The sequence below is a fragment of the Artemia sp. Qi Xiang Cuo genome, chromosome 8, assembly GCF_049724085.1.
Source record: "Artemia sp. Qi Xiang Cuo chromosome 8, ASM4972408v1, whole genome shotgun sequence".
In the NCBI taxonomy this organism is placed as follows: domain Eukaryota; kingdom Metazoa; phylum Arthropoda; class Branchiopoda; order Anostraca; family Artemiidae; genus Artemia; species Artemia sp. Qi Xiang Cuo.
This window is the reverse complement of record NC_142801.1, coordinates 365,038-493,572: the sequence shown is the minus strand read 5'-3', so window position 1 is coordinate 493,572 and position 128,535 is coordinate 365,038. Positions and strand designations below refer to the sequence as shown.

Below are 128,535 nucleotides of genomic sequence, written 5' to 3'. Positions count from 1 at the left end.
AAACCTTTACTAAAGCTATCAACAGAATCGAACGCTTGCTCATAATCTATAAAACTGAGGACCAAAGGTGTTTGAAAACTTAGGCACTTCTCAATTATTAACCTAAGAGTAAAAATTTGGTCAACACATCCTCTACCTTTTCTAAAACCGCACTGCTCTTTTCTTAAAACTTTGTCTACGGCATCTCTCAGTCTAAAAAGTATCATATTACTAAGCAATTTGCTACCTACAGAGACCAGACTAATGCCTCGATAATTACCACACTCACTTTTATCACCTTTCTTATAAAGTGGCTTAATTAAGGTTTTCCTAAAATCGTTAGGTACTTCCCCTTTTTCAAAAATCATGTTCATAATCTCCAATAACTTATTTCTAACCTCAGAGCCACCATATTTAAGAAACTCATCTACTACCCTATCAGCACCTGGAGGCTTATTATTCTTTAATCCTTTAAATACTGTTTCTAATTCCTCCTCACAAAACAAATCTTCCTTCACATCCAAGGTATCACAAACTTTTTCATTTTCCTCTATATTTTTTCCTGCAACTCTATCTCGGTTAAGCAAATTCTCAAAATGTTCGGCCCATCTTGCTTTAGCTTTTGTCTTATCGCTAATTGCCACCCCATTCCTATCTTTAACTGGGACAAGTCCGGATTGACTCCTCCCTCTCAATTTGTTAAAGTGCCAGTACAATATTTTACTATTATGCCGTCTAGCTGCATCCTCTAAATCCTCGGCAATTTTATCCATGGCCCCCCCTTCACACCTCCTTAGTTCATATTTCAATGCTTTCTCCACTTTCTTTACATTTCTTTTGTTTTCATGTGATCTATCACTCAGATAATTCTTGTACAAGTCCTTTCTCCTTTCTATTAAACTTAAAGCTTTTTCACTAATATTCTTAGCTGCAGTTCTCGCTTTCTTCCCTAATGCACCTTCAGCAACTTCACAAATTATTTTTCTAAAATTATTCCAACCATCTTCCACATTATCAAATTTTAAACTCTCAAGTTTAGTATTCAACTGTTCCTGGAAAGTTTCTCTCAAATTCTCATCCTGGAGTCTACTAACATCATAACTTCCCGGGAGGTAATTACCCTTCCGATATTTCAGCTTTAAATTAACCCTTGACACTACTAGATGGTGATCTTTACTTTTAACATCAATAACAGCACTCCTATATACCCTAGTATCTTGTATTGATCCTGCCAATCTTCGGTTTACTATAACATAATCAGTAAGGTTTGCTGTCTTACCATCACGTGAATACCATGTTAGCTTATGAGCCATTTTATGACCAAACACCGTATTGGTTATAACTAGATTGTTATACCTACAAAATTGCAAAAGTCTGTATCCATTACTGTTTTCTTTTCTTACACCAAATTTACCTAAGCTGGGATACCATCTATTCTTATTTCTACCATCCTGGGCGTTAAAATCTCCCAGTAATAACATCATATTTCTACCTGGGACCTTGTTTATTTGCTCCTGTAACTGTAAATAAGATTCATCGGAGTCAATAGTATCTCCATCAGTCGGTTCTACAGGGGCGTATACTACTATAACTGATACCCTGAACTTTCTAGTCATAAAATGAGCAATTAGTATTCTATTATTAATACCTTCCCAGCCTAAACAAGACTTAACAGCTTCCTTATTCATCATGAGCCCTACTCCCTGTCTATGTACCCCATCCTTCCTGCCTGAGTAAACAAATTCTATATCACCTAATTTCATGCTTCCTACTCCTGGGATATGAGTTTCTGAAACTCCTAATAGATCTAGTTCGAATCGTCTGAATTCGTCAGTCAAAATGTCGATACGATAGTCATTTTTTAATGTCGTAACATTCCAAGTTCCAATTTTCATGTTCTTTAAATCATTGAAATTATTTTCGCCTCAGGAAAAGCACTGATCCCGGATACCAGTGCAGGACGGGGATCACATATCTTCTCAAGTCTACACCGAAGTGCTTAAGCCGGCTTATAAGCAGACAGCAAGAAGTCCCTGGGGCCTCCGTGAATGGAGGCTTTGTTTAATCCTGGGCCCATCTTGGTCACAACATGGTTTTCAGCACTTGGCAATGCTCTTCTATCAACAAGAGTCGAAATCCTGCACAGACAATCTCAAGCCTATTACCTACGACTCATTATATATTCATGCCTACAAATATTATGCTACTACGGGGAGGCAACCCGTAATAGATAAATTATCTAGGAAGATATATATATATATATATATATATATATATATATATATATATATATATATATATATATATATATATATATATATATATATATATATATATATATATATATATATATATATATATATATTAAGCATGTGTTCAGCAAACCGTTTCTTTCTATCATGTATTTAGCAATAAATGTAAATGAATGAGATCCAAATTTAGAGTTTTTGTAGAAATATTTATAATTATTGTTATTTGAACTGAAAAAAAAACATGCAATTGTATTAGTGGTAAAAATTCGGAAATGGCTGTTTTGTATATCATTGTAGATTTTAAGTTTGTTTCTGAGCGCTACTACTAATACTTCTATCACTGCTGCATTTACTTCTACTACTTCTGTTGCAACTATTGGTAAAGGCAATACGTGAATACTACTGCTGTTAGTAGTATTACCGCTGTTACTATTAATGCTATTGCTAGTAATACAAATACGACTTCTCTGACCACTATTCCAACTATGCCTAAGGGTATGAAGGCGAGATTTTTAAGGAATTTGGGAGGGGAAGGTGAAACTTAATGACAGCACAGCGTCTGTAAGCAGGTGGTCAAAGGGGTGTAACAACAATATTTTAGGAACAGTTTGATGTGTGACGTTGAAACTGACAGGGCTTGTTGTGGGAACCAACCAAAAGGAAATATTTGCATCCTAATGCTACTGCTTCTACTTATACTACACTTACTGCTGCTATTATTATTAGTATGTTTACTACTACTACTGCCACTAAAGCTAAAGCCACTTTTATTAATTCCACTGCTACTATTACTACTGCAGCTACTAAAACCAAAGGTATTAAGGTGAAAAATTTGGGATATTTTGAAACTGTATGGAACTAAATCGAAACACAGTATGCCCACACAGTTTGTCAAGAGGACATATCAGAAATGCTACAGGAACGGTTGATGGTATTAAGCTTAAACTTTCAGATTGTGTTGGAGGGGATGTTGAAAAAACCAAAGGTGCTATGCGCATACTGCTAATAATGCTACAACAACTTTTGCTACTATGTTAGCTAAGGGTATTGAGGTGAAGCTTTCAGGGTATATTTAGGCGGATGTTGAACTAAACTAAAAGTTCTAGCGCCATTTTTAAGAACCCAAAGATATTAAAGGGTAAGCTTCCCTTCTCCTGAGCCCATTCATTTTTCAATTGACATCCAGTAACTATGTCTCTAGGGATATTAGGTATGTCACCAACCCCCCCCCCCCTCCACCCCTGTAATTATGTAATTGTTCCATTATACTTTAAAACTTAATATTGTTTTAAAACCAAATCAAAAGGGCCGATGATTGCCAATAAGGCACCTCAGCAATATATCGAGAAGGACTGGGGGTATTAAGTTTAAACTTTCAGAGCTACTACCACTACTAGGCCTTTTTCTGTTCTTACAACTTAAATAAAGTAAACGAGTGTAAGTGTATTTAAGTTGTCAAAGAGTTGTCCGTCCTTCATCAGGCTCTTAGAGCCTTCCCCGGGCGGTTGCTTGTATATAGTTCATTTTGTAATTTGTAGTAAATAAAGCAAGTCAAGTCAAGCATAGAAAGATTTTTTTTTTTTAAAGGATTTTATGTGTTATTTTTCAGGTCAACTTGAGGAGGTAAAAAATTAAAGTAAACAATACTATTTTTGTCAGGATTTAACATTGGTGAAAAAGTTTCTCCAGCATATAGGTAGCAAGCCAAACATTGGTATTCTTATTAAAAAAATAAAAATAAAACAAGTTTTTTCAACTAAAATTAAGGAGCAACATCAAAACTTAAAACGAACAGAAACTAATACCTAGATGAGGGGGGTTACCCTCTCCTCAACACCTCGCTCTTTACACTAAAGTTTGATTTTTTGTTCCAGTTATTTAAGAATGAATCCTTAACCACAAAGGCCGTTTAATTTGAATTAATCAAAAAAACTTTTTGCACAAAATAAGTTTAAAAAAAATAATAAAGAACTCCATTAAACCAACAATGAACTAAAATAGAATCAAATATTCTACCAAGCATACAACTACCACAAATCAGTATCAATAGATAAATGAAACCCAAAACAAACAGAAATTAAAATAAGTCAAACTCAAAACGAGCAGAAATTAATCTGAGTAGGGATCTAAACCCTATGCTTTCTAAAACCAAGAATATAATTTGTACTTTACTGAAAAAAAAATCCAAATGGATTTACTGAAAAAATATGCATTCTCAGTTTAATATACATATGCTGATATTTATTGCTTAAAATCTTAATTAGTTTTTGATTTATTAAAGTTATAAAAGTGAAAACATTAAAAAAAAAAAAATATAACCTTTATAACTTATAACCCTTGCCCTGAGGACTGGGGGATTTGTTATCCTCAAAGACATAATTTCCAGACCTTTTTGATAGGCTTAACAAAGTGGCTATATCAAAATTTTGATTGGATTTGTTTGCGAAAATGATAGGCGTGGAGGGGAACATTTGCCGTCTGATAATTTTTGACAAATAAAAAAGGCACTAGTCCTCTCAATTTCCAATCGAATGAACCCTTTTTGAAGCTTTTACGACAAAACTTTCTATAAAATCGTTATATGCCCCATGGGCATAACTTACGACCCTTGTCCTCAGGGCTATGGGGGGAGGGTTAACATCCTCAAAGACATAATTTCCAGACCTTTCAACTACGTTGAACAAAATGGCTATATCAAAATGTTTGGGGAAATGATGGGGGTGGAAGAAGGGGGGGGGCGATTCTCCCTCCGATTACTTTTACTATTAAAAAGGGCAATAGCCCTTTCGATTTCCAATTGAATGAGCCTTTTTTGAAGTTTCTACAACAACATTTTCTATAAAAAAACCTCATATGCCCCAGGGCACAATTTACAACCATTGCCTTGAAGGATGTGGGGGGGGGGGGGGGGTTGTCATTCTCAAAGACCAAATTTACAGAACTTTCCTCTACGTTGAACAAAATGGGTATCTAAAATTTTGATTGGATTTGTTTGGGGAAATGGTGGGCGTGAGAGGGGGGTTAGTTGCCCTCCAATCACTTGACTATTAAAAAGGGCACTAGCCCTTTCAATTTCCAATCGAATGAGCCCTTTTTGAAGTCTCTACGAAAACGCTTTCTATAAGAACCTTATATGCACCCAGGGCATAATTTACAACCTGAGGGGTTGGGGGGTTTGTCCTGAGGGGTTTGGGGGGTTTGTCATCCTCAAAATCATAATTTACAGAACTTTCAACTACGTTGAAGAAAATCCCTATCTCAAATTTTAATTGGATGTGTTTGGGGAAATGGTGGGTGTGAGAGGGGGGGTTAGTTGCTCTCCAATCACTTTTAACTATTAAAAAGGGCAATGGCTCATACAATGTCAAATCAAATAACCTTTTTTAAAGTTTCTGCGACAATACTTTCTATTATAACCTTATATACCCCCAGGGCATAACTTACAACCCTTACCCTAAGGGCTCTCTGGGGGCTATCATCCTCAAAGACCTAATTTTCAGAAATTTTAACTAAGTTGAACGAAATGAATATGAAAAATTTTGATTGCATGTGTTTGGGGAAATGGTGGGTGTCAGAGGGGGTTATTTGCCCTCCAATTACTTTCAACTATTGAAAAGGGCACTAGCCCTTTCAATTTCCATTCGAGTGAGCCCCTATTTGAAGCTTTTACGACAACGCTGTCTATAGAAACCTTATATGCCCCCAGGGCATAACTTACAACCCTTGCCCAGAGGACTCTAGGGGGAGTTTCATCCTCAAAGACATCATTTCCGGACCTTTCAACTACGTTGAACAAAATATCTATCTCAAAATTTTGATTGGATGTGTTTGGGGGAAAATTGGGCGCGAGAAGGGGGCTAGTTTCCCTCCAATCAGTTTCGACTATTAAGAAGGCCCATAGTCCTTTGAAATTCCAATCGAATGAGCTCTTTTGAAGTTTTTACGACAACGCTTTCAATAAAAACCTTATATGCCCCCAGGGTATAACTTATAATCCATGTCCTGAAGACTGTGGGGGAAGTGTCCTGCTCAAAGATATAATTTCCAGAACTTTCAACTGTGTTGAACAAAATGGCTATCTCAAAATTTTGATTGGATGTGTTTGGGGAAATAGTGGGCGTGGAAGGGGTGTTAGTTGCCTTTCAATCACTTTCGACTATCAAAAAGGGCGCTAGCCATTTCAATTTCCAATCGAATGAGCCCTTTTTGAAGTTTCTACGACAACGCTTTCTATAAAAAGCATATACGCCCCCGGGGCATAACTTACATTCCTTGCTCTGGGGGTTTTGGGGTGGGAGTGTAATTCTCACATACTTAGTTCCCAGAACTTTCAACAACGATGAACAAAATGGCTATCGCCAAATTTTGATTGGATGTGTTTGGCGGAAAGGTGGGAGTGAGAGGGGGGCAAGTTGCCCTCCAATCACTTTCGACTATTAAAAAGGGCACTAGCCCTTTGAATTTCCAATCGAATGAACCCTTTTTGACGTTTCTACGACAAAACTTTCTATAAAGACCTTATATGCCCCGAGGGCATAACTTACAACCCTTGCTTTGAGGGCTGTAAGGGAGTGTCCTTCTCAAAAACATAATTTCCATCTGGAAATCAACTACGTTGAACAAAATGGCTATCTCAAAATTTTGAATGGATGTGTTTGGGGAAATGGTGGGCGTGGAATGGCCATTAGTTGCCTTCCAGACAATTTTGACTGTTAAAAGGGCACAAGCTATTCCAATTTCCAATCAAATGAGCCGTTTTGAAAGTTTCTACGTCAATTCCTTCGATACGAAATGCCCTGGTCTACAAAAAAAAATAAATAATAATACACTGTGCCAGCACCGTTCTTTACTTAGGCAGCGGTATTGCGCTGCTTATGGTAATAATTTCTTTTAAAATTTATATACAAAAAAAATAATTAGCATAAAGAGCGAGGTATTAAGGAGAGAGTGATCCCGCTCATATACATAATAATTTCTGTTCATTTCATGTTTTAATGCTGCTCCTTACTTTCATTGAACAAACTTAATTTTTTCTCATTTAATTTATGATTGTCTTTTAAATAATACTGGGAAATCCGTCCCCCTCCGTCGAAAACTCCCTTTTACCACTAAAATTTCCTCCATGTAACGATCCTCTCACGTACCTGCCCCCCCCCCGAAAAATCCCTCCTGAAAAACGACTGTATCCTTCCCTATAACCAATACTATATGTAAACAATGGGCAAAGTTCATAGCTGGTAGAACTTCCTCCGGGAGTTGAGGGGATTCAAGTTCTCCTCAGAGACATAGTTATTAGATGTTTTGACTAAGCCGAAAAAATGGTTATCGCAAAATTTTGATTGGGTGACTTTGGGGAAAATGAGCGTGGGAGGGGGGCTAGCTGCCCTCGAAAATTGTTGGTCACTTAAAAAGGGCACTAGAACTTTTGATTGCTGATCAAATGTGCCTTCTTTTGATGTTCAACGATCACTCGTTCAATACAACCACCCCTGGAAAAAAACACGCCTCAGTTATCTCTCTTTTAGCAAAAAATGCAAAATTCAAAATTTTTGTACATAGCAGCTTGAAACCTCTAAAGTAGGGTCCTTTGGCATGCTGAGTCTGTTGGATTCATTTTCATTAAGATCACTTGATGTTTTAGGGGTGTTCTCTTTTTTTTTCAAACATTGGGCAAATTTTTGCAGTCTCGTAACTTTTGATGGATAACATTAAATTTGATGAAGTTATCATATTTTGAATAAGCGTCGAAAATTCGAAAATTGATCCTTTTCATTTATTTTCTAGTTTCAAGACTGTTTCTTAGAGTTTCGGTTACTATTGAGCAGCACCACTCCTTATTTACAATCGTTACCACGAACTATTTGAAAACTGTTAAAAATATAAATTTTTTCCACGAAAAAGACTGTAAAAAAAAAAAAATTTAAAAAACTTTTTCCACAAAACACATTTTTCAAAGAAAAGTAAAGAGTTCAAATTAAACTAAAAATGAGCAAAATAAAGTCAACTAATCTTCTAAACACAAAACTAGCACAAATCACCATCAATAAATAAATGAAACCCAAAACGAACAGAGATTACAAGAAATAACCAAGTCAAACTTAAAGCGAGCAGAAATTAACATAAGTTGGGTGCAAAACCCCTATGCTTTCTCTAGGCCAGAACAAAATTTGCACTTTACTGAAAAAATATAAATGTTTTTAATTTTTTAAATTTAATAAATAAAATAATTTTAACTTTTTTATTACTAAATATCATTATATGTATATTAAACTTACAATTCATAGTAATTTTTTTTTTTTCATTATAGTAAAAATTTTGTTCTAGACTTGGGAAGGCAAAGGGCTTTTGCGCCAAACTTCTGTTCATTTCTGGTCGCTTTGAGTTTGACTCGGTTATTTATTGTAATTTCTGTTCGTTTTGGGTTTCATTTATTTATCGATGCTGATTTGTGGTAGTTTCGAGCTTAGTAGATTATTTGATTTTATTTTTGCTAATTTTTTGTTTAATGTAGTTCTTTACTTTTCTTTGAAAAACTTTTTTTCGGAAGATGTTTTTTTAATTAATTTCTGTTCGTTTTACATTGACATAGTCTTTTCGTTTTTTAAGACTTTATAGTTTTGCCCGCTATTCGTATGATGGAGAAAAAATTTAAGCCATTTTTAACGGCATACACCATTTTAAAAATCTGGACACAAATAGTAGGCCTACTGTTTAACTTAGTTTGATACCTCCTCTAGTTGACCTGAAATGGAAAACTTGTTAACATTCGCAAAAAAATCTGTTTACTTTCTTTGATAGCTTGGATACACTTACACTATTTTGATTTGGTTAAATTTTAAGAGCAAAAGTAGCCTCGAAAGTTTGAACATAATACCCTCAGTCGTTCTTGGGATACTGCTGAGATGCCTTACTGGGACTGAAAATTATGACAATGAATTTTGATTTAATCTTAAGGCAACATTTAGTTTTTAAACATAATGGGCAAATGGGAGGGTGGGAGTGGAAGGGGGATTAGATGCCCTTCAATCACTTTCGACTACTAAAAAGGGCATCTGCCCTTTCTATTTTAAATCGAATGAGCCCCTTTCGAACTTCCCACGACAGCTCCTTCGATACGAAGTTTCCTGGTCTAAACAACAGCAACAACAACAACAAATATTACTAATCGCTTTCGACTATTAAAAAGGGCACAAGCCCTTTGAATTTCAAATCGAATGAGCCCTTTTCTGAAGTTTCTACGACAAAGTCTTCTATAAAAACCTTATATGCCCCCAGGGCATAACTTAAAACCCTCCTAAAACTAGTAAACGAGTATCCTCCTAAAAAAATATTTTCTATCTGTAAATCAACTACGCTGAACAAAATGGCTATCTCAAAATTTTCATTCGATGTGTTTGGGTGAATGATGGGCGTTGGGGGGGCTTGTTGCCCTCCAATCACTTTCGACCATTAAAAAGGGCACTGGCCTTTTGAATTTACAATCGAATAAGCTTTCTTGAAGTTTCTACGACAACACCTTCTATAAAAACATTATATGCCCCCTGGGTATAACTTAAAACCCATGCCCTGAAGGTTGTGGGAGAGTGTTCTCCTCAAAAACATATTTTCTATCTGGAAATCATCTAAGCTGAAAAAAATGCCTATCTCACGATTTTGATTGGATGTATTTAGTGGGAATGATGGGTGTGGGGGGGGGGGCTAGTGGCCCTCCAATCACTTTTGACTTTTAAAAAGGGCACTATCCCTTTGAATTTCCAATCGAATTAGTCCTTTTTTAAGTTTCTACGACTAACACCTTCTCTAAAACCTTATATACGCGCAGGGCATAACTTAAAACCCTTGCCCTAAGAGTTTTGGGGGAGTCTTCTTCTCAAAAATTTATTTTATTTCTGGAAATCAATTAGCCTAAGCTAAACAAAATGGCTATTTCTAAATTCTGATTGGATGTGTTTGGATGAATGATGGACGTGGGGGGCTAGTTGCCCTCAAATCACTTTTGACTATTAAAAAGGGCACTAGCCCTTTGAATTTCCAATCAAATGAGCCCCTTTTGAAGTTTCTATGACAATGCCTTCTATAAAAACCTCATATTACCCAGGGCATAACTTAAAACCCTTGCCCTGAGGGTTTTTTAGGAGAGTCCTCCTCAAAAACATATTTTCTCTCTGGAAATCAACTACGCTTAACAAAATAGTTATCTAAAAATTTTGGTTGGATGTGTTTGGGGGAATGATGGCCATGGGGGAGGAACTAGTTCTCCTCCAGTCCGTTTTGACTCTTAAGAAGGGAACTAGCCCTTTGAATTTCCACTCATATGAGCATGTTTTGAAATTTCTATAACAACGTCTTCTTATAAAACCTTATGTACTCCCAGGTCATAACTTAAAACCCTTGTTTTGAGGATTGTGGGGGAGTATTCTCTGAGCGAGTGTTCTCCTAAAAAACACATTTTCTATCTGGGAATCAGCTAGCCTACGCTGAACTAAATGTCTATCTCAAAATTCCGATTGGATGGGTTGGGAGGAATGATGGGCGTGGGGGGCTAGTTGCCCTCCAATCACTTCCCACTATTAACAAGGGCACTAGCCCTTTGAAGTTCCAATCGAATGAGTCTGTTTTGAAGTTTCTACGACAACGTCTTTTATAAAAACCTTATACGCCCCTAGGGCATTACTTAAAACCTTTGCCCTGAGGGTCGTGGGGGAGTGTTCTCCTCAAAAACAAATTTTCTATCTGGAAATCAACTACAATGAACAAAATGGCTATCTAAAAATTTTGATTTGATGGGTTTGGGGGAATAATGGGCGTGGGGGGGGGGGGCTAGTGGCCCTCCATTCACTTTCAAGTTAAAACGGGCACTAGCCCTTTGAATTCCCAATCAAATGAGCCTGTTTTGAAGTTTCTACGACAACACCTTCTATGAAAACCTTATAAGCCCCCAGGGCATAACTTTAAACCTTTGCCCTGAGGGTTAGGGGGGAGTGTCCTCCTCAAAAACATATTTTCTATCTGGAAATCAACTACGCTGAACAAAATGGCTATCTCAAAAGTTTGATTGGATGTGTTTGGGGGAATGATGGGCGTGGGGGGCTAGTTGCCCTCCAATCACTTTCGACTTTTAAAAAAGGCACTATCCCTTTGAATTTCCAATCAAATGAGCCTGTTTTGAAGTTTCTACGACAACACCTTTTATAAAAACCTTATATGCCCCCAGGGTATAACTTAAAACCTTTGCCCTGAGGGTTGCTGGGGAGCGTCCTCCTCAAAAACATATTTTCTATCTGTAAATCAACTACGCTGAAAAAATGGCTATCTCAAAATTTCGATAGGATATGTTTGGCGGAAGAATTGGCGTGAGGGGGGGGGGGCTAGTTGCCCTCCAATGAATTTCGACTATTAAAAAGGGCATCAGCCCATTCTGTTTTCAATCGAATGAGGCCCTTTCGAAGTTCTCACGACAGCTCCTTCGATATGAAGTGCCCTGGTCTAAACAACAACAACAGCAAAAAATATTACTAATCACTTTCGACTATTAAAAAGGGCACTAGCCCTTTGAATTCAAATCGAATGAGCCCTTTTCTGAAGTTTCTACGACAACGTCTTCTATAAAAACTTTTTATGCCCCCAGGGCATAACTTAAAACCCTTGCCCTGAGGGTTGTGGTGGAGTATCCTCCTCAAAACCATATTTTCTATCTGTAAATCAACTACGCTGAACAAAATGGATATCTCCAAATTTTGATTGGATGTGTTTGGGTGAATGATGGACGTGGGGGGGGGCTAGTTGCCCTCTAATCACTTTTGACTATTAAAAAGGGCTTTAGCCCTTTGAATTTCCAATCAAATGAGCCCCTTTTGAAGTTTCTATGACAATGCCTTCTATAAAAACCTCATATACCCAGGGCATAACTTAAAACCCTTGCCCTGAGGGTTGTTTGGGAGAATCCTCCTCAAAAACATATTTTCTATCTGGAAATCAACTATGCTGAACAAAATGGCTATCTCAAAATTTTGATAGGATGTGTTTGGGGGAACGATAGGCGTGGGGGAGGAGCTAGTTCCCCTCCAATCACTTTCGACTATTGAGAAGAGAACTAGCCCTTTAAATTTCCAATCGAATGAGCCTGTTTTGAAGTTTATACGACAACGCCTTCTTATAAAAACCTTATATGCCCCCAGGGCATAACTTTAAACCCTTGCTCTGAGGGTTGTTGGGGAGTGTCCTCTGGGGGAGTGTCCTCCTAAAAAACATATTTTCTATCTGGAAATCAACTAGCCTACGCTGAACAAAATGGCTATCTAAAAGTTCTGATTGGATGTGTTTGGGGAATGATGGGCGTGGGGGGCTAGTTGCCCTCCAATCACTTCCAACTATTAGGTTGTTGGGGAGTGTCCTCTGGGGGAGCGTCCTCCTAAAAATTATATTTTCTATCTGGAAATCAATTAGCCTACGCTAAACAAAATGGCTATCTCAAAGTTCTGATTGGATGTGTGTGGGGAATGATGGGCGTGGGGGGCTAGTTGCCCTCCAATCACTTCCAACTATTAAACTGGGCACTAGCCCTTTGAATTCCCAATCGAATGAGTCTGTTTTGAAGTTTCTACGACAACATCTTCTATAAAAACCTTATATGCCCCTAGGGCATAACTTAAAACCTTTGCCCTGAGGGTTGTGGGGGAGTGTCCTCCTCAAAAATATATTTTCTATCTGGAAATCAACTACGCTGAACAAAATGGCTATCTCACAATTTTGATGGGATGTGTTTGGGGAATGATGGGCGTGGGGGGGGGGCTAGTTGCCCTCCAATTACTTTCAACTTAAAAAGGGTACTAGCCCTTTGAATTCCCAATCATTTGAGCCTTTTTTGAAGTTTCTACGACAACGACTTCTATGAAAACCTTATATGCCCCCAGGGCATAACTTAAAACCTTTGCCCTGAGGGTTGTGGGGGAGTATCCTCCTCAAAAACATATTTTCTATCTGGAAATCAACTACGCTGAACAAAATGGCTATCTCAAAATTTTGATTGGATATGTTAGGGGGAATGATGGGCGTGGGCGGGGGCTATTTGCCCTCCAATAACTTTCGACGTTTAAAAAGGGCACTAGCCCTTTGAATTTCCAATCGAATGAGCTTGTTTTGAAGTTTCTACGACAACGCCTTCTATAAAAACCTTATATTCCCCCAGGGCATAACTTAAAACCTTTGCCCTGAGGGTTGCGGGGGATCGTACTCCTTAAAAACATATTTTCTATTTCTAAATCAACTCCGCTGAACAAACTGGCTACCCCCAATCTTTTATTGGATGTGTTTGGGGGACTGATGTGCGGTGGGGGGAGGGGTTAGTTGCCCTCCAATCACATTCGACTATTAAAAAGGGCACGAGTCTTTTTAATTTCCAATCGAGTGAGCTTTTTTGAAGTTTTTACGACAACACCTTCTATAAAATCATTATATGCCCCCTGAGTATAACTTAAAACCCGCGTCCAGAAGATTTTGGTGGAGTTTCCTACTCAAAAATATATTTTATATCTGTAAACCAACTCAACTGAACAAAATGGCTATATCTACATATTTATGGTTGGTTTGTGGTAACTTAGGGGCGTGGGGGACGGGGGCTAGTTGCCCTCCCAACACTTTTAACTTTTAAAAAGGGCACTATCCCTTGATTTTCCATTCTAATTAGCCTCTTCTTAAGTTTTTAATAAATCGCCTTCTCTAAAACCTTATATACGCGCAGTGCATAACTTAAAACCCTTGCCCTAAGAGTTGTAGGGGAGTGTTCTTCTAAAAAACTTATTTTATCTCTGGAACTCAAATCGAGTACGCTAAAAAAATCAGCTTTCTATTAATTTTGATTGCAGGTGTGAGGAGGAATGAGGGGCGTGGGGGGGGGCTATTTGCCCTCCAATTACTTTTAAATTATTAAAAGGGCACTAGCCCTTCGAATTTCCAATCCAATGAGCCCCTTTTGAAGTTTCTATGACAACGCCTTCTATAAAAACCTTATATTCCCAAGGACATAACTTAAAACCCTTGCTCTGAGGGTTGTTGGGGAGTGTCCTCCTCAAAAACATATTTTCTATCAGGAAGTCAACTACTCTGAACAAAATGACTATCTCAAAATTCTTTTTGTATGTGTTTGGGGGATTGTTAGGTGTGAGGTAGGGGCTAGTTCCACTCCAGTCCATTTCGACTATTAAGAAGGGCACTAGCCCTTTGAATTTCCAATCTTTTGAGCATGTTTTGAAACTTCTACGACAACGCCTTCTTATAAAAACCATATATGCCCCCAGGGCATAACTTAAAACCCTTGCCCTGAGGATTGTTGGGGAGTGTTCTCTGGGGGAGTGTTCTCCTAAAAAACATATTTTCTATCTGGAAATCAACTAGCCTACGCTGAACAAAATGGCTATCTCAAAATTTTGATTGGATGTGTTTGGGGGAATGCTGGGTATGGGGGGGCTAGCTGCCCCAATCACTTTGGACTATTAAGATGACATCACCCCTTTGAGTTTCCAATCGAATGAGTCTTTTTTGAAGTTTCTACGACAACGCCTTCTATAAAAACATTATATGCCCCCTGGGTATAACTTAAAACCCTTGCCCTGAAGGTTGTGGAGGAGTGTCCTCCTCAAAAGCATATTTTCTATCAGGAAATTAACTAAGCTGAACAAAATGCCCATCTCACGTTTTTGATGAGTTGTGTTTGGGGGAAGGATAAGCATGGGGGAGGGGCTAGTTCCCCTCCAATCACTTTCGACTATTGAGAAGAGAACTGTCCCTTTGAATTTCCAATCGAATGAGCCTGTTTTGAAGCTTCGACGACAATACCTTCTTATAAAAACCTTATATGCTCCCAGGGCATAACTTAAAACCCTTGCCCTGAGGGTTGTTGGGGAGTGTCCTCTGAGGGAGTGTCCTCCTAAAAATTATATTTTCTATTTGGAAATCAATTAGCCTACGCTGAACAAAATGAATATCCCAAATTTTTAATTGGATATATGTGAGGTAAGGTGAGGCGTGAGGGAAGGGCTAGTTCCACACCAATCGATTTCGACTATTAAGAAGGGAACTAGCCCTTTGAATTTCCAATCGAATGAGCATGTTTTGAAACTTCCACGACAACGCCTTCTTATAAAAACCTTATATGCCCCCAGGGCATAACTTAAAAACCTTAAACCTTGGGGGCTAGTTGCCCTCCAATCACTTTCGACTATTAAAAAGGGTATTAGCCCTTTGAATTTTCAATTGAATGAGCCTGTTTTGAAGTTTCTACGACAACGCCTTCTATAAAAACCTTATATCCCCTCAGTGCATAACTTAAAACCTTTGCCCTGAGGGTTTTGGGGGAGTGTCCTCCTCAAAAATATATTTTCTATCTGGAAATCAACTATGCCGGAGAAAATGGCTATCTCATAATTTTGATTGGATGTGTTCGGGGGAATGATGGACGTGGGGGGGGGGGCTAGTGGCCCTCCAATCACTTTCGACTATTAAAAGGGCACTAGGCCTTTGTATTTTCAATCAAATGAGCCTGTTTTGAATTTTCTACGACAATGCCTTCTATAAAACCTTATATGCCCCCAGGGCATAACTTAAAACCCTTGCCCTGGGGGTTTTGGGGGATTGTCCTCCTCAAAAACACATTTTCTATCTGGAAATCAACAACGCTGAACAAAATGACTATCTAAAAATTTCGATTGGATGTGTTTGGCGGAATAATTGGCGTGAGGGGGGGGGGGGGGGCTACTTGCCCTCCAATCACTTTCGACTATTAAAAACGGCACTAGAACTCTCGATTTCCAATCGATTGAGCCCCTTTTGAAGTCTCTACGACGACCCCTTCTATATAAAGTTCACTGCTTTAAAGAAAAAAAATAATAAACTGTACACTGTGTCAACATTTATCTTATATGCCCCCAGGGCATAACTTAAAACCCTTGCCCTGGGGGTTTTGGGGGATTGTCCTCCTGAAAAACACATTTTCTCTCCGGAAATCAACTACGCTGAAGAAAATGGCTATCTTTAAATTTTGATTGGATTTGTGTGGGGGACTGACGGGCGTGGGGGGGGGGACTAGTTGCCCTCCAATCACTTTCAAAATTAAAAAGGGCACTAGCCACTCCAATTCCCAATCGAATGAATCCTTTTCGAAGTTTCTTCGACAACTCCTTCGATACGAAGTGCCCGGGTATGGAGAAAAAAACAACAAATCAACACATTGTGCCCACATCGTTTTTTACTTAGGCAGCGCTAGCGCGCTGCCTATGATAGGTGGTTTGCAGCTGCCAAAATCGGCGTCCGGGCACCAGGTGTTGAAAATGTGAAACATACTATGACGGAATGGGGCAGGTATGAAAATTAGCCTACCCCCTCCCTAAATCGACCATGCTGATTCGAAAAATACCAACGGCAAATACCACTTGCGAGGGGTGGAACACTCCGAAACTTGACATTTTAGTATATTTTGGTGTTTCATGTAAGAAAATACATCTTCCGCGAAGTTTGAGGTGCATTCTACACTCAAATACGAGATAGAAATGCCTAGAGACTGTATAATGTCTTCATAACAAACTAACACGATTAGTTAGAAAAAATGTCAGCAATGAAGCAGGTAAAGAAACTAAAAAAACAGAATTAACACTATTTATTTAATACTTGTCCAACCATCTGCTTTTTCAGCCGTATCTAATGTAAATTTGAAGGTCTAGGGGGGAGGCAGCAAATACATCACCAGAAAGGGGCTGTCCCCTCCTCAACGCCTCGCTCTTTACGCCGAAATTTGACTTTCTCACAACTCTATTTTTTTTAAACAATAAAAACTTTACCGTAAAGAGCGAGGCGTTGAGGAGGGGACAGCCCATTTCATATACGGAATAATTTCTGTTCGTTTTAAGTTTTAACGTCGTTCCTTACTTTCAGTTAAAAGAACTTGTTTTTTTTTATTTAATTTTTTAACGTTTTTGAATTAATGCAGGTTTTGATTTTGGCTCACCGTACATGAATAATTAAAACAAAATCTGCATATTAATTATTTTCCTTTTATTTGGTTAAATGGCTTTCTCAAAACTTGTTTAATTTTATTCACGAACGTTTTTATTAGTAATAAATATACGTAACTTACGAATTAACTTACGTAACGAACTTCTATGTTCATAGATTTTTAATACGTATATTAGTGGGTTCGCCCCCTAGTCAATACCTTGCTCTTTAAGCTAAAGTTCGAAATTTTTTCCAATTCTTTAAAAATGACCCCTTAATCACAATCAGTTGATCAGTTGAAAAACTTGTTGTTTTTTTTTGTTTAATTTCTGATCTTTTTCTTTAATAATGCTGGGAAATCCGGCGCCCCTTCATAGCAATGTCCCTTCCCCCATGAAAACTTCCTTCATGGAAAGATCCTCCCATCTTCCCCCCGACCCCCTCCCCCCACTTACCAGAAAAATTCCCCCTGAAAACGTCTGTGTACTTTCCAATAACCAATAATTTATGTTAACATCGGGTAAAGTTCATTACTTTCAGCCCTTCCCCCGGGGACTTCGGGGGATTAAGTCATCCTAAAAGACATTGTTATCATATTTTCGACCATGCTTAACAAAATGGCTATCTCAAAATTTTGATCAGATGACTTTGGGAAAAAAATGAGCGTGGGAGGGGGCCTAGTTGCCCTCCATTTTTTTTTCACTTAAAAAGGGCAGTAGAACTTTTAATTTCCGTTCCAATGAGCCCTCCCACGATATTCTAGGACCCCTGGGTCGATACGATCACCCCGGGAAAAAAACAACAAATAAACACGTATCCGTGATCTTTCTTCTGGCAAAAAATGCAAAATTCCACATTGTTTTAGATAGGTGCTTGAAACCCTTACAGTAGGGTTCTCTGATACGCTTGATATGATGGTGTGATTTTCATTAAGGTTCTATAGCTTTTAGGGGGTCTTTCTCCCTTTTTTCTAAAATCAGTCAAATTTTCTTAGGCGCGTAACTGTTGATGGGTAAGACTAAACTTGATGAAACTTATATATTTGAAATCAGCATTAAAATCTGATTCTTTTGATGAATCTATTGGTATCAAAATTCCGTTTTTTAGAGTTTCGGTTACCATTGAGCCGGGCCTAACAGTTCGTTACCACGAACTGTTTGAAGAGTCCAATTTATGTGACGCTGGTTATTCTCAATCTTGGTGTAAATTTTTCTCTGATAATATTCTGCGGAGATTATTAACAATATAAATGTTTATTAATTATACATCCTTTGAAGAATTTCGTTTCATGTAATGAAGTAAAAAAAAATAATCCGTGATTGAATAATTTCTTTGTTTCTTATATTTGTGCCTATCGGAATAAATGAACAATTTGTTGAGAGTGATCTGAATCCAACTCCAGCAGACGAAAGTGTCGTTTAATGGGTTTTACCGTCTCTTGTAATATTTAGACTAGTTGATATGATTATCTACTGTATATTTTTTAATTCACTGATGATTATTTGGTTTAATTTTTTAACAATTTCTGCTAAACGCAACGATACTCATATTGCTTATGTTTGTTCAGCATTCGAGAATTTAAAATTTAGAATTGGTTAGGTACCTGCAGTGCAGTGTATAATTGAGTATTTGTTTCTTGTCTTTGTAATTTGTTCGATGTTTTTTTTTTTTTTTTTTTTTTTTCGTGATACTCCGTCTTTTTTACCTTTTTTGACGGGTAATAAATAAATAATAATCTTAATAATAAAATAGACATATAAAAAAAAATTGGCTTATTATGCTAATTCTGAATATATAACATTCATTAAGATTAAGTGTTACCCATCAAAGGTTATGAGCCTGAGAAAATTTGCCTGATTTTTGGAAAGGGGAAAACACCCCCTAAAAGTCAAAGAATTTTAATGAAAATCACACCATCATATTCAGCGTATCAGAGAGCCCTACTGTAGAGGTTTCAAGCTCCTATCTACAAACATGTGGAATTTTGTTGTTGTTTTTTTGCCAGAAGAAAGACCATAGATGCGTTTTAATTTTTTTTTCTATGGGTGATCGTATATACACAATGGTACTAAAAAATCGAGAGAAGGCTCATTAGAAGGAAATTAATTGCTCTAGTTCCTTTTTTAAGTAATCAAAAAGATTGAAAGACAACTAACCCCCCTCCCACGCCTTCTGTATCGCTAAAGTCGCCTGAACAAAATTTTGATATAGCCTGTTTGTTCAGCATAGTCGAAAGGTCCAAAAACTATGACTTTGGAGATAACAAGACCCACATTTTTCACCGGGACTGAATTGTTATACTGACTGAAAATACACCGGGACTGAAAATAGCTATACTGATATTTATTCCTTAAAATAAAAAAGGGTAAACAAAAGTGAGTAAAAAAAAAGTTTTTTCTTATTTAAGTAAAAAGTGAAAACATTTAAACATATTTTGTTTTCAGTAAAGCGCAAATTATGGTCTGGTCTGGAGAAGGCATGGGGCTTATCAGCCCTAATAATGTAAATTTTTGCTCGTTGCGAGTCTGACTCGGCTATTTATTCTAATTTTTGTTCGTTTTGAGTTTCATGTATTTATTGATAGTGATTTGTAGTAGTTTTACGCTCGGATGATTACTTGACTTCATTTCTGCCCACTTTTGGCTTAATGGAGCTCTTTAGTTTTCTATGAAAAACTTGTTTTGTGGAAAGATTTTTCCATAGATGAATTTCTGTTCATGTTTTACTGACAAAGTCATTTTCATGAAAAAAAGTTAGATCATTTCGTTTTTTTTCTATAAGAATCTAAAGTCTGGCATAATTGTGGGGGTTTGACATGCCCAATATCCTTAAAGAAATAGTTGCTGGACCGTTCTACCATGCTGAACAAAATAGTTGTCTCAAAATTTTGACTAGATGTGTTTGGGAAATAAATCGGCTTGAGCGACAGGCAGATTGCCCTTCAATCTCTTTTAGTCTTAGAAATGACCCTAGAACTTTTAATTTTGAATCGAATTAGCTTCTTTAAATTTTCAATAATATTTCTAGCTATTATAGAGTGGTGATGCCTATGATACTGCTTGTATGCCTTTTTGAAAACCTGCATGTATATAGCTTTTCCGTTTAATTGGAACAGACCATTGCATTTTCCCGAGACGCATCTGATAGAAATTTTAAGATGGCCATTTGTTGTCGTAGAAACTTTGAAAAGGGCTCAATCTGTTGGTAATTGAGAGGGGTAGTGCCCTCTTTAATTGTCGAAAGTGATTGGAGGGCAACTATCCCCCCCCCCCTCCCACGCCCATCATTTCCCCAAACACTTCCAGTCAAAAAATCGAGACAGTTATTTTGTTTGAAGTAGTATAAAAGTCCAGAATTATGTCTCTCAGGATGAGAACTCCCTTAGGGGCCTCAGGGATAGAGTTATAAACTATACCTCGACAGCTTTCAAGATTCTTATGAAAATAAGGGGCACATAAGTCTCGTATGGGGCTTAATGGATTTGAACTCATAGGTTGATGTGCCAGTTTTAAGAGTCAAATTATCGTAGACGGCAGCTATGTCTCAACCCTTCGTCATATTTTCCACAAATCTATCTGATAGAAATTTTGAGATAGCCATTTATTGAAAAATAGTCCAAAGATCTCATAACATGGTCTTTGGGGTTGAAAAAACCCCCAGAGTATGGGGGAAGGGTTTTAAGTTATGCCCCGGGGGGATGTAAGGTTTTTAGGAAGAGGTGGTCTTGTGAACTTTAGAGGAGGCGTTGATTTGAAATGCATAGTTCTAGTTCCATTTAAAGAGTCAAGGTTGATGGAGAGAAAATAGCCCCCTCCTGATATACTATTTCCCCCAAACACATTTGATCGAAATTGTGAGATAGCCAATTGTAGCCAATAGTCCAAAGAGAATATAACAACGTCTCCAGTAAACAAATATAAGAAATATTTAGGCGGACGTTGAACTAAATCAAAACAAACTATGAGCATGTGGACTTTCAAAAAGGTGACAAAGCAATATCTCAAGAACAACTTATATTATTAAGTTATTTCTTCAAGAGTAAGTTGTGGGGGATTTTGAACTAGCCAGAAGGCACTATGTGTATACTTTTAGTACTACAACTAGAGTTACTGTAACTAATGACACCAAGAGTATTAAAGTGAAACTTCTAGGAAGTGTTTAGTACTAAAACTACTAAATCTCATAAAAAACAAAAAAATACTAAATATCATAAAAGTACTAAATATCATAAGCTAAAAGTACTAAATATCATAAGCAGTGCTATTGCGCTGCTTATGATATTTTGTCTTGAGATTTCGATTATACAGTACTGGATGTGCCGATTAGACCAGGTAAGCCCCCCCTCCTAAAATTCAGCCTATGGTTGTAAGATACCTATACAAGGCTATACAATAATATGATACGCTTCAGAAAAGCAGAGATAGTGTTCTCGAAAACCATGCGAATTTTGAAACCATGAAGTTGATTGCTCTTGTGAGGAAAGGGTTTCTGTTTTCAAAGCAATGAACAGGAATGTATTTACATATAGTATTAACAAGTGCTACTTTCTTAGCATTAAAGAAGAAATAGTTCAATACTTGTTCCAATTCGATCTCATCAAGAAAGATAAAAGTATTTTTGGAATTATTCCTTTCACTTGTCAGGGTGGTGAATGTGGTCCAAACGCCTCATTTACTTAACCTGTCTCTCTCATAATTTTTGATCCGTTCGCTTGCGCATTGTGAAGATTCAAAAAACTGTACCAAACGTCCTAAATTGGATTCTACGGGCCCATGAAATTCTGTTTTTTTTTTGGTGAATAAACATAATTTTTCTTAACTTTTTCCATCAAGACTTTAATAGTTTCCAATTGGGTGTCAGGTTTTAGACAGAATGAAAACTTTTGGTTAATATAATGAATATTTCTCCAGTTTTTTTTACATTTTTGGTTTAATAATTAAAATATCTGATTGTAGTCTATTAGTTCTATTAGTGTCTTTAACATTCCCCTCAGTATTCTCTGAAAGCCTTAACAAAATGCCATTGGCTGTTCATGAGATATTGCAGATACATTCTTTTTCACAAACAGGATGCACATAGTGTGATCGAGTTTAGCATCCCTCTGAACATGTTCTGAAAGTTTCAGCTTAATATTCTTAACTGTTCTTAATATACTACACACAATTTAAACGAGCTCGATGTACATAGTATCTTTTGATTAATTTAGACATCCCCTGAAAGTTCAAACTAAATACCACTACCCAATCCTAACATACTACAGGTATGCCCTTTTGACAACTGGGAAGCATATATTTGTAGTTTGATTAAGTTAACTCATCCCCCCCCCCAAAGAAAAACTTTCTCTGAAAGCTTCAACTTTATACCCTTAATTATTTCTGATACACTGCAGACATACAATTTTAACAATAATGATGCATATGGTGTCTTTTTATTTAGTTGAACATCCTAATCAATATTTTCTGAAAGGTTCAACTTAATAATCCTAGGTGTTATGTCGGTGATATAAGAGTGAAAAATACACGAGTCTTTAGTGCCGCAAGAAGGAAATTTGTAAGAGGTGCTATTCAGCATTGTTTAGGACTTTCTCAGACAAAACTGATGAAGTTGTTTTCAGTTGTATAGCAACTCTGGTACAAACCATCCCCTCAACAGTTGAAAACTGTGTTTTCAGCAGAATTTTCAAACCTTTGGAGCAGGATCGTTAGAATTTCTGAGTACCTCAAAGTAGTTGAAATCGTACCTCTAGAATCAACAAGGAGGCCGTAGATTGAACGAGCTTGCACATATCTCTACAATTCGCGGTGTTACGGTGGCGTTAACCCCTGGCTGCAACTGACAATCGACGTGCAACATTTGTGACAGCCTAGATCAGTCCCACATATTTTCCCAGGGAGCGCAGGTTTTAACAAACTTCGAAAAGAAATTGAGACATATCAGAATAAAAGAATCATTAAAAGTTTTTGTGGAATCTGTATCTGATGTAGAGTTTAGCAAGGATTGAATATTTGGACTCTTTTACAAAAAAAAAATTAAAAAAACAAATAAAATTCGTTTATATGCACTTTTGTTATTTTTCTATGAGTCAGATAAAAACTTCGAAGGGAGGGGGGATCTTATTCTAATGTTTTCCTTTTATCAGGGTAGAATTGAACCCATACAAATTTTGAATATTGCAGTAACAAAGGAGCGAGGAAGAGAGAGAGAAAAGAGCGAGAGAGAGATAGAGAAAGAAAGAGAAAGAGAGACACAATAAAGTAGAAAAACAGAAGAAAGAGAAAAATTTTTGAAAAACTTCAAAATAAATTCCGTTTCAAATCTTCCCTTGGATTATTTCTCCTATAACCGTTCTTTAATACAAAAAAAAAAAAAAAAAAAAACAAGTTTTTTTAACTTAAAGTAAGGAATGATGTTAAAACTTAAAACGAACAGAAATTATTCCGTATATGAAGGGGGCTGTCCCCTCCTCAACGCCTCGCTCTTTACGCTAAAGTTTTTTTATTGTTTAAAAAAATAGAGTTATGAGAAAGTCAAACTTTAGCGTAAAGAGCGAGGCGTTGAGGAGGGGACAGCCCCCTTCATATACGGAATAATTCCTGTTCGTTTTAAGTTTTAACGTCGTTCCTTACTTTCAGTAAAAAAAACTTGTTTTTTTATTTAATTTTTGAACGTTTTTGAATTAATACAGTTTTGATTTTGGCTCACCGTACATGAATAATTAAAACAAAATTTGCATATTAATTTTACTTTTATTTGGTTAAATGGCTCTCTCGAAACTTGTTTAAATTTATTTACGAACGTTTTTATTAGTAATAAATTTACGTAACTTACGAATTAACTTACGTAACGATCTTCTATATTCATAAATTTTTAACACGTATATTAGGGGGTTCGCCCCCTAGTCAATACCCTGCTCTTTAAGGTAAAGTTCGAGTTTTTTTTTCCAATTCTTTAAACATGACCTCTTAATCACAATCAGTTGATCAGTTGAAAAACTTGTTTTTTTTAATTTAATTTCTGATCTTTTTCTTTAATAATGCTGGAAATCCGCCGCCCACTTCATAGCAATGTCCCTTCCCCCATGAAAACTTCCTTCATGGAAAGATCCTCCCATATAGCCCCCGACCCATCCCTCCCCCCACCTACCAGAAAAAATCCCCCCTGAAAACGTCTGTATACTTCCCAAAAACCAATACTATATGTTAACATTGAGTAAAGTTCATTACTTTCAGCCCTTCCCCCGGGGACTTCGGGGGATTAAGTCATCCTAAAAGACATTTTTATCATATTTTCGACCATGCTGAACAAAATAGCTATCTCAAAATTATGATCGGGTAACTTTGGGAAAAAATTAGCATGGGAGGGGGCCTAGTTACCCTCAATTTTTTTGGTGACTTAAACAGGGCACTAGAACTTTTAATTTCAGTTCCAATGAGCCCTCCCACGATATTCTAGGACCACTGGGTCGATACGATCACCCCTTAAAAAAAAAAAAAAAAAAAAAAACATGCATCCGTGATCTTTCTTCTGGCAAAAAATGGAAAATTCCACATTTTTTAGATAGGAGCTTGAAACCTCTACAGTTGGGTTCTCTGATACGCTGAATATGATGGTGTCATTAAGGTTCTATAGCTTTAAGGGGGTCTTTCCCCTTTTTTCAAAAATTAGCCAAATTTTCTCAGGCACCTACCTTCTGATGGGTATGATCAAACTTGATGAAACTTACATATTTGAAATCACAATTAAAATTTGATTCTTTTGATGTATCTATTGGTATCAAAATTCCGTTTTTTAGAGTTTCGGTTACCATTGGTCCGGGTCGCTCCTTACTTACAGTTCGTTACCACGAACTGTTTGACCGCTGAAACCAATTTTATTAAAACTTAGTACTCTCAACAGAAAGAAACAAAACAGAGCATAAATAAATATAGTGGCAACAAAACAGTCAAATTCTGTTCCTGTGAGCTCGGTTTGGAATGGTGGATAATATGATGTTGAGCTGGTCAAAGGGCATAACATTGATAATCGTGATATCCTCTTCACTGAAACTGGTTCTGAGAATCTGTTCAAGGTGCAAATAACTTGCCATAATTTGATTCTGAAAATAGTCAGAAATATTCATGAATTACTGAACTAGAAAGGGAAAGAGAACCGTAAGAGTATTTTTTTTCTGCTTCTAATAATAATTAAACGTACTTTTTTCTTGCGACGTTTAACTGTCCTTCAGACAAGATTCAATTTCTCTTCTGGCCCATTTGGCTCTAGTTCGGTCAATTTGGCCGGGCCAAACATTGGCTTACTACTTTGGGTTTCTTGCATATTTTTCAGATTAATTTTCTCATGCGTTGAGCTTCCTCTGTTTTTTGTCTCTTCTTGCATTACACTATCATTTACATTTGGGAATTCTATACTGAATTCCTCATTTAACACGGCTCTGTAAAGCTAAGTTATTATTATTATTCAGAGCTTGCTCGTATTGCTTCTACTGACTTGCTCCTTAGCTGAGCCCCAATGAAGAGTGACAAATGTGAGGGGAGAGGTGAGCTTACAAAGTTTTTATAGGTTTCCTTGAGTCATTTACCATTGTACTTTTTTTTAGAAAATTTACGAGTGAAAGAAAAACGTCATCTATTTATCAAAATTTGGCTGACATAGCTGAAAATATGAAAAATTTGGGTGACAAATTTGTTTGAAACTTCTGAGCAACTTGCTCAGACATTTCGTCGAAACCTTACACAGAATGAAACCCCTGTGCTAATCCCAAAAGAAATAAAGCATCTCACATTTATTAAGTCTCAATGATTTTTGAACAATTAGTTGCGAATAACACATTTTTGCTAACAGTTTCACTTTTTAGGGTGTTTTTAATTTTTTTTTTCTACACTTCAAGTGTATTTCTCAGCAATTTTTGTTCCATTTTTACTTGACATTTCTCAGATCAATATTGCTGCAGACTTTGAATAATCTGTCTGATTAAAATTTTTTTATTAATTCATTTTTTAAAATTCATTTATTAAGTCTCAACGATTTTTGAACAATTAGTTGCGAATAACACATTTTTGCTAACAGTTTCACTTTTTAGGGTGTTTTTAAATTTTTTTTTCTACACTTCAAGTGTATTTCTCAGCAATTTTTGTTCCATTTTTACTTGACATTTCTCAGATCAATATTGCTGCAGACTTTGAATAATCTGTCTGATTAAAATTTTTTTAAGTAAAACAAACAAACAAACAAGAAACAGTTCGGTTTTATTTGATCTAGTTTACCTGAAATAGTAGTAAATTCCAATAGAGAGGCCTCCGCTTCCCCAAGTTAAAAAAACCCTAAAAACTATTTTGTTTTAAATTTATGTTCGTTTTTGATTACCAAAGTTTCAAGATTTTTTTCAAAATTCCCTATTTCAAAAAAAAAATTTTATTCCAAATATATCCCAAAATAAAACTATATATGTCTTGAAATAGTCCTGACAAGAACTAACAAAGTTAAAACTGAATCTTAAATATATAATGATATTAATTGCTAAAAGCTCATCAGCTCAAGAATTTATTACACTGCAATTTTCATTTTATTTTCAATTTTGTAACAAATACAAAACAAAATATTTGTAATATAATTTGTTTTAGTAAAGCGCAAAATACGCAGTAGCCAAATTCCTGTTTGTAGTCAAAACTATAGGTGTTTTGGACAATCTTGGAAAGAGTTAATAAAATTAAACTAAACTCCCATGATTTTTAGAATCAAATATCGGGAGAGGGGGCATGGAAGGAGGGCCTCACTTACCCCCAGGCTCTTGGGAGTTTGTCTACCCTGACGTTTTTGTTATCTGTTTTATAACTTATTTTAACAAAATTACTATCTAAAAAAATCGGCCGGATAGATTTGGGGAAAAGAGGGACGGAGGGGGGGGCTAGTTGCCATCCAGTCCCTTTTGAGGCTTAAAAAGGGAACTAGAACTTTCAACTTCCAATCGAATGAGCTCCCTCTGAAATCTATACGACCACCTCTTCCATATAAAACCTCCTATGACCCCATATCATAATTTAAAACACTTGCCCCCGGGTTCTGGGGGGTTGTGTAAGCCCAAGAGCTTTCGTTATATGATCTTTGGTCTGTTTTTAACAAAATTGACTATCTCAAAAATTCGATCGGACGCACTTGGGAAGCACAGGTTTGGTGGGGGGAGGAGCTAGTAGCCATCCAATTACTTTTGACTCTTAAAAAGACAACTAGAACTTTCAATTTGCAATCATTCGAGTCCTCTCCGAAGTTTCTACGACCACCTCTTCCGTAAAAAACGTAGATGCCCCCTGAGCATGTAACGATCCTTTCCCTGGGGTCTGGAGGGTTATGTTGACCACGAAAATTTTGTTATATGATCGTTGGACTATTTGGAACAGCATGGCTATCTCAAAATTTTCATCGGATGTACTTTGAGAAAAGAGTGTGTGGGGGGGGGGGGGAGGTGCCATCCGGTCCTTTTGAATCTTAAAAAAGGAACTAGAACTTTTAACTCCCAATCAAATGAGCCCCATTTGAAGTTTATACGACAACCCCTTACACAAAAACCTTATATGACCCCGGGGCATAACTTAAAACACTTGCCACCGGGCACTGGGGGTTGTGTCTACCCCAGAGTTTTTGTTATTTCCTCTTTGAGCTATTTTGAACACAATAGCTATCTCAAAATTTTTATCAGATGTATTTGGGAAAAAAGGGCCCTTGGGGGGGGGGGGTAGTAGTCGCCCTCCAATCACTTTCGACTCTTATAAAAAGCACTAGAAATTCCGATTTCCAATCGGATGAGTCCCCTCGGAAGTTGATACGATCATCCCTTCGATAAGAATCATATATGCCCCCGGGACATTACTTATAACCCTTGCCCCCGGGCCCTGGAGGGCTGTGTTGGCCCTATAGTTTTGTTATCTGATCTTTGAACTATTTTTAACAAAATTGTTATCTAAAAAATTTTATCTGATAAATTTGGGGAAAAAGGGCATGGGGGGATAGTTGCCCTTCAATCACTTTTAACTCTTACAAAGGGCACTAGAACTTGAATTTTCAATCGAATGAGCCCCCTCCGAAGTTTATAGGACCACCCCTTCCATATGGAGTGCCTATGGAAAAAACAAAAACATTGGAGCCTTATGGCTTTTACTATAGGCAGCGCTATAGCATAGCCTCTGATAAAATAAAAGTCTGAACCCTGTAACTGAGCACAGAAGAAGAAAAGGAAGCAGATCTACTGGATCTTATTACAAAAGTAATACTGAAGTATTATTTAAAAATAGACCAAAAATTAATTTTTCGAGGTTAAAAATTGATGCGGCAGGAAACTCGACCAACTAATAGGTTCCTCGCTTCCATCTTCCAACTGCTTGAGCACATTTGCCTCTAACCGGGCATAGAAGAAGCGGAAGAAAAACTTAGTCCGAACCCACCATGTTTTATTTTTGCATATTGACATGTTCGTATTAACTATGGATTACAAGCAAATAAACACATTTTGTTAGAAAATCACGGAAGCCAAAACACAAAAAATATCATTTGGCAACCAATTTTTTGTGAGGGGGAGGGGGCTTGAAAAAAAAACTAACAAACAAATGACCGTGGATTGTCAGTGCAATTGATATATATTCACATTTTTTCCTTAATACTGTTATAATTGTTTGTGTATGAACTTAAAAAAATTGAAAACATTTCATATATATTTGATTTTACTAGAGCATCAATTGTGCCATGGTCCTGAAAAGGGATGGGGGATATCAGCCCTACTCATGTTAATTTTTGCTCGTTTTTGAGTTTGACTCGGCTATTTATTTTAATTTCTGTTCGTTTTGAGTTTCATTTATTTATTGATCATGATGTGTGATAGTTTTACGTTTTGAAGATTATTTGACTTTATTTTTTGCTCATTCTTGACTTAATGGAGCTCTTTACTTTTCTTTGAAAAACTTGTCTTGCGGAAAAAGTTTTTTAAAGTAATTTCTGTTCGGTTTTTATTCACATAGTCTTTTTCATGGAAAAAATAATATTGTATTTCTATTCAGCTTTCTTGAATAATAATCTATAGTATGGGTTGGTATTTGTATGTTGGAGAAACTTTTCAACAATTCTTAATCCTGACACAAACAGTATTTTCAATTTAATTTTACAGCTTCTGAAAATGACCTAAAAACAAAACTTAATATCATTCCCAAAAGATTCTATCTATGCTCTTTGACAACCTGGATAACACGTACACTCCTTTTATTTGTTTAAATCGTACTAGCAGTAGTAGTAATTGTATTAGCACCTGAATCTTCAATTTAGCCCCTCGAGTTGTTTTTAGTGTACGGCTGAAGTGTTTTTAAGACAATCATATACGGAGTGCCTTTTTGATTATTTTAAAGCAATATTTTCTTTTAAAGCATAGTAGATCAACCGTATAATTACAGGGTGTTGACGTGCCTCATATCTCTAAGGGCATAGTTGTTGGACCGTTCTACTATGCTGAACAAAATGGCTGTTTAAAAATTTTGACTGGATATATCTGGGGAAATGGTCGGCGTGGCAGGGGGGTTAGTTGCCCTCCAATCACTTTTTACTATTAAAAAGGGCACTAGTCTTCTCAATTTTCAATCAACTGAGGTCTTTTTGAAGTTTTTACGACAAAAAATAGCCATCTCAAAATTTTTATCAGATATATTTCAGGAAAAATACGAGGTGTATGTGGGTGTATGTGTGTGTGTGGGGGGGGGGGATATCCACCCGACAATTACTCTGAATCTTAAAAAGGGCACTAGAACTTCTGATTACCAATCCAATGAGCCCCTTCCGAAGTTTATACGATCGCCCTTTCTATATGTACCATATATGCCCTCAGGGCATAACTTTCAACCCTTGCCCTGAGGGCTGCTGTCATCCTCAAAGACATAATTTCCGGGCCTTTCCAATACATTGAGCAAAATACTATCTCAAAATTTTGATTTGATGTGTTTGGGGAAATGGTGGGCGTGGGAGGGGGACTAGTTGCCCTAAAATCACTTTCGACTGTTAAAAAGAGCACTATCCCATTCAATTTCCAATCGAATAAGCTCTTTTTGAAGTTTCCCTGTCAACAAATGGCTATCTCAAAATTTCTATGAGATGCATTTTGGGAAAATACGAGGTGAGGGGTATCCACTCTCCGATCACTCTGAATCTTAATAAGGGCACTAGAACATCTGATTTCCAATCAAATGACCCCATTGTTCAGTTTTTACGATCACCTTTTCACCATATACCTTATATGCTCCCAGGGCACAGCCTATAACTCTTGCCCTGAGGGCTGTGGGGAGGTTGTCATTCTTAAAGGCATAATTTCCGGACCTTTCAAGTACGTTGAACAAAATGGCTATCTCAAAATTGTGATTGAATGTGTTTGAGGTAATGGTGGGCGTGGGAGGGGGTTAGTTGCCCTCCAAGCACTTTTGACTATTAAACAGGGCACTAGCCCTGTAAATTTTCAACCAATTGAGCTCTTTTTGAAGTTTTTACGACAACAAATGGCCATCATAAAATTTCCATCAGATGCATTTCGGGAAAATACGAGGTGTGTGTGGGGAGGGGGGGGGGGTATACATCCTCCGATCAGTATAAACCTCAAAAAGGGCACTTGAGACTTTTGGTTAGCAATCCAATGAGCCCCCTAAAAAGTTTATACGATCACATTTTCTATATAAACTTAAATGTGCCCAGGACTTAGCTCAGAACCCTTACCCTGAGGGCTGTGTGTGTGTGGAGGGGAGGTGGGTTGTCATCCTCAAAGAAATAATTTCCGAACCTTTCAACTACCTTGAAAAAAATGGCTATGTCAAGATTTTGATTGAATGTTTTTGGGGAAATGGTGGGCATGTGAGGGGGGTTAGTTGCCCTCCAATCACTTTCGACTATTGAAAAGGGCACCAGCCCTTGCAATTCCCAATCAAATGAGCCCTTTTAGAAGTTTCTACGACAACTCCTACGATCCAAAGTGCCCTGGTTATTGAGTATAGGTCAACGACAGTTAAATGACCTGCACCACCAGATGCACTTTGTTTTCAAATTGCTTCAATACCAAACTTTAAATGATGCTGGTTCGACATACCAATTAGAAAGTAAATTCAAAAGAACGAGGCTAAAGAAAGATTTCTACGATTGCCACTGAAGAGAAGTTCCCCACATTTCCCTGGTTTTCCATCTATAAATCATAGCACCGTCACTCGGTGCCGTACCACAAGGGCAAAATAGGTCATCTGGAAACGAATTCAATGTAGTGGCAACAGCTACAATATTTAAAATTCTTGAAAAAAGACAATCTGGTGCTACAAGAAGTGCACCGCCGGGTGGAAATTATTCCTAAATTGTTTGACTACTGCGTTCGTAAAGCGATCTTGGGTAGATACGTAAAATAGAAAGGTAATCAATGGTAATCAAAATTACCATTGGAGTGTTCAATTGTCTCTTAGCTCGTTTTAAATTATCAATAACTACTTTCCTTCAATTCACCAACGTGTTTGTCACATAAGTCTGTTAAATTTGTGAGCTAATTTTCAGTCTCAATTTTATTAGTATATGCGCTTCCGATGACAGTACAATATCACAACATTAAAATTCCCCCTCTTGTACACTTCCCCTTGCATAAATAGAACAACATAAACGGTTGATTGGGCTCAGCAAAAAGTACGAAACAAACACGACAAGATTTGAGAGCACAGTGGTGAGAAAACATGCCTCTGGACGTGGTATCTTAGGTTCGAACCTTAGATAAGGCAGATTTTTGTCATTTCTAAGAATATTGAATTTTTGATCCTAGAGAACCTCGATTTTACTTATATTGAATTAAAAAAAAACAAGTTTTTTCAACTGAAAGTAAGGAACAACATTAAAACTTAAAACTAACAGAAATTATTGCGTAAATGAGGGGGTTGCTCTTCCTCAACACCTCGCTCTTTACGGTAAATGTTTTAAGTACTTTAAAAAAAGCTTCTTATTGTTCTAGTTAAACGAACATAGTGTTTCAGGAGTCGTTCTTAAAAGATGGGGACATAATTTAAACCTTATCGTAAAAGAGCGAGGTGTTGTGGAGGAGTAGCCCTCTCATATACGCAATAATTTCTGTTCGTTTTAAGTTTTAATGTTGATCCTTACTTTCAGTTGAAAAAACTGTTTTTTCTTACTTAATTTCTGATCGTTTTTTAAATAATGCCAGGAAATCTGGCTACTCCTCCACGGAAAAATCCCTCATCCCGAAGGATTTATTCTCTAGAAAATTCAATCCTGGTGAAAATACACCCCGGACAATTACCCTTAATATCTCCACGCGTAAAATTGAGACGGAAAAGAGAAAGCAAGACATAAGAAGAATTTTTTACAATAATTCTGATAAATTCCCCCAGTGTAAAATTTTACATGAGAATTAACCCCCTGGAAACTTCCCTCCCAATGGAAAATTATCCCCGAGGAAAATCCCACCAGCAGAAAATCCCCCCCCCGAAAAATGTATGCATACTTCGGAATAACAAATACTATACGTAAACAATAGACAAATTTTGTAACTTAAAGACCTATCCCTAGGGACTGTGGGAGGGTCATGATACCCCCAAAGGTATTGTTACTCAGCCTTTTAACTATGCTGAAAAAAATGGCTATCTCAAACTTTCGATCGGACGACTTTGAGAAAAAAGGGGCGTGGGAGGGGGTCAAGTTGCCTTCCAATGTTTTTTATCACTATAAAAGGAAACTAGAACTTTTAATTTCCGTTTGAATGAACCCTCTCATGATATTCTAGGAGCATTGGGTCGATGCGATCACCCTTGGGAAAAACAGACAAATAAACACGCATCCGTGATCTTGCTTCTAGCAGAAAATTCAAAATTTCACATTTTTTTTAGATAGGTGCTTGAAACTTCTACAGTAGGCTAACCTAATACGCTGAATCTGATGGTATGATTTTCATTAAGCTTATATGACTTTTAGGGGGTTTTCTTCCCCCTTTTTCAAAAATCAGGCAAATTATATCAGACTTGTAACCTTTGATGGGTAAGATTAAACAAATTGAAACTTATATATTTGAAACCAGCATAAAACTCCGATTCTTTTGATATATCTATTGGTATCAAAATTCCGTTTTTTAGAGCTTCGGTTACTATTGAGCCGGGTCGATCCTTACTTACAGTTCGTTACCACGAACTGTTTGATTAACAGATTCTCTAGAAAAAAACAAAACAAACTAGTTTTTATTTTTTAAGTCCATTTTGAAAAGGATTTAAAAAAAAAAAAAAAAAAAAATTGGGGCCTAAGTGTTATTATCCAACTTGGCTGATTATGTGACCTATGGAATACTGTTTTATCATCTAGTTGGATTTCTATAGGATTTCAGGTTATTCTAACTTGTGAATATTGAATTACCTTAATTGGTTTATAAAGTATGAATTCGGTTTCTTTGTTAGAAATGTAAAGCTGCATGCTTCTCTGAATAGATGGCAGTTTCACACCAATATTTCTCTGACATTCTGCAACAATATCAGCCAATACTTCTGCTTTAGCCCAGTTCTGCGACGACAAATTCTTTTCCTTGTTCTCCTCCAAGTAGATGTCGGCCTAAAATGGAAAATTATAATCATATAATATTACAGCAAAGAGATTCAAAGTAATATTCGATTTTTAAATGTTAATTTGTTATCTTTATTTTAGTAATTAATACACACATGTTCAACAGGCTGAAGATTTATCCAAGAGGAAGGGTGGAGGGGGGGGGAGTTAAGATGGCCAAAATAAGAAATGAATACTATTGGACAATTAAGAAAGGGGGAAGGATAGAACACCGAATTTCGTTTAATTATTTAGTCACAGTAAGTAAAGAAATATACAAACGACGAGATTGGATCAAATAATGTTTGTCTTTTGGTAACTTCGATCAAATTACAGTGAAGACAGGGGTCTAACATATGAGCGGGGCGGGAGATTTGCCACGTATTGAACCAACAAGTTTTAATGTCAAATTCTCTTTGAATATGAAGAAATTCTGCACCATTTACTTTTGTCCTCCCCAGGGAGATGAGAGGGACAGCACTCATCAGAGTAATTAATTAACTTTTTTTAATTTTTCACCAATTACTTTGACGCGGAGTGTATTTCTGTAAAACAAAAAGTTCATACCGCAGGTAGTTCAACGGTAGACACAGGATTTTGATAGACCATGACCACTGGTGACCCCCACCTCCCCAAGGAATTTTCACAAACATATGCACGAAGTTGTGAAGTCCTAAAATTTTAGTTTTCTTTGGTATTTCAATAAGTTTTACGAACGTGATTGCACAAGGCTGTGAAGTTCTAAAACCGATCGAAGCCTTAAGACAGCTCTTAAGTTTCATAGAATTGATAGACAATAAATATCACAGACCCGTAAACACCATAAATACCGTACTACCGTAAATTGAACGTTAAATGAATGCTAAATGTTAATGCGAAACTCAAAATTTAAATTTCATAATGTATTTTTAAAACTGAATAGAATCAGATGCCAGATTTGATTGAATTATACAAGCTCAAACGACGGAAATCATTAGCCAAAAGTAGCCAAACTGGGGTAGTTTACCATTTTTCGATAATACTTTTTAGCAACATAAATACAGTTGTCAGTTCACAATTATAGTTGAGTGAGTTAATTGAAATTAAACGTGATTCTATCTGAATTCAAAACCTCCTCCTAGACCTGAATTCAGCCTTTATGTTTCATAACGTTAAATAATAACTGACGTTATATACTGATGTAATGACAAATATTAACTGACGTTATAATAAATAACGTAACAACTGAACGTTAAATACCTATTAAATGTTAATACAAATCTTAACTTTCATAATATATTTTTAAATACTGATTGACCTCAGATCCCAGATTTTATTGAATTATACTGGCTCAAATGATGGAAATCATTAGCCAAAAGTAGCCAAGTTGGGCTAGTTTACCTTTTTTTGTAATACTTTTTGGCAACAGAAATATAGTTGTATAGCCTAGTTCACAATTATAGTTGAATGTGTGAGAGTCAAATCAAACTTGATCCTACCTTTGACAAAAAATCTGAAAGAGGACCAACAATCTGGAAAGCTGAGTAGTTAATGAACAGCTCACAGTTGGCTTTCAATTGCCTCTCAACAAGTCTTCTCGAGTCTTTCAATTGCTCCCTCACGTGAGGGGCGCCATCAAGAAGAAATTCAAGCAGTACATTATTTGTAGAGAAGCTGAACATTCGACTTGGCTTTTGAAGAACATTCATGGCTAAAAAGAAATGAGCCTAGAGTAAATAAACGCTTTTTGGACAATAGTTTCCTTAATATCTGACTCAACCTGTATGGCAAGCCAAAAAATAGGAAGGGCAAAAAGATTTATTTATCCCTCAGTGCTATAGCTTTACCCCCTAAATAGCCCCCTAAGTATACCTATAAAATAGCGCAATCTTCACTACCAACACTTCAACTGATTAAACTATTTTAATGGTTGAATATGTTTAAGGGGGTGGTAATCCCACTATTATTTGTAATTATTTCTGTTTGTTTTAAGGTTAATGTTTAATTGATTTTAAGTTCTATTCGTTTTAGGTTTCACCCATTCATCCAAAGAAATAAAGGTTATTTCAAAGCCTAATTTATTTTAATTTTTGTTCCTTTTAGGTTTCATTTATTCAATGATAGTATTTTTTTTTCTTTAAGTTTGACTTATTGTATGACATTATTTTTGCTCTTTTTAGGTTTTAATATGGCTCTTTAGTTTCCTTGGAAGTATTTTTTCTATGTTTTTTTAAGTTCATTTAACAATAATTCACTAGAACTTTAGCATTCGCATCAGACTAAATGACCGCAAATCGTACCTTGGAAACAGTCCGGAAAGTGGCTTGTCATTTCACCCAAATTGGCCAAAATTAAACCAATTTTAGCCTTAGTTTCAAGTGGTTACACTTGCAACAGAATGCAGCCGAGTCCAAAAAGACAGGATGCACCCGTCGCAAGGTAATAATTATGACGGAAAATCTACCTGTTTCAATATAATAAAAAAATTAACTAAAACTACAAATTACCCAAAATTTAACTATTATAGGAAAAAATAACCATTTGGTGGTACCATACAGTTTTAGTACCATAAATTATAACATTTTATAATAATAATTTATTTTTACCATCTTTCGTTAAATTACAAAAATGCACAAGATGAGTATAAAAAGAGAGAGAGAGAGAAAAAACAAGAAAGAACAAACAAACAAGAAAAAAAACACGGATAATTAATACGATACAGTAAAGGGACCAACATATCTAACGAAGAAAGAAAACAACTGTAAACTTAAAACAATACTAAAACACAGGAACTATCAGTATACACAACCGTATATATAATAGATGGTTAAGCGGAAAGTCTGATATTTCCTTACACTGGCCTTCAAATCGAGCCGATAACTCCGTCATCTTCACACACATGTCAAAAACATGGAGTTCAGGAATTAAAGAGGGATACCAATATAATATTTAGTTTAATGGTAAAATTGGATTCTAATTTGTTTTTATCAATTATAGAGAAGAGATTCCACAATGGAATTATGAAAAACACATGCGGTGCAAAAATGGAGTGGTAAAGCTTTCCCAGAGTTCCATATTTTACAGAGTTCCTTTTTTAACTCATTAATAACAAGTATGCTTATCGATTAGCCAAAAGGAACACCCCTATTGTCTTCCAAAGGAACAGGGATGTTCCTAAAGGAACACCCCTAAACAATTCAAAGAGTCAGATCTAGGAACAGTGATCGAGGCTATTTTAAAAGACTCTGATTGTTCCTTTTCATTGTAGTTTAAAACCAGGAACTCAGTCTTCAACGGTTCAATAGCAAGGCTAATCTTAGGCCAACTAGCCTGAAGAGCATCAACATCTCTTTCCACTGAGGACAGGTTTTCAGCGAGAAAACACGTTGTTGTAAGCGCGTTATTGAAGATTAACGGACTTAAGACTAAGCCTTGCTTAACCCCACATTTCACAGGAATAGGACTTGTCAATCCATCACGAGAACGAATCCAGACTATTGAACTCTGGTACCAATTCCAAAGGCATGCGCACATAAAACCGTGAGTTCTAGTCCCACTACTTAATAAAGCAACAAAAGATTGTGAATGTAAAACTGAGTCTAAATTTTTAAATATGTCACCTGCGCATACGTACAGACTCATTTTCGTCCTCTTATGTAGTTTCATTAAAATTGTTGTTAAAGTTAAATGAATATATGAATATAGTCAAAACAGAGAATGCGTGTTTTGTACCCTTAATCCTTGTCTGAAACCTAATTGATGGTCCCCAAAATCACACTTATCGCGCAGAAACGGATACATTATTTTCCCAATAAACTTGCTAAGAATAAGGCCTATGCTTATAACTGTATATGAATATAGAGGGCATAGCGCTGGGTCCTTATTCTTTTCAGGCACAAATGTAACTAGTCCTTCACACAGTGACTTAAGGACATACTGCTGGGACAAAATTATCTGGAATAAAGAAGCCAAGTGTTCGAAAGGCACACGAGTACGTACTGTAAATGCTCTACTTGCATACCATCCCCCAGGGGCTTTCCCTATTTTCAGAAGACGAATGTGAGTAGATAACACAGAGGGTGAGATAGTGATGTAATTTTTGAGGGGAATCAGCTTCGACAATTGTTTCTGCACTATTGTATGATAAACTGTGTTAATTGGTGATGGATCACAAGCAAATATTGTTGAAAAGTGAGTATGCTATTCAGTGATGGTAATATTATTTGTCAGAGTTGAAGTGGAACGAGTAAGTTTATAAACCTCTTTCTTCAAACGCTGTGGATTTTTCTCTATTGACTGTGATAAATTTTCAAATCGGCATTTTTGTACAACTTTCTGAAGTTATGCTTTGTACATTTAACTAAATGAAAAACTATGATGTCAAAAGAATTGAAAGAGGCTCTAGTATATAGAGATCCCCTCTGGGACCCAAGTTTGTAACGCACCCATGGTTAAAGAGGGATACGCAATGCCCCTACCACATCAAAAAGGGACTTGATTATAAGGAAAATTAGTGGGCTTATGGTTGAGGAATTCTGAGCTAGTATAGTTTCAAGTAGCTAGAGACAATCTTTTGATCCTGAACAAATTCTGAAGACAATCTACAACTCACCTGTGTCTTTGATATGGCTGAAGTCCAAGTTAATTTCTTTTACAGTAAAATCAACCTGAAATGGAGCAATTTGCTCCCTAAGAATCAAAAGATGCTTAATTTGAAAGAGCATGCCATCTATTTGAGATTTTTCAGATTTAATCCTTGCAGCGGCGCTGCCAATGCTAGAGCACGCCGCCTGAAGAATTTCTTGCGAAAGTCCTTGAAACGCATTTCTATCAGCACAACGAGATAGCTTGGAAAGACACAGAAGGGCCCGACGTAATGGCGGGTACCTGCAACGGAATCAAATAATATAAGTCGTAAAATCACTTAACTTTCAACTTTTGGGGGGAGAGAACTTGAATTAAACATGTTAACTTCCAGATAAGATTTAAATACACATGGAGAGACGTCAACGCAATAACCATTTTCACTGGATGATTCTTAAGATATGATAGGTTAGCAAAAGTATGCGAACGCTACTAGCGTTAATTAAAAAAGAATAGAAATTAAAATATCATATTACACGAATTTTCAAGTTAGCAAAAACAATACAAAGTAGTTTATCATATTTATCCCCGTGGCAGGAACTAACTGATCTGTACCATACCATTGTGTCTGCGGTGTGGGAAACCGGCCACGTACCCCGTCAGTGGTGCAAGGCTGCCATTGTACCCATTCCCAAAACGGGGTCAAAGAAAGAGTGCGGAAACTACCGTCCGATCAGCCTCGCGAGCCATCAGTCACGTGTCCTGACAAAAGTCCTACTCCGACGCATACAAGCAACAACTGCCTTTGCCATTGGAGAATATCAGGCCGGCTTCCGCCCTGGAAGATCAACAATCGATCAGATATTTGTCGTTCGGCATCTCATGGAACGACACATCGAATTTAACCAAGAACTCTACCAACTATTCGTTGATTTCCGTCAGGCATTTGACCTGATATGGCGCGAAGGACTATGGCATATCCTCCTTCACTACGGTATCTCTTCTTAGATAGTCCAAATAATCAAGAGTCTGTACCACCAGTTCCGAGGCCAAGTAATAACCGTTGATGGGTTATCCGATGAGTTTACAACTTCATCAGGAGTACTTCAGGGTTGCATCTTATCACCCCATCTCTTCAACCTTTTTCTGAATGCCGTTCTGTTGATGATGCAGTCGGAAAATGGCGCAACAATAGGAGGGGTGCTAATAGAGAATCTTGCCTACGCTGATGATATTGATGAGCTAGCCAACTCTACACAAGAATTGCAGGCACAAGCTGATAAACTCTACGATACCACACAGCCGTTCGGGATGGAGATCAATGCCACAAGACCAAAGTCCTGGTAACTACGAGAAGTGAACTAGACAACCCACCCATTATCACCATAGGCGGGAGACAGGTTGAAACGGTTGATCACTTCCTGTACCTTGGTAGCCTACTCTCCTCAGATAATTGCCATAGCTCTGACGTGAAACGTCGACTTGCACTTGCTAGCTCTAGCTTCCGAAGACTAGCCAACCTTTGGAAAAGTAACCACCAATCCAACAGACTCAAAATGCGCCTATTCAACAGTTTAGTAATCCCCATAGTTATTTATGGATGTGAAACATGGACTCTGAAAACCGAAGACGAAATAAAACTTCTAGCTTTTGAGGTGAGATGCCTCCGTCGCATTTTTAGAATCAAATACACTGACCGAATCACAAATGTGGAAGTATGTCAAAGGCTCCAGTCCACTGAAACCATACTCAGTAAAATTAAGAAGCAACAACTGCGCTGGTTCGGCCACGCCAAGCGAATGGAGCCAAGCCGCCTTCCGAAAATTGGCCTTGAAGGATTCCTCCATGGCTTTCGCCCACGAGGCAGATCACGAAAACGATGGATGGAGAACTTCCACTTCGACAACGTCAAGATAGCCCAGTTATCACGTATCGCACCAGATAGAGCAATGTACCGAGCCCTTAAGTATGAGCTAGCAAGAGGAGTGGCCCCAAAACGTCCCACGAGGATGGCCGGGACCTAAGTAAGTAAGTAAGGAACTAACTAGTGTAGCAGTAAGACAAAGCAATGAGCTGTACTTGATTCGATTTTGTGGAAGTATGAAAAATAACTAAAACTCTAGCCATATATATATATATATATATATATATATATATATATATATATATATATATATATATATATAATGGTAAGTGCTCGTTTATTTCGATTGCTAAAGTAGGAAAACAGTTTTTTTTAACCAAATAAATTCCCTTTAATACATTATAATAAGTGGGGTAATACGGAATTCGGTTTTAGGATGAAGATATAGGATCAGAGGATGTATAATAAAATAAGGGTAGGCATTAGAGACAAAAGAATGGATAAACAGAACTTGCACCAATTTATGAAAATGAGGGGAGGGGGGGGGGGGGCAATTTATGTTTCTCAAAATCAAAAGGGAAGGCAATTTTGTCATTTATATTTTTTCAATAAAAATACCAGCACATAGATATTTTAAAAAATCTACGGGGGGGGGGGGGCAAGAATCTAGGGGAAAATTACCCCCCCCCCCACCCCGATTAGTGCCTCTCATAAAAAGGATAAAATCATTTGACGGTCCAGAATATCATTAACATGTTTACACTAGTTCTGAAAGAAAAAAAATACAAGTTCAATTTACCAAACTTATTTTTTGCCTAAATATCGAAGTGTTCAACGATTGGTCTACTCTTTAAAAACAAAAGCTTAGAATAAGAAAAATAAGGTGCTGTGTTTCCATCCATGCAATCTATATATGTATGGCGGGGGAAATCTTGCAGAATTCTTCAAGGTGACGAGAAGGTTGCGTGTAAGGTCTAAAGCAGCTTTCTAATGAAAATAAACTTATATTGAAAGAAACTAATGGGTACCTCTCCGGCTGCAGTAACTCAAAAGCTGTCATGTTACATAAGGTGTTATATTGACGACTAGTTATTTGTCGAACGACATTATTATGATCTCTAGGATATCCAAATTATTCGTGCATTTTATTATTGATTGTCCACTTTAAAAATTTTAAAACCAAAGATGTAATTGATGAAGAGGACGGGTCTATGGTCAGCAGGAGAAAAAAAAGATGAAGAATCCCAAGAGCATTTGGCCCGCATCACAATAAGGCGTCCTCAGCGTTGAAAAAGGGAAATAGATTAATCCATAACAAATTAAAAAGGGAAGAAATCTAAAATCAAAAGGGAATTAAAAGAAAATTCCCTCTCCTCTCTGACTACCGTAACTGAAAAGGTGTTATGTTACACAACGCAAAAAATGTTTTTCGGGGTTTTCCACTGTTATTGCCGACCCGTTGTTTGCACAAGGAATTTTTTTTCATCAGATCTCTAGATTATGTAAACACAATTTTGATACCTATAGCTTAAATTTAAATATTTTTCAATTATCTTTAAACTGATTTTTTTTTCTTTATATGAATTATTTTTCAAAATATGTACGGGGGTGGGGTTGAGAGATTTTTATCCTTATTATTATTTTTAAAGGAGATCCAAAGATAAAATTTCTCAGGACTCGGGGGGTGGGGGGAGCAGATTTTGGTTATTTTTCCATTGTTTTTCAAAAGAAAACCCAAACAAAAGTAATTTTCAAGATCTGCGGGGATAGGGGCAACTGTCTTCCCGGACTGGATTAGCGCCCTTGAGAGAAGAAGTTAATTGAAGTCAGTTTTCACTTATTCAAGACCAAATTTCACCGACAGATCACATTAAATTTCAAGAAAAGTAAGATTTGAGTCTTGAACACAAAAAAAGGTAGTGCGCCATACCACATTCCATGCAGATCAGCAGGCGACATACCGCTGCGCGATTTCGGGGCTCCATCATAAACACTTGATGTAACAGAAAGCATAGATAGCTGAGAATCACTTCTTCTCAGTCCACCGCTAGCAGGTACGCTCTGTAAGGACTCGGCAATTGATTCGATCATTACCAATTTGTCTGGATAAGCTAAATCTCCATGTGATGGCTTATATCCTAAAGAGATTATAGAGGATTAATTTTCAGAATGAGAATACTAAAAAAATATAATAAAAGTCAAAATAAAATGGTTGGTAAACATGTAATTTGGAAATAAAATAGAAAGCCAATGGGACAGAGTCTTATAAGACCTGATCTTGTATTTTGTGCACCTAAGAATTTTACCAATCTATATTTCAAATTTATTTTAGACACTCAGTGGCAACCCTGATCGCAGCATTTAAAGCTCCAACAGTGCGCAAATAAGCTAACGCGTTGGCGACTCTGCAGCTACAAGGATGAGAAAAAAACATGGGTCATTTCCTTTGTTTTCATAAACACAACAGAGGCCCTCCTTTCGAAGCTTAACTTTTGATTACTTATCACTTTTAGTTTGTATTGATCTAATTCTATTATCAACTTGATCTAATATTATTAATTTGATTATTCAGTTTAACATTACTGATCTGATTTAACTTGATGTAATATAGTTAATTTGATTACATTTTATTATTAATTTGATTGCTCACTAATTAAGCTAGAATTTTGAAAATCAGACAGCCACTTTCTTTCAAAACTAACCATTTGTTTACTCAAAAACTAAAACATAATTATTTTAAGCAATTTTCAAAACCAACGTTCAGAGATAGTAAAACACAAACCAGATTAAGTTTAATATTGTTTCCTTCAATTACTGAGTTTTCCCCATTCTAATGGTAAGTACTGAGATTTCTAAATTTTCTTAGTATTTATTTATTATTGTAAATTTATCATTATACGTATCTATCAGAGGCAACGCTATAGCGTTGCCTATAGTAAAGGCCATACGGCTCCAAAGTTTTATTATTATTATTATTTTTTCCCCAGAGGCGCTTCATATGGAAGGAATCGTCGTAGAAATAGCCATTTGAGATAGCCATTGAAATAGCCATTTTGTTCAGCGTAGTTGATTTCCACATAGAAAATATGTTTTTGAGGAGGACACTCCCCAACAACCCTCAAGGCAAGGGTTTTAAGTTATACCCTGGGGGCATATTAGGTTTTTATAGAAGGTGTTGTACTAGAAACTTCAAAAAAGACTCATTCAAATTGAAATTAAAAGGGCTAGTACCCATTTTAATAGTCAATAAAGTGATTGAAGGGCAACTAACCCCCCTCTCACGCCCACCTTTTCCCCAAATACATCCAATCAAAATTTTGAGACAGCATTTTTATTAAATGTAGTTTTAAGTTCTGGAAATTAGGTCTTTGAGGATGACAACTCCCCCACAACCCCCGGGGAAAGGGCTCTAAGATAACTCCTGAGTGCATATTAGGTTTTGTATAGACAGCCTTATCTTAGAAGCTTCGGAAAGGGGCCATTCAACTGGAAATTAAAATGGATAATTCGCTTTTTAACAGTTAAAAGTGTTTTTATGGCAAGCTACACACCTTCCACGCCCTGCGTTTCCGCAACACATCCAATCAAAATTTTGATATAGCCATTTTGTTCAGCGTAGTTGAAAATCCTGGAAATTGTATGTTTGAGCAGGACACTCCCCCCAGAGTCTTCAGAGCCAAGGGCTATAAGTTATGCCCTGGCGGTTTATATGGTTTTTATGGAAGGATTGCTCGTATAAACTTCAGAGAGGGCTCGTTAATTTGGAAATTGAAAGTTCTAGTTCACGTTTTAAGCGTAAAAAGATATTGGAGGGCAACCACCCCCCCCCCCCCCCAAACCTTTTTTTCCCAAATGCATTTAATAAAAAACTTAAGATAGCTATTTTATTAAAACAGTTCAAAGATCATATAAAAAAAATTCTGGGGTCGACACGACCCCCCAGGGCCCGGAGGCAGGCGTTGTAAGTCATTCTCTGGGGGCATATATGGATCTTATGGAAGGGATGCTTGGATTAGCTTCAAAGAGGGCTCATTTGATTGGAAACTGGGAGTTGTAGTTCACTTTTTAAGAGTCAAGAGATATTGTAGAGCGCCTAGCCCCCCCCCCTCCACACCCTTTTTCACTCAAACTAATCTGATAAGAACCTTTAGATTGCTTTTTTTAAATTTTTCAAAGACCATATAACGAAAGCTCATGGGTCTACACAGCTCCCCAGGGTCCGTGGGCAGGTGTTATAAGTTATTCCCTGGGGGAATATATGGTTCTTATCGAAGGGATGCTCGTAAAAAATTCAGAGATGGCTCATTTGATTGGACAGAAAGTTTTAGTTAAGTTTTTTAGAGTAAAAACAGATTGGAGGGCAACTAGCCCCCCCCCCCCACTCTCCTTTTTTCCCAAATGCATCCAATAAAAATTTTGAGATAACCATTAAGTTAAAAATTTCTCAAAAGTCAGATAACAAAAACTTCGGTGTCGACACAACCCCCCAGGGCCCTGGGGCATATATTGTTCGTATGAAAGGGATGCTCGTATAAACTTCAGAAAGGGCTCATTTGATTGGACATTGAAAGTTCTAGCTCACTTTTTAATGGTCAAAAGAGATCCGAGGGCAGCTAGCCCCCCTCCCCACGCCTTCTTTTTCAAAACCCATATGATGAAAATTTTGAGATAGACATCTTGTTAAAAAAAGTTCAAAGGGGGGATAAGAAAAAATCAGGTATCAATAGAACCCCCGAGGGCACAGGGGAGGGCGTTTTAAGTTATGCCCTAAGGGCATGTATGGTTCTTATGAAAGGGATGCTCGTATAAACTTAATAGAGGGCTCATTTTATTTTAAATTGAAAGTTCTATTTCAATTTTTAAGAGTCAACAGAGTTAAACTAGCCACCCACGCTCTTTTTTCCCCAAACCCGTCCGCTACAAATTTTGAGCAGCCAGTGTTTTGGAAATTGTTCATAAATTAGATAACAAAAACGCCCCCCAGAGCCCGGGGGTAGGCGATGCAAGTGTTGTCCTGGGGCACATATGGTTCGTATGAAAGGGATGCTCGTATAAACTTCAGAGGGGGCTAGTTTGATTGGAAATTGAAAGTTCTAGTTTAAATTTTAAGAGTCAAAAGATATGCGAGGGCAACTAGCCCCCCCCCCCACGCCCTTTTTTCCCCAAACCCGTCCGCTAAAAATTTTGAGATAGCCAGTGTTTTGACAAAAACATCTTGTTCAAAAATTAGATAACAAAAACATCCCCCAGAGCCCGGAGGATGGGCGTTGTAAGTGTTGTCCTGGGGGCGTATATGATTCTTACAAAAGGGATGCTCGTATAAATTTCAGAGGGGGATCATTTGATTGGAAATTGAAAATTCTAGTTCAATTTTTAAGAGTCAAAAGATATCCGAGGGCAACTAGCCCCCCCCCCCCCCCCACACATACCATTTTTTCCCCAAGCCCATCCAATAAAATTTTTATAACAGCCATTTCATTAAAAATAGTTCAAAGGTCAGATGAGAAAAATTCCTGTGTCGGTGGAACCCGCCAGGGCCCAGAGGCAGGCGTTATGAGTAATGCTCTAGGGGCAAATATAGTTCTTATGGAAGGGATGCTCGTATAAACTTCGGAGAGGGCTCACGCTCATTTGATTTGAGATTGAAAGTTCTTATGCACGAGACAATGGTTGTGAGATGGTTATTTGTTAAAAATATTTCGAAGGTCAGATAACAGAAATACAGTGTTGACACAGCACCCCGGGGCCCGGGGGTAGGCCTTGTAGGTTATGTCCTGGGGATATATGTGGTTCTTAGTGAAGGGATACTCTTATAAAATTCCTAGAGGGCTTATCTAATTGGAAATTGAAAGTTGTAATTCACTTTTTAAGAGTAAAAAATGATTGGAGGGCAGCTAGCCTCCCCCTACACTCCATTTATTTTTTTTCCCAGAGACACTTCATATAGAAGGGGTCGTCGTATAAACTTCAAGGGGTGCTCATTCTATTGGAAATCGAGAGTTCTAGTGCCCTTTTTAAGAGTCAGAAGTGATCAGAGAGCAACTGGCCCCCCAAGCCCTTTTTCTCCAAATACATCTGATAAAAAAATTTGAGGTAGCCATTTTGTTAAAAATAGTTCAAAGATCATATAACAAAAACTCCTGTACGTATGATCTTTTCGTTAAAAATTGTTCAAAGGTCATATAAGAAAAACTTTTGTGTTGACACCCCCCCCCCCAGGGCCGGGGAAGGTGGTGTAACTAGTAGGCATGTATCCCCTATGAGACTTACAGAAGACATGCTTGAATAAACTTCATAAAATTCAAAGAGGTTTCCGTTGACTGTGCATTAAACGTGATAGTTCATTTCTCCAGAGTAAAAAAAATCAGAGGGCAACTAGCCCCTCCCGCCCTCCACGCCTTTAGGTGTATCGGTTGGATGAACCCATCCAATAAAAATTTCAGGTAACCATTTTGTTAAAAATAGTTCAACCATCAGATATTAAAACTCCAGGGTCAACACAACCCCCCAGGGCCCAGGGATAGGCCTTGTAAGTTATACTCTGGAGATATATGGTTCTTATAGAAGGGATACTCGTATAAACTTCAGAGAGGGCTCATTTGATTGAAAATAGAAAGTTCTAGTTCACTTTTAAAGAGTCAAAAGAGACCGAAGTTTAATCTAGTCCCCCCACGTCCTTTTTCCCCAAACCAATCTGATAAAAATTTTGTTAAAAATAGTTCAAACATCAGATAATAAAAACTCCAAGGTTGACACAAACCCATTTTTTCACTTTGACATTGTTACTTTGATATTATTTTTGATACATTGATGAATATTTGATTTTTTTTTTAAGTTTGATTTTGAAATAAGGAATTTTTAAAAACTAGAAATTTTTTGCAATCAAAACGAACAAAAAATGATTAAAAAAACTTTTCTATAAATAATTTTTTTAATTAATATTAAAGCCAATTTTAGAATTCAGATCAGAATATACAAATACATTTTAAAATAAAAACTCAAAACGACCAGAAATTACTATTAAAGAAGAAATGAAACCCAAAACGAACAGAAATTACATAAAAAAATCATAGCAAAAACATACAACAAGCAATAATATAAACGAATAAATAGATCATAAAGCGAGTAATGCTTAGATTGAACATGAATATCAAGATTAAAACGAAAAAAAAAATTTTCCTATTGAAGTGTAAATGAAACTTAAAACGAACAAAATTAAATAAACAATCAATGCAAACAAACATACAATAGATATTAATGTAAATTAATAAATAAATCTTAAAACGAGTGAAACTTAAATTATATATGTAAATCAAGCTTGAAACGAACAAAAATCACCACAAACAAGAGTTTCGGTATGACCTCCTTCTCTCACTGTAAAAGTCTAGAACCAACTGTGTCATTGGCACTTTGCTGAAAAATATATGCGTCTTGAACAGCCTTTAAAAGTATAAACAACATCAAATTGAATATTTGGTGTATAATGATATTAATTGTTAAGAGATCCATCAGTTCAAGAATTTATTTCACAGTAATTGTATTTTTATTTTCAATGCTGTAAGAACCGGAAAAGGAAATATTTGTAATATAATTCGTTTTCAGTTAAGCGCCAATGACGCAGTAGGCTTTTGGCTTTTATTTACAGTTAGGAAAGGAGGCAGTATCCAAACACTTGGTTGTAGGGAAACTATATTCGTCTTTAACAACTTTAAAGAGCTAATAAATTAAACTGAATATTTGATGTATAATGATATCAATTGCTGAAAGCTCATCAGTTCAAAATATTACTATAATTTTAATGTTTATTTTCAATATTAAGTACAAATGAAAATATTTGTCATAAAATTGGTTTTCAGTAAAGCGCCAATGACGCAGTAGGTTTTAGACGTTTACAGTGAGAGAAGGAGGTCATACCCAAACTCTTGTTTGTGGTGATTTTTGTTCGTTTCAAGCTTGATTTGCATATTCAATTTAGGTTTCACTCGTTTTAAGATTTATTTATTAATTTACATTAATATCTATTGTATGTTTGTTTGCATTGATTGTTTATTTAATTTCTGTTCGTTTTAAGTTTCATTTATATTTTAATAGCAAAATATTTGTTTTCGTTTTAAGCTTGATTTTCATATACAATCTAAGCATTAGTCTACTTGCTTTAAGATATATTTATTCGTTTATATTATTACTTGTTGTATGTTTTTGCTGATTGTTTATTTAATTTCTGTTCGTTTTGGGTTTCATTTCTTCTTTAATAGTAATTTCTGGTCGTTTTTAGTTTGAATTTTAACAGGTATTTGCATCATCTGAGCTTAATTTTAAAAAGGCCATTATTTTTCTTTGAAAAACATATTTTTCGTAAAGTTTTTTTAAACTAATACTATTACAATAAGAGATTACATTATTGCGTTATTGTTTTATAAAACAAACTGTGTTAGCTTAGATAAAAAGTTTTGGTGATTCATTGTCAGTAAAAATGAATGGACAAAATATTTTGAGCGTTTTATAATAATGATTTAGTAAATAGTGAGAAAATTTATTAGGGAAGGAAAATCCCTAATAAATAGACGTAGTAATAAAGAAGCTACAGAAAAAAATATTAAGAATAAAGCTGTCGGTGCTTATCATGCATGGTAAGCATCGTAATTATGAACAAAATGGAAGTAAAGGAGATTTATTTTGCGACATGGATTTAGAGGCAGAAATAAAAGAATTGAAAAATAATAAGGCATCGGGTGCTGATAGTGTGGTAAGGTAAGGATCCAGGTTCTTATAGGTGATACATTTTTTTGAAATATGATAGTTACGGAGTTAAAATGAAATACAGAACATTTGGAACGTGGCAGTTGATAAGGAAGAAGTACCAAGCGGCTTTAGGAAAATCACAATTTGACCCCAAAATAGGGAAGGTGATGAGTGGGTGTAGTAACTGCAAAGGCATTAAGCTGGTTATGATAGGAAGCGAAGTAATTAAGATTGCGAAGCTAGAGACTGAGAGATACCCTAGAAATAAACAACGCTTTCCGTCCATAAAAATTCAAACTACTACCTGCTGATTAAACACCCGCTGATTACTAAAGACAACTAAACCTTTAAAGAAAAGCTATATCTCTTAAGCTGTTTGGTGCCGTATGTTTCCGCTCATTTTCTGCTGATTCTTTCCCATGTTTCTTTTTTTTAAATTTTTTACTCACTATCACCAAAAATTGGGTAACTCCATAAGGAGGTATTTTTCATTAAAAGTTTTTTTTCAGTTTTTTGAGTTTCAGTTTTCATTTTCAGTTTCAAAGATTGAGCTTCAGTTTTCATTCTAACATTTATATGGTTGTGCAAGTTTCTACTTAACATATTCGAAGGATCAAGTTTTCATTTTCACTATCCTAGGTACTTGGAGTTAGAAACTTTGTCAAAGAATACGTAGTCTGCGTGTGACTAAAACAAACAAATAACAGTAAATTAAATAAAAAGAGTAGTAGACTCGCAAAAGATAGAAATTTATATAAATAACAAATGTCTTCATAACAAGGAGTAAATTATTCATATTCTGTGACTACTTTTTAATATTTAGAATAATCGTTATACAATAATTATTAATATAAGCGAACCCTAAATGACCAAGAAATCCAAGAGAGGAAAGCTCATAAGGACCAATCTATGTCTTTGAGGTTTTACTCCCAAGCCTAAGACTGTTGGGGGGAGGAGGTTCATTTCAAATTTGGGTTGAATAAAGAGGATTTGAAGAATTTGTTGTTAGTAAGAGGGGATAGCTTAGATTTAGGTGAGAGAAGGAAATTTTTGGGAAAGTTTAGGCTGGCCCTTATTTTTGCCCAATGTGTGGATGTGTGAATGAAAACTTATTTCTCCGAGTGTGAAGAGCTGTCTGATTTGCGGAATGAATGTTGTGGACGAGTATTTGGGAGTGAATGCTGGTTAATTGAGCGGATGGCTGAGAGGAACGCATGTGCTATTAAACAGTTTCTTTGTTTAGGGATTAAACATAGGGAATCATGTTTGAGGGGATAGATTGTTACAATTTTTAGAGTTTGAATTTTAGCATGATTAGTGTTTGTGGATTAAAATGTTCAATCTTCATATGTTTCTTTTTTGTCGTTTAGTTGTTCTTTTTTGATTTTTATTATCTAAAGTTGTATTTTGTTCCTGAGCTTTGTTTGTAGACTGTATTATGTGTTGTTATGGCCCAAAGGCTTTTTGCAATAAATCTTATCTTATCTATCTATATTGTCACTGCTACTTAGAAATAAACCATTGCACCATCTAGTCACCTGAGGGCAACACTATCACACATACTCCGCCTTCGACCCACATTGCTCACAGCTTTACTGTTTAATCCCTCCCAGATAATTACTACTTTCCTTATATCTTTTCTTATGACGTCTTCCCCTTCCATTCGCGGACGTTCTGCTCTTTTTTTACCCTTTCTTTTCTATTTCTTCGTGTACTAAACTGTCAAAAATTGCAAGTTTTGGCAGCCTAATATCTTTTAACTGTAGAACGAAACCTAGCCATCACAACCTTTAGTAAATTAATTAACAAAAGCTTTTCCCCAAAAGAAGCTTTTCAAAGAAAAGTAAAAAGTTACATTAAACCAAAGATGAACAGCAATAAAGTAAAATAATTTTTTAAGCGTAAAACTACCGTAAACCACCATCAATAAATAGATGAAACCCTAAACGAACGGAAATTACATCAAATAACCAAGTCAAACTCAAATCGAGCAAAAACTACCATAAAGAGGAGTAGTGCTAACGCCCCACGAGCCTCCTAAGGACTAGGGCGTAATTTGCGCTTTAATGAAAACGATCTTTATTTCGAGCCAATTTTTTTATTTGTCGTAATATCAAAAAAAACAATGAATAAAAATCACCATCATAAACAAGATTACTGAAAAGAATAATTGAATGTGGATTGATACCGTGGAACGATGTAACTTTGAACTAAAAATCGTTGAAAATTGAGGCAATTTTCCTATATTTCTCTTTAAATTAGTATTTACTCAAAACTATTTTTTGCGTTTGCGGAATTCGTCACTCTGCACCGAAGGGCAATTGTCTCAAACTGCTAGTCCTTATGTTGTTAGAGCTACACCTATCTAAAAATAGTGTTCAAAGTTACCTCAAGGGGTGTTTAACTTTGAAAACTCAAACACTTCAACAGGTAACTTTGAACTGTCGATGAGTTCTTCTGGCATAAGACTTCCAGTTAAAAAAATAACTCGTTACTGGGAGAAAAGCATTACTTTTAAAATAAAAAGGCAAAGAGAGTCAAATTAGTGCAGTATCAGCTGACCAAAGTCATGATAAAATACAAATTTTGCGCCGTGAGTGAGTCGGGGGCTGGAAGATCTCCCTGTACTTGGTCAGGATGGATTGACGCTGAGTCTTTCACACTGGGAAAATAGAAGGATCAATTCTTGTTTTTTCACAGGTAGATCACGTTTAGCAATCCGTAATAGGAAGGAGCATCTACCTCCGAAACTGCAAAATACTTGTAAATACGGCCCATAAAGAACTTCGCAATGAACCAACGTCCATCCAAGGAAGTTGTGGGTAGTTTGAACCCGTTGTGGCTACTGCCCCGCTTGACAAAATAGAGAGCTCAGCGCTCGACGACTCATCAACTTCCATTTCAGACTCGCTCTCGCATCCTGTTGGGACGTCAGTCATGTCGGACTCGCAACTTGAATGACTTGAATCCTCTGCGTCTCCAATACTTTTCCCTGGTGCGACGCTAAGACGTTTGCGCGTGACGTTCCTCACAGATTTTTTAAATCTGCGGGCTTGCAGGACATCTAATAAAACTTTGCTGACGTTGTTCGCAACCTTGTGCGGAGTAGGCTGGGTCAAAAGTGGGTGGTCCTGGAGGACTCTGGAGCGTGAAAAGCACTTGGCAAAGCTATTTTTAAGATTTGCTTTTCCATTTGTGGCTAGAATTTCCAGGAGTAGCTTTAAAAGCTGGAGGAATTTATCTTTTCTTACCGCAGTTTCGTTTGGGTTGTCCATTTTGTAATCATCAAGCATTTTCCTCCATGCTCTTTTCATTGGAGCGAAAAAAGCAACGTCCATTGGTTGCAGTATATCTGTAGTGTTTGGGGGGAGGCATACAAATCAAATGTTGTTTTCCCTGCAGACTTTCAATACTTTGGCAGAAAAGTGGGAAGACAGGCTGTCACCCAACAAAACTTTCACTTCTGCTCTCTTCTTCAGGTGAGGGAGTACCAGCAACATAAACCACTCTTCAAAAAATTCCCTCTCAAACTATCCGGACTTAGATACAGCATACCGAGCTCTTTCAGGGTCTCCTGTACGCCATGAGCTAAACATGCCCTCACCTTTATAGGACATGAAGCATGGAAGCAATTTGACTTCTGCATTTCAACATATTATTAGGGATATTGCTCCCTTTATTTCATTCATAATTCTGGAGGGGTATTTGGCAACGATGAAACCAGAAGGAAATAAAACCAAAATTTTCAAAGGAATAATATGTACAACTCAAATAATTTTGCAATTCTAGGTTTTTCCAAAAGAGACGGGGAAAATCCCACCAATTGTTATCTACAATTATCAGCCGTCTTTGCACAGCAAGCTGTGAAAGACGACTGTTTCAAATTGTTCATGAAAGCTCTATTGGAGCAAGGTAATACAGAAACTTCAATTTTGGTAGATGAGATTTACCCCACCACTCCCATTGATTGCTAGTGGACTTCCATCAAAGAAGAAACAAAAGTAGGCCTGAAAGAATTAGGAAGTGGTCCAAAATGTAATGAGTAGTTAAAACCAAGTTTAACAGCTGAACTTGATTTGCGTTTTCCTGGGATCAACAGATTCATAATGGTTTCCTAAAGGTCTGAATAGCAGAGCAAACTCTTTTAGTGTAATCTTTTTAGTGTAATTTACTCCACTTGCTTTGCTTAAAAGTGAGTTAAAAATAAATTATTATAAAACCAATTCAACGCAAAGTTTAACAATTGGTCAGCACAGAACATTGAAATCCATATTGTAGAAAAACAAGGCTAACTTTGAACAAATGTTCAAAGTTACCCCGAAAAAACAAAATACTTGCGGGAAACATTGAACACTGCCGCCATATTGAACCTATGGAATTAGGAAGAGATTTTACCAGAAAACCTAACCATTCAACTCCTCAGCTATCGAAAAATGTCAAAATGAAAGTCCTAGTTTAGCTTATTTAAGTAAAAAAGGGTAACTTACTTTTAGCACTTTTTCACATTTTTCAACTGCTCAAATTCTCTTGCAATTACCAAGATAAGAGTTTGTCAGATGCTGATTTCAAGAACTACCAACTGATTCAGACGCCTTCTGGCAATAATCTAGTAATAAGTTCGAACGAGCAATTCCACCGTCATGCGATAGAGAGCGCTTAATGTTTGTTACTGATTTTGTTCAAAGTTACCCCTAACGTTCAAAGTTACCCCTTTCTAGTTGAATATATACTGATGATCATTCCTGAAAGTGTTAATATTTTCGGACTTATTAAAGTTATAAAAGAGAAAATGTTAATAACTGATTAAAATAAATAATCAAATTATATTAATTAAAATAAATAATAAAAAAGTCCTAATAATTTAGAATTTATGAAAGTTATAATAGAGAAATAAATCAGGTAAGTTAAATTGGCTCAGCTATTTATACTTATAGACTTGATTCAATATTAATCTAAGTAACAAACCTGATTTTTGACCAGCAAGGTGTTCTTTTAGTTAAAGTTTTAACAAAAATTAGGTTTTCATCATTGTTTAATACGTAATTCATTATTACCCAACGACAGAAAGCTTCGGTTTTCGGCAGGTCGTAATTCAGGAAAAAATGGCGCCAGAAATAAAACATACATATATATATAACTTGATAAATTAGGAAAGGAAAACAAAAGCATAAGTTACCAAGTATATCATCTTGTACATAGATATGAGCCCGATAGACTAATCTTTCCTGGATGTCAGCCAAAAGCTGAACAGTCATACGGACAAAAGCTCCTAAATTTTCAGAGCTGACAACGTAGTCTGTTAGCATTTCTGATCTGAGTACAGAGCACAGTTCAGCCAGTGTTTCCATATGCGCCACCTTAATTAGCCTTGATCGCAATCCATCATAAAAAGCGAGCAAAAGATCTTCAAGGAAGTTCTCAAATTCTGAACATTTAAGGGTAAAAAAGGCAAAATAAAGATCATATTCATCTTGAACGACACGCATCATTAGAGCACATCCTGCACGGAGCAGCGCGCAAGTGTCTTTCATGCTTAGTATGTCCTGAACACTTCCTGCAATACTTGGCTTGGTCAAAGCCTTCCTTTGGTTGATGTAAGATTCTTGACAGTCTGCAAGTGCCAGCTCATGTGCCACTACACTAGAGACACTAGGTTCAATATATCCTGTTGGAAAGGAAAAAAGTTAATCATACCAATAGTAAGGCAAATACGTAATTCTATCTTTTTATACCATAAAAAGATTAAAATACAACTTGTATTTTTGCAACCATGACAAGTTGTAGCCAAAAGTAGCGAATAGGATCATCCGCACTGTAGTAGGAAAAAAAAATAAAGGGAGAAATAGATCAGATTTTCGTATTTGTAAAAAATAACCAAAAATTAGAAACAAACAAATAAATTAGATTTTTAGATCAAATTAATGGACTTCATCCTAAAGTGCAGAGCCAAGGCTAGAAGAAAGCACAGTATTAAATGGGAAGCTAAAACACTCTTAGACTTAGAATAAGACTTATCAAAATAATTTGAGTGTACTGGATAAATTTTTTGGAAGTGAGTTAAGTTTTTGAGATTCTAGGATGTGCAAGGATAAGTTTGAAAGTTAATACAAAGCAGATTAAGCCACTTCAAGGTGAAATAATTGAAGATAAAGAGTTGATTCTTACCGAGCACGACTAGCTTACCTAGCAAACAAAAGCCAAGCTTACCAAGGTAAGTGTGGATACACTTACCTAACATGGATAAATTCACTTAGAATATCCTGGTATATGAAAATAAATAAATCAGATTTATCGGAAATAAAATAAAATTGAAAAAAAAGGACTTTGTTCCCGATTGGGGATATGATTCATACGCATATATTAAAGACGTATTTAAAGACGAAGAAAACAACGTTTATTTAGTTTCCCATAGCTTAAGCTACTTAAAAATTATGACAAATGAATGTGCATTGTAAGTTTAATATACATATACTGATATTTAGTAATCAAAATGTTAATATTATTTGATTTACTAAAGTTATAAAAGTAAAAACATTTTTTTTTTCAGTAAAGTACAAATTATGCTCTGGGTTTGGGAAGGCATAGGGGTTTTGAGCCCAACTTATGTTAATTTCTGCTCGTTTTGAGTTTGATTCGGTTATTTATTGTAATTCTGTTCGTTTTTGGTTTTATTTATTTATCGATGCTGATTTGAGGTAGTTTCACGCTTGGTAGATAATTTAATTTTATTTTTGCTCATTTTTGGTTTCATGGAGTTCTTTACTTTTCTTTGTAAAACTTATTTTTTGGAAAAAGTTTTTTTAAATTAATTTCTGTTCGTTTTATATTGACATAGTCTTTTCAAGGAAAAAGAACATAATACTTTAAATCTTTTCGTTTTTTGAAGACTTTATAGTTTGGCCTGCTATTTGTATGCCGGAGAAAAAATTTGAGTAATTTTTAACAACATACACCCTTTTAAGAATCTGGACACAAATAGTAGTGTTTAATTTAGTTTCATACCTCCTCTAACTGACCTGAAATGGAAAACTTGATACCATTCGCAAAAAAATCTGTTTACTTTCATTGATAGCTTGGATACGCTTATGCAATTTTGATTTGGTTTAATTTTAAAAGCAGAAGTAGCCCCGAAAGTTTGAACATAATACCCTCAGTCGTTCTTGGGATACTGCTTAGATGCCTTAATGGGAATTAGCATTAACACAGTGCATTTTTATTTAATATTATGGCAACATTTTGTTTTAAACATAATATACAAATGGGAGGGTGGGCGTGGGAGAGGGATTACTTGCCCTCCAATCAATTTCGACTATTAAAAAGGGCATCATATCTTTCTATTTTCAATCGAATGAGCCCTTTTCGAAGTTCCTATGACAACTCCTTCGATACGAAGTGTCATGGTCTAAACAACAACAAAAAAATAATAATAAGTTATACCCACATCGATCTTTACTCTAAAAAAACATCAAGCCTTCCAATCACTTTCGACTATTAAAAAGTGCACTAAGCCTTTTGATTTCCAATCGAATTTTTGAGTTTCTAGGACAACGCTTACTATAAACACCTTATATGCCCCAAGGGCGTAAATTACAACCCTTACCTTAAGGGCTGTGAGGGTGGTTGTCATCCTCAAAGACTTAATTTTCCAGAACTTTCAACTACGCTAAACAAAATGGCTATCTCAAAATTATGATTGGCTATGTTTGCGGAAACGGTGGGCGTGAGAGGGGCGTTAGTCGCTCTCCGATCACTTTCAACTATTAAAAAGGGCACAAGCCCTTTAAATTTCCAATCAAATGAGCCCTTTTGAAGTTTCTACGACAACACTTTCAATAAAAACCTTGTATGCCCCCGGGCAAAACTTACAGCCCTTGCCCTGAGGGACAACGGGGGGGGAGGGGGTTGTAATCCTCAAAGACCTAATTACCAGAACTTTCTACTACGTTGAACAAAATACCTATCTGAAAATTTCGATTGGATGTGTTTGGGCGAATGGTGGGCGTGGGAGGGGGGTTAGTTACCCTCCAATCACTTTCGACTATTGAAAAGGGCATTAGCCCTCTCAATTTCCAATTGAATGAGCCCCTTTTGATTACGACAACTCTATCAATAAAAACCTTATATGCCCCCAGGGCATAACTTACAACCCTAGCCCTGAGGGCTGTGGGGGGGGAGGGGTTGTCATCCTTAAAGACCTAATTTCTAAAACTTTCAACTACGTTGATTAAAATGGCCATCTAAAAATTTTGATTGGATGTTTCTGGGAAAATGGTGGGCGTGAGAGGGGGGTTAATTACCCTCAAATCACTTTCGAGACTATTAAAAAGGGCAGTAGCCCTTTGAATTTCCTCCTTTGAGGGGAGATTCCTCCTCAAAAACATAATTTCTATCTGGTAATCAACAACGCTGAACAAAATGGCTATCTAAAAATTGATTGGATGTGTTTGGGGAAAAGGTGGGCGTGAGAGGGAGGTTAGTTGCCCTCAAATCACTTTCGACTATTGAAAAGGGTACTAGACCTTTTAATTTACAATCAGATGAGCCCTTTTTCAAGTTTCTACAACAAAGAATTGAGTAGAAACTTATATGCTCCCAGGAAATAACTTATAACCCTTGCCCTGAAGACTGTGGGGGGAGTGTCCTGCTCAAAGCGATAATTTTCTGAACTTTAAACAGCGTGGAACAAAATGGACATCTCAAAATTTTGATTGGATGTATTTGGGGAAATTGTGGGCGTGGAAGGGGTGTTAGTAGCCTTCCAATCACTTTCGACTATTAAAAAGAGTACTACCCATTTCAATTTCCAATCGAATGAGCCCTTTTTGAAGTTTGTACGACAAAGCGTTCTATAAAAACCTTAAAAACCCCAGGGCATAACTTACAACCATTTCCCTGCGGCTTGGGGGGGGGGAGGGTTGTCATCCACAAAGACCTAATTATTACAAATTTCAGATATATTGAAACGAGCCCAAATATCACACTTTATTTTTGATAGGTTCGGGGGAATGGGGGGTATGGTAGGGTTGTTAGTTGCCCTTCAATCACTTTTAACTATTAAAACGGGCACTAGCCCTTCATAATTTCCAATCGAAAGAGCTTTTTTTGAAATTTCTAAGACAACGCTTTGTATAACAACCTTATATGCCCCCAGGGCATAACTTACAACCCTTGCCCTGAGGGCTGTAGAGGAGTGTCCTCCGCAAAAACATAATTTCTATATGGAAATCAACTAAGCTGAACAAAATGGCTATCTCAAAATTTTGATTGACTGTGTTTCGGGAAATGGTGGGCGTGGAAGGGGTGTTAGTTGCCGTCCATTCACTGTCGACTTTTAAAAAGGGCACAAGCCACTCCGATTTCCAATTGAATGAGTCCTTTTCAAAGTTTCTACGACAACTTCTTCGATACGATGTGCCTTGGTCTAAAGGAAAATAATAATAAATAATACATTGTGCCAACATCGTTCTTATATGCCACCAGGGCATAACTTAAAACCCTTGCCCTGAGGGTTGTTGGGAGGCGACTTCCTTAAAAACATATTTTCTATCTGGAAATCAAGTACGCTGAACAAAATGCCTATCTCAAAATTTTGATTGGATTCGTTTGGGGGAGTGATGGGCGTGAGGCGGGGGGGGGGGCTGGTTGCCCTTCAATCACTTTCGACTATTAAAAAGGGCACTAGCCACTCCAATTTCCAATCGATTGAGCCCTTTCCGAAGTTTCTACGACAACTCCTTCGATACGAAATGCCCTGGTACGGAAATAGAAAAAGAAAACAAAAACAAAAAAAAATAATAATACATTGTGCCAACATCGTTCTTTACTTAGGCAGCGCGATCGCGCTGCCTAAGATAGAAGTGTACAGTGTGACAGCAGTTTCTGAAACTGTTGACCGTGTTATCTTTAGCCTCTACATTTATTGACGAGACTGCAAAATCAGCCACTCAACTTTTCAGTAGTTGTTCTGAAATAAACCATTCATTAATTATAGGAAAATAGAATAAAATGTGAAGATGCATTTTGTGAAATACTATTCAAGCATCTTATAATTACTAATTTTACCTTTTTCTGGGCGTGCAAGCTTTGGCATTTTTTTAAATTTTTATTTTTATATACCAGAGCTGCTACGCAACATCATCTGTTTTACCTGAATTATTTAAGGGATCTGACAAGAATTTATGAGGCAGGGTGGATGATCACAGAAAGCAGTATTCCTCCCGTAACTGAATCATAATTTTGATAGTTCTCAAAGATATTCTCAAGAAAAAAAAAAAAAAAAAAAAAAAAAAAAAAAAAACTTAAATTGTAATGTAGATAGATTTGTTTCTTGTAAGCTGAGCAGAGAATGATTGCAAAACATAAGAGAATACACTTTATTTCAAAAACTTTCACTATTTTTGCTGGCTTTAAATTGCTGCAATCCTTTTACTGGCTCAAAATTCGACATGGCAACAACGGGTAAACCAAGCAGAATTTTAAATTGGTGCTGACGTGACGTCTGATCATGCGCTAATGATAGCGAGGATAACATTGATGATAAAGGCCACACAGAGGATCAGGCTGAAAGTAAACCTTCGACTCCTCGAAGCTTTCCACTGCGCCAGTACGAAATGAGTTCGTTGTTACACTCTCTAACAAATTTGAAGCCCTCCCCTTAGATGTCGACACTGATCTCAATCTAGAGTCAACCTCGAACACCTTCAAAGAGGTTTACAATCAGACCGCTGCCGCTACGCTTGGGTACGCAAAGAGACCCAAGGACCAATGGTTATCATAGAGAACCTGGAACCTGATTGGTGAGCGTCGTAACTTAAAGGAGCAGCTCGGAAAAGGTGGTGAAAACAGTGACACAGTTCTGAAGAGCCAAATGTAGAGAGACCTAGATAAACAAGTCAAAAGAAGAACAAAAGGGGATAGAGGCAAGCTGCCATGGCGGAGGAAGCGACGAAACGTGGTGACCCCAGAGCTTGTAAACAAGGTTACCAATGATATTGTGGGGAAATGCCCAAACGTAAACGGATCAGTTAAAGATGCGAACGGAAAAATTGTCTCAGACCCATCAGAAATACCCGTAGTATAAGCCTTGCATTTCGAGAAGATTCTGAACAGACCCCATCCATTGGATCCACCAGATATACCTGCAACCCCCTTTTTGAACCTCCAAATCCGCACCGAAGAACCTTATCATGTAGAAGTTCGACAGGGACCCCGGGAGCTGAAGAAATCACAGAATAACAGCCGAGATGACAAAAACATCACTTAATACCTGTATGGATGTGGGGCTTGAACTTTTTGCTGGTATCTGGAAGTCTGAAAAGGTTCCCGATGATTGGGCAAAAAGTACTCTCATCAAACTTTTCAAGAAAGGAGACGCGACAAATTGTGACAACTGTAGGGGCATCAGTCTCCGATCTATTCCAGGCAACCTCTTCTCACAGATTATTCTCTAGCGGATCCAAACAGTTCTCGATAAATACCTGCGGGACGAACAACACTGTTTCCAGCCGTCCCGTTCTTGCACGGATCTCACCTACATACTACAGGATCATATCTTCAGGGCTGTGTTTTTTCTTCGTTCCTCTTCGTCCTCGCCATTAACTATATTCTCCTTGATTGTGCAGGGTTCGGCATCCAAATCGGAAAAGGCAAACAGCTAGTCAATCTGGGTTTTTCTGACGATATTGTCTTGATGGAAAGTAACACGACCGAACTGAAGGATCTGTTCAATACAATCCGCGAAAATGCCAGCCGACTTGGCCTCAAGGTTAAGACAAAGAAGACAAAGAGCATGGCGACAACTGCCCCCCCCCCCTGGACATAAAGTGTGAAGATTCAACTGTCGAGCAAGTCTTAGAGTTCAGGTACTTCGGCGAAACGGTGGAAAATTCAGGGTCAAGCGAATGGGAAATACAGTTGAGGATAGGGCAAGCCAGTGGAGCTTTTAACCAACTAAAACCAGTACGGCGATCGAAAAAGTGTTCAACAAAATAAAAAATGAGGCTATTTGATAGCAATGTCTTTCCTGAACTTCTCTACAGGAGCTAGTGCTGAAACTTAAGTCAACAACAAGAGAGACGGATTCTTGCCTTCGAAAACAACTGTTTTTCCGAGGATTCCGAACATCGACTGAAGAGATTACGGCACAAACCAGATAGTTCGATTTATCTCAGGCTTATCCCGATTTATCTCATTTGTACCTTACGACACAAACATATATAAATATATTTTATATATTTAGTTCTTTTTTATGACAAGAACTGCCGCTGATAGGCATGACCATGTAAGGCATTTGAAAATAAAATCGTTTTATTATTATTAGTTACAGACGTCATTCGGCAACAAAGGTGGCGATACCTGGGGCACACGATCCATATGAAGGACGAGAGGATCCCAAGACAGATCTAAACCTAGAGTAAACCCTAAAGAGCTACAAGATGGGTTCCAAAACCGACTAAATTATATTTCTTTCTAATGTAGTAAAAAGGTTACAAAGGAAAGGGCCAGCTTCAGACAAAACGTAATTTGTGACCATTGGGAAAATGGGGTAGACGAGACAGCTGCGGAACATGACTTATTCGAGTCTCAGTGTCTTTATCCAGCAAAATAAAAAAAGTGGGGCAAACTTGATTTACACGAATTTTTAAATTGATGAATAAAGGCGTTATTGCCGATATTTTCAAGCTTATAAGTAGTCAGTGGCAACGTAAGCTTTGCATGTTTTGGAACAATTTGTCATTTTCTCTGAAAGAGGTGTTATAAAGATTACTTTCTTCCATTTTTTTTTACTTATCGCAATTAATTGCAATTTTTCAATTATTTTACGTTTATATTACTTGCACATTATCAACACTATATTGTTAAACCTTGTGGGAAATAAATACCTCTTACGTCTTATTTCACTTTTTCTAGTGCTCTTTTAGTTTCATTGGTATTCCTTTGTACGGCCTTTTTTCACTTATCAAATTATCTATTTATCAACACAAACACACACACAAAAAACTCTACAAAAACATTTAATATACCAAGAGATAATACACATTAAACACACAAAATAGAAACCCGAAATATATCCACAGATGGGTCTTTCCCACTACCCTATGAAAGCTTTAACGCCAGCCTAACTTAAGACTTTACATTGTGTAATTTTAAGATATTTTTGTTTGTTTGTACAATGGGAAGTCGCAAGTATATTCAAGCTATACTTAGAATTTTACGTCACGTAAGTTTGTTCTGAATCAAATAAGGTAAATGGAAAGACAGTATGGACTAATAAATAATTTACCAGAATTGAAAAATGCTAAAATTCTCACAAAAAATTGTCGATGTAGTTTACTAACTAAAATCTTACGTTCGGCAAAAATCAAAATTTAAGAGAATCACAAATTTTTACTAGCATTTTTTACTGGTTACTCGGGAAAGTCAGACGGACTGGTCAATGGGATTCGATCGGTATTCGTCCAAGCTCTAATTTGTGGCAAAAGACAGTAAAAGTTACGAAAAAGAAGCAGGGTTCAGACAATCAGTTACCTAGAAACACGAAAAAAAGAAGAGCAATGGTATTTCATCGGTATTCGTCAGAGCTCCAATTCGTGACAAAAGGCAGTAAAAGCTACGAAAAACAAACTGGATTCAGACAATCAGTTACTTAGAAACGCGAAAAGAAGAAGAGCAGTTATAAATCTAAGTTATACTTCAGAGTTCACAGTTGAATGATCAAAATCCAAAGAAAATGAAATCGCTTAAGAAAGGAAAAAACAAAAACCAAATAAATTCAATAAAACTATTCTAGGCCTAGGATGCAATTATTTTATTTTAATTTGGATATTCATCAACGCCTGCGTTTAGAATGATTAATCAGATTGAATTGTATTTGCATGTTATAAAATGTTATTTGAACTCACGTTTCGTGTCAAAATCTAAAAACAGAGAAAAAAAAACTGAGAGCTTAACGTGTTAGGCTAACTTCTAATTGTGCAAGGTTTTGCCTGAAAAACATGTTATCCGTTTTGTTTTTCTGGGAATTATTAGTAAAAGTTCATCCAAAACTTTTTTTTCTATAATTTTTCCGGGGAAACGATAGAAGATTATGGACCCATCTCAGGAAATTTCTCCTGTTTGCAGGTATTCTAACTTAAAATTTACTTAAATTTCTACATTTTTGATCGAAAATATCAGAACACGTGTAAAAATCTAACGTGGTAAGCCTCTTATAGAAAGAAACATACCCACAACTTTCTTAATCTTGGCTGCCGGTCCGCGTACTTTTCCATAGAGAGCTGCATAAGCGTTAGAGCTAGATGTAGCACGAGTCACTTCTTCTGCATCGAATCTTGAAAGGTAATTTAAAGCTTGGGCTGCTGATGATTCTAGTGACGTTCTGACGTATTTACGCACTTGGTTCAAAGCAATGGACTGACATTGATTGTAACGAGCCAAATAATTTGGGGCTTCCAGGTAATCATTCTGGAATAGAATCACGTTTATAATATAGAATACACTGAATCTATTTAATATAAGGACAAAAACCAGAATGTGCATACCATTTATTCAGCAGTGGGATTTTCAATTCATTTAGTAAGGATTACTTCTTTCCCCCTCATTTTCTTAAGAACTCGTTAACTTCATTTTAGGGTCTTTTCACAAATTACAAATAGAAAACAGAATGGGAATGTATGAGAGAGGGAGAGAAAGAGAGAGAGGGAGAAAGAGAGAGACAACTATCTGAAGAAAGAAGCATTTCTACGAGGAATTTCTGAAAAAAATTCAGTCGGCTTTCTGAGGCTTTCAAAAAAATGCAAGAGACCTTGGCATCCTCATCAAGTAGGTGCCAGGGCAGAGGCATCTTCAAATTTCAAATGGTAACCCTTACTAAAGGTAGCCTATTTGGGTTCTAGAAGAAAAAAAAGAAAATTATTTTGAAGCGTCTTTCCAACATACTTAAATTAGAAATTACACGCACTTGAGACTTTTAAATAAGATAAAAACGCCAAAACCACTAAAAGTTCACATACTAGCAAGTTTTGATCGTGATCTTCTCGAATATCCCCCCAGATCAACCCACAGTTCACGTGACTAAACTTGCCCTCTTGTCAATGAATTTGTACATACAAATAATCCGCTACTGAGTCTTAGCTTTTTGTTACATATGTAAGATTACGAAGGGACAGAATGTAAAAAGTAAACTAAATATTTGAGCATTGGCTTCCCCTTGGAATCATTAGATGGTGCAACAGTTACTAATGTAAATGGAAACCCGCTATTACAATAGTTAGAATGACGCACAATAAAAAAAGCTAAAGCCCCATCTCAAATTATCCTATTAGCAACAAGAAACGAGAATAGGGAAGACATAGGTAGCTCTGATAAGTTAATTCAATGAATTTTAAAACATAGCAATAAGGAGAAAAAGTTGCTTGGGACAATTCGTAAAAGCTTTGGAGGGCATTCATTTAATTGAAAGTTCTAGCCTGTTTAAGAATCAAAAGTAATTGGAAGGCAACCAGACCCCTCCGCAAACTTTTTAGCTCCCAAAGACACCCGATCAAAATTTTGAAATAACCGTTTTGTTCAAAATAATCTAAAGGTCAAATAACTATGCCTCCAAGCATGGCATAACCCCCCACAGCCCCTGGGATGATGGCTTTAAGTTATTTAAGTTGCCCATTTCTTACATATAAGATTTGTTATTATATTAGAAGAAAGGGGCATGTTTGATCCTGGGTTTCCAAAAAAAGGCTGAATACCCATTGAAAACTATGTATTTTGAACAGTGTGGCTTAATTTATCAAAAAATTGACGACAAATAAAAAAATAAATCAGTATAATAATCAAGATGACTGAAAAGAACTAATAAAAATAGACTAAATGCTTAATACACAATCATATTAATTCCTGGAATCTCAGCAATTCAAGATTTTATTTAATTGTATTTTTTTTTAATATTACAAATATACAGAAGGTTTGCATTAAATCTTCTTTCAATAGAGCGCAAGTCATGCAATAGGCTTAATAGCTTTTACGGTTGGAGGAGAGGGGGGGGGGGGGGAAGGCAGTCACCTAAATCCTGTTTGTTGTAAATTTTGTTCGTTTTAAGTTTAGCTTGAGTATTCGATTTAGTCTTTGCTCGTTTGATGATTTATTTATTTATATATCACTAACTGTTATCTTTTGTTTCTTATAATTATCTATGTTAATTTCTGTTCGCTTCGTGTTTCGATTATTCTTTGATAGTAATTAATTAAAAATAAATTTCCACAAATTAAGTTTTTCAAAAAAAAGTAAAGAACTCCATTAAACCAAAAATGAACAAAAATAGAAACAAATAATTCACCAAGCATACAACTACCACAAATCAGTATCAATAAATAAATGAAACCCAAAACGAACAGTAGTTAAAATTAATAACAGATTCAAACTCAACGAGAAGAAATCAATATGAATAGGGTTCAAAAAGGATATGGTTTCTAAAAGCCATAATTTAATTTGTACTTTACTGAAAAAAGATTCAAATGAATTTACTGAAAAAAAGTGCATTGTAAGTTTAATATATACATTCTGACATTTATTCCTTAAAATCTTAATTAATTTTTGATTTCTTAAAGTTATAAAAATGAAAACAATTAAAAGATTTTTTTTAATTAACAAATTAGGCAGCGCTATTGCGCTGCCTATGATTTCTGGAAGTTTTAATTTTATGTCACTATAGGACTTTATTTCTCTCATCTTAAGTTTAACTTGGCTCTTTACTGTTTTTTTTTTTTTAATTTACTGTTTTTACATTTTTACTGTTGTTTTTTTTTAATTTTTTAGTTTCTTTTTCGGAGTTGGTTTTTCTTTTTAAATTAATACAAGAAGATATTCAGAAAACACAACATCGCCTTGGCAAACAATACAAATCTTAATTTTTACAACAAGAATGCAAAATTTTTCATTCATAAAACTTTAAATAAATTTAAGCTATTAGAAGCTCTAAACTGTTCCAAAGACATACTCTTTTTTTTTAATTTGTATGAGAATATGGAAGAGAGATGGGTAATTCTAAGACGGATATTTCAAAAAATAATATTTTTTGCGTTCAAATATTTTAAGCGAATAATACTTAAAGTACTAAAGGAAATAGACGAACGAGTAACGAGAAACCTTTGAAAAAAAAAAAAGAAAAAAAAAAAAAAAAAGTTCACTATTTCACTTACGTAAAAAACCCGGAAAACGGGACCACAAGAGGGTAACTCTGGTACACATATTTCAACGAATGAAATAAAAATTTTCTCCTTCAAATTTAATAAATATATAATAAATCGATGGTTTATTTTTAATGGTTGAAATACAGGAAAGAGACGAACGAGTAACGAGAAGAACCTTAGCAAAAAAACAAGACTTTCACTATTTCACTTAGGTATAAGGCCCGGAAAACGAGACCCTAAGGGGGCCCACATTTTTTTCCACATTCGCTTGAAACTTATACCATATTCTTCAATCAAATTTATACGAGAATAGGGAAGAGATACAGGTAATTATGATACCCATATTTCAAATAATGAAATAAAAATTTCCACCTTCAAATTTAATAAATACATATTAATTCGATGCTTTTTATTCTCAATGCTTGAAATACAGGAAAGAGGCGAAGGAGAAGAATGGTCACACAAGGAGCAAATTTAGTACTAACTTACATGCTCTGTCATATATACTATGCAGTCCTGAATCCTTGACAGCATACCTGGGAAGGCGTCGTTCAAAACTGAAAATCCAACATTATTTAACTGGGTGAAAATTTTCTCAACATCAGTAAAATACTTCATATTCCGGTCAATCTCATCAACAATTGAGGTTATTTTCTCCTACAATAAATAAAGAAATAAATAATTATTCATAAACTTATATATGGTGTCCACATGTCTGGGTTTCTCCATTTCAAAATAGTTATAACGTTTTTAGTATAAGTCAATTTAAACTAGATTCTACTATGGATATTCCTTAAAGCCCCCCCCCCACCGTAGAACATACTATTTTTGATCAGTTAGAACCTTACAGCCAAAAGTCCTTTCGCCAAAAAACCTAAGGTACAAAACAATTTGTTTGGGGGCATAGGCCCTCCAAAAATTGGACCTAAAAAAGGGCTAAAACACTTTCTGTATCTGAACGGCTTGGAACTTAAAACCGTAAGTACTTAGGCTAAGGACACCCTTACGCATGAAATAATTTTATTTTAAGGATATGAAGCCCCAAATGGATCACTATTTGTCCTGGGTGACTTGAAACCCAAATCCTTAAGTCTATGGGCCATCGAGATCTCAATGCATAAGAAAAAAAAATGAAAAGAAAATTAGTTATCCCAAGCCTGGGCCTAAAAATTCTTTTGTTGGGGCATAAGCCCTCAGATAATGGCCCCCAAAAACTTTTTTTCAGACTGGCTTGAAACTTTCAAGAAGGGTTTCCTGTGTTAAAGGGAACCAAACATTTTGTTTTCAGGGGAAGTTTGCTAGGGCCCTGAAATGGACAAAAAAAAATTGACCTTGATCACTTTGAACCTTACATCCGAGGTCATTGGGCCAAGAGGAATCTAATTTAAAAAACTATTTTGAGGGCGCACCCCCAAATAAAGGCCAAAAAACGTATCTTTTCATGATCAGCTCAACATCAGCCCACTAAGTCCTTGCGTCAAGAGGATCCCAATGCATAGGAATAAGAAAAAAGAAAATCCCCCCCCCTTCCCAAAGGGCTAAAAACATTTCTTTTTTATTTGAACAAAGTGTTTTTTATTTGAATTGGTTCAAAAAATTCTATATGAAAATTCTTGGCTCATAAGGACTTCAGTTAGTAAAGAATAAAAACGGGTTTACCTGAAAATTGGGCCCACAAAAAGGCCAACGAAATTGCTGTCCCTGATTCAATAAGTTCCTCGGCCAAGGGTAAAATATTAGAAAAGATTAGTTTTGGGGCAATGTGCCCCCAAAACAGGGGCACATAAAGGGTTACAATTTTCTGTCTGATTGACTCAAAACTTACATCTCAAGTCCATAAGTCAAGAAAAAAGAAAAAAAACAAATAAAAGATCGGTTTGAACCGTGCCAGAAGGAACGTAATTTAAACAAAATTAAAGACAACTAAATAGGGCTAAAACATTTTTCTCATCAGCACGAAACTTACATTCTTACGTCCATGAACCAAGAGAACCCCAACGCACAAGAAAAAAATGTTGGCCCTGGAAAAAGGGTAAAAACCTCTTCTGAAGAGGTTGAAATTTACACCCGCTAGCTCCTGGGTCAAAAGCCTAATGCATTAAAAAAAAGCCTAAAGCCTGGTGACAAGCCTAAAAGCTTGCCACCAATCTCGCAAAAGCGAGATTGGTGGCAGGGACCCACAGGCTAACCAGGAAGGGCTCATGCTTGCACAGAGACATATTCAACTAGAATTCTCGGGTACTTCTTGCTGCCCAGTTTAAAGTTGGACTTGAAACTTCGGAATCGTCAACAAAAAGGCTTCGTGTTTATGGAAATTGAAAGTTCAGAGATAAGCTAAAATGCATTGAAAAAAAAGACAGAAGAAGATTACTGAGATGAGAGACAAGGCACTGAAAAATTTTAAGTAAAGGAAAAGGAAAAGAAACGACTTATGAATACCAGAACATATTGGGAGACGAAAAGGCTAGGACAGAGGAAAATGAGAAAAAAGGCTATGCATACTCAATAAGAAACTGCTTTCTTGTCTTCTTTTACATTAATGAAATATTTTACGGTTAATTGAATATTTGTTAGATTGAAAATACAACAAAACAAGAGAATTAGGAGACCCTTCTAAAGAAAATAAAATTGTCAACATTTATACTTTCCTTTTTTCACAGAAAATGTCAGTGGGAATTCTATTCTTCCAAGCGTAGAGTTCAAAATTACTGGTGGTTCTTCTTTAACGACAAAAGAGAAGCAATGCGATCTCTTCGGGCGTGACAGATAAAACGAAAATAAACATTCCTTACAGAATCGACCTCGTTTTGAAAAAATGTATTCGCTCCTTCTCTCAAAACAAAGAAAATTACTTAAAATATAAACCTTTTCGCCTACTTAACGGCAACAAAATACACTTTCCGTTGTTGACCCCCCCCCAAAAAAAACCTGGGTATGTGCCAGCAACTAACCTTTTTCTTAATCATTTCCATACAAGTAGATCGAAGTGTGTCCGTTTTCTCATTTATTGCATCATATTGTAATTCAAGGTTGTCTAGCTGAGACAGCACAGATGTCATCTACAAAGAAAACAAGAATTGTATATCGCATATGACACAATGTTTAAGTCTAAAGGAATAATAAACTTCAAAACACGGCGTTTCATAGATTGAACACCATTTTTGGGTAGGATAAATATGCCAGGGTATGGAACCATGTGTGATTTACAGGCATGATAAAACCATAGACATTACAATATATAAAGAAACGACAAAGAGGTATAAGTTACAGAGAAATAAACGTTTAGATAGCATGTTCATTTCCATCAAACCATATTTGTTAATATTCGTTTAGATTAAGTTCTTAATTCTTTCTGATTTGGAATTAAACATACAGAAAAAGTAAGTTTTTTTAGGCAGAGAGGGGAGGGGTGACATCAATATCAATGGAGGATTCTACTATTTTTATCCCCTTCCCATGTAAGTGTTCCTGATACCCATTTGGTAAACAGTTTTCTTCTTCTTCTTCAGAAAACAAGTCTTGGGAACTTGGATCAAACTCCTTCCAACTTCTAGGTATTTTTTGGCTGATATTCCATGATGTATCTTCTTTTTCTTTATGAGATTTTTTTTAGTATCAGATATTATTCTCTTTTGGCAAAATTTATTCCAATCTTAATACATTTTATTGCTATTAGGAGACGAACAAATTCATCTTCTATTTTTTTAGTGCATTAGAAGGGGATAAAATTGGAGTTTAAAAAACTTGGTTTGACTCATTATTTTAATCATGCAATCAATTTTCGCATTTCAGGCCTGTGATAACTTTTTTCCATGTATTATATAAGTATTTAAGTACCTTTCAGGGGCTTTAATATCTCAAAATTGAGGCAGTAAGTCAAATCGTGCTATCACAATTAAATTCTTTAATTAATAATTAAATACCCAAATTAGTAATTACCAAAAAAGCAACAGTAGATATTTCCTTTTCCCAGTGTTCAATTTCAGTTTCTGCCAACTGAAACTCGGATTCAGCTTCGTTTAAAATATCATCTTCTATCCCCTTCCAAAGTGAAGCAAGCTGAAATAAAAGAAAATAAAATACCACCAGCCAGCAAATAAATGTTTAAGGGGGAGATTCGGACAATACTATGAATAGGCAAAATACAAGAAAAAGAGGCAAAACTGTGAAAATATTGAAATTTTTGGGGCGACACGAGCAGAAATTCTCTCCCTATGTGTGCATGTTTCTTTCGCTCTCCACCATACCCACGGTGAAATACAGTAACAACAACAGCTGTTTTAGAATAAGAAAATTTAAAGGTAACGAACCCCTAGTAAACCATCCAACGTCCAAATAGCTTCTTAGACTAAATATTTTCCTGGATTTCAAATAGAATTTCCTAAGCTTAGACTCACAATAGAACAGGACTCCTCAACATTTGGCCGACGGACAACAGGATGTCCTCGGACAATTTTCTTAGCCCCGCCGCTGTCTAAACAATATTCAAAAAGTGTTAAGTTCCCTACTATTTCAAGCTCAGTCTTTCCAAAATCTTAATTTTCATACACAGAAGGCGTCCTTAATTTACTTTTAAAGATTGGTAGAACAATTCTTCTTTTTATTTTTCCTGTTTTTTCTTTCTATTTATGTCAGTAGATGTTTTTGAATTTTATATGCTTAATTGATTAATAATTCAATACGTTAATGATTTATTTCGTAATCTTCCTACTTCACGGGCCGTAAAACCTTTGTGGAACTCTGTTTGTGTTATTGAGTATTTTTTTTATTGAAAATAAAAACACCTATCTATATAAAAATGACAAACTAGCTTCCTATTATTCCTTGTGAAAAGATAGGGTGATAATTGTATTGCAGGTTGTCTTTTATAAACATCCCTTTCAACTTCATTGAGAAAAACATATAAAATAGAAATTCGATTTGATTTAATATCAAGAAAGAAAATAAAACATCAACTAGATTACAAATAACCCCTCAAAAAGGTAATACGGTTGGCCATTAAACAAATAAGTAACCACAATCCTAACAACATAAAAATATATTTCATGAGCCCATTCTGTAATAATAATAATAATAAAAAAAAAAAAATGAGCCCTTACCGAACAAATGCCTCTTTAAATTATTGTTAAACACCCCGAAGTGCCCTAAGTGAGTTCTACACAACACGCAAAATATTTGAAGTTTTTTTCAAATGCAAAAGAGTATCTTTAATTATCTAATCCACACATACATCCATACATCAAAGCTGTCCTCCTATTAAACGCTGGTATAAAGTAGTATTTTTCATCATTCTAGCCTTTGAACATTTTTTTTAGAACATTTTTTTTTTAACATTTTTTTTTTAACTCTGCTTCCCATGAAACAACAAATGGAGCTCCTAGTCCTATTGTTTTGTCTATGACTAAAGCAAATATATTAACCTTATAGAAAGGGAGGAGAGGATCAAGGAATTTTCAATGGAGGGGGGGGTACGTCTACTAAAACAATCTCTTTCATGCCCTTCATTGGAAGAAATTTCCCACTTTACGAACTTTTGAGTTCTAGGGGAGGGCTCTCTACTTTAGAAACATTTATAGCTAATATTGCACTTTCAAAAACGTGTCTATTAAGTTTTGATCAAAGAAGAATTGACATTAAAAAATTAGACATGTTTAACTTTTAATTTGTATTCCTGAATTCGTCTTAGACTACAGAATAGTTGAGCAGTTCTTATCTAAGATATTTAGGATTTGGAGATTTGGTTTGGGTTTGTGAACCCGGTTTTAGTGAATAGGCACAATTGTGCCCCTATAGTAAACTATTTTAGTTAACTCCAAAACGTCAGAGTTCATTTTCTTTTCTTAGCTTGGGGACAATTGAAATAACAATGTAAACTACTGTAAAGCATTGCAACGACCACAAAGACAAAATTTAAAAAGCTGAATATGGATCTTAAGACTATTTTCTGTAAACAAAGCACAAAAAAAGCCAAAAAGAGAAGAAGAATAAAAAATGTAATTAGGTTAATTAATTAAAAGTTTGTGCAGGCATAGTTTCTTTATGGTCAAAACTAACGTGCTTTAACCTGCTTCCGGCCTAGAGTTTTTGGTTAGATAAACACTAATTTTGATTTTTTTTTTTGTTTCAATTTATTTAACATTGAGGTTTTGACTCATCAAAACCAAACATCTATAAAACTGGAAATATTTTCCTTAAAAGTTTGAGCTCATCCAATTTAACTTGAACTTGCTTAGTCGAAACAATTTCCTTCTTTGAGCATCCTTGTTATACAGATTCAAAATATTTGTGAAGGACTACATCTTCCGTGAAAAGATCAGTTTATTGTTTGCACGCATACTGTCGTTAAACTCTGCATCCGCTAGTTCTTCAAGGAAAGCAAAAAATTTTGGACTTTAGTGACTCGCGTAGTCACTCAATACACCCCCCATTTTCCCGAAAAGACACTCCCACCTAGATTCCACCCTCTTCGGGCCTTTCCCCTCCAACATTGCCTCCCTTTCACTGTGAAAAAATCTTTGACGAAAAAAATAATCAAAACATCCAGCTACTTTCCCACTTTTTATTATTTGGTACAGGTGCTGCCCATGTTTTGTATGTGTTCGCTTGGTTCTTTCCCCTTTCTATTTTTTAGTGTTTCTTTTAAATCTTTGTATATTTTTGTTTTGTTCTATTGAGGTTCACCTGCTTTTAGTTATGACCAATCCCAGTTGAAATAATGACCAATGAATGGACTTTCATTAAGATAATTTCTCTTTTGGTATCCTTTTGCCTTTATACTTTTGTATCCTCTTTAATTCTCGTTGCTTTTTGTACTTTTTGGTTGGCCTATCTTTATCAATTGACACCGAAATAAGAATTCGACCCTTGAGGACTAGTGATCGCAGTTTAAAAAAAAATAGATATATTATCTTGGTAAGCCTTATATGCTGCCATTGTTTTAAGTTAGACTAAAATAAGAACCTAAATTCCCTCCCACGGCCATATTTGACATTGTGTGAACAAACATAAACAAGAAACTCCTTGGCGTGGCAGAATATTCAGGTTGCTTTTTCAGATCAGAGATTTGAAAACATGTAGCTCTGAGTGACAGAACCATACTTGAAATAAATAAAAGTATGATTATGCACTGGTAAACATTTACGATAAATAATATATTTTAGAAACGCATCAAATATTTTTTTTTTTGACCAATAAATTTCAATTTCAATCCTACATAACAGCTGGAATTCACAATGCAATGTTTTTAACTGTTTTCGTTTGACAAAATGATTTAATTTTGACAAAAATTCGTTTGACAAAGTGTTTTAGTTTTGACAAAAGATGCCGACAAAATGTTTTAATTTTGAAGTTTGAAAGCATTTTTAATTTTAACAAAAGTTCGTTTGACAAATTCTAATTTTGACAAAAATTCTTATTTTGACAAAAAAAAGTATGCTTTAAACAGCAAGTTTGCAATGAATTTCTTAGTACCGAAATCAAATAAATTTTATGCTTGGCCTATATTATAGGTATACATACCTGCCTCGCAGTTTGAAGGGAGTCTACACCAGCAGATCCATCCGATTCTTTAGACTGCAAATATAAGAAATACCATTAAAAAATTGAAAATTAAAGTGATAGCATTAAACTATTCAACAAATTAAGCTTTTGGTACATTAACGGTGTTAAATTTTCACTCCTTGCATTTGTGCAACTTTCACGTTCTATCACTGGGATCAAGGCCGTACCCAGGATTTTTGTTCGGAGGGAAGGGGAGTTAATTTTTTTTTAAACACATCGGAAATATACATTTTCGTTACGTTTTTACGAATTGGACAAAAATTTCAAGTGTGGTGGGGTAGGTTCAAGCCCCTTACCCCCCCCCCACCCTAGATACGGCCTTGATTTGGATTTCTTATTTATTTCTATTTAGCTGAAAACTTTAATCTGAAGGCAGAATAGAAAAATAAGACCCAATTATATTTGTATTTTATAAAATACTCGTACATCAATTATTTTTCAATTATGTAGGCAAACTAAAAAATAAAATAAAAATGACATTTGAGAAAACTACTTATATTCTAGGTACAATAAAGTGATACCTGTGATACAGTTTGATATAATTATAAGACATCTTATTGCCACCAAAAATAATACTGGCAGTATTAAATTTGCTAAAAAAAAAAAAAAAAAAAAAAAAAAAAAAAATTACACAAACAATCAATAGAATAGCAAATATTTTAAATTATTATAAATAATTAGTTACACTTTATAAATAGACAAAAATGAAGAATCATTCAACAAATTCTCACTTTATCTGGTATTTATCAGAGCTAGAAGAAAGTAAAGACAGTAAGAGAGTAAGTCCTTTTTGTCTTCTTCTTGCTTTTCTTTTTTACAAAACCATACTTTTGCTGTTTTCGTGAATAGTTCTCAAATGTAATCATCCATGATCATAGAACCAATGGTTCTATTCATTAATTTTGTGAACAACAGGTCACAAGAGGTTATCTACGTTTTTCAGAAAGCAATGGTTACAAGGTTTGTTTGTGACTGGAAAAGGTTTGCTGTGAAAATAGAAAAAGAATGTAGAATAAAATCTAAAAAGAAACAGACATTATAGTAATCATTACAGGTCACCTTATAAAATCATTTGTGATCATAAAGTCAATGGTGCTGTTTCTTAACTTTGCAAACAATGGCTCCAATGGTGTTTTATAAGGAATATTCTGCAAGGTCTGTAATCTTCAGCTTCCTGGCTTAAGTTTTTTTAAGCTTCTATTTGTCTTTCTTTTTTTTACAAGGCAATATTTTTTGTTATTTTGTGTATTTCTGAAATACAAATTTTCCATGATCATAAGAGCAGTAGCTCTATTTTTCAATTTTGTGAACAACAGCTCGCATGGGGTTATTTAAATTTTTCCTAAAACAATAGCTAACAGGTTTCTGACAGGTTATGACCTCTTGACAGAAATGTTTCAACCAATGTATATTTCATAATAATGTATATACAATAGCGTAAATGCAAAAATATAAACGTAGCCTATATGCTTGGTAACAGATAATAATTTTAAGGGATCGTATTGTAAGGTGTCCTGTACATAAGAAAGTATACAAAGCACATAAAAATGATGAGATGTTATTACTTAAGTTTCAGATAAAACATCTGCTTGTTTACATGGCAGAGTAACAAGTAAACATGGGCTTGTTTACTCAACTGTTACCAACAATATCTTCTCCCCATAGATTCCCTTGGCAACAGTTGTTTTGTAGTTTAAAGCGTCTGTTGCAAGGTTTGCGACCACCACCTTCTGTACTTAACTCATAGATTTATAGATACCAGATAACACAGAAAAAGGTATTGTAATATGTATATCAAGGAAAATAGCATCTAATAATCAATGGTGACGTTAGAGAGATCAACTAAACAAACAGTATTTCCTGAATCAAATATTTTAGGATACCTTTGATTGTAGCACAAAAGAAAAACCACATTCATTTCACTAAAATTCACTTTTGGCAGTATCCAAGGATAAATCCTCTGATCCTCCTATGTCCTCAAGCTTGTGTTTGTCTGTAGAGTCTCATATATGTATTTTGGTAGACATAACTCTAACTAAAGAAATAGGTAGTTGCTCATCATCAACATATTTCTGATTTGAATTTTGATCCTCAGATCTTTCCAAACATCACTGGTTCAAATTGTTTTTATATTTTTGTTCTATCTCCCTTTATATGGATTATTTTGATGGACTTTGTTTTAAGGAGCACAGGAAAGGCAATGGCAGGCCATGGAATCAAAGGAGGAAGTAAAAGTCTCCTGGATTTAGATTATACTGATAATTTAAGCATCCTAGATGAAAATGTGAGCACAATGACTGACCTTTTCAAGATTGTGCAAGTTCAGGGGTCTAGTCTAGGTTTGAAAATTAATGTTAGGAAGACTAAGTCACTAAGGCTAGGAATAAGTGAAGATGAAAAGGTTACGTTGGGTAATGAAAAGATTAATCAGGTGGGCAGCTTCACTTACCTTGGTAGTATTATTAGTAAAGATGGTGGGAGCAGTGAAGATGTTAAATATAGAATAGCCAAGGCTCAGGGTGTTTTTTCACAGTTAAAAAAAAGTTTGGAAGAATAGGAAGATAAGTCTGCAAACCAAGATTAGAATATTAGAAGCTACAGTGACGACAGTGGTCAAATATGGCTCTGAAGCATGGACGCTCCGAAAAGCGGATGAAGATTTGCTAGATGTTTCCCAGAGAAATTGCTTAAGGATTGTTCTGGGTAACCGGCTGACTGACCGTATTTCAAACAATAGGCTATACGAAAAATGTGGTTCAATACCGCTCTCTCGGGCTATAATGAAAGAAAGGTTGAGATGGCTAGGGCATGTTCTTCGGATGAAGGATGACAGATTGCCGAAGATTGTTCTTTTCGGCCAACCGCCTAGGGCAAAACGGAAAGCAGGTCGTCCCCGTCTGGGGAGGGAGGATGTCATAAAGAAAGATTTAAAGGAAATGGGAACTTCGTGGTCGGGTGTAAAAAAGGAGGCTTTGAATAGATTGGGGTGGAGGAGGAAAGTGCGTAGCTGTCTTGGCCTCGGGCGGCTTGGTGCTGCGGTGAGTTATTAGTAGTAGTAGTAGACATAACTCTAACTAAAGAAATAGGTAGTTGCTCATCATCAACATATTTCTGATTTGAATTTTGATCCTCAGATCTTTCCAAACATCACTGGTTCAAATTTTTTTTATATTTTTGACATATAAGTTATCATGTTTCTTTTAAGTTTGACTCTGAAATACAAATTTAGACCATCTGGGCTTGTGATAGTCAATTTCTTTTAATCAGTCTTGTGAATAGCCTAACATTTAAACAGTGTTTAAATGCAGAAAGGTTGAATTTTATGTGTTCCATGGGCACAACAAAGTAGCTAATGATATTTTACCAAAGAAAAACCTATAATAAACCCATGAAAACTTTATTCCATAGTATCAGCCCATATATATTATGAAAAGAGAGACCATATGAGGTTCTATTCTCTAAGATCTAAAAAAATATTGAAAAAATTCCTGCTTTCAGGATATAAAAAGCAACATGATACAGAAACAAAATGCAGAGCAAGGAAGCACGATAACTAGTTTAGATCATAAATAGCTTTAGAAAGTATGAAAAAAGATTGTAGAAAACCTGACATGACCCTTCCAGACTAAAACATACCCTATAGCATTTTTACTTAGCGAGCCGTCCTGGCTAAGTGGTTGGCGCAATGGTTTGAGAATTCTTTGTCCAAAGGGCACGGGTTCAATCCCTGTCGTAGCCAGTTATTTGATTTGGGACGAGGGTCAATAGCTTGACTCTGTACGCTCAGTCAGAGTTGACCTAGCTCTAAATGGGTACCTGGAGAAATCTTGGGAAGGGTTTGCGAAAGCACAGGACGGCTGACGCCCCCCCCCCGCCATTGCAATTCCAGGCTGAAGGGCCACGAAACGGAGATCAGCACCGCTGGTTTGGACCGGTGTTCCAACCACAGTCCCTTCATACTTACTTACTTTTTCTTACTTTTATAGTATTTTTACTTACTTTACTCTCCTTAGAGGGTTCTTCTAGATGTTCAGAAGCCAGCTCAGTAAGGTCACTAATAGCTTCAATTTGTAGAGTAGATAGTTGTGCTAGTCCTCCAGGTTTCTCCCACTCCATTAATTTTAGTAAAATTCTATCATCCTCATCTGACTCCATTTCCTGGGGTAAAAAAAAAAAAACAGTGATAATTTAGAAATATTATGAATGAGTACTAACCTTAAATATGTTTTGTATCCCTTTACTTCAGTGAACTCCAACAGTACTACAACTACTACTAACAACTCACTGCAGCACCAAGCCGCCTCAGGCCAACAAGCTACGAACGTTCCTTCTCTGTCAAAATATATTAAAAGATTCTCTCTTCACACCCTTCTAAGAAGTTCCAAATACCCTTAAATCTCTCCCTACGATGATTAACCTCCATTCGGAGACGACCTTGGGCCCTAAATGATTAGCCTACAAGGACAATATTTGGCAATCTATCTTTAACAGCAAAACTGCTTGATTTCAAAAGCGGCCCTTGGGTTAATTCTAGTACCCGCACTTCTCACGAACCACCAATAGAATTAAGAACTTTAATTGGGATGATTAGATTTTCACTGAAAAGAAGACTTGGTTACAGAGGAGGACGATTAGATGTATTTCTGAACATCCGATGATATTTTTTGGAGAGTCAAAGGGGTGAAAGGATTAATTGGTAGTTCATATACCCTATGTACAATTTTTTGGAACTAGAACTTAACTCTTGCAGCAGTACAAGAGCATCATATTGCAATAATAAAAGACCTTTGAGCCATTTAGAGAGTGCCAAAACAGAGAAATTTCTTAAACGCACTGCATCCCATAAGTTAACATATGTATACTTTCTGGCACCTAAATTAGAGGTCTGTTTGTATTACAAAATTTGCATATTCTTAGAATGATAATATTAATCCTTAAAGATACCCTTAGGATTACAATCAATTATGTTATTTATGAATCATGGCAGTGATAAATAAGAGAACATTTCCTTTCAACTTCTGTAAACAAGGGTAAGTACGGTAAGTATATTTTATTGTCTTGTTCTAGTCTGTGTCCAATAGCCCCTGTCAAAATGCTACATTCAATCACGTTAGGAAAGCAGAACAAGCAACTTAACTGGTTTGCACCTAACAGAGCAGCTAGTTTGAAAAATAGAAACTATTAGTAATTAAATAAAAAATCGAGTTTTTTAAACTGAAAGTAAGGAGCGACATTAAAGCTTAAAACGAACAGAAATTGTTCCGTATATGAAAGGGACTGTCCCCTCCTCAACGCCTCGCTCTTACCGCTAAAGTTTTTTATTCTTTTAAAAAATAGAGTTGTGAGAAAGAGTCTAACTTTAGTGTAAAGAGCGAGGCGTTGAGGAGGGGGCATCCCCTTTCATATACGGAATAACTTCTGTTCGTAAGCTTTAATGTTGCTCCTTACTTTCAGTTAAAAAAACTTAGTTTTTTTAATTTAATTTTTGAATGTTTTTGAATTAATGCAGGTTTTGATTTTGGCTCACCGTACATGAATAATTAAAACAAAATTTGCATATTAATTTTACTTTTATTTGGTTAAATGGCTCTCTCAGAAGTTGTTTAACTTTATTTACGAATGTTTTTATTAGTATTAAATATACGTAACTTACGAATTAACTTCCGTAACGAACTTCTATATTCATATATTTTTAATACGCATATTAGGGGGTTCGCCCCCTAGTCAATACCTTGCTCTTTGCACTAAAGTTCGAATTTTGTTCCAATCCTTTAAAACGACCCCTTAATCACAAAGGCCGTTAATTAGAATAAATAGCTCTTATGAAAGTACCGTACTAAAAAATCTTTGGTTTAAAGAGCGAGGTATTGATTAGGGGGCGAACCCAATCATATACGTAATAATTTTTGTTCGTTTTAAGTTTTGATGTTGCTCCTTACTTTCAGTTGAAAAACTTGTTTTTTTTTATTTAATTTCTGATCGTTTTATTAATTAATACTGGGAAATCCGGCGCCCCCTTCATAGCAATGTCCCTTCCCCATGAAAACTTCCTCCATGGAAAGATCCTCCCACAAAACCCCCGAGCCCCCCCCCTCACTACCAAAAAAATCCCCCCTGAAAACATATGTATACTTCCCAATCACCAATACTATATGTAAACATTGGGCAAAGTTCATAACTCTCAGCCCTCCCCCGTGGACTTTGGAGAATTAAGTCATCCTAAAAGAAATATTTATTATATTTTCGACCATGCTGAACAAAATGGCTATCTCAAAATTTTGATAGGGTGACTTTGGGAAAAAAATGAGTGTGGGATGGGGCCTAGTTGCCCTCCATTTTTTTGGTCACTTAAAAAGGGCACTAGAACTTTTAATATCGGTTCAAATGAGCCCTCTCATGATATTCTAGGACCGCTGGGTCGATACGATCACCCCTGGGGAAAAAAAACAACAAATAAACACGCATCTATGATCTTTCTTCTGGCAAAAATACAAAACTCCACATTTTTGCAGATAGGAGCTTGAAACCTCTACAGTATGGTTCTCTGATACGCTGAATCTGATAGTGTGATTTTCATTAAGGTTCTATAGCTTTCAGGGGATGTTTTCCCCTTTTTTCGAAAATCAGGCAAGTTTTCTCAGGCGCGTAGCTTTTGATGGGTAGGACTAAACTTGATGAAACTTAAACATTTGAAATCAGCATTAAAATCTGATTCTTTTGATATATCTATTGGTATCAAATTCCGTTTTTTAGAGTTTCGATTGCTATTGAGCCGGGTCGCTCCTTACTTACAGTTCGTTACCACGAACTGTTTGATTGGTCAAAATAAAAATAAGAAAGAAAATAATCTCTGCCAGTTTTTTAAATGCTAATAAAAAAACCTGGTATTTCACCTGTTACCATAAGTTAACTATTAACATTGATGCTTGAATGGATGAATTTAAAAACTTTTTCACAAAATAAGTTTTTCAAAGAAAAGTAAAAACTCTATTAAACAAAAAATGAGCAAAAATAAAATCAAATAATCTACCAAGCGTGAAACTACCACAAATCAGTATCGATAAATAAATGAAACCCAAAACGAACAGATATTACAATAATTAACCGAGTCAAACTCAAAACGAGCAGAAATTAACAGAAGTTGGGCGCAAAACCCCTATGCCTTCCCAAGGCCAGAACAAAATTTGCACTTTACTGAAAAAAATATAATTTTTTGTTCAATGGAGTTCTTTACTTTTCTTTGAAAAACTTATTTTGTGGAAAAAGTTTTTTAAATTAGTTTCTGTTCGTTTTATATTGACATAGTCTTTTCCGGGAAAAAGAAAATAATACTTTAAATCTTGTACTTTAAATCTTGAAAAATGCTGGAGAAAATTTTTCTGAAATTTTTAACAACATACACCCTTTTAAAAATCTGGACACAAATAGTACTGTTTAATTTAGTTTCATACCTCTTCTAGTTGATCTGAAATGGAAAACTTGATACCAATCGAAAAAAAAATCTGTTTACTTTCTTTGATAGTTTTGATACACTTACGCTATTTTGATTTGGTTAAATTTTAAGAGCAGAAATGGGAGGGTTGGCGTGGGAGGGTCGGCGTAGGAGGGTGGGAGTGGAAGGGGGATTAGTTGCCTTCAAATCACTTTCGACTATTAAAAAGGGCATCAGCCCTTTCTATTTTCAATCGAATGAGCCCTTTTCGAATTTCTACGACAACGCTATCAATAAACACTTTAGATGCCCCAGGGCATAAATTACAACCCTTGCCCTGAGGGCTGTGGGGGGAGAGGTTTTCATCCTTAAAGACCTAAATTATGGAACATTTCATTCTTTTAACCAAAACTGCTATCAAAAAGTTTTGACTGGATGTGTGTGGGGGAAAGGTGGGCGTGAGAGGGGGGTTAGTTGCCCTCAAATCACTTTTGAGTATTAAAAAGGGTACTATCTTATTGAATTTCAAATTGAATGAGCCCTTTTTCAAGTTTCTGCGACAAAGATTTCAATAAAACCCTTATACGTCCCCAGGGCATAAATTAAAACCCTTGTCCTGAGAGCTGTGGGGGAGTTTCCTCGTCAAAAATTTATTTTCTATTTGAAAATAAACTACGCTTAACAAATTGGCTATCTCAAATTTTTATTGGATGTGTTTGGGGGAATGTTGGGCGTGGGGAGGGGGGGGGCTAGTTTTCCTCCAATCACTTTTGACTATTAAAAAGGACACTAGCCCTTTGAATTTCCAATTGAATGAGCCTTTTTGAAGTTTCTACAACAACACTTTCTATAAAAACCTTATATGCCCCCAGGGCATAACTTAAAACCCTTGCCCTGAGAGCTGTGTCCTCCTCAAAAACATATTTTCTATCTGGAAATCAACTACGCTGAACAAAATGGCTATCTCAAAATTGTGATTGGATGTGTTTAGGGAAAAGATGGTTGTGGAGGGGGAGGGGGGTGGCTAGTTGCCCTCCAATCACTTTTGATTCTTAAAAAGGGCACTAGCCCTTTGAATTTCCAATCGAATGAGCCTTTTTTGAAGTTTCTACGACAACACGTTCTATAAAAACCTTATGTACCACCAGGGCATAACTTAAAACCCTTGCACTGAGGATTGTGGGGGAGTGTCCTCCTCAAAAACATATTTTCTATATGGAAATCAACTATGCTGAACAAAATGGCTATCTCAAAATTTTATTGGATGTGTTTGGGGGAATGATGGGCGTGGGGAGAGGGGGGGGGGGCTAGTTTCCCTCCAATCACTTTCGACTATTAAAAAGGCACTAGCCCTTTGAATTTCCAATCGAATGAGCCTTTTTTGAAGTTTCTACGACAACGCCTTCTACAAAAACCTTATATGCCCCCAGGGCATAACTTAAAACCCTTGCCCTGATGGCTGTTGGGGAGTGTCCTCCTCAAAAAAATATTTTCTATCTGGAAATCAACTACGCTGAACAAAATGGCTGTGTTCCAATCACAATCGACTATTAAAAAGGGCACTAACCCTTTGAATTTTCAATCGAATGAGCCTTTTTTGAAGTTTCTACGACAACACGTTCTATAAAAACCTTATGTACCCCCAGGGCATAACTTAAAACCCTTGCACTGAGGTTTGTGGGGGATTGTCCTCCTCAAAAACATATTTTCTATCTTGAAATCAACTAAGCTGAACAAAATGGCTATCTAAAAATTTTGATTGGATGTGTTTGTGGGAACAATGGGCGTGGGGGGGGGGGGGGCTAGTTGCCCTCCAATAACATTATACTATTAAAAAGGGTACTAGCCCTTCGAATTTTCAATCGAATGAGCACGTTTTGAAGTTTCTACGACAAAGCCTTCTATAAAAACCTTATATGCCCTCAGGGCATAATTTAAAACCCTTGCCCTGAGGGTTGTGGGGGAGTGTCCTCCTCAAAAACATATTTTCTATCTGGAAATCAACTATGCTGAACAAAATGGCTAATTCAAAATTTTGATTGGATGTGTTTTGGGGAATGTTGGGCATGGGGGGGGGGGGCTAGTTGCCCTCCAAACACTTTCGACTATGAAAAAGGGCACTTGAATTCTCAATTTCCAATCGAATGAGCCCCTTTTGAAGTTTTTTATGACGACCCCTTCCATATGAAGCGCCCAGCTCTAAAAGAAAAAAAAAATAATAAATAGTATATTGTGCAAACATTGTTATCATATGCCCTCAGAGCATAACTTAAAACCCTTACCCCGAGCGTTGTGGGAGAGTGTCCTCCTCAAAAACATATTTTCTATCTGGAAATCAACTAAGCTGAACAAATTGGCTATCTCAAAATTTTGATTGGATGTGTATGGTGAAATGATGGGCGCGGGGGGGGGGGGGCTAGTTGCCCTCCAAACACTTTCGACTATTTAAAAGGGCACAAGCCCATTGAATTTACAATCAAATGAGCTTTTTTTGAAGTTTCTACGAAAACTCCTTCTATAAAAAACCTTATGTACCCCCAGGCCATAAATTAAAACCTGTGCCCGGAGGGATTTGGTGGAGTTTTCTCCTCAAAACATATTTTCTAACACGATATCAGCCACTCCGAACATAATGGCTACCTCACAATGATCCTGTGTTATGTGGGGGGGATTCGACGTCGTGGGGGGGCTAGTTGCCCTCCATTCATCTTCTGCTATTAAAAAAGGTACTAGCCACTCTAATTTCCAATCGAATGAGCCCTTTTCGAAGTTTCTACGACAACTCCTTCGATACGAAGTGCCCGGCTGAAGAAAAAAAAACACATTGCGGCCACATCGTTCTTTACTTAGGCAGCGCTATCGCGCTGCCTATGATTATAGACAAGACATCATATTTAATCTAACAAAACTAGATTTCAGATAACGTAAGGAAAAACAAAATTTAGTTTTAAGGAGGAGCAGTCTACAATGCCCATAGACAAGTTTGAGTCATAGAAATGTTGCCTTTACCATAATTGCTTGTTTTGGACATATCAGATCTAGGTATGAATGCCCTTTCAACAGCAAAGTAAATTGTTGCAGAGTATCTGAACATTTTTGAGCAACAATTGATAGATAATCTCTCCTTATTTAGTCTCTGCTGTTTAAACTTGTTGTCAGCATATTGACAGATTAATGCCAAAAACTTACAGGAGATTATATAAAATATATATATTTTATTTTGCAAATGGTAAATACTGGCTCAATATAAGCGGTGAGAGGGGGAAAATTAGGTAGGTAAGAATGGACAGAAGTGAAACCTAGGAGAAGTACCAGATTTTGTTGATTTGTAGTCTTATTTTTGTGATTATTTCTCATTAATGATTGGTTCTTAACACTAGTTTGAACAACAAAAACCACAGTTAGTGAACTTAAAGAAGCATTGACATATAATTTTAATGACATAATTTTATCACGTTGCTTGAACAAATTTCCAGTGCTGCAGCAAATCTTACTTTATTAGAAAACTTGTCGAACCCCAAGAAGACTCTATAAGAGAAGAAATGAATAAGCAACTTGAGAGACATGTGAATGCAGATGACAGAGATAAACAAAGAAGCAAGCTAAATTGAAACAAAGATGCAAGCTGAATATCATAGTATCTGGAACATCTCCACAACCAAATGACCAGAGATTCATTTGTGATTTCTTGTCCAAGGAATTTAACTTACAACATGTAGGCTAACTGTAAAAAATGGTCCCCACCTTATCAGCACAAACAATTCTCATAATTTTTTTATTTATTTATTACCCGTCAAAAAAAGGCACAAAAGACGGAGTATCACTAAAAAAGCAAAAACACAAAAAAAAAAAAAAAAAAATTACAACACATTACACATAATCGAAAAAATTACAAAGACGAGAAACAAAAACTCAATTATAAAATGCACTGCAGGTAAGTAAGAAATTTTACTTTTTAAACTCCCAAGAACTGATGAAACATAAGCAGTATGATTGATAACTTCAATTCAACTAAGCTAACTTACAACAAATTGCGCGTCAACTACAACTCAAAATAAACGGACACAATCAACTAGTTTGAATATGACAAGAGACGGTAAAAAGACTAAATATGACAAGAGATGTGCAAATGAAATTAAATGGACAGCAATTTACTGCCTTAGCAAACGGTACCAATGGTGGGAAGAGATATATCAACTATTCCATATACATCATGCCAATGATGAGGCAGATGTACTTACTTCAGGTTAAAAAATTAATTAAAAACGCGTTCATCTTTGGATTCATTTGTGATTTCTTGTTGAAGGAATGACTTATAACAGGTAACTGTAAAAAATGGTCACCATGTTATCAGCAGAACCCATAATGAAAGTAATCTATGCATGATAAGCTCAATCGTTTTTTGTGGTTGATGAATTAAGAATGAATAAATTCATCCTGTTAAAATCATATAGGCAAAAAGGAACTGAAAAAATGCAGTTGAAATGATGTCTCAAAAGCTGAATATGTAAAGAAAGCTAAGTTATATGAACAATACCATGTACAGCATACCAATGGTGAGGAATATGTAGTTGCTTCAGGTAACGAAATTATTTTAAAAAACGCATTCACCTTTGCAGCACCAGCTGCAATTAATTTACCCTAGATGACTATCAGAGTGGTAAGCAGTGTAAATTACAATGTTTCTCCCAATGTTGAAATAAATGACACTGGTGAATAATTCAATCTTCTTACAATGCCTGATCAGAGAGCAGTATCCTTTGAAAACAGGATCCATCCTCGTTGGGCCTTGTAATTTTAAGTGATCCTGAACCCCATATTGAAAATGAGTTTTTCACTTATATTAGCAAAATTGACCATTTAGTTATCCTGCCTGTATTGTCTCTGAATTGTTGTCCTCGGCCTCTGCTCTGCACTCAAGCTTTTATTGACAATCAAGACATGGAACAGGAACTTGTATCAATTAACTGGCCAGAGCTTGTTACAAATGACATAAAAGAATCTTGGTTGAACTTGAAAGGAATTATCTTATCTGTAATCTTCCATCGCCTTTCGGAAGCAATTTAAAACACTTCCATTTCTCGCAAGAGAAGCCAAAAAACTGATCAACAGGAAATCCAAAGCCAGTAAAAAATACAGCAAGATAAAGTCCCACAACAGTTGGCTAAAATACTCAAAGGCTCAAAACCTTGTTTCTGGTGTCATTGGGAAACTGAAACCTGATTATGAAAAAAAGCTTGCCTCTGATATTAACGAAAATTCCAATTTTTTCTGGAAACATATTTCTGCTAGGAGTCCTAACCATCATACCATTCATGACCTTGTATATAATGGTGTGACCCATTCATCCCCAATCGACAAGGCTAATGCATTGAACTCTCAGTTGGCTCCATCTTTCACCAAACGATCTTATGCATCTGTCCCTGCAGTGCCATTATATCCTCTAACTAGGGTAAAGGCACCAATGATTTGACAGTGCAATTTTGGAACCACTGTCGAGATTTTCCTTTAAAACAGGATAACTCTGCTTAGTGGTGACTTGGAACACCATCTCTTGAAGCCGTTGTTATATTTTGACTATTTGAACTGCGATCACTATATCCAATAAAATCAGATAAGAAAAGAATATTCAACTCAATCAGTTTTCTGTTTTTGACACAAATTGAGCTCCCAATAATTTTTTAGCTATGTAATGTTCAAACTGTCTTTACTTGTTTTTTTTTTTTTTTTTTTTTTTTTTTTCAAAAAAGTTGGGATCAGCACCAATGCATCAAGATACATCTAATCTTCTCTAAAATGTAGCTGCATTAGCTTTTTCTTGATAAAATTGAAAAAAAAAACAAGTTTTTTCAACTGAAAGTAAGGAGCAACATCAAAACTTAAAACAAACAGAAATTATTACGTATATGAGGGGGGTTGCCTTCTCCTCAATACCTCGCTCTTTACGCTAAAGTTTTTCGGCACTTTAAAGCCGATTCCCCGGGAATCGGCTTCCCTCTCCATGAAAAATTTTCCCCATGCGAAATCCCCGCAGCAGAAAATTCGTCCTCCCTCTCCACCCGAAAAATGTATGAATACTTCCCAATAACAAATACTATGCACAAACAATTGGCAAATTTGATAACTTAAAGATCTTTCCCCAGATGCTATGGGGGGTCATGTTATCTCCAGAGACACAGTTACTGGACCTTTCAACTATGGTGAACAAAATTGTTATCTCAAAATTTTGATTGGACGATTTTGGAAAAAAGTGGCGTGGGATGGGGTTTACTCCTATTTTTTTGGTCACTTAGAAAAGGGCACTAGAACTTTTCATTTAAATTAGAATGAGCCCTCTCCCGACGTTCTAGGCCCACTGGTTTGATACAATCACCACTGGAAAAAAAAACAAAACAAAAAAAACATGCACCCCTGATCTTTCTTCTGGCAAAAATTACAAAACTCCACATTTTTGCAGACGGGAGCTTGGAACCTCTACAGTAGATTTCTTTGATACGCTGAATCTGATGGTGTGATTTTCATTAAAATTCCATGACTTCTAGGAGATTTTTTCCCTTTTTTCGAAAATTAGACATATTTTCTCAGACTTGTAGCTTTTGATGGGTAAGACTAATGAGACTTATATATTTGGAATCAGCATAGTACGCAAATTCTTTTGATATATCTATTGGTCTCAAAATCCTGTTTTTTAGAGTTTCAGTTACTATTGAGCTGGGTCGCTCCTTACTTACAGTTTGTTACTATGTACTGTTTGAAATTAAATTAAAATGGTAACTAATACTATACTGACGAAACTGTGTTCCAAGTGTCGAAAATTCTTATCTGATGTAGTAGAGTACAAGGCCGACTAAAAATCTTCCTTCAGCCAAATTCAAACGTAGACATTGGCTTCTATCATGAGATTCATTTCTTTTGAGAATATCTTGTAGTAACCTTGACGAAATTTTCGAGACAGAAACAGGCCCTGTTAAAATATAGGTGACTCTGTCAAAACTTCACTGAACATATAAAACAGATGAGAAACAATTGGTGTCATTTTTTTTCTTTTTTTTTGATATCCTGTATTTGTTATTTTGGAATTTTCTTATATTTGTTTATGGCCAACACATCAAGCCCTGCTCTCAGTCGACCCGTTTAGAAATTTATTTGTCATGTATTTTTATCAATTAAAGATCTTGTCTTGTCTGACAAAAACAAAGTTGTCAAATTTACGGGTACTTTCTCAGCAACAACAAATTTTGATGATTATTATTTCTAATAATATTTCAGATGAAATAAACATTAAAAAAAAGTTGTTTTTTTTCAAACCGTAGTTTGACTGATTTGATGCTAGATACAAGATTTTTCCATCATCTGAGGAACTGCAGCTTGGCCTTATACCATGTTCATATTTTTAAGCATTTAACTTGGTTGATGACAACATTCTAATTCATTTATCACTGAATAGCTTTGAAGTAGACCTTTTCTTAGTAAATTTTGTATATTTTTTCTTTCAAATAGATCCCATATTGTAAAATACAAAAATTTCTCTCTGAACCCCTCCCTACTTAGCATGGAATTCCTCAAGGAACCTTGCTAGGACCACTCATATATCTAGTATTGGTTAATGAAATTGGTAAGAGATTCCCTCAAAGGTGTTAATCTGTAGATGACCTGCTGATCCTTGAAGTAAATCATATAGATATCAAAAGTGACCCCATCAAAATCCTACTCATGTTTTGGACAAAGCTAAGAATTTACATATGAAAGGAACTCACTAAGTCAAATATAGTGAAAATTCTTGAAATCCACTCCTGTTTTCTTAGACCCTATCTCACCCAAAATGCTAGTGAACATGTTAAACTCCTCGATGTCACAAATTTATAATAGTTTTAAGTAGGAGATGCATATTTCAAGGACTCTAGACTTTCCAGACAATGGATATTCAAAACTAAAATTTTTAAAGTGGATTAAAATGGCAGACTAACTTTGAAATGGCCAAATGTCGACAACATTTTTACTGTGAATTAAATAAAAAAAACAAGTTTTTTTAACTGAAAGTAAGGAACGACTTTAAAAATTAAAACGAAAATAAATTAGTCCGTATTTGAAGGGGGCGGTCCCATCCTCAACGCCTCTATATTTACGATAAAGTTTTTTTATTGTTTAAATAAATAGTGCTGTGATAAAGTCAAACTTTAGCGTAAAGAGCGAGGCGTTGAGGAGGGGACAGCCCCTTCATATACGGAATAATTTCTGTTCGTTTTAAGTTTTAACGTCGTTCCTTACTTTCAGTTAAAAAAACTTGTTTTTTTTTATTTAATTTTTGAAAGTTTTTGAATTAATGCAGGTTTTGATTTTGGCTCACCGTACATGAATAATTAAAACAAAATTTGCATGTTATATTTGGTTAAATGGCTTTCTCGAAACTTGTTTAATTTTATTTACGAACGTTTTTATTAGTAATAAATATACGTAACTTAGAATTAACTTACGTAACGAACTTCTATATTCATAAATTTTTAACACGTATATTAGGGGGTTCGCCCCCTAGTCAATACCCTGCTCTTTAAACTATAGTTCGAATTTTTTTTTCCAGTTCTTTAAAAACGACCTCTTAATCACAATCAGTTGATCAGTTGAAAAACTTGTTTTTTTTATTTAATTCCTGATCTTTTTCTTTAATAATGCTGGGAAATCCGGCGCCCCCTTCATAGCAATGTCCCTTCCCCCATGAAAACTTCCTTCATGGAAAGATCCTTCCATATAGCCCCCGACCCTCTCCTTCCCCCACCTACCCGAAAAAAACACCACTGAAAAAGAATGTATAATTACCAATAAAAAAAAAAAAAATTTAAAATATAGTAAATTTAATAAAATTAATAACTCCCTCAGCGGACTTTGGGGAATCAAGTCATCCTAAAAGACATTTTTATCATATTTTCGACCATGCTGAACAAAAGGGCTATCTTAAAATTTTGATTGGGTGACTTTTGGAAAAAAATGAGCGTGGGAGGGGGCCTAGTTTCCCTCCAATTTTTTCGGTAATTTAAAAATGGCACTATAACTTTTAATTTCAGTTCGAATAAGCCCTCCCACGATATTCTAGGACCACTGGGTAGTTACGATGACCCCTGGGGAAAAAACAAAAAACAAAAACAAATAAACACGCATCCGTGATCTTTCTTCTGTCAAAAAATGCAAATTTCCACATTTTTTTAGATAGGTGCTTGAAACCTCTACAGTAGGGTTCAGTTATATGCGGAATATGATGGTGTGTATTTTATTAAGGTTATATAGTTTTTAGAGGATCTTTCCCCCTTTGTTTGAAAATCAGCCAAATTTTCTCAGGCACGTAACTTTTGATGTGTAAGATTAAACTTAATGAAACTTATATATTTGAAATCAGAATTAAAATCTGATTCTTTTCATGTATCTATTGGTATCAAAATCCAGTTTTTTAGAGTTTCGGTTACCATTGAGCAGGGTCGCTCCGTACTTACAGTTCGTTACCACGAACTGTTTCAAAACAAAAAAATCTTTGATGAACCATTAAAGCTGAGAGGAAATGGGCCCTTTCTGATAGCGTTTGGAGATGCTATTCTTGTGGCATATATGTAACACTGTAAAAAAAAGAGTCATATGACCTAGGTCACATGATTACACTCCATATGATTATCCAATTTTGTTTTTCTTCTTGAGGCATTTTTTTCAGTTTTTTGCTTTGACTATCTGAATAGTGTTTTATCCATTTACACATTAAAGAAAGTTGAAGAGAAACAAAGAAATAAAGTAAAAGAATAGGAATGCTGAATGCACCAGGATCTGCCCACAAGCATTCCCCAAGTATTTTGACATGCGTCAAAACTCAGAAAATCGGAGTTTTGTACCCTTTTCTGATAAAACTTCAAAATTCTAATCAAACGGTTAGATTCCTAGATGTTTTTCCTACATACTGAAAACTTTTTCAAACTAAAGGTCTTTAAATTAAGCCTTACGGAGTAGAAAGTTTTTTTTTTTTTTTTTTTTTTTTTGTTTACAAAAACTGCCAAATCATTGGTGCCTTTACCTTAGTCCAATGCCAGAACTGTCAATCAATGAACAAATGGTTCACGCTAGTTTTGATAAACTTGATGTCAATAAGTCTAAAGGACCAGACAGGATACATTCCAAGCTTTTCAGAAAATGTCAAAATGTCCTCACTTCTTCCCTATACAGCCTCGTTCAGCTATATCTCCAAAAGGGGAACTACCTTCTGATTGGAGAATGTCATAACATCACTCCAATCCAATCTACAAAAAAAGGACATAAAGACTGTATTGAAAATTACCATCCCATCAGCATAAATTCTGCTGTTGTAAAAGTTCTTGAAAGGTTCATAAATAAAGCTTTGATGCAGCATTTTGAGGTCAATAACATCCTCAGTCCTTCTCAATATTCAGATCTGGCAGATCCATCAACACTAACCTTCAACAAACATATGATTATGTCACTGCAATACTTGACAAAATTTTCCTGTCAGCATGATCCTCCTAGACCTAGCCAAAGCTTTTGATAAAATTTGCAATGAGTTCCTTATCACAAAGTTGGAAGGTGTAAATATAGAAATTTCTTTTAAATGATGGATACAGAACTTTCTATCAGATAGAACCCAAGTTGTCATAATTTTTGGTTTATCTGTTCCTCATTTTTCCTCTACAGCAGTTTTATGTAGCTTCCCTCAGGGTGCTATTCCTGGACAAAGCCTTTTTAACTTCTGTTTAAATGAAGCACCAAATCTTTTATTGAACCTCCTCACTCTTTATGCAGATGATTCTAAATAAGTGGGCAAAGCTGCAACAGCTTTTGACTTATGATCATTTCCAGATTGACCAGTAGTAAGCAAACATATTAGCCAAAGAGCCAAACATAAACATTACAACAGATTTTAGAGAATTTTGAGCCACATCTGCTTATTTAATAAACTTTTTTGCATTAAATTAGTAGTAGGCTACACTAAATAAAACTCATACTACTAAAACTCATACTCATATACTTAATTAATATTTATTAATTCAAACAATATGCTTGGATCTCCTTGTAAAGTTTGAGTCAGTGAGGTTTGTATGTTGTTGTGTTTAATTTTTTGCGTGAATCCAAGTTCTCATCAACAAGAATACTTCTCAGTTTACTCTTGATAATGTTCATGCTTGAAAAAGATTCTTTGCATATGTATATAGAACCAAAAAGGGAAAGAACAGCAAACACAAGCTATTTCAGCTGATTGTAAGAGTCAGGAATACTATTCCAAGCAATGAAGCTGCTCATGTCTTCCTTCTTTAGGTCATTCAAAGCAGACCACTTGTGTTGTGAACTGTGATCACATTTTTTTATTCTCCCCTATTTCCAATACAACACAAAGAAGTTTAAATTTGGAGTGCCATATCTTTTTGTTTTTTAAATCCAGCAACTGTATTTCAAAGCTACCATTGTCAATTTCAGAAGGACAAAATTTTAACTTGGATATTGTAGCATTAAGAGGATTTTATGACAAATGCTAAAGTTGTTCTGCTGTTTTTAAATTCCTGAAACCTGCTGACAAATGCTTCCCTCATTTGAAATTATTGTTTTAAAGGGTGTTTATCAATAGAGGAATTATTTTCATGGGAATGCTTTGGAAGGCTCAGAAAGCAAAACAATGTTTCCTTTTCAATATCCTGAGCAAAGTGGATATTTTTTTTTTAAAGTTATTGCTTCTTCTAACATTGAAAAAAAGTAAGATTCCTTTCCCTTGTAGCTTACAATTAGGCTAATTTAGATGAGACATAACTTCTACCATGACATAAAAGTTTTGGATCCACTAATTGTTGGTTAGTTCTGGATATTGAAGGACCCTCTCCAGCAGAATTTCATTAATTTCTAGGAAAAGGGATGCAAAACGTTTTGAAATGTCCCCTCTTGATAACCAACGAACCTTGTTATGGAGCAAAAGATCCATGTATTCACTCTCTGTTTCAAATAAAAAATCTTTGAATTGGCAATAGCTAAGAGCTTTAGCTAAAATGGATTTAATAATTGTAATCACTAATTCCATAAATTTACAAATTTCTTCCAGGAATGTTTGCACACAAAGTGTTTCTTGGTGAATAATACAATGGTAAACAAGTATATCATGATTAAATTTTTTCTTTCAAAATAGCAACAAACCCTTTTTCTTAGGTTAGTCAAACTTTTGACCCCATCTGTTGAAATCAACACAATTTTATCAAGGAGAACATGTTTGCATACATTCAATTACAGCAGTTATGATATCTTCTCACGTGTCTGACCTTTGAGTTGTAATAATCTTAAAAGTTCTTCTTTGGGGCCTGAATGAGACGTAAATCTTACATAAAGTGGAATTTGTGCTGTGTCATTTATATCACAAGACTTGTCAACTGCTATTGATAAAGTCAAAACCAAATTCAGATCTTCTGTATGCTGTATGTTTATATTTGAACAAATTTTAATTGTTGTATATTTAATGGTTTTCGAAGACAATGGTAACTCTTTAATTCTTTTCAAAATATCTGCTTTGTTTTTAAAACCTTTTAACTTAAAGAAAAAAATATACATGTTCTCAGCTTATAGAAGAATGATAATTTATCAAAATAAGATGCAATTGTTTTACCAAGTTTTTTTTTTTATACAAAATATTATTGTGCCTTCTGTTGATATTTGTGCCAGAGACACACTTAAGGGACAAAAGAGCAACTTGCAGCTCTGGAGCCACACTTTGATGACCACTGATCTAGACAGTCTTGGAAGTTGGGTTGAAAAATGACTCCTTGGCTTCATTATTTATTCATGGCATGTGCTCCATTTTGGCAAACATAATCAACACCAGAAGTGTTTCCTCCAACATAGTCTCCTTATAGAAGTTTCTGAAGAAGGAGATCCCAGAGATCACTGCATTACAATACCTTACCATTATCAAAAGGAAAATCTCAAGCAAGCATCCTAGAGTGTTCATGAAATGGTATAAGACATTGCTTCAACTGCAGCTAGATACTGGAATGTCTTTGACATCCCCTATTTTCAAAACAGACAAAGGAGTCCCAGAAAAATTGCAGAATAGAGTAAACTATGATGATCAGTGGATTGCAGAAAATGTCTTATGAAGACCATCTATGCTATCTTAAACTCCCCACACTTACATAAGAAGAAAATTACAAGATGTCATTCTTGCCCATAAAATTATACTAAAAACACCCTTCCTGATCGTATCTGCTGAATCAACTCACACATTTAAGTGCAAAATTGACAGAGTGGCCACATCAAAAGTTCCCATTTGACTGAGATCCTTAATTAAGGACTGAAATCCTTAACTTATTCCAAGCTGTGATTTAAGGTAATTTAAAGTAATAAGGAATCAGAACCAGGTGGGTTATTACATTCTGCCACCAACAAACAACATCCAAGCTGATCAGGATACATTTTCAATGTGGATGAAAATCTGGAGGCTACCAATTAATATCTAAAAATGCAGGATAATTCACTTTGGAGCAAATAACCCCCAAAACAATACTCCACAGAATTCAATGATTGGTCAAGACAGTTGTTCATAAGTAATTATAGTTAAGAAGATTTTGGAGTTTTGATTGATAATAAGCTCAAGTTTAATTTATAGCAGCCACATCCAAACAAACTCATGGTATTATTAAACAAAAAAGCAAGTTTTTTCACTGAAGTAAGCAGTAACATTAAAACTTAAAACAAACAGAAATTATTCTGTATATGAAAGGGTATACAATATATTTGCACATTCGGGGGGTGGGGGTAAATTTTATTTCTGATGTAAATGAGAGGTAAATCTAAACTTTCCAACCATGCCTCTAATGTACAAATATATATCCTGAACTGGTATATATAGGGGTGGGGGGTAGAATTCATTTCCAACAAAAATGATTATTATATTTGGAAAGAGTATAAAAAAAGGTATTGATTGATATGTTTACTTTATTTGTAAGTCAATAATATGAATAACAAAAATTTACCAAATGAAGCCTGAATCAAGTTGGCTGTGAGTGGAAATGCCCACTTTGCAAAAGTAACCCTCAAGTGGCGAGTGGGGCATCTTTGAACGATATTCAGAAGATTATGGATAAGAATCTCGAACCATTCCAGTCTGCTCTTAGTGCTGTAAAGGAACTGGACACTAAAGTTAAGGATGCAGTGAAAGAAGCGTTTGCCGAACTAAGGGACCAGCTAACCACTGATATCGATAACCACTTTAGTGGTGTTGAAAGTCGGTTGGCTACTATCAAACAGTGCACCTCATTCGACCAGGCAGCAGTTCAGAGATTGGTCGAGTCGGAGATTCGGACATTGAAAAATGATCTTGAGGTGCAGCTTGAAACTAAAGTTAGACACATGATTGCAGATGACAGGGACCGGCAGCGCCAAAAGCTTAATATTGTCGTCTTCTGTGTCCCCCCTCAGACAAGTGATGAACTGTATATCAAGAGATACCTTGCGAGTGATTATGGGCTGCCAAATGTGAGCATCTCAAATGTCCGTCGTCTGAGTAATCTGCAAACCCAAGGACAAGCTGCAACCACCAGCACCGGAAACAAGCCTGTTCCTATAATGTTCTCGGCCTCTGATTTTAAGACTAAGAAACAACTCCTTCAAAAGTCTTACGAACAAAAAGGGTCAGATATAATCTAGTTCCGTAATGACATCTCAAGGACTGAACGCGAGACAATAACAAAATTATACAAGGAGTTGCAGGCTAGGTGAGTACAAAGTGAAACCAATTTGGTTATCCGAGGAAACGCTATAGTTCCAAAAAACGTGCCGACTCGTGCAGTCCCGCCGGCTGCAATGGAACTCTTAGAAGATATACCAAGTGAAGTAACTTATGTAAATAGTCAGTTAGATGGTACTGATTTTCGAAGTACAGTGTATACAAGTGATAATTATAGTGATGCAAACCCAGAGACTTCTATGTCTTCTTACGGACTTAGTACAGATGCAGGCAACAGCCATTGCAAGAAAATTACTGGACTTAGTGTGGTGTTTAGCAATGTTGATTGCCTAACCTCAAAATTTCAGGAGGTCAGATGTGTCCTCTCCACAAATGAGGCTGATATTTATGCGTTCTGTGAGATTAAACCAAAGCGAACCTCCCTACCCCTGATAGAATCCCAGATACAGATTTCCGGATACAGACTGATGACAAACTTATTGACGGATGGTGGCAGAGGAATAGCCATATATGTACAAGAAACGATTCAGGTAGGCACTGTTGATATTAAGTCAGAATATGAGCCATTTGTAAAACAAATTTTTATATCTATTAACCTACCTGGGGGTCCCATTATACTAGGTTGTTTTTACAGAAGTCCCACCTTGACGAGTCTGGAGAACTCACTCTTGGCTATATGCCGGTCTATTGATGGTGCTGCTCGAAAGTGTAAGAATCTAGTCATAGTCGGCGACTTTAACTTACCTATGATTGAGTGGACTGAGGGGTACGGCAACGCGGTTACGCAGTCTTTTCTTGACTGCTTAGAAGCACACTCGCTGTTCCAGGCAGTGACATTCCCGACCAGATATCGAGAGGGACAGAATCCTTCACTCCTTGATCTCGTTTTGGTAAATGATCCTGAGTCACTCATTGATATAGAATCGCAACCCCCATTTGGAAATAGTGATCACATAGCTATAAAATGCCAATTTCGATTGTACCCACAGACATCGAATCTAACCAGACATGTGTATACAAACTACAATCAAATCAGGCGTGAACTCTGTCAGTGCAATTGGTCATTTGTCGAAACGATGGAGGTAGAGGACATGTGGGAGAAAATGAAAAATATGTTGTTAGACACCATCAGTAGAAATACAACTACCACATGGAGATAAAAACCGAAAACTCTTCCCTTTATGACCAGAGAAATGAAATCTGCAAGGAACAAGAAGAAGAAACTGTCGAAGCTCATAAATCAGGACCCCCACAGAATGGACTACCTGGTGAAGTTCAAAGCCGCAAGGAACAAAGTTTGAGCCCTGTCCAGAGAACTGATAGATAAATACGAGGAGGCCATCGCAGCAACCTCAAAAACCAATCCCAAGAAGTTCTGGAAATATGCCTCAGCACATAAGCCTGGTAGACACACGGTTTTGGAGCTGGTTTGTAATGGAGCCCAGTCAAACAACCCCCAAGAAATTGCTGATGCCTTGAACCTCCAATTTACATCAGTTTTCACACCCGCAGACAAAGCCCCCCTGCCAACCCCACCATGCTACAAAATCACCACTCAAATGTCACCAATAAGAGTGGATCAGGCTGAGCTCAAATCTTGGCTTAAAAAGCTTAATCCAAATAAGTCTGTTGGGCCAGATGGCATACATCCACAACTCTTAAAGGAAGCTCATTCCCAACTAGCAATGCCCCTCTCAAGACTCTTCCAGCAATCTATCGACACTAAACTCATACCAATGGACTGGAAAGTAGCCCATATCTTGCCAATACATAAAGGAGGAGAAAAGAGCAAAGCTTGCAGTTGTCGGCCAATCAGTATTGTGTCTGCTGTTGGGAAAATCCTAGAAGGTATTGTCAACACTGCCATTCTTAGACATTTGATCACAAATAACCTTCTATCGAAACAACAACATGGTATCCAACCAGGCAGATCAGTCAAAACCAATCTGATTGACTTGTATAATTACATAACTGAGCTCCTCGACCAAGGCCTCCCAGTGGATATGATCTTGCTAGACTTTACTAAAGCCTTCAATAAAGTCTGCCATCAAAGGCTTCATTTGAAACTGAAGACAATTGGAATTAAAGAGGGAGTGGTGGACTGGATCACGTCTTTCCTAAAGAGAAGAAAGCAGCAGGTCAGAGTTTTTGGTGAAGGTGGCAGAGCTTACTACTCTGAAATAGCTGAGGTCTTAAGCGGGGTTCCTCAAGGAACAGTTTTGGGACCTACACTCTTCAATGTATATATTAATGACGCTCCAAGAACCGTTACAAGCAAGCTTAGCCTGTACGCCGACAACTCGAAGCTCATCGGTCCTGTCAGAACACAGCAAGGTGTGACCTCAATACAGTCAGATCTTGACAGCTTTGGCGAATGGGCCAAGATATGGAGGCTCGAGTTTAATGTCGAAAAGTGTAAGGTTCTCCATTTTGGAAGAAATAACCCACAATGGCAATACTCGATGCCAGCAAATGCTGGTGTGAGACAGCCACTCTCTGAGAGCCCCTCTGAAAGAGATCTGGGGGTTGTTGTAGACGAAGACCTTAATTTCAACTGCCACACCCGAGCTGCAGTAGCAAAGGCGAACCAAACTCTCGGTCTCATCAAACGTACAATGACAAGTAGATCCCCTGCAATAATCACAAAACTTTACAAGAGCCTGGTGAGACCAAGATTAGAATTTGGAATGTGTGTCGCCACGCCAATTAATAAAACAGACCAGATGGCTCTCAAGTCTGTCCAAAGACGGGCGTCAAAATGCGTAAAGGGGCTGATAGACAAAGAGTATGAATGCCGACTGCAGAGCCTCAAGCTACCAACTCTGACATACCGTCAGCAAAGAGGTGATATGATAATGACCTACAAACTGCTCAAGTCTGACGACAAGGACCTCTTTCAGCCTGCCCAGTTGTCAAGAACCAGGGGTCATTCAGCGAAGCTTTTTCGGAAGCGTGCTAATACAAGGAAGAGGAACCATTTCTTCTCCAACCACATCATAAGCCTCTGGAACGATCTGAGCAAAACAACAGTGAGTCCACCATCCGTTGACAGTTTCAAAGCCAATCTCGATAAGGAATGGGAAACCAAACTATGGCTAATGCAATGGGATGAAGCTGATGTCCCGCGGCCCTATCATCATTAACTGGCATACACTGGACTCATCTATATCGCTAGCAAGTGCGATTTAAGGTAATTTAAGGTAATAAATGAAGTACAAAAAAAATTGTTTTCAGCTTCACAACTTTGCTCAATCCTCATTTATAAGGTTTTACAGATATGCAAACACATTTCCTAAATTTTGAAGAAAATAAAACATTGATTTGACTTAAAATTCTCCTCAAATAACAGGAATTGCATTTTCAGAACAAAAACCAGAGAAAACAAAAATGATAACTGAAAATTTAGGTAAAATACTGTTTTGTACTAACTTCAACAGCCTAGGTATAGACCTGTACCTGTCATGTAGGCAAATTTTAGGACCCTCTAGAGGGAGAAGGAGTGGATGTAGGTACTTCAAAATACCTTCCTGGGACATAGGCTACTTTAGCTTGTGGACCCATCCCTGAAGGTTTCTTTTCCCAAGCCTATCCCCTCTCCAAGATAGCCAAAAGTAGCTAAAGTAGAATTTTATCCTATCTTGGTTATTGAAAGGTCAGTCTGCAAAATGAAATGATGAATTGAGCATCCTACTGGAAAACACATTTTTGGGCTTTAGATCCATTCCTGAAATCTTTATACTGTGACTGTAGCCTATGGCTTAATAAGATACAATGAAGCCCTAAAGATGAGTTTTATCCAATTAGGCTAGGCTATTTAATATGGGATACCACTAGATGGCTAATTTGACAGTGTATATATATACAAATCTTTAAATTAGCCAACCAACCAACCAGTATTTTTAGCCTAAGAATCTAGCTGGACATAAGGAAACATATTAAGAAAATAATTTTTACTCCATAATATGGAGAATAATCCTAGTTAACACATTTTGCAGAGGGAAAGCCTTTATCTTCACTTCTTCCCTTTTATTTCCAGTTTTTCTAAGAAATTCATGAATTTCTTAGAACCTATATATTCACAGAATATATACCCTACCCCCTAATGTGCAAATATATAGGCCTACCTAGAATTACATCCTCAATCTAGGCTAAATACAATATCCATTTGCATCATAAATGAACTTTACTCCCATATTAGCCATGTGGTAGATATCCCCATCTATGACCCCTCTAAAGTCACAAAGACAGAAAATAAGCGATTTTTATACCTTCTTCATACACAATACTTGATATATATCTTTTTTATCAAGTGTTGACACTTCAAATTTTATACAATGATTATTTTCTATAGATAGCGCGAAATACATGTGAAACACCATCTTTACTTTTTATAGAACCAAAAGTTGGTTTGACTTAGTCAAATAGAAATTATTTTGTCGAATCTTGATTGAAAATAGCCTACTCCGAGTATATTTAGAAAAAAATTTTGCCCCTGGATACCTTCAGCAGTTCCACCAATATGACTGACGATGCCCCTGCTCAATCACTTATGCTACCGGTTCTTCTGCGTCCAGTGATTTCTGACGTAATTACACTCTTAAACTTGTTGTCTGTTAGCCTAGGTTAACAGAGTTTTGTATTATTTTTGCATGTAGTTGGGTAGTTAGAATCTGAGGACTGTTTGAAGTAAATATGGGCAACAATGGGTAAATATTTACCAAATCATTATTGAGTAGGCTAACAACTAAAGTGAATATACCATTTGATGTCTTTTTTTATGCTGATTACAAATATAATAATCATTTCTATCAGAAATGAGTTTTAGCCCTCCCCTAGGCTATATATGCCAATTCAGGTTATATATTTCTACACTAGGGGGGGGGGGGGTAAAGTTTAAACTTACTTATCATTTACATCAGAAATAAAATTTGCCCCCCCCCTAATGTATGTCCCTATGTTCTGGCCTTCCCAAGGCCAGAACATAATTTGTACTTTACTGAAAAAAATACAAATGAATGTGCATTGTCAGTTTAATATACATATACTGATATTTAGTAATCAAAATGTTCATATTATTTGATTTAGCGTATTAAAGTTGTAAAAGTAAAAACATTTATATTTTTTTTCAGTAAAGTACAAATTATGTTCTGGCCTTGGGAGGGCATAGGGGTTTTGAGCCCAACTTATGTTAAAATATGTCAAACAGAACTTGTGGTCATTCTCAAAAGCTTTTCCGAAAACGAGCCAACACCAGACTAAGGAACAAGTTCTTCTCAAATAGAGTTGTCAGCTTGTGGAACTCCCTTAGTGAAAAAACAGTAACCTCTGCCAGCGTGGATGTGTTCAAGTCATCAGTGGATCGGGAGTGGCTCAACAAACCATGGTGCACCATTTGGGACGCCACAGATGATGATTAACTATCATCACTGAAGCTGGCGGACACAATATTCGTCCTATTGCTAGCAAGTGCGATTTAAGGTAATTTCTGCTTGTTTTGAGTTTGACTCAGTTACTTATTGTAATTTCTGTTTGTTTTGGGTTTCATATATTTATCAATGCTGATTTGTGGTAGTTTCATGCTTGGTAGATTATTTGATTGTATTTTTGCTCATTTTTTGTTTAATGGAGTTCTTTACTTTTCTTTGAAAAGCTTATTTTATGGAAAAAGTTTTTTTTAATTAATTTAAACAAAGGCCAGATGCTGAGTGGTCCTCCAGAGAGTGTAAACTCTATTGGGATGCTACTGGACATATAACCTTTCACCAGTGAACCTTGCTTACAACTAGTCATCATTCTGGAGCTCTACAAGAGAAATCCTTAGATTGCTCTTAGCTGCAACTTAAGATAATCAAGTAATGCAATCAAGATTAGATGTTTGAAACAATGTATAAATACAAATGAAATCAGAATCCTTACAAACCACATTCTTAATAAGGATTGGTCATGGAGATGCCTGTGAACCAAATTCAGTTAAATTACTATTGGGATTGCCAGCTACCACAGATGACAACTCCAAGCAATTAACTTTATCTAGACACAAACCTAATTTCTCAGAGAACAGAGCCAAAAGTTTCCCAGATTCATTATTACATTATCAGGTACATCCACATTTATAAAAATACAGCCTTTATAAAGATCCTAAGCCTCCTGATGGGCTATGTTAATTTATTGCACTATTGAGCAGGTTTGTAATAGGAAGAAGACTTGGGCAATTTAAGTAAATTAACACTATACTTAGTAATAATTGAATAACAAATACACTGTACTTCTCACTAAGGTCATCAAACACTGAAAGTTTAATTTAGAAAAAAGTCATTGGTATTCCAAGATATAAGCCATACTACCATGCTTGTGGATTCACTTTATTGCCATTATATTTTATAATGGTGTTGTGGTACTCTTACTTTGTTGTTTGAATAGTAGCCTATTCCCTGTGGTAAATGTTTGTGTTTGCTGTTCATTATTGCAAAATTTAATGGGAATACCATCTTGTAACTCTATCCAAAGTTTCAAAGTTGTGTGGTGGTGTCAGCTTTAAACAACTGAAGAATGGTCATTAACAGTCACACCTATCTTGTGGTCACCATTATTAAGGGGGCTTAAACTGCATCTCTCCAGTAGACTTCTTACATTTTGTCACTGGTTCCTAACACAATGACAAAATTTCATCATCCTCAACATGGAGCACAATATATCCAGTTGGAACAAAATTAAAATAATAAGAAAGTGCCCAAGTATGCAGATAGTGCAGATGTTGGACAAATATTTTGGTTAAAAGGTATCTTTCATAATTTTTGACAGTATGGTCCTAACATTAGATATGATGTAGACAGCTTTATATAGTTGGAATTGGCCAATGGCTTATATAGGACTAGTTATGATTGGCTGACAACAGTCTGGGTGAACCTTGTTTAACATTAAACAAAATATACCCTTACATCATAGTCTATTTAAATACAATTATTTTGTTTCACAACACCTGCCTTAGATCAGACTGAATACATCCATGATAGAGTTTTCTATGATTTAGATACTTTGTTCAAACTTTCAGATTCCATGTCCAAGATTAGGTTGTATTTTCCAAATTTATGCTCAAGCTTAAAGTTTGTGTTCATGATTAGGTCCCACTGTTAACTATTAGTGCATTTAAATTGCTAGTATTGTAAAAAGTTAAAATATTCAAGCTAATCACATACTTATTAAAAAAAAAATTAAGACATATCTAATGGTGAGATAGTCTGCTTTCTAGGTGGTATAATGAAGATTCTACAGTGATTTTACTGTTGGAGTGGTAATTAGCTGTCCAAGTACTGGCTATATTATCCTGTATAAAGTGCGTTGTATAGCCAATTTATCCAGTAGGGGGGCAAATCTACCCAACTACTTTCCAAGATATTAACAAGTCCCTCATCTTGAATATTACCCAAGAACAGTGGGGTTTTAGGAAGGGTAGAAGATGCATTGATCAAATTTTCACTCTTAGATTAATAGTTGAGAAGTGCCTCAGTCATCAAACCTCTTTAGCCTTCAGTTTTTACAGATTATGAGCAAACTGCCATACAAAAAGTGGAAAAAGCTTTGAATAGATTGGGATGGAGGAGGAGCATGCATAGTTCTATTGGTCCCAGGTGGTTTGGTGCTGCAGTGAGTTGTTAGTAGTAGCAGTCTTCCCCTCCCCCCCCCCCTCTGCATTGTAGGTGCTGGCATATATATACATTAGCAAAATATGCTAATGAAGAAATATGATCTTCTCTTCTTGCTATACTACAATATTCAGGGATTGTGCCATATGTGCAAAATTGAACAAAATAGGACAATACTTTTCTCATCAAACCTAAGCAACCTGTTAATCACATAGACCTTTTTTTACCTCACTCATGCTATGTGACCATAGCTTGATGTAAATATGTCATATAAAGATTTGGTAATGGACACTTCTGTAGGTGTATTTTATTCTGTTCCCTGAGCGGGGAGGAGGGGGTGTCAGTGACACAAATAGCGACAAAGACCACAGTGCCTTTCCATCATAAACAAATAAGTAGAACAACAGGGAAATTTTTATACAAGACAGTGGAATGCAACTTTAAATGAATATTTTGACCCTATATCCAAGGGCTGTCCTCGGCAAAACAGACAAAGAGAATAAAAACACCATAAAAGAAACTTATATTAAAATTCAATCATTAAAACTGTTTAAAATTATAACCAAATTAAAGAATATAAAAAAAATGGCAAAATCACCCCACAATTGTATAATAAATTTCTCCCCCAAGGTAGCTTTTGCCCAAAGTTTTACGGTTTACAGAAATTACACAAGCAAGGTATTCCCTTAAGGCCAATTGCAGCATGTACAAAAGCCCCTGCTTCCAATATTGGAAAGTGGTTATGTACAGCCTTCAAACCATTACTTTATTCCCAAAAATTGTACATATAATTCGGTAGATTTAGTGGAAAAACTTAAAAGTGCAAGCATTTCTGAAAATACAATAGAAAGTAGTTATGACACAGTTTTTTTATATAAAAATGATGATTCAGAAATATCAGAGCAGTTACTAAAAAATAAAATAGAAGAAAACTATCATTTCATTAAAGAGTCAATAACTGAAATAGACTGCAAGGTTTTAATATTACTAGTCAGAATGTGTTATATGCATTCAATGTATATTCAGTTCCGTAATTCTTTTTATCAACAAAAAATGGGCTCCCTATGGGTGTGCTGCTATCCAGGTTATTAGCAAACATTTATGTAGAACACCTTGAAAATTGGGCCTTAAATTCATATTTTTTAAAACATGTATATTGTGGGCATTATATGGATTATGTAATATCGCTATGGAATTAGGGGGATAATGTACTTAGGGGTCTTCTAGATCACCTTAATACATGTGACCAAAATTTACAATTTGCCTCAGAAATTGAAAATGCAAACAAATTACCATTTCTGGATGTATTAATTATTCGTGTCATTGATAAACTGGATTTTACAATTTACAGAAAACCCACATAAAATAACAGATATCTACATTTTAAATCTAATCACCCCCCACAAGTTAAAAGAGCTGTTGTCACCTCTCTTGTTGATCATGCCCTAAACATTTGCTCGGAGTCTCACATCACAGATGAACTAAATTGTATTAGAGACATATTTTTTGGAAACGGTTATCCTATTGTCTTTATTAACAATACAATTAGCCAAAGATTGGCAAGACACTCCCATAAAATTAAGGGTCTTTTGCAATGTGAAGTTCCTGTCAAGCCCTCAAATATAATTTACCTTCCATATATTCCAAAAGTCACTACAAGTTTAAAAAAAGTTTGCACACAAAATAATTTTTATGTTGTATTTACAAGTAATTTTAAAATCATGAATTTCTTAAATTCTGGTAAAGATATAACCCCAGTTACTCGCTACAGAGGGGTTTATCAAATACCACGTGACTGTGGCCATTTTTATGTTGGTAGAACCCATAAAAATTTAGAAAAACACCTGCAACAACACAAAGATGACATAACTAAAGCTTTAAATTCTAATAGTACAAATATTTCCTTTGATTCTGCTTTAAGCAGTCACATATATGATAATCCTAGTGTACCGGGAGTAAAACACGATATATTTGAAATACCAAAATAAAGTTCCTTCTTTAATTCGGACTCCTATAATCAAGCTAAATCTAGTTTCAAAAATGAAAAAGTCCTTAATCAGCAAAGAAAAGAAACTGCAGTCCTTGGATTTTGCCAAGACAGTGAGCAATAAGAAAAGTGCTACGCACAATATTTTTAAGGACGTTTAAACGATAAGAGCCGTGTGAACGCCTAAATCATCAAAACTATTTAAGACGTATTATCGGACGAGGGTTTGCGTCCTTGGGCCACGTAAGCCAATGGCAGGCAGTCCCTAAAGCGCAGGACGAAAGAACTGCGTTTGGGAGTGGGGAAAATGTGTTTTTAATTGTAATGTTAAGTTGGATCTAAAAGAGCTCGTACCGCAAATAATCTCGGTCACCATTTATTGTCTTTGAAGTGACCCATTGCTGTACAACTGAGCATGTAAGTCGAATAAATCTAGTGTCCTTTTATCTGTGTTCATGTCTCTTGTATGTCTAAGTGTAGTCCGAGGACGGGTAACAAGTTCACCTGTCTCCAAGGTAACTGCTCACAAAGGACTCTGATCTCAAGATTGATCAATGAAAAAGGCGTCACAATCTTATGACTACATATTCAATTTTCTCTCATTGATTGAGGGCGGTGCTAGCCTAGCTGACACAATCTCCATCGCTATAAGTGGCGTTATAGGAGAAATCTCCATCGCCACAAACAAACCTTTTCTATTACCACAAACAATTCTTCAATGGTACAAATGGCGCGGTCGGAAATTGGAGGAAAACTGCGAACTAGTTAGGCCATTTAAACTTTGTAATTCAAATTTGATTTTCGGAGAGATACAGACATATAAGAAAATTGATTAGGCCTATAACCGCTAGGCTACGATAGGAAACCCTTTAGATATCTCATAAGAGATAATAGCCTCCCCAAAATAGGTTAAGTAAAATAATAAATTTGTTTTAAGTTGATATAAACGCAAAAAAAAAAATATTGAAATATTGTATATTGTAACAGAAATGGCTTTGTCAAAGGAGGAAGGTAAATGGACTTCGCTTTTAGCTGCTCTCGAATTAGCAAAACTTCGAGCAGCTTTGCTTGAACTTTGGCTATTAGAAATAAATTTGTATCCTCCTTGATAAATGCAGAGCCCCCAAAATTTGCTATAACCTCGAAAAAAATCCCCAATGTGTCAAGTATGAAGGCATACATCATCCTTTAGCGTAAATTAAATATTACAAAAAATTTTTATTTGAACCTGAATCTGAATAATAAAAAGCCCTCGTTATCAAATTATTTCTGAAACGTGTTAAAATTTGCCACATGACAAGAGACACACATAAAAAATAATAACAAGAAAGTAAATAAAAGATCCTAAACTCAAAACTACCCATCAGTAGATGACTCCTGAAGAAATTAACCTCCTATGCATAAGATATTTTGTAATAGTGCAGATTATAATTATTTTAGGCTTACGCACAAAATAGGATACCAGTTTAATTATGTACTGTACGCCTGCTTGCCTATATGTTACTTACTAAAGAAATATAATGCAAAAAAAAAAAGATTAATAGCTAAACTTTAAGGTTATATATAAACCAGTCTTAGAGACATATCACGGCCAGAATTAAGTTCTAAAATCCTAACCTTACTTTCCTAACCTATCTAATCTTTAAATAATCATTCTGTTTTACGCTCACAAGTCAGTTTTCCTTGGTCAATGCCTCAAAATGATTAAAAAAAAAAGGGAGTATAAAAAATAAGTTTACAAAAAAAAAGAGGTAAAATAAATTATAAATTAATTCTAGAAACAAACAAGAAGATGAGGCCTAAGAATATCATCCTTATTCTCGTTGTTCACGCAGTGGCCCAAGATATGGTAAAACACGGAGTAATATTCAAGCATGAAAATTCACTCCTAGTTAGCCATGACGCATGGAAAATCTTTATGAAATTGGATCCCAAACCTTTTGAAACCTTGTTCCAGCAAGTAACAAGGCTAGAAAAAAAACACGAATGAACTCAAGGAATCGATATTTCAATACCTTAGATCGAACAAAGGACTACAGGCCAGTAAAATAATACATAATAAAGATAATAAAGAAGTTCCGACTTCAGTTATACCCAACCCAAAATCAAACTTCGTAATAGATGAGCCAGATGAAAAAAGGACAGGACTCGACATGGCACTTGGAACGAGCACTGAGGACGACAGAGAGAAAAGACTGGTGGATAATATTGAAGACTCAGCAAAAGACGTTGCTAAAACAAAATTAATGCAAAACCCTAAACTACTGATTACAGAGAAAGGAAAACCTTACAAGGGAAATCACACAACGAACGACGAACAACCTTTACCAACCCCAACTGAGAAAAATTCACAACAAATTTCTACTCATCAAGCCTACTTCACCCTCTATGGACAAAGATTACAAGACCTGTTTGAATTATTCAACACGGAAATACAAAAACTAAAACAAAGTACCACGAAGATTTTCGAAGTATTCTTTCGAAGAAATAAATACCGTAGATCTACCGGTCTAATTCCCATCATTGGAGAACTCGCCTCCCAACTTTTCGGTTTAACGACAGAGGAAGACCTAAACAGCCTAAGTGAAAGTGTAAGAAAGTTGAACAATGCCATGAACGTAACATTACACGTTCAAGAAATACAAGCCAGTGTAGTAAATTACCAGAGATATAAAATCGATATGATATCTAAGAGAATCTCAAAAACCATAAACGTGATGAATTACTTAAGGACTGAAGCGGACCGCGTGGTAATAGACGCGAGCTTAACCATGATTTCACTCGACACAATTACCATGTCATTACTAAATTTGGCGACAGACGTCAGCAAGTTCGAGTTTGCACTATTTGCCCTCACGGGAGGAACTTTGTCCCACGACCTAGTAGGTCCTTCTAGCCTAAAATTTATGCTAGACAAAATAAAAACGCACCTAACGTTTGGCTTACATCTGCCCCTAGAACCAGAAGTATCAAATTTATACCATTACTATACTAAATTAAAAGTCCACGTCACGGAAATAAATGCACAGCTATTTATAGTAGTAAAAAGTCCATTGATAAATCAACACTCCGTTTACGACCGGTGCAAAATTTCGACCTTCCAGGCGCACATAAAGACAACGAATTAATATATGACTATCACACCTGAAGCAGAGTATTTGCTTATTGATCAAGATAGACGAAAATACGCCCTAGCCAATCCACAAGACTTAAAAGAGTGCGTACCATTCAAAAAATTAGTATGCCAACTCACGTTACCTATTTATAATGTCAAACCTGGATCCTGTATGTTAGACATATTTTTGAAAGACACACAACAGGAAGAAACACCAAATTCATGCGAAGCCGTGGAAGGAAGTACTAAGCGAGAAATATTCATTCACCTAAAAAATGACCTTTGGTTATTCTCAGTTCCAAGAGAAACCGTCGGAACTCTGTCTTGTTACAATAATACGGAAAGAATAGAACCAAGTTACAAGACAGAAGTACTGTTACAAAACGTGGGTACGATAACCATAAAACAAGGGTGTCGACTCGTAAATAAAGAGTCAACCGTCCGAACGCCGTTAATTACCACAAGCACAAAGGTAATAAGTCCAGAAATAACTAACTTCAAGGTGATCAACCTGTCGTACACTATTCACAAAATATAAAACTAGGACCTAAAAACCTTTGTATGGTCGAAAATAGAGAAAAACAAAGGAACGCTAAGGCTTACAAAAATAAGAGAAGCATTAGATTCACAGATTCCCCTATTTACAAACGAAGACCAAAGATTAGCGTATGTAGATAATAAATACGGATTGTTCTCGACCAATTTCTGGTGGAACATATTATCGGCCGTATGTTTCGTATTCGCAACCTCCCTGACCATAAAAACCCTATTGATTTGTAATTACGGAAAAGTACTAAGAATAAGAAGAAGAAAAAAAACAGAAGAACACGGGGAAACAGCTGAAATGCTGAGAATAAAACATGAGCCCCATGAAAACGTCTAAGCCAAGACATAGGGAAGACATCAGAAAACTAGTGGGTATAAAGGTCTCCACTAGTCATAGTTATGTCTTATCCCCCCATTGTAGTATCGTTTGCGTAAAACCGTGTGGTTATGACGCTGCAACATGCATTTCTTATATAGCACGGACTTGCGTGAACAATGCAGGCATGAAAAATATCGTAAAAGTAGACCTCAAACTTAATAATGTAGGGTAAATTATGTTTATTTAATATCAATATTTTCGTAATCAAAACAAATTTGAAGAAATTTCTGTTTTAGATTTTCATTGTGAGTACCAATATTAGTGTATTTATTTAATTCTGTCTCAAAGCTAAGAAATTATAACCCAATTAATGCGTGAATTATTGTATGTATATTTACTTCAAAGAACATGTGATTCTGCCGCGTTGTCTTTATTGCAGGAAAGTAAATGGACACATTGGTTATCGAGCATTACAATGAGCTACCCAGTACAGATCCGGCCCAGTAACATCTAGTTTATCATATCTAAACCAGCGAAGAGTACTCACCCTAACTCCAGGCAACTTCTTCCCAGCTTCGTCCGCGAAAACAACAGTTGCCTTCGATCATCATTTCATCGACTATGAACCACATTATGTATCAGGTAACACTATATTTGAACCTCAGTACCAAGTGCTTTAACGAACTATATAATCGCATAAACGCTGAGAAACCCAGCGGCCCGTACAAGATATAAATACGTAGATATCGTGTCGATACTCACTATGGACCCCATAATAATTTGACAGTATAGTGATGATATTTGAAGCTAAACGATATTAAACGATATTTAAAGTTAAATGACACTTAAAGACATTTGAAGATATTTGAAGACGAAATTAAAGACAATTTGAACTTTAACCCTGAGAACCCCATCGATCAGTACATGATAACAATATTCAACGATATTCAAAGTTAAAAGACACTTAAAGACATTTGAAGATATTTGAAGCAGAAATTAAAGACAATTTGAACTTTAACTCTGAGAACACCATCGAGCAGTACAAGATAAACAATATTTAACGATATTTGAAGTTAAATGATAGTTGAAGAGGTTCGAAGTTGAATTTAGAGACATTATATTAAAAGGAGTCACCATAATATGACGACAACCCGTTTCAAAAGGCACAAATGAACAATTTTACGCAAGAATACATTCTGTATGTGCCCCAAAAATCCTAAAAAAATGATATGCCGAGAAGAAAAACACCAACACTACCAGTGGGAAGAATCATTTCTCAGTTGACTATTAGAACGATATTTAACGGTCATTTCCCAGTTGACTATTAGGGGAAACATACCGTTTAAAGACAACTAGACTCGAACTGTTCCATGAAGAAACCATAACGTAAGTGCTTCGTAATTTTTGCCACGACAAAAGGAGTGAAGGACAGTAATTCACAACAGACGTGTGTAGTACACTAAGGACACGAAAGGTGATGAATAGATGTGAAGCTACATGTGTTACTTCCTAACAGCTTGGACACTGCAAAAATCTCAATAGTGAAAGTGTTTTAATGTCATCAGTAAATATGTTGAAACAAATATTGTATGTTATAAATAATTCATTTATGTACCACAAGTATAATTAGGTTTAATATTATTATGTTACTCATTTAACTTTGTGTATATATTATTTATTACTTAATATAGAAAGCAAAATCAAAAAAAAGAGAACTAACTTAAATGTAGAATAGTCCAAACATTATTGGAAAATTAAAATTAATAAGTTTTATACATGGAAAAAGAAAAAAAAAAAAATCTTCAGTATAGTAGCTAACCTATAACCAAAAACAAAATTATTCCGGTAGATGAATTTTAGATAGGGATGTAGAATAAAATAATAAAAATAATTGAAAAATTTTAAAACTCCTAATGGGCAGTAACTAATGACGGGGCGTCATTATTTCATGGGAAGGGTGATATGTACCGGGAGTAAGTCACGATGTATTTGAAATACCAAAATAAAGTTCCTTCTTTAATTCGGACTCCTATAATCAAGCTAAATCTAGTTTCAAAAATGAAAAAGTCCTTAATCAGCAAAGAAAAGAAACTGCAGTCTTTGGATTTCGCCAAGACAGTGAGCAATAAGAAAAGTGCTACGCACAATATTTTTAAGGAAGTTTAAACGATAAGAACCGTGTGAACGCCTAAATCATCAAAACTATTTAAGACGGATTATTGGACGAGGGTTCGCGTCCTTGGGCCACGTAAGCCAATGGCAGGCAGTCCCTATAGCGCAGGACGAAAGAACTGCGTTTGGGAGTGGGGAAAATGTGTTTTTAATTTGAATGTTAAGTTAGATCTAAAAGAGTTCGTACCGCAACCATTTATGGTCTTTGAAGTGACCCATTGCAGTACAACTAAGCATGTAAGTTCAATAAATCTATTATCTTTTTATATGTGTTTGTTTCTCTTATATGTCTGAGTCTAGTCCGTTAATAGGTAACTAGTTCGCCAGTCTCCATGGTAAATGCTCCCAAAGGAATCTGATCTCCAGATAGCTCAATAAAGAAGAAGACACATTTGTATGACTACATATTCAATTTTCTCTCATTAATTGAGAGCGGCGCTAGCCTAGTTGACACAATCTCCAGCGCTATAAGTGGCGCTATAGGAGAAATCTCTATCGCCACGAGCAAATCTTTTCTATTACTACAAGCAATCCTTCAATGGTACACTAGTCATAAAATGCTTTTTGAAGAAACTTGCCTTATTAACAATGATTTAGGCATAAAACAGGTTGTTTGAGAGGCAATTGAAATTAAAATCAAAATAAATAGTAATATTTCTTTAAATAGAGATTTGGGGGAATATTCGCTTAATGCCCTATATACAAATTTAATTAAAAATTATTTGACTAATTATTTTAAAAACCTGTAAATAACTCCACTCAACCTATTACAAATAGACCTTCTAGGCTGTCTGCCAAGAAGGCAAGATTAGCTTTAAAAGCTTGTCTTTAAGTATTTTAATTCCATCTGAATGAATTGTTTCTCTGTCCATTTCGTTTGGAGTACCAGTCCTGGTTGAACTTCCTTGAAGTAATGATATTAGGGCTGTTTTAAAACATTTTTTTAAAAAGTTTTAATGATTGAATTTTAATGTAAGTTTCTTTTATGGTGTTTTTATTCTCTTGGTCTGTTTTGCTGAGGACGGCCCTTGGATATAGGGTCGAAATATTCATTTAAAGTTGCATTCCACTGTCTTGTATAAAAAAAAAATTCCCTGTTGTTCTACTTATTTGTTTATGGGGTGTCAGTGGATCTTATCACATGTTTCTCAGTACTCAAGCCCACCCCTTTCCCCTTCTGGGCTAAAGAAAATTCATTCAAAACATGTTTGTTGGGTAGGAAAAGGGTTTCAGTTCCTGTTTTTTTAGTTTATTACAAAACAGAAGAAAAGTAGCAATGATTTGGAGGCTTAAATAGCCAATTTTATAATAAGCTCATGCCTTTATTCCTGTAATATTTCAAAGAAAAAATTCTCACAATATTTCAGTTGAGATTTGGTCTAAAATAAGGACTGTCTTTTTAATCCCAGTAAACTCATATGCATAAGTGTAAACAGGTCAGATCCTTACCAGGGATAGGGGTCAATAGTTTTGGAGACCGCACTGCCTTTCCATGACGATAAATAAAAGTTTCCATGACGATAAAACTTTAGTAAAACTAAAGTTTTACTACTGATGAAAGTCACTGTATATGTGACCAAAATATCTGGTATTTTTGTGAATTTCTATCACTGTTATCATTATCACTGTCTATTAAAAGGATTTTATCCCTATTTGAACTTTTATTTATCAGATAGGGGTCATGGGGCTCTCCTCTGATGGTGAGGGCATGGAAGTATGTAAATTATATGGACATTGTCTTAGTCTATTTTAAAATACAACTGTAGCATAAAAACATTTGTAAACTTCTTTGTGCTCTGTTTTGCTAGTGCATTTAAAAACCAGCCCTTTTTTGTGTTTTCTTCCTGGGTGCAAAAATAGCCTACTCTATCATTCATTTTGAGTGCCATGATAGCTACAGTATTTAAATAAACCTGGATCCTATTTTTCTTTCTTCTGGCCCTCAAATTATTTTTGAGTGGTAGTCAGAGATTGCAACCCCTTCTGAAATCAGGTATGTCATTCCTCTTCTGTCTTTTCTTAGTGCATGTTGTTAATTTTGAATACTAAATTCATGTTATTTGTTTTTGCCATAAATTGTTTTCAGCAAAATTGTGAGGCATTTCCAATATTTGATTATTATAAATTTTTCAATTGTTTCTTATATTAGGATCAATTTTTTTATTGCACAATATACCCCTATATCCATATCATTATGTCTTTTTTTAGCTTGAGAAAACAGATGTTGCTGCAGCTCAAACCCTCAGAGCAGCTCTTGTGAAAGTTGAAAATGTGCACCCAGGGTTTACTCATGACCTAGTTTTGGGACTTGTCAAGAAAGCTGACTTGAGTATCAACATGAATGAAGCATTGCTAAGACTACAAGGACAAGTTGCTGACACAGATTGTAAGTTTTATTTAAAAATTCCATGCTTGAAAGAAGAATGCTTTCTTATCTTAAAGCTGGATTCCCCTTGCAATCTAGCTGCTATAATAGTAAAATTCTTACCTTTTTACATTCATATTTAATAAGATTTATATTGGGACTGTCAGTTCAATCTAATTTTTACTGGCTTTTTACAAAGATAATTAAAGTAATCTTTTTAAACAATATAGGTGAAAATATTAATTAAAACACACGTATAAATACACACCCACTACTGTGCTAAAATTCTATTCAGTTTAATGTATTTTGTTTTCAAAACAAAGTCCTAGAAAAATAGACTCTAACAAATGAAGTGAATATTTTTTTTAGTGGACAAAACTTTGACCAAACTGAAAGCCCCTATAAAAATCCAAAATTTAATAGCCCTTCAGTGACAAAGAGAGTGAAGTCTGTCATTGACAGACTTTGATATAGCAACTTTGAGTAATGGCTTGGATTGTTCAGTGAATTAAGAATTTTGAGAAAGCTAAGTAGGTAAGGTAGTGTTGTAAAGGTTAAGAAAAATTGAATCAGCAAGGATAATAATTCAGGCTGCCTTGACAAAATGCAAGCAAGTGTTGTCTTATTGGCCTTTCATGGTGGTAAGGTAGATTGTTTTAAGGGTTAAGGAACGTTTTCCTCATTGTAATTATTTTGAATCTAGCACTTCCTAATAGATTCAATTTTTTCTCAAGCTATTTCGGAAGATGGGTTTTCTAGGCAAGGCATACATGACCAAATAAATGATTTATTTCAAAACGACAACTCACAAGCTCAAATGACCAAATTTGTGTTCCTCTTGAGTACATAAAAAGACTGAAATACAAACACAGCCAATAGCTAAAAAAAAAAAAAAAAATACTGCCATACAGTTTACTTGTCAGTATGATATTCAGGAAAAATAATTTACAATTAGCATTATTGGAATTAAGTAAAAAACCAATAATAAAAGAAAGAAGAGAGACAACAGACTATTTCCCACTACCTGCTTGTGTTGTACAACAAAGATATAAAAAAATTTCCTGAACCTGCCATGGGTAGTTACTAAAGGGTAAATAATGCCCTTTAGCATAAAAAAGGGTAATTTTTCTTAATGAGGATATGATGGACGAGTGGGATGTGAGGCAGGAGAAAAAGAGCAGAAACTCAGGGATCAGAAAGAGCCTTTAGCCCATACCTTCTGTATAAAACATCGCTCCTCCCAGGCAGAGTGGCCTGTATTTGCATTTGAATAGGGACCTAAGGAAGGACAGGTATAAAAAAGTGATTTGTTGGATTTTTATTTAAATATTTAATGCATGCATAGCCCACTCGAGCCTAATTTTAATAGTACTGTCAAGGAGTTTAGCATTCTTCCAATTTTGAAGGGGATTAGATTGGAATACATAAAATCAGATTTCAAAAAGCTTATGGTAAGGATGTTCAATCTAGAATAATTTTCGTATTTAGGGTGTTTGATTTTTCAACATGTCAAGGATTCTGGGAGATTTGCTTTTAATGGGGTAAAAAATTTTTTAGATTTGCTTGAATAGATTTTAAAGACTGATATGTCATCCATAAACTTTTATATGCGAGGGAACTCATTCCCCAAGTCATTAATTGTAACAAGAAATGCAAATGTACATTCCTGTAGTACCAGACATTTATACAGATTTATATTGGGGATTGAGGCGAGTTTAAAAAAACTCAGAGAATAAATGAAATTAAAGGGAAAGTGTCAAAAAAAAATCCAAGCATGGAGATACTTATAATTATTTTTTTGGGGGGGGGGAGGGAGGGGAAGAGGGCGTGATTTTAATAGAGCCCTTGCACACTTGTCATTGTATCTATACTTGTTTGTTCTGTTTTTTTTTTCAATTCCTACTCTTTTCATATTTATTTATGTATTTATTGGGAAACCTGTCACACAAAGACGAAAAAAAAGAGCATATAAAAAAGGATTATGGAAAAAGAAAAGACACTAAACGCAAAGGAAACAGTTAAAACACAGCAAAAACTTGTTGTCAAGTATGACTGTAATCATGGGCGTAGCCAGCATATTGTCTAGGGGGGGGCAGTCGATAGTGTGATGGAGGGCCTTTTACCAACTGCTTTTCCAACCATCTGCTTTTCAGCCATATCTAATGTAAATTTGAAGATCTAGGGGGGGCAGCTGCCCCCTCCCTACGCCCATGACTGTAATGTGGGCCAGGCATAAGGTACAAATGAAACCAAGTGCCAGTTAGTTGAATAAACTGGTGGCAAGCTCAGCTTTTGAATACCAGCTCACGTATCATGCTTACGACCAGGTAACTGGGCTGCAGTCTTAACTCTGAAACATGATCAGGGGAAATATCTCGATGAGCCTCATACAACAGACATTTGAAACTGAATTTTACCATAAGGTCATGTCTTCTTTCTAATATCGTTATTCTTGTAAATATATACATATTAATTATAAATTTAAATTTTTGTTTGTCAAATTTTTATGTTAATATTGATACTTTCAAAGGCAATAGTACTTTTAGTCTTTACCAAGCCAATACTGGAGGCGCCAAAAATTCTTTTACTATCACTGTCCCAAATTTTCAGGGTATTGCTAAGACAATATGTTAAAACATATAAAACATAAAATAAAAAAGTATAATATTTACATACATATAAATCATAAAACATATACATTTAAATCATAAAATTTACAACATATATATAAAATATATAACAATATGTTAAAACATGCGGTGTTGCTATTACATGTAAAACCTCCGAAACATCAGATTTGAGTATTTTTTATTTATTTTTTTAATAGGAGAATAGAGCTCTTGTATTAATTTAAGAAAATGTCCTTCTTTTCAGCGGAATATCGATTGAGGAGAGCAGAGGAGCCGTTTCAGGAGTTAAATCGCCGCTCCTCTCTTTTAAAGAAAATTTTAAGCAGAATTCCTGATGAGATTACTGACAGACGAGCCTTTTTGGATACTATTAAGTAAGAAAATTTAAAAAAAATATCACACTCAAAGCAAGTTTACTGCTTTTTTACAATTACTTTTTAATTTAATAAGCTATTAGCAACTGCAAGAACTGCAAGATTCGTTGTAAGATATGACAATACTTTATTGACAAACAACTATCACAGCAGTGACATAATTTCGTCACAATTCTGAGGGGTTGGGGCAAAGTTGGAGCCAATTTTCTCAAACCAAGTGAAAGTGATAGTGAAAACTGGAAAATGAAAAATATAGTACCATAAAGGCAAAAATATACTAAAGAAAACTGACCCATTTCTTAGGATTTTTCAAATTATGCAGGTTTATCTTAGTTTTAACAAGATTTTTGAAGAAACTGAATTTCAGTTGGGGGGGGGGGTGTCCCCCTGCTCCATAGAAAATTACGCCCCTGTACCGCAGGTAAATAAAACCGGATTAGCGTTTTAGATTGAAGAATATAAAAATCAAAGGATACAAATAAATTGAGTCAAAAAGAAGTTACAATAAGCCAGTTAGAAACAAGTGATAATGACAGGAAAAAAACATGGAACATCAAACTAGAGCTTAAAATGCGTCAAAAAGGAGTAAAAATAGATAAGATGTTTCATTGCTGGGGGTGGTTTTGTTGTTGCTTTTTTCAACCTCCGATCGGTTATAAAGGAAAGATGGATTAATAAAAGAAAAAAAATGACTATATTACCGAAAGTAATACCCTATTAGGGTTATTTTCTGCGTAATCACCTTTATTATTAAGGCCTTTTGTATATTATGCTGCCCAAGGCCATATCCGGGGGAGGTTAGGGGGTTTGACCCCCCCCCTCCCCGGAAATGTTTTTCCGACTCGTAAAAACGTAACAAAAATGAATATAAAAAATTGATGCGTTTTCTAAAGGTTTTTTGTAGCCCCCCCCCCTAAATTTTTTTTATAACCCTGTCCTCCCCCTCCCCCCCCCCTCCGGAAAAAAATCCTGGATACGATCCTGATGCTGCCACTTTAAACTCAGGAAAATTCTTCATTTCAAGGAGAAGTTGGAAATTACTCAGTGCTACTTCTCGGCCTTATTGTAGGGGCTAAAAAAAAAATTCCATTTAAATTGCCGTGGGAATTGTTGGGATAAACGAGCCCTTTGAAGACGGATATTGCCTTTGATCAGAATAATTGCAGAAGCCAGCTTGCCTCTTCTTCGGTTTGAATAGCTCTGAAGGTGTTGCAAAGTTTGAAAATAAGAAATTTAAAAGATATATTGTTTCTGGCTGCATAACCCCAACAGCCAATGTATCTTTTTGCTCCCAAAAAAACAGTATCCATAATCCTGGGGCTTTAGAACATTTGTTTGATTTTTGGGATTCCTTTAGTCGGGTTTCGTGCATACATTTACGTGATTCTCGCTTCTTTTTGGGTGTAACATGTTGGACTATCTCATGGCCTACAGCATTTCCCTGAACTGAAGAAATTGCTGGGCGTGGCAGCGCTTCCAAACTGACAAGTAGCCTAACATACTAAAATCGGACTGTTGTGTATCCCATGTAACCATTTTTCGGTTGTTGTATGTGGAACAAGCACCTCTTTGAGTGTGTCTGGGGTAATTATCACCCCGAAAGTTTACACCTATTTCAACAATACCATGACAACTGGTGTCAAATCGGTGGCATTTTACAAAGAGTGTACTACAAAGTTTGTTCACAGATATGACAATTGCCTCAATCGTCAAGGTGATTATATAGAGAAGTAGCCTCGATTGTATATTATCTTTGGTAATAAAATCAATTTTTATATTCACCAGTCTTACCTCTAATGATAATCCTAGGTTGAAAAGAAAACCAGCCCTCATAAAGAGGCTCTTCGATACCTCTTTATAAGAACATGGGCAAGTAAGTGGAGCTTAGGCGACTAAGTGGAGGAGGTTGGTTTTGGTGGAATTGTGAAACCTTGACAAAAATTTCCATGCTTGTTAGTTATGTTAATGATTTTTTTTTTTTAATAGATTTTGATCTTCATAAAATCTATAATTATATATTGGTCCTATAACTTAATATTTTGTAGATAAACTATCATTATAGACATTCAGTGCATGGAAGTGTTTATTTAATATATTTCCATTTATATACTGGGAGGAGGCGAGTTGAATCAATATAGACATTCAGTTCAACGACGGTTTTAATTAATATGTTAGATTTGTTTTTTATTTATTTTTATTTTTTCTTTTGTTTTTTTTTTCTTTCTCTTTAAGTGTTTAGTATTTTTTATTTTTTTGTAATATAAGTTTTTTTTTTTTTTTTTTTTTTTTATTTATTTATTTATTTATTTTTTTTTACGTTGAGAAAGGCTCCCGGATGTGGGACCGAAATATTCGGAGCTTTTGTGCATAATTAATTGTTTTATATTTCACTGCTTCATAGAAAATTAAAACCCGTTTTTCTTGTTTAAAAAAGATAAACTATATTTTTAATAGACTACATTTGTAATATTAACTTTTTTAAATCAATTGTTTAGATTAAATCTTGCATTTAGATATTAATTGTTAAAAAACAATCTTTCTTATTATTTATTAATTAATCTGTTAAAGAACAATTCATTCTGGAGTATAAAAGCAAAGATTTTATCACATTAAATGTATATATCGCTAGCCAAGACAGGCGAAATTCGCATTTTTTAGTTGAATCAAAACGAACATTTAAAAAACAGGCCAAAAATATAGACAAGGCAGTGTCAAGAGATAACAAGCGAAAATCCATGCGAAATATAAGCGGGAAAAACAAAATCAAATATGTCAAGAATTAGATAAAAAGTAATAATCATTCTGAAAAAAGAAACAAACTAAACGAGAAATGTGGAAGCAAAACAAAAATAGGAAAACTATGTTGATGATTTATTAATTTTTTTCAGTTCGTAGAGACGAAAGTTTATTTACCGTCCGTATTACAGTCTGATGTTATTTGCATTTCAACTGCTCTGACATTATCATATTATATTGGTGAATGTTGTCACCTAGAAATGTTGGAAGAATTTTCACTCAATAACTTCGCTATTTTTATTCGTTTAAAATTTAAAACAATGTTGCATAAATGCAATATTGAATAACGCTTACTGTGGTAAGACCCAAGTATCTTCATTGGATCGTATTGGCAATGATTTGGAGGCTTAAATAGCCAATTTTATAATAAGCTCATGCCTTTATTCCTGTAATATTTCAAAGAAAAAATTCAGACCGACATTAGGGATTTGATTACTCATGCGTAGCTAGATCAGTACATGGACACGGCTTTTGGATTGTTGCCAGATTTTGAAGGAATTTGAAGTTTGGGAAAAACCCGTTTTGAAAAAGAAAAAAAAAATTTGGTAAACTGTTCCATAACAATCATTGTCTTGTTTGTTTTATGTTAAAATTGCCTTTTTGATTGAATCCAGAATGCTTTCAGTGGAAGGTTTAATGTGGTATTTGCTTATGTATCCGGTTACATTCATTTATCAAAGCGCGTGTCTGATTAGTCAATAGTCAATTAGTACAGTCTGAACGCTGCTTTAGGATTGTACCAAAATTTTGAAGGTAATTTTCAATTTTAAAGGGAATTGACTTTGCTAATCTGATCCATTATTTTCGTCTTCTTTGTTGGGATATAACCCGCATAATTAACCGCATAATAAACAATTATTAGATATCGATACTGGAATTGCTGTTTACATTCTGAAACTACAGGAAAACAGGCTTTAAAATTTCCCCCCATTTTTTCGTTATAGTCATTAGAGTAGAGTTTGAGAGAAGAGTAGACCCCCTCATATACGGAATAATTTATTTTCGTTTTAAGTTTTAATGTTGCTCTTTACTTCCAGTTGAAAAAGTATTTTTAATTTAATTTTTTAGCTTAACCAACTGTTTTCTTTATTGACTTTAGACATAAAAAAACTTTACAAAATGCATCAAAAATTTGTCTATATGCATTTTTGTTACGTTTCAACAAGTTAGACACAATTTTCTTTTTTGGGGGGAGGGGGTTCAAAACACCTAACCGTTTTCATAATAGCCATTTAGAGGCTAATAAAAAAGAAACGACACTTGTATAATGGAACACCTTAACAAGTGAAAAAAACATCTTTTCTAAAATAAATATTATTCCACATCTGTTTTTAGTTTCCTTTGTCCTTTGTTTTAACTTTATTTCACTTTTATTCTATTTTGAACTACACATGCACTCCTTTTAATGCTTCATGTTTTTAGTTTCATTTTTGTTTTACCCATAATTTTCGTTGGTTATCAATCTGTTTCTTTTTTCTTATTTTGAATTAGTTTCTTTTATTGTAATTAACTTTCAAAACGTCAGTAAAGTCTTCAGCGTTTCAAACGCTCAAAAATTTTTTTTTTTAAAACCTATCTGTTAAACTCGGTTTGTTCTTTGTAGGGAAATTGCCAGTGCAATCAAAAAATTATTAGATGTCGTCAATGAAATTGCTGGCTACATCCCTGGCAGCACAGGAAAGCAGGCACTGGAACAGAGGAAGCGTGACTTTGTAAGATATTCGAAGAAATTTAGTACGACTCTCAAAGAATATTTTCGAGAAGGACAGTAAGTTCCCAGGCTCTTTTCGAAATATTTAATATTTAACACATAAAAATTTATAAATTAGGTATAAACCTGAAATATAAATGAAGTATAAACCTATAAAAAATATTCAAATTTAGCTTGTTTTCCTTTCATCCTAGAAATTATACCCAAATAAAAAAAAAAAAGTCGAAAAATAATCTATCTAAAAGCCATAATTTATGTTCTATGCATTATCTTTAAACGGACAATAATTGTGTATGTATTTATTTATTTATTTATTTTCTTTAAACGGCCCCATATTTTTTTCGGGATAATTGCCATCCTGGGATTTTCTGGCCTGAAAAAACGATCTATATAGGTTGAAGTTTGAGAAATTTCGCTAAGAGCCTTAATTTTGGGGGGGGGGGGAAATCATGTCAGTGACGCCATATTTATGAAAACATTCGAAAAGCATACAAACATCATATCGGCCTCAGTAGTGGTTGTATTGTTGTCAGTATCTTATGATGCTGGCAAAATTACACCTGAAACATGATTGACAAGAAAAATCATGATTGACGTCATATTTATCAATGCATTTCAAGAGAATAAATTACATCCCCCCTCCCCACCCCGGAGTGAAAGTATCGTTTTTACATCTAATACGCATGCTACATTACAAAAGGAACATAGCTAAGTGTAAAGTGTAATTAGTCTATTTACAAAAGGTGTTTTATGTAGTTTCATAATATCTTGAGGACAATTGAACAGCCTAGACCCTCAAACCTGACAAGACCAGTTTGAGCAGCTATGGTAAAGGTTAGTAAATGCGGCTAATAGATATGCCACAGCGAGAACAAGGAAATATGCGGCTAAAAGAGAAGAGGCAGTGAGAATTACAAGCAATTGCCAGAAAGCGAGTATCAGAATGTGTAAAAAATGGAGTGATAAAACAAAAGATTTTGCTCCCTGGGGAGGCCTCCATTTTCTGAAGGAAAGAGTAGCAAACAAAGCTGACTCATTTGGAAGTTGTTACTTACAACGAGAATCAATATATACAGGCCTCTTACTCGTCAAAGAGGGATACATAAAACTCGGTTTTGATATGTTGTACAATATAAACATTGCCGGAGAGTGGGGAAACTGGAAAAATACTTAGCGGATTGTTCGGTTGTTATCAACCAATTGTTTTTGTTCAAGAAAATAATCTTCAATTTATCTTTTGTAAAAAGTAAAAAATTCCAACTATTTATGGATTTGAGAAAAGGAAATGTAATGCATATAGGATAATATTAGAAGAACAAATGTTTGATAAGGATACAGATATAAGGACATAATAGATGTAAGATACTAGATATAGATAGAAGAACAAATGAGAAGTAGGATAAGGGATTAGACCAACCGATCGAAAGTAACACCTCAAGACAAAATCACATTTCTTTTCTATATTTTTGTTCTAAATAGGGTACGGTACTTTACTTTCAATAGTTTATTATGTGACACCATTTCTTCTGAGCTGTTTTAAACGTATAAACTCTAAATTTCTCTGTTTTATTTCGCTTAAATTATTGAAAAGGTCAAATTCTTTCAGAAATTCAAGGCCAATTTTTTTTTTTTTTTTAATCTTGTTTTATATTCACATTCTATTCTTTCTCGTACTTATTTGCATATTTTTTTTTCATTTTCCATTCATATATTTCAAGGTTTCTACTTGTCTCTATTAAAAAAGACCCAGTAACTGAAACGTCGATTCGACGCCCTATGGGCCAGCCCTAGCTATCCTTTTTTTATTCATGTTTCATATTTCATTTCACGTTTCATATATTTTTATTCATATTCTTATTTTATTTTTATTCACAAAAGGGAGTTTGACTGTCTGAGATACAAATGGAATAGTTAAATTACCAAGGGCAGTGAGAGCGAAAGTGGAATGTATAAATCGCCCAAGTATACTGGACAAGGAAGGCATACATAAATAGTGAAAAAGGAATATGATGCAGACCCTAGGATAGAAGGCAGTGGCGTTATTTCATCGAAGTCCTGGGAGAAGGGGGGGGGGTCAAAGTTGGAGCCAATTTTCCCAAATCAAGGGAAAATGATAGTGGAAAATGAAAAATGAGCCATATAATACTATTAAGGCAAAGATATCCTAAAGAAAACTGACTCGTTTCTCTGAATGCTTGAATTATGAAGGCTTATCGTAGCTTTTACAAGGTTTTCGAAGAAAATAAATTACAGATGGGGGGATTGGGGTCTGGAGGGGGCATGTATCAAATGTATATACCAGCTATCTACTCTACGTATACCTTTCAACTGTTCTTTGAGTCTTGGGAATAAGCAATTTTCAGATAGAGCTACAAGTGCTATAAGGTTTTGGGATATAAGGATGAAGCTAAGGGTTATGACGAATCAGTTTGAGCTACAAAGTTGTTGTGGCAGTAATTCCTAGAGAAATTTTCTTAGAATTTTTTTTTTGTAACGAGTGATATATGCACTGGGACGTAGTGGGGGTGGAAGAGACGGGATGGAGCTTTCTCGGACGCTTTTTTCTTATTCTGCTCTTATTTTCCTTGAAATTTCTACATAATAGGTTTCCTTGACAGTTTTCGACCTTTTAACAGTCTACAAGTACTTGTCCAGAGTTCTAAAGAACGGTTGGCACTAACTCGTTGACAGAAACTGCAAGCTCGGAATAGCTCTAAGTTTTCAACCCTGACCCCGCAGACACCTCGGTGGGATGGGAATGGAGTTTTCAACCCCTCCTCTCTCCTTGACAATGATAAGATTGTTGTCTACTCGAATTTACTCAAATATATAACAAATAAAAATGTCATCAAACTCTAAACATGTAAATTTGTAAGTCTCGTTGTAACTATTTACCAAAATAAATATAGTAAATAGTTGATAGTTCTCATTGTAATTCCCGTAACTCAAATTAATTTTTATTATAATTTGTTTTAGGCCGAGTGCTGTCTTCGCAAGTGCCCTCTACCTTATCCACCAGACAAATTTGATGATAGTGACCATTAAAAATAAGTGCGAGTGAAGGTTCGTGAATCAGATAGCTAGTAAATGAACATAGAGGGTAAATACTCGTCTTCTTGTGGCATCGGGGGGTTGCTCTCGATTTGTATTTTCTGGCATCCAAAAAGATTTGCTATACAATCAAACTGTTAGGCTACTTGTAAAACTAAATTTATATATATTATCAGTGTTGCCAGATGGGGCGCGTTGACTCCGTTTGGGTGCTTTATTATGGTGATTGCTAATTGAGTGTTTCAAATCAGCACTTTGTCCAAGCAGATTTGTTGATAAGTTCAAGCTTCTGCGCATTTTGTTTTTCTTTTTTGTTTGCGCTGTTTTTGTCACGATAACACTGTCATTACCCTAAAATAATTTTATTTTGCAGAAAATTTCCCCAAATATGAAACTTATTTCCCCAAACCTTCATTGAAACAAATGAAAGGAGAAATGTTAGAAATGTTGGACCCAGTCTTCTGGAATAAAGTATATTCTTGTTGGGAGGATATTCCAGTTATTATCTTTGTTACTTATGCTTTATAAAGCTTTTTTCTGAAAGTAGGTCATATTATTTTAAATATACTTATCGCTCTTTTATTAAAATGTTTTTCTGTGAGCATCCATAATGAGGTCAGACGTTGAATCTGACTGATTTCCCACTACGATCAACTCACCGCAGCATCAAACTGCTTGACGGCAAAACAGCTGAAGATCCAATTATCTTCTTAGCTTACTCTATGCTCCGTGCCGTGGAGTTTATGCTTCATTTAAATCACTGCTTATATCCATCCTCTTTCCACCGATTCGAGGACGTCCTGCATAACATAAGATTCCATTTAAAAAATTGACTGTAACAAGCTCATATGGACCGAATGCGCATTTCAGAGTAAGTCTAATTATGCCTATACATAGTCGAACTATGTAAGTCTATATATTAGTCAAGACACGTAAAGAAGAAAAAAAAAAAAATAAATAATGAGTCAACTGAACCTATTTTTCGTTATGAACTTAGAAAGCAGTAGTGGTTTTAGGCCTCATAATCTGAGGTGGGGGAGGGCAACGTATACCACAGGAGTGTAAAAATATAAATAAAAGGAATTTAATGACATAAGTCAGTAAAACTGGAGGAGGGGGTAGCTAATTTTTTAGGGCTGGATCAAGTACTTTTGGTACTTAAGTGCTTTAAGTAACCTACTTTAGAATAAGTTCTTTAAGAATTTAAGTACTAATTTAATTCCTCGTAACATATGTAAAACAAACCATCTTCAGTTGTTTTTTTTTTTTTATTATGAACTTACAAAAAGATCAGAATTTGGATAATAGCCACAATCCTATGGTGTCAGAAAAGACGAAAGAAAGTCAGCTAACCTTTCCCCATTAGCCCTCTGTGAGCATTTATTACAACTATGATTTTAATGTACAAAATTGGCATTAAAAATGCTTATTGTAAAGTCGGTTTGATGGGAATTTGTTTGAATATTGTTGTATACATATGTAGTCTGGTACGTATTTGTGCTAAATAAGATATATGCTATTCACCTCCTTAATTCAATAACCAAGAAGTGTCCTTTCAGTTTAAAGTTTTGAAGTAAAAAATCTTTTTGCTTTTTTTCCTCTTTTATGTGTGAAGTCTTGATTCAGTTAGAGAAAAACTCTTTTTTAAATTTCATCAAGAATGTTGCTACGAAATCAGTTTATGTAAAGATCTATAATTCGATTTTTTATTTTAAAAAAAGTAATTCATCATTAATAAATTAAATTATTTTGCCTTTTTACTTTTTAATCAGATTTCACGGTGTCCTCTTCATATGACATTCAACCAATCCTGACTATTTTCATTTTTTTTTTTCATTTTAAATGTGTATTATACTATATCTTCAAACAACCGAAGGATGGCTCTTCTGGGTTAACCACTACTGTGGGATCAAGTATGGTCAATCCAGTATAGGATACAAAATAATTTTTTGCACGAAGTCTGCTTCATAGGATGAGGAACGTTTAGCAACCTCATATATATCGTCAGCTTAAATCGGGTGATTCATAAATGGGTGGGAGCCGGCTCCTTGAATAGCGTACAATACTAAAGTTCTGTATATTCGGAGCCAACTAGTGCATACCAAATAACATTTTTAGTGCATTATAATCTTTGTCAAAATTTACAACTATTTACCATGCTGGCTTTTTTGTGCAACTTTGGCCCGAGTCGTTTGTTTAATGGAACTAGATTTAACTGATGCATAAAAACTTAAATAATGATTAAATTGACATCACGGCTGTATCCAGGACATTTTTCTGGGGGGGGAGGGGGTACACAGAAAACCTAAAAAACACATAAAAAGTTGTTTATATTCATTTGTGTTACTTTTTTTTAGTCAGACAAACATTTCGGGGGTGGGTTCAAACCCCCCTCCTCCTAGATACGGCCTTGCTTGACATTCGTTTTTATCTACTGTTTGACAACTAGCGTTGTTATAATTTTAACGGGCCTTGAGTTTTGTTTGAAGACAATATTATCGGATACATTCATGTTGTTTCGTCAATTTTCCAAAATTATTCATAGGTTTTTATCATATATTTTATCAAAAGCCTTATTTATGTGTTAATTTTATTGGGTTTTCTGTTTCTTTGTTTTTTCTACTTTAATTTTCATTCATATTTTGTTCTTTTAATTTGAATTTACAGTAGTCAGTGTTATCGGAAATTGAATTAGATTATTTTTAATTTAAAACTTTTGATAAAAAGCAAATATTAATACAAGAATTTTTTGTTGATTTCTTTCAGACTTAAAACCATGCAATCTTACTACGTAACCGTGTAAAGCCGACATGTACGCGGTAAGAGTTATTTTAGGGAGAGTGATTTGACGAAAAAGCTAAAAAAAAAAATTCTGAAAGATTACTACAAAAATGGATTAAAAGCGTAACAATCGTATGATTTGGGGCATCCTGGCTCGCTTAAACTCTCCCCCACACTGCCTATGTACGTGCCAGGTCTAAAGGTAAAAGTATGTATAGATGATTTTTTTTATTCCGAGGGTGAAACTTGACACTGGTTAGTTGTGTAAGTTTGTTCAATAAATAAATGCAAATAGGAGCTACAAAGATTCCACGAACTTCATACATCATATTTACAACACACTATTACAAGCACTAAACTTCAAATAACGAACTTGATTCGGAAATCGTTATTATACTTTTTTCATCTTGTCGCCCCGATCTATAAGATTCATCTATAGCTGCGTTTTATTTCTGTTTTACAACCGTTATTTGAACGTTTGCCATTCTGTTTAAATTACTAAGTTCTGAGTACCGTTACATACCGATTCGTGCGGATAAATACGGACTTACATACGTACTTTTGCCCTAGGATCACTCCACTCGTTGAATGAATTTTGTTGACCAAATCTTCATGTGCTTAATTTTTTGATTTAGCTGTAAGTTTCATTCGCGCAGTTTTAAGTTTTATTTATGTTCACTGACTTAAGAATTGCCTTCGTTTTCTCTGCGGATATATTCTGTTGATTTCATTATACTTCTATTCTGTACTTGTTGAGTATTTTTAATAAATAATAGGTGATCTTGAATGTTTGAATTTCGGCAAAAAAAGATTATGGATTAAAATGAAATTGTGACCTTTTTTTTTAAAGTGATTTTGTTTACCTAATTTTGGTCCTTATTCGCCAATCTACTGGGACCCTATTTACTGCGATCGTAGTTGTTCTTCTTTTTTACTCCTTCTTCACCATTAAGCATAAGTGCAAAAAAAAAAAGTAGCTTTAATGAATATGAAACTCCAAAGAAGAGAAAAAAAACCGTCATTGTTTTTTGAAGTAGTTTCATTGAAACAAATTTGGTTTTTATTGTGCATTCAATAAATAAATAATATATATATATATAATAAATAAGTGAACAATAAATAGAAGGTTATTTTTGTAGGTTTGGTTTAAAAAAAAAATCAAATTGAGCAAAAGACGATCGTGATGCATTT

At 35.6% G+C, this 128,535-nt stretch overlaps 2 protein-coding genes across 8 annotated transcripts; one reads left to right on the top strand and one right to left on the bottom strand.

The window, feature by feature from the left end:
* Positions 1 to 25,051: 25,051 nt before the first annotated feature.
* Positions 25,052 to 100,184, bottom strand: Cog3 (conserved oligomeric Golgi complex subunit 3). 7 transcript variants are annotated; one of them, XM_089092801.1, is made up of 14 exons: positions 100,123 to 100,148; positions 91,196 to 91,418; positions 77,715 to 77,873; positions 73,674 to 73,727; positions 70,095 to 70,214; positions 69,107 to 69,214; positions 66,645 to 66,812; positions 63,198 to 63,435; positions 54,149 to 54,637; positions 42,161 to 42,368; positions 38,395 to 38,669; positions 35,282 to 35,493; positions 33,621 to 33,812; positions 25,052 to 25,311 (listed from the first exon to the last, which is right to left on the bottom strand). In XM_089092801.1, exons 3-14 carry the CDS (start codon positions 77,868 to 77,870, stop codon positions 25,159 to 25,161), a joined length of 2,373 nt encoding a protein of 790 aa, XP_088948927.1. In that variant the 5' UTR covers positions 77,871 to 77,873; positions 91,196 to 91,418; positions 100,123 to 100,148; the 3' UTR covers positions 25,052 to 25,158. The 7 variants fall into 7 exon arrangements, with proteins under 7 accessions (XP_088948927.1, XP_088948925.1, XP_088948930.1 ...); XM_089092799.1 differs by lacking the exon at positions 91,196 to 91,418 and having other exon boundaries at positions 100,123 to 100,184; XM_089092804.1 differs by lacking the exons at positions 91,196 to 91,418; positions 100,123 to 100,148 and adding an exon at positions 87,929 to 88,091.
* A 111-nt stretch (positions 100,185 to 100,295) lies between these two features.
* Ccm3 (programmed cell death protein 10 Ccm3) lies at positions 100,296 to 128,131 on the top strand. The gene is made up of 5 exons (XM_089093118.1): positions 100,296 to 100,439; positions 113,845 to 114,022; positions 116,876 to 117,005; positions 121,405 to 121,569; positions 124,489 to 128,131. The coding sequence occupies exons 1-5, from the start codon at positions 100,374 to 100,376 to the stop codon at positions 124,571 to 124,573; spliced, it is 624 nt and encodes a 207-aa protein (XP_088949244.1). The 5' UTR covers positions 100,296 to 100,373; the 3' UTR covers positions 124,574 to 128,131.
* Positions 128,132 to 128,535: the final 404 nt, after the last annotated feature.

What these genes read in the sequence shown, in the direction of transcription:
- Cog3 (XM_089092799.1), bottom strand. An exon ending in AACCCTCTAAGGAGAGTAAA is followed by an intron (nt 73,728 to 77,714) that starts GTAAGTAAAAAT and finishes TTATATTTGCAG; the next exon opens with TCTAAAGAATCGGATGGATC. An exon ending in CAGCCATATCAAAGACACAG is followed by an intron (nt 35,494 to 38,394) that starts GTGAGTTGTAGA and finishes ATTTCTTTTTAG; the next exon opens with CCATGAATGTTCTTCAAAAG.
- Ccm3 (XM_089093118.1), top strand. Translation starts at nt 100,374, where the DNA reads ATGACTGACGATGCCCCTGCTCAATCACTTATGCTACCGGTTCTTCTG. An exon ending in TGCGTCCAGTGATTTCTGAC is followed by an intron (nt 100,440 to 113,844) that starts GTAATTACACTC and finishes GTCTTTTTTTAG; the next exon opens with CTTGAGAAAACAGATGTTGC. An exon ending in GCCTTTTTGGATACTATTAA is followed by an intron (nt 117,006 to 121,404) that starts GTAAGAAAATTT and finishes TGTTCTTTGTAG; the next exon opens with GGAAATTGCCAGTGCAATCA.